Source organism: Kogia breviceps, chromosome 4, assembly GCF_026419965.1.
Source record: "Kogia breviceps isolate mKogBre1 chromosome 4, mKogBre1 haplotype 1, whole genome shotgun sequence".
Classification (NCBI taxonomy): domain Eukaryota; kingdom Metazoa; phylum Chordata; class Mammalia; order Artiodactyla; family Physeteridae; genus Kogia; species Kogia breviceps.
Genome location: NC_081313.1, coordinates 143,384,863 through 143,506,758, shown reverse-complemented (window position 1 = coordinate 143,506,758; position 121,896 = coordinate 143,384,863). Strand labels below are relative to the sequence as shown.

The window sequence follows — 121,896 nt, the reverse complement described above, 5'->3', positions numbered from 1 at the left end:
TTTTTAAAAATTGGTAGATTGGATGATTGAATAAATATCTGACTATCGGCTGTTCATTTGTTGGCAAGAGTGGACAACACACAGTGGGTCCATAAATGTTAACTGAGCTCCTATGATGTGCCAGGCTCTGTGCTAAATGTTTTCTATGTACCATCTTCCTGGATTCCTCACATCCTTATAAGGGAGGTAAGATTCTTGTCCCCACTTTCTAGACAGAGAATGGCAGCACAGGGAGTTTAAGTACCGTGGGCAGGGCCACAGAACAAAGAGGAGGCACAGAGATGCTGGAACCCAAGGCAGGGCTGTTACTGTCCATGTGCATGGCCTGCCTCCCTCATTGCCCAGCTAGGGAAAGGGAGTCCCAGAGAGGTCAGGTTACTTGCCCAAGGTCACGCAGGGGACGGTGGCGGAGGCCTGGAGACCTCCGAGGGTTTCCGTTGCGGACCCCCCACCCCACGCGCTCGGGCCCCTCCAATAGGCAGCTCTGCGTTCGGGGGCGCATCCCCCTGCAGTCAGACAGTCAGCCGTCTGTCTGTCTACGCGGGCGCAGCGGTGCACCCCTCCCCAGCCTAGGGCGCTGCGCAGGGAGAGGTAGGGCGTTCGCAGCTCCCGGCAGCCGACGGACGGCAGCGCCTGCGCCCGCGGCTCCCCAGCCGGTGCGCGAGTCACCGAGGCCAAGGCGCGGCAGCCGGCCGGCGGCGAGATCTCTTGCTCCCTCGCTCGCTCTCTGCGCTCAGGAAAAGCCCAGCCGGGAAGCCCCAGAGACCCGCCCTCCAAGATGAAGAAGCTCCAGGGAGCTCACCTCAGCAAGGTAGGGCACGAGGGCAGGAGCGCACCTGAGGGAGGGGTGCGGAGGCCCCCCCCATCTCGAGCCCCCTGGGAGGCTGGGTGGGAGAGGGCACCTGCAACCGGCTCAGGGCTCCGGAGGAGGCCAGCAGAGCTGGATTGCAGGGAGGGGCGGGGTCACAGCCTGCATGGGGTGGAGGCTGGCCTTCCCCTTCTGGGGGTCCGGATGCAGTGTGATGGGGCCTGGGGTTCACTGGGCCAGGTCCTGCGAACAGGTGTCTCAAGCCACAGGAGGCACGAGGTAGGGGTGCTGGGGCCAGGCACCCGCCCCTCCCCAGTACCCGGGTCCAGTTCCCCCAGGGGCTGATTTGGGGGGGTGGGAGATGTTAGAATATCTGAGACAGCCTTGAGCAGGACTGGACGGGGGTGGGGGCTTGGAGCAGGTCCTCATCTGTGCACTCTGCGCTGAGCAGCCTCCGTGAGCCAGCAGCGGTGTCCTGGTTTCCTGCCAGTGCTCCTGCCCTGCAGTGCCCACCTCCTGCTTCCTCCCCACCCCCTTCATTCTCCTGGCAGCTTTGGCTTCCCTGATGAGACCCCAGGCTGCCCCTCAGCAGGGCACGAGGGAGGCAAAGGCAAGCAGGGAGGAAATGGGAGACCCAAGGGCTGTGGAGGTGGGGTGGAAGCTGGCATGAGAGAGAAGGCCAAGTCTATGTGTCCCTGGAGCCCTGGGCCCAGACCTCAGCCCCTCCCCACCTTGTCCTGTGGGATTGGACCTGCCAGCCAAGTCACATGTATGTGGGGAGGGAGAGTCTCAGGGGAAGTTTTTTGGCTTTTGGCTTAAGAGTACCAGTCTTAGCCAAGGAGTCAGAACGCCTGGGTACTGTTTCCACAGATGCCGCTTACCCTGTGACTTGGGGCAAGTCTGTTCTCTAACCTGGGCCATCGCTGGTCCATCCCCAGTGTGCAGCACCAAAGCGGGCCCCACAGTCCTGGGGTGGGGGGATACTGTGAACTCCCAGCTGCTGGTGTGGTGGACGGTCCCCTCTCCCGCAAGACCCACCGCCACCATACACTCGTTCAAGCTCTCTGCCCTTGGGCAGCTGAGCGTGGAACCACTGTGATAAGTGGGTCCTTTTTGTTTCCTGACATAAGTGACTTGTTGGGGTCATTTGTGGGTCCTTTGGGTCTTCTTGAGTCCAGCCCCTGTTCTTTTCCATCCTATTCTCTCCTCCTTCCTCTCTCTTCTCACAAGAACCCCCGCCCCTCACTGGCACAGGGCCACTCATTATGTAAATAACCATGTTGTATGAAGCCCGATCTCAAGTAATCCTCCAACAATTCTGGGCCCTAGGTCTTATTATACCCAATTTATAGACAAGGAAACTGAAGGGTGCAGGTTACTGCTTTCCTGAAGGTGGGCTGAGCCACCTAGGGCCAGCAGGGTAGGGGTGGGACCCCTGGCCTCAGTGTCCCCTCTCTTGGTCTCCAGGAGAAGGGGGTCGGGGAGTGAGGAAGTGCCAGCTACTGCAGCGTTATTCAGAGATGAGCACGGAACTGAGGGTCAGGGGTCTGAGTCCTGGCTTTGCTCTGCCCTTAACTTGCTGTTTGACCTTGGGCTCGCCCCTTCTCCTCTGAAACTCACTTTCCTAATCTGCACAATGATGAAGTCAGACTCCAGATGCCTACTGTCTCTCTCATCCTGAAGGAGGAGGTATGAAAGCCTTGGCTTGGGAAGTCGTACCCCTCCCAGCCCTGACACTGCTGGTGACCTACCTCTGTTGGCCCCTAAAAGAGGGGTTGTGGTCTGTCAAACTCAGATGTGTGTTCCTGTGTGACTCTGGGTGGAGAGTGGGGGGATCAGGGGTGGGAGCCTCACACCCAGGCAGAAGTGTGAAGCAACTCATCAAGCTTCCAACCCTGCCCCATTGATCTTGTTGCTTTTCTCTGTCTCTCAGTTAGTTCTGTCCTCTCTGTGCCAGCCTCCTGGGATTTACCGCATGGTGGGGTTGGCGGCTCCATGTGGGCTTTGGATTGGCTCAGTTTTGGAGGACCCCATCCCCTGTTCCTGGAGAAGAGGCAGGCTTCCCTCTGATTGGGGGAGGAGGGGACGGAAGAGCTGGCAGCATCCTGCTCTTGGAACTCTTGTCACCATGGAAACAGAGAGCCAGGACTGCTCTGTGAACGTAGAAAGGGCAGCAACTTCTCAGGAGGGATCAGAGGAACCTCATTGTCAGGGCCTCCTGCCAGCTGGCCTGAATGGGACTGGGGTGGGGGTGGGGTCACAGGGTGACAGGTCTGCCTCCCCACCCAATATTAGGGGCCCGTGTCGACTGGCTGCTACCCCGTCCCTCTTGGAGTTCACCTGGGAGGGAGTGGTTCCAGAGGGCTGATGCTCACCCAGCTGGAGAGGAAGACTTGGGGAAAGGGGCATCAGAGGGAAGGGGTGGGTTTCACACAGGTCTAGGAGCTGCTGCTATCCTCACCCCAGCATGTTTGAGATCACAGCTGAAGAACCACCAGCAACATATTTGTTTCAACCCTTGGAGCCCAGTTACTTGAAAAGCAGCTTTTTCATGCTCTTCATCATTGTCAGCATCACCCGTAATCATGCCAGGCTGCCCCCATCACCACTGCCCCTCTGGCCAATAGCCAGCCTCAGGCAGCATCACCACCATCACGGAGAGCCCAATGCTGTTACCACTTTTCTGCCACCTGAGCCCGTTGCCCTAACCGTGTCATTGCAGCCAGGCACCTCCAGTCCTGTGACACTCGGACTCTCCTTTCACCATCCTCATCCCAGCAATGCTCATATGACAAATCCCCAGCAAAGTTTCCTGTCACCTGATTTGTGTGTAGACACCTACTTGGGCTGGCGCCAGGCAGGGCAATTTTAGAGGATAAAACAAATTGGGTGGTAGCTATTTGCTGAGTCCCTGTGCTGGGATCTGATCTGATCTGGTCCTCAACCACTGTGGTGAAGTCTCCTGGATGAATCTTGCCTCACAGATCATCAGAGCCAGAAGACTATTAGCTAAAGATTATCTAGACTTGCATTTCTGCCAAGTATATCCTGACATGCTAGCTTCTTGAGACACTTTTCTTAAGCAGAATTGGAGAATACTGTCTGTTCTAGTCCCTACTTGGAGAGTCACAGTGCATATTGGTCCATTAAAGGATCTGACAAGTCCTGCAGCAAAGCAACCTGTTTTACCTGTGATAACCCAGCTTTCCCCAAACTTTTTTGATTCAAGAATCCTTTGTTCCACCAAACATCTACAAACATTTCAAGTGATGTGTTTTTGGAATTAGTGATCTACCCAATCTCCTCAGGGTCCACATGGGGAAACCAAGGCTCAAAAGAGTCTTTCCTAAAGTTGCACAGTGAATTGGCACAGACCTGGGATGAGAATCGTGGTCTCCTGATGTCCAGTCCAGTGGAATCACTATTTCCCCACAATTGTTCCTCAGCAGGAAGCAGGAGGGTCCTTTCTCCTCTCTGAAAAACATGAACATTATTTGATAGTGGGCCTTCTTTGTACCTCCATCCTCCTCTTCCATGGGGCATGGCTTTCAGAGGCAAGCAGAAAAGGTGTAGCTGCCCCTTTCTCCTGCCCCATTTCTGGAGTCACTTCTGGGAACTGCTGTCTGAATTTTAGATAGTCATCCTGGTAACTCTGGGCTTCCTTCCTGGCCCTAAACCTGGACAGCTCATGGACACACGAACTCATCGATTGGGCTAGGGTTCCAAGCACCTGGAGGAAGGCCTCCATCGCCCAGCCCCAGCCTGAAGGGAGAATGCCCAGTGGACTTCCCTGCCCTCCTTAAATCACAGGAGGGGACTTTAGGGACAGCTGGTTGCCATTCCCCTCTGTGCATGCATCTTTCCTCCAGAGACAGGAAGATTACAACTTTCTGAGACAGACTGGGGCTTCAGAAGCTTCTTCCTGCTTGTGAGCTAAAATTCACAGTCCTCAGTAGGCCTTCTTGAGCCACACAGCATAAATCTAAGCCCAGGGGAGCCCACATTCCCTCCATGCCCCGTCCTTTCTATGCTAAGGGGCCCCACTTCTTCCTCTTGTCCTCCTGTAACTGCCTTTCCTGAATACACTCCAATCTAGTCAGCTGCACAAGCTCCAAACTGCTAGTGTCTTTCTTAAAATATGGTGCCCAGAATGGAGTAGCAGAACTCCAGCACCGGGTGGTTGAAGACCTGGGCTTCAGCATCAGGAAGCTCTGGGCCGGAGACCTAGTTCTCCCACTAGCCAGCCTTGTAAAAACTGTGGGTGTGTCATAATACTTCTTTGAGCCTCAGTTTCCCTTAGATGAGCACTTAGCTCATAGAGTTGTTCTGGGAATGAAATCCGGTAATGTGAGTAAAATGTTTAGTGCAGTGAGTGTGTGGTAAGTGCTCACACATGGTAACTGTTATTAAGATCGTCATCGTCGTCGTCATCAAAATAGTACCATCCCTTGGGCTTCCCTGGTGGCGCAGTGGTTGAGAATCTGCCTGCCGATGCAGGGGACATGGGTTCGTGCCCCGGTCAGGGAAGATCCCACATGCCGCGGAGCGGCTGGGCCCGTGAGCCATGGCCGCTGAGCCTGCGCGTCCGGAGCCTGTGCTCTGCAACGGGAGAGGCCACAGCAGTCCCGCGTACTGCAAAAAAAAAAAAAAAAAAAATAGGACCATCCCTTGATTGGACCTCTGTGTTAGCCAAACTAAGATCAAGGTGGCTTTCTTAGTGCCTGAGCCACCCTGCTAGTCTCAAAAGTTTGTAGTCCCCTGAAACCCCAAGGAGCTCCTGCCTATTAACCTGTCAGCCCAGGTGAGAGCGGTTGATTATCTGAACAAATAGAGTTCTTTGCACCTAGCCCTGTTTGATTCCATATTCTTATTTTGGGGGTCCCAGTTCAACCTGGCATCCCCTTCTCCCTCACCCCATTTGGTCTCTCTTATTGGCAGCCCATCACCCCAGACCTGCTGATGACCCCCAGTGACCAGGGCGATGTAGACCTGGACGTGGACTTTGCTGCAGACCGGGGGAACTGGACAGGCAAGCTGGACTTCCTGCTGTCCTGCATTGGCTACTGTGTAGGCCTGGGGAACGTCTGGCGTTTCCCCTATCGAGCCTACACCAACGGAGGAGGTATGGGCCTGATGCCTGCATGAGGGGCATCTAGTCCAATAGGCCAAGACTCAGGGTTGGAGTGAGGTGTTAAGTGGCCTTGGCCACTGTCTCCTATGTGACCTTGGGCTAAATTAGTTGAAAGCGGTGACCTGGGACTGGAAGGAGGAGCTCACCCTGCCGTGTCCCTTTTCCTCTCCCAGTCCCCTCCTTCCTGTCTCCTCCACAGCATGGATACTCACTCGGTTCTCCCGACAAGCCCTGGCGCTTCCTGGGCTGTGAGCGATGGGTAGAGAGGGCTGCCTCTACTCCGTGATAAAGGGCTGTGTCTGCCTGTCAGTGATCGCTGTGCTCTCAGTCCTCTCCCACCTCACCTCCTCCGGAACCTCGCTCCCTCAATCAGTCATTCCTGCTCTTGACTCTTCAGTCTAGCCTCCTCTCTTGTTCCTTCCATTCACACTGCAAACACAACATCTCTTCCATCTTTAACAAATTCTCTGTCCCTGCCTCTCCATCAAGTGGCTGTTCTAAGTCTCATTAACAATAGCTGGGGTTAGCGCTCACCATCGGCCAGACCCCAGGCTCGGTGCTCTCCAGGCCTGTCTCATTTAACCCTGATGACAAAACCACCGTGGGGGGGAGGGGGCACCGTCTTGACGAGGCAGTGTGCTTGGAGAGGCCAAGTTCCTTGCCCAAGGTCACACGATGGGGATCCAACATTCCACCCCAGGGCTACCGTCTCCAGAGCCACTGTGCTCCCACCAGCACTGCGTCTCCTCCCAACTCTGCCAAACTCCTTAAAGAAGCGCACATTGGCAGAGCGACAGAAATCCAAGTGAAACTAGGTGAAGCAAGGACGGGATGAACTGGGATGACTGGGAAGTGTGGGACGAGTGCTGACCTCCAAAGATCCAGGAACTCAGGGATGTCCGTAGTTGTCTCTGTCCTCCCTCTGCCTGGTTCTGACGCTTCTTCCCTCTCTGTGTGCTGACTTCCTTTTTTCCCTGGACCAGGCTTCCTCCTTACAGGTGGGTCGGGGGTGGCCACAGACAACTCTGGAATGACTTCCTTCCCAGCACTGCTCTCTCTGAATGAATCTATATAGAATTGCAGGGAAGGTATCTAACTGGCCTGGCTTGGGATATGTGCCCAGGAAGGGGTGGGCAGGGATTGGCTGGTGTGACTGGAAGCACTTCCAGAGCCATATGGTGGTGGGCAGTCCTGAAAAGGAGCTGGCTGCTGACATGAAAAGAAAAGGGGAAGGGATGCTGAGCACACGGGACCATAGGAGGCAGCCACAAGCATCTGAGGTGGCGCTGGGGAGGAGGGGGGGGGCAGTGGACTGGAGCCACGTTCTGCAGGGCATCGATTTCTGTACTGAGGGGTTTGTACTTTCTCCGGCAGGGAATGCACTTATTCATTCACTCATTTGTTCATTCATTCACTCAATGTCTGCTCTGAGCCCAGTCCTGGCCTGGGCGCTGGGGCTACAGAGGTGAGTAAATCCCGCCCCCCCCCCCCGCAACACTACCCCGACCCCCTGGCCCTCAGTGATCTCCTAGCATAAGGGAAGACAGTCTTGCAGTGCCCAGCCCTAATCCATGTGAGAGGTGGTGGTATCTGTCAGTCAGGGGAGGGGCGGGGCGAGGCTACAGCTGGGCTTTAGGGGGAGCCCACCCCCAGACCCTCCCCACCCTCCCTCCTCCTCCTCACAGGCGCCTTCCTTGTGCCCTACTTCCTCATGCTGGCCATCTGTGGCATCCCCCTCTTCTTCCTCGAGCTCTCTCTGGGCCAGTTCTCCAGCCTGGGACCCCTGGCTGTCTGGAAAATCAGCCCCCTCTTCAAAGGTGAGGCTTCAGTGGGGTGCTCTGAGCCTGAGGGAGGCGGGGAGGTTCCCGCCGCAACCTGCAGGCAGAGAAGGAGGTGAAACCCAGAAAGGGGATGGCTTCCTTGTCCTGAAGGCCGCCCGCTCCCCCGCCCAGGTGCTGGCGCGGCCATGCTGCTCATCGTGGGCCTGGTGGCTATCTACTACAACATGATCATCGCCTATGTCCTCTTCTACCTCTTCGCCTCCCTCACCAGCAACCTGCCCTGGGAGCACTGTGGCAACTGGTGGAACACGGACCTCTGCCTCGAGCACAGAGGCTCCAAGGATGGCAACGGGTCCCTGCCCCTCAACCTCACCAGCACCGTCAGTCCCAGCGAGGAGTACTGGAGGTCAGGCCCCCTCCGGCCCAGCAACAGTCAGGGAGGGACAGAAGGCAGGAGTGTGCCCGTGTCCCCAAGGGGCTCAGCATGCACCTCAAAGGCCAAGCTCAGGTGCTAGTGTTAGGTGGACTCTGGGTTCTAATCCCAGCTCTTCACCTGGCCAGCTGTGTGACCTTGAACAATTTCTTTTGCTTCTGATGCTTTATCTTTGAAGTGGGTGTGCTAATAGTATTTGAAGGTTACTGTGAGGATTAAAGGAAAGAAAGCATATAAACTGTGCTGCCCAGCCTGGTGGATAGTGAGTGCTCAATAAATGCTAGCTGATAGTGATGATGCTGATGATTACAATAATCGTCGACTTTTAGAGCCTCAGTTTCCTCCTCTGCTCAAGGGGGTAATAAGAGTCCCTGCTTCATAGGATGGTATCAGTCAGTCAGTCACTCATTCGTTCTTTCAATCTGTATTTATTGAGTACTAGTGGGTAAGGCACTTAGCAGAGGCCATGATCATACAGGACCATCTCAGCTTAGTCTAACAGGAGAGAGAAGACTATAGGAGAGTAAGGGGTTGCTATGAGAATTATGCAGGTGAAACCCTTAACACAGTGCCAGGCACATTGCAAGCCCCTGTGAATGGTGGGTATCAAAAAGGCATCGCTGCCCATTGGCCTGTCCCAAAGTCCCACTTTATAGCTGAGAAAACAAGGCCCAGAGGCTTGCTCAGTACTTACTGGCAGAGGCAGTACTGGAACCAAGGCCTCCTGATCCCTGATCTTGTTCTGGAACATTCCAGAGTAGCCTTGTTCCTAGGTAGGGACCATTGGTTGACCAGAGGACACAGCCCAGGTATACCCCCAACCCTTTACCTGCAAAAGGCTGCTCTTAGGAATTTTCCCCCAAATGAGCCTCATGTCTTGAAATGTTTTAATCTCCAACCCACACATATTACATGGTCCATCCGTTTATCCATTTAAAGTCCATCCAAAGTGTCTGCACCTGCTGAGGAGTATGTCTGACCAGTGGGGAAGGGCTTGGTGTGCAGCTAAAAGCCAAAGAACATGACATGGTCACTGGCGGCTGCCAGAGGTCTCCATGGCAACGCCATGGCCCACTGCATCAGCTGGGGAGCAGGCAGGAAGCAGATTGGCACTTTCACAGGGCTGAAGGGAGTTGAGTGAGTGGAGGGACTTTACAGAGGGGATCCACATGGAAAAGTGAGGCACCAGCAAGAGGGACAGCCATACCACCGCTGAGGCAAGGAGGCAGTGTTACCGGAACCAGGGGAAATTTGAAGCCTTGGAGGAAGGGCTGCCCAACGATAGCTGTGCTATAGAAGAAGGCAGTCACAGCCAGACCCTCTGATGGTGTGCATGCATGTATGCGTGTACCTGTGTACACATGTGTGTGAAAATACCCCAACCCATCATCCAGTCTCCTGCTGTTGCCTCCCATTAGCCAGACCCAGATGGAAATTGAAGAGGAAGGCAGCCTGCGTGGTGGGGTCTGTAGAGGCCCACCTCGTGGGTGCTGAGCTGGTCAGAGAAGGATGGAGAGGAATCAAATAGAAAAAAGCCAGGATGGTCTCGCAGGCTGGCCACAGCTTTACTCTATGTCTGTGGAGCATGGCAGGGTCACCAGAGGACATTCAGACCTTGTCTCCCACAGCCGCTACGTTCTCCACATCCAAGGCAGCCAGGGCATCGGAAGTCCTGGGCAGATCCGCTGGAACCTCTGCCTTTGCCTGCTGCTTGCCTGGGTCATCGTGTTCCTCTGTATCCTCAAGGGTGTGAAGTCCTCAGGCAAGGTGAAGCTGGGAGGCCCTGGAGGCTTGAGAGCCTGGGAAGGGTGAGGTCTTCCTGAGGAGGCAGGGTGTGGACTGAGTCTGAGAGGATGAATGGACTTCAACTGGGAAGAGGGGGAGGGAGAGTGCATTGAGACTGGGGGAGGGAGGCACTGCCTGAAGAAAGATGTGGAGGTGAGCCTGGATGGTGGCTAGGCTGGCTCACTAGACTGGAAACACACCAAGAGTGGGACCTAACTGTTACTCAAGCTTCTTTCCTAACCTAGTGCTTGGCACTTCGAAGAACCTCAGCAAAGTTTCGTTGAATGCTTGGAGGGTGGGTATGAGTGACGGCTCTTTGAAATGCAAGCACTAGGACCCAGTTGTCACACTCAATTGGAAAGTCTAGAGGGTCTGCTTCAGGCATGGCTGGATCTAGAGGTTCAGCTGGAGTTATCAGGAATGTCGTTCTCTTGGTGTCCCAGCAGTACTTTCCTCCAGATTGGCTTCCTTCTCAGGCTACATTTTTCTTGAGGTTGCCCCTAGCAGCTCTAGGCTTATATCTTACCTGCTTAGTGTTCTCCCTTGACCCAAGTTTCAAAAATCCTAGAATTGAGTCTCACTGCATACATAGGTCTTATACCCGTCCCTGAACCAGTCACCGTGGGCAGGAGGGTGGAGTGCTCAGCTTGGCTGGGGCTGGGAATGGAGTCACCGCCAGGTGGGAACGTCAGGTGACTGTTATCTGAAGAAGGCCAGCTAGATGCTGGGAAGACAAAGCCGCAGACGCCCGTTTCAGGTTATAAAGGGCAGGAAGGGCCATACAGCTGTTTCAGAAGGACTTGGAAACCTTCTGAGTGGTTTACTCAATCATTTATAAATTAGAACTTGTCCCTCTGCAAAGTGCTGAGAGACGTTGTCCACGAGGAAGAGAACCACTAAAAGAAAGACTAGAAAGACAGTGTAGAGACCATTAGAAAGCCAGGAGAGGTCATCGTGGTGCAAGCCCAGGCAGCGAGGGGCTTGAGACTTGATGCTGTTTGCTGAGGGCAAGGCTGGAGGTTTGGGAACAGGCAGAGACGGGGCAGAGGGGAGTTTGGGCGTGTCCCATGGCTGATGACCATGCAGGCTGGGTTTGCAGGGGGCCTGGACCAGGGTGCAGTGGATCTGGAGAGAGTGGATGGGTGGGAACAGCCTTGGAAAGCAGTGATGTGTGGAGGGAGTGAGGGAAGGAGAGAGAGCATGGTGGCTGCTCCCAGCTTGGGTTGCATAGGTGAGTTAGTAAGGTGGGGATTTCTGAGAGGAGCAAAGGAGAGAGAAGGTCACTCCCCTTACTGTCTCTCAGGTGGTATATTTCACGGCCACGTTCCCCTACCTCATCCTGCTCATGCTGCTGGTCCGCGGAGTCACCCTCCCAGGGGCCTGGAAGGGCATCCAGTTCTATCTCACCCCTCAGTTCCACCACCTGTTGTCTTCCAAGGTGAGGCCCTCAAAGCCTGCGTGCAGAGGGGGGAGTCAGGCTGGGGAGTGGAAAGAGGGCTCCCTGGGAAAAGGGGGGTGGGGGAAGAATCTTCCACATGGTGAGCCCCGTGTACCAGGCGCTGTGCTTGGCATTTTCCTTGATTATTATTCACAATCCTATGCGGTAGACATTATTCTCTCATTTTACAGATGAAGAAGCTGAGGCACGAAAGAGTTGGTGATAAACTTAAGGTCACATGACTAGGGAGTGTGGCAGAGTTGAGATTTCCACCCTGATCTGTCTGACTCCAAACCCCCAAGGAGGGCATTGTAATAATAATAGAAACAGCAATGGTACTGACACCTAACCTTTCTTATTTGTTGATGGATGACTGTGCCTGACCCTGCTCTAGCACTTTGCGTGTATGTAGTTACGTAATCCTTACCACCACCCTATGAGGGAGGTACTGTTCCTATCTCCTCAGTACAGACGAGGGTCCTGAGGCCTGGAGAGGTGATGTGGCCTGGCCAGTTTACACAGATAAAAAATGGTAGAGCTGGGATTCAAATTCAGGTCCCTCCAACTCTAGGGAGGAAGTAAAGGGGTTACAGGGGCTTATTGTCAGTGTGCATCTACTGAAAATTTACACGAGGCACTACTTCCTTCAAAACCGGACCAAGCTTAGAGAGTATCTCCTAGATCCTGGATGGGGAAACTGAGGCCCAGAGAGGGGAAGGGATTTGCCCATGTCCTGCAGTGTAAGTATAGGAGCAGGGCTTGCTTCCTGCCGGTGTCACTCGTGAGCCAGGCTCTTCACCACAGCATCCCTGGACCTGTCGACCGGCTCTTGCCCCACCTCCTTTCTCCTCTGGACACCATGGTGTGCCAGCCCCTTCTCTCTGCCCTCCCTCTGCATCCTTTCCTGCCACAGGTGTGGATCGAAGCTGCTCTTCAGATCTTCTACTCCCTGGGTGTGGGCTTCGGGGGGCTCCTCACCTTTGCGTCCTACAACACGTTTCACCAGAACATCTATAGGTCAGGGCTGCCTCCCAGACCCCAGGGGCTGGAGTGGGGAGGAGAGTGGCTGGCAGGGGAGGGCCTCGTGGGTGAGCGTGTGGCCCGCTCACCCCGGCCTGTGCCTGGACTTCTCCCGGCAGAGACACCTTCATCGTCACCCTGGGCAACGCCATCACCAGCATCCTAGCTGGCTTTGCCATCTTCTCCGTGCTGGGCTACATGTCTCTGGAGTTGGGTGTGCCTGTGGACCAAGTAGCCAAAGCAGGTGAGCAGGCTGCCCAGCCCTGGTGGGTGGAGGGTGTGTCGGGGACAGCTGGGCTGGGCAAGTTAACATACATGTAGCCCTGCAAGGTTGTGGATGGGTATGTCGTGTGCGTTGTGTGTGCACACGCATGAATGTGTCTTAGCTGCTTTCTGGGTGTCCTAGAGCAAAGGGATGAATGTACAAATGAGGGTGTGTCAACCTGTGTCTGGAGATAAGTGACTTTCTGTAGGAGATTGTCTTGTTTTGTCGCATCTTAGGAACTTGCCTTGCTTGTCCAGATGAGTCACAGCATGTGTGCAGATGGCTGTGCGAGTTAATTGAGGGTTTGAATGATGTGAATCAGTGTCTTGAGTATGTGTGTTCATGGAAATGTTTGTGCAAATAATTGTGTACATAGGTGTATTCAAATGAGGTTTTCCATTCGGTCTTGTGTTTTCTCGTGTACTCATTATTAATTCATTTGTTTTATCAACCTGTGTTTATGGAGCACCGACAGTGTGCTGGCCTGTATCCTAAAAATTAAGAAAGTGTTGGAAGTGTGCAGTGAGTGTACATCTCTGGGTCTGGCTGAACCAAGTGTGCCCGAGCGGGTGTAAGCGACCGTGTGCGTCTGAGCACGTATGTGGGTGCCCCGCGTTCCCCAGACTGCTGACCCCGTGTGCCCTTGGCCCAGGCCCTGGCCTGGCCTTTGTCGTCTATCCACAGGCCATGACCATGCTGCCTCTATCGCCCTTCTGGTCCTTCCTCTTCTTCTTCATGCTGCTGACTCTCGGCTTGGACAGCCAGGTGAGCCACTCCACGCCAGTGGGTGCACCTTGTGGTGTGTGTCTGTGCCTCTGTGCGTGTGTATCTGTGTGTGACGTGTGTATCTATATGTGTGTCTGTGTGTGTGTGAGATGTATGACTGTGTATCTGTGTATGTCGCCACGTGTTGTGTCTGACGTGTGCGATGTGTATCTGTGTGATGTGTCTGTGTGTATATCTATGTGTGTAACTGTGTGTGTGGCGTGTGTGTATCTGTATCTGTGGGATGTGTATCTGTGTGTGTTTGTATGTGTGTGGTGGGGACAGAACTCTGACCCCCTCCCATTCTCCCCCCCAGTTTGCCTTTCTGGAGACCATTGTGACAGCTGTTACAGATGAGTTCCCGTATTACCTGCGGCCCAAGAAGGCTGTGTTCTCAGGCCTCATCTGTGTGGCCATGTACCTGATGGGGCTGCTGCTCACCACGGATGTGAGTGGTGCTGCGGGGTGGGCAGGCAGCTGGTGGGCAAGGCTGGGGCAGACACCTGCAGCACTGTCTGAGGCCAGGCCAAGCTCTCCCTGAGCTACCTGCTTCTTCCTCCTTGGGAGGAGCCTAGTCCACCCCAGGCCCTCTCTCCCAAGGGGCAGCTTGGCCTAGGACCCAGAGTCCTGACTTTGAAGTCTGAAAGACCTGGGTTCAAGCCTCGCTCCTGCATTCGCTAAGTGACCTCAGGACAAGTGGTTTCACCTTCCTGAGGCTGTTTTCCCACTGATAAGATGGGGTCTACGTCTAGGCTTGTTGTGAGACTCAAATCAGATGATGTGTATGAAGGGCTCGGCAGGCAGACGGCAGTCACGCTGTCATCGTCTTGCCCTCCCCGCCGGTCTGGCTGCTTCCTGCTCACTTCCTGCCTGGGGAAGGGGTGGCATCAGGGAGAGAGGCTGGGATGAGGGGACCCCAGAGCTGCGACTTGTGTTCCAGGGGGGCATGTACTGGCTGGTCCTTCTGGACGACTACAGCGCCAGCTTCGGGCTAATGGTGGTGGTGATCACCACGTGCCTCGCTGTCACACGGGTGTATGGTGAGAGGGGCCATGGGAGGCGGAGTCAGGCTCCCCACCGTGGGAGAGTGGGAGTCTACCCTGGAGCCCCCCTGCACTGGGTTCCTGGTCCCGAGGGCCAGGGTTTCCGGTGGGGGCAGCTGGAGTGGAGGAGGGGCTGCTGGCGCTTGCGGGGCTGCGGGTGGGACCATTCTCCTCCCTTCCCTATGCAGGCATCCAGAGGTTCTGCCGGGATATCCACATGATGCTGGGCTTCAAGCCGGGCCTCTACTTCAGGGCCTGCTGGCTGTTCCTGGCCCCGGCCACGCTCCTGGTAACCGGGGGTGGCAGGGAGGGCTGCTGGCTGGGGGACTCAGGGCTGAGAGCAGGGCCCCTCTGGGCATTCAGTCTGGTAGGACTGCCCTGGCCCATAGTGGAGCTCTGTCGGGGCTGAGAGGTGGAGTGTGCACCGGGATCCTGGTCTACTCCCCTCCCCCTGGATGCCCCCAGCTTTTGTTACCGTGCTGAGCCTGGTCCTGCGTTTGGTTGGCAAAATGAGTGGGGCTTTCCCAGGCCTCGGAGCCTTAAGGCTTGGGTCAGAGCAGCTCAGGGGTAGGCCGTCTCAGGAATTTGGGCGCCTCAGAGCTGAGCTGTCTCAGGTCTTGGCGTTGGGTCAGCTTGGGGCAGGGCTGTCTGAGGACTTGCAAAGGCTCCAGAGATGGACCACCTCAGGTTCTGGTACAGCTTAGGACTGGGCTATCTCAGAAACTGGGTGGTTCTGGGCTGAGCTATCTCAGGTTTTAAGGTAGCTGAGACCTGGGCTATCCCAAGCCCTGGGCCATGCCCGAGGCCCACTTTGATGCTGGGAGCCCCCCACCTGCAGGCCCTGCTGGTGTATAGCATCGTCAAGTACCAGCCCTCAGAATATGGCAGCTACCGCTTCCCAGCCTGGGCGGAGCTGCTGGGCATCCTGATGGGCCTGCTGTCCTGCCTTACGATCCCAGCCGGCATGCTGGTAGCTGTGCTTCGAGAGGAGGGCTCGCTCTGGGAGGTGAGTCTGCCCCACCCCTGCCTGCTCCCGGCCCCCTGACCTGAGGCCCTGCCCTGGGCCCAACCTCCAGAACAGAAAACGTCTGCTCCAACACCTTTTCCAGAGCCTGCAGGATTCTTTTAACTGGGAAGAGTATTTTTTTTCTAACCGGTAGCCTAGGCTATGAATCAGCTCAGATCTGCTTGGTCTGTGGCAGGCTCTGGGGCCAGAGTCCTGTCCTGTGGCCCCTCCCACCACCCGGGGCCCCTGGCAAGGGAGGGGCATGATCCAAAGACCATGGATACTGGCCAGTGCCCATGTGTCTTGGGGGAACCTGAAAGGACAAGGGACTTATCAAAGGTCCCATGGTGAGTTGGGCAGGGGTCAGGACTTGAACTCGGGTCACTAGCTTCCCTGTGGAACTCAGGGTCAGAGGCAACATTGAAGGACCCCAAGGGTGGGCTGTCACCCTCCTCCGGTGATGGGGAGCCCTGCCCACGGCCAGGGCTTTGTGGAGAGACCCAGAAAGCATACAGAGTGCAAGCTGTTTGGTATGGGATTCTGCAGGCTCGGAAGAGGGGAATAGGGACCCTTTGTGGGCCAGTGGACATGCTGGGATGCTGTGTGGCTGCTGGAGATCCCGCCCCTCTCTGAGCCTCAAGTGCCCTCTGCACACTGAGCCCTCCACTTCTTTTTTTATAAATTTTTTAATCTAATTTTATTTATTTTTTTATAGAGCAGGTTCTTATTAGTTATCTATTTTATACATATTAGTGTATATACGTCAATCCCAATCTCACAATTCATCCCACTACCACCACCACCCCGCCCCCCACTTTCCCCCCTTGGTGTCCATACGTCTGTTCTCTACATCCGTGCCTGAGCCCTCCACGTCTGAGGCCGTGGGTGTGGAGTCCTCTGGTGGCAAGAGGCTGTCATAGTGAGCAGAGCTGAGTGAGCCTGCTAGGGCCCAGAGACAGACTTGGGACACACACACACACCATCAGAGGTGTACTGGAGCCACTAGTACTGCTTCATGAGAGCTAAGTGTTAAATATCCAGGAATACCTTGACCCAGTTGTTAAACCATTGAGAGCTTGAAATTGACAAGTGTGGAGATAATTACAACAGTGAGATTGGCTACAAATCAGGGCTCCTGTGCCCCTCCACCCCTCCCCAGCCTGCTAACCAGCTCACTACTGCCCACTCCCCTACCTCATACACCTCCATTGTTCCTTGGCTGTCCCTTGCCCCATATTCCAGCTTCTGGAGGGAGGCTCAGAGCCCTTCCCTGGCAGAAGTGTGCTGTGGTCACACTGCACAGATCACAGGGGAGTCCTGGAGTCTAGCCACTGCTCTGCCTCCAACTGCTGTATGACTGGAGGCAAACCCCTTTCCTTTTCTGAACCTCAGGAGCCCCACCTGTGCTGCTAAAGGAAACTTGTCTCCTTGATGAGAGCCAGGGTGTCTGCGAAGGGAAGGAGGAGGGCTCCAGCTCCCAGGAAGCTCATGGTTCCCAAGCCTTGCTTGGCCTCCCTCCTGTCCTGCTGCCACCACTGCCCACAGCCAGGCGGAGGGGACAGGTTGTTGGGGGATCGCTGGGCCCCACAGAGAAGTCATTGCCCCACTCAGGGTTGCCACCTTCAGAGACCAAGCTTCCCAGCACTGACACACTAGGATCGGAATCTTGGGTCTGCCACTTGCCAGCTTTGTGACCCTAAGCAAGTGAACGCACCTCGCTGAACCTTGCTTTCTCAGTCCTTAAAATGAGAACAGTGATCCTTACCTGTCAGGGGAGATACCGTGATCACAAAGGTGGTTCTGCAGTGCACGGCTCATCCATTGCACTCCGGATGTGCTGATCCCTGCGATTTCCCCAAATGTGGGAAACTCGACTGCAGAATTTGTAGTAGTGGGGGACGCGTTTGTGCTTTCCCCTAAAAAAGAAAAAGAAAAAGAAAATGAGTACAGTGATAACTGCCCATACAGTTGCTGTGAGAAGAAAAAAAGCTCATCAACGAAGCCAGTACTGTGACAGGCAGAAAAGCAGGGTATTTTTAAAGTTCAGGATGGGGTCAAGACTGCCTGGGTTCAAATGCCACACCACTGCTTCCCACCGGTGTGACCTTGGCCAACTTAACTAATGTCTCTGAACCGTACTTTCAGACAGTATCTGTGTGTGGGGGGGTGGATGTAATAATAATACTCCTCTCATAGGGATGGTGTAAGGATTAAATAAGCCCATACTCAGCACAGAGCTGGGACCCGGTGAGTGCTCAGTTCTAAGCTGGGGGGTTCTCACCTCAAAATTAGGGGTGATTTTGCCCTCAGGGGACCCTTGGCAATGTCTGGAGACATTTTTGATTGTCCTGAGAGGGTGGGGTTGGAGGGGGAATGCTACTGGCATCTAGAGGTCAGGGATCCTGCTACACAGGGTTCAATGTGCAGAACACCTCCCAGGCCACAATGTCAGTGGTGCTCTCAGGTTGAGAAACCTTGGTCTAGGCACTAGTGTGCAGCTGGAAACAAATCTAAGTCCTTAAACTCAGGGAGCTTGTATTTTAATGCGGGAGACGGACAATAAACAAACAAACACGTGAAGGCAGTGGTAAGTGCAATACTTAAAAACAAAACAAAACCTAACAAAACCAGAGTACAGGAACAGAGAGTGATGGAGGATGGTGTTCTGGCCAGGGTGACCAGGGGAGACCTCTCTGTGGAGGTGACAGAGACCTGACGAAATTGCCAAGGTGATTGGTTTAGATGTCTAAGGGGAGAGCATTCCAGGCAGAAGGACAGTCAGTGCAAAGGCCCTGAGGCAGGAGGGTCCAGCATGTTTGAAGTCAGCGAGACTGGATCAGAGGGGGTGGAGAGAGAGTGGCAGGGGCCAAGATCACGAAGGTAGACAGGGGTCAGGACATGGTGGCCATGTGAGCACTTTGGATTTCATTCCAAGTGAGATGACAAGCCTTTGGCAGGTTCCTGAGTGGTGGGATAACATTGCTGTCAATACATGTTAATGGTCATCACCGTGCTTTGAGTACAGAGCTGTGCTAGGCCCCACGCTAAGGGCATGGCACACATTATCTCCCTTGGAATCTACACCCAGTAGGATCCACTTACTGTTGGTTGTGTCCCTTCATTGAAGAGTCTGGGGGCTCTTCTCCCTGGCAGGGCAGGCAGAGGGCTTTGGGAATTTGGTCTGAGGAACACAGAACCCTAGAATGTCCAGGCTTAGTCATCACCTTAGCTCCCTCCTTCCATGGAAACTGGAGCTTGGAGAGGGAAAGGTCAGACATCTGAGTCAGACCAACCATGGCCACTCTGTCTCCATCTTCCCAGTGCATGGCTCTCTCCCCAAAGCTCCCAGCTCTTCAGGACTCAGCATTTAGGGGAGGGACCCAGAGTGGACTCCTGGACTGCCTGCCATGTAACCATAACAACAGCCACAATTTACCGGGCCTCACTCTGTTCCCAGCACCCTGCTGAGTGCTTCGCCCCAGTGCCTTCCTAACTACCCTTTGAAGGCATCATGATTCCCAAGTTACAGATGCTGGAAGCAGAGCTTAAATTCCGTGCCCAAAGGCCACCCAACTTGTGAGTGGCAGGGCAGAATTCTCCCCAAGCATGTGACTCACTCCCTTGGGGAAGTGACAGTGTCCCCGCCCTTTGCCCCCCGGGTTGTTGCACAGATTATTAATCCAGGTGACTCGGTAAGTGTTTTGCCGGTGACCCTGGAAGCGGTCCCTGAGCCTTTGGTTCTCAGCCCTGTGGTTGCTCTGCTGCAGCGGCTCCAGCAGGCCAGCCGGCCAGCCCTAGATTGGGGCCCATCGCTGGAGGAGAACCGGACAGGCATGTACGTGGCCACGCTGGCCGGGAGCCAGTCCCCCAAGCCACTGATGGTGCACATGCGCAAGTACGGGGGCATCACCAGCTTCGAGAACACAGCCATCGAGGTGGACCGAGAGATTGCAGAGGAGGAGGAATCCATGATGTGAGACGGGAAGCAGGCAGACAGAAGGCCCTGCCGGCCCCCAAGGGTTGCCACGCACCCTCCGGGGTTCTGAGAGGCCTGAGGCTGCGGGAGGTTGCCATGGTGATGCTGGTCCCCAGAGCAAGTCCCTCTTTGTGGCCTCTGCCTCTCCTAAAACCTCTGTCTGCTCCCAACACACACACACACACACACACACACACACACACACACACACACACACACACACACACTCAAAGCTGAGAATGAGCCAGCTCAGCCCTTACTTCACAGATGGACAGACTGAGGCCCAAGGGACCGGACCCCAGGCCTCCTGACCAGCCAGCTCCCTTTCTCATGTGGCAGCTGGCACCACCGTCTCCTCTCTGTTCAGGGCCCAGTCCCTTCTCTTCTCTTGGGGAGCCTGCCCCATACACTTTAACGAATCAGAATCTTGAGCTGAGCAGGGACACTCAGATTGTCTCGAGGCCCACGAGGCCCTGGGCATCAAGGGTTATCAGGTCGAGTGGGAGAAAGATCCCTGTGGGCTCACGTGTGCAGGCCAGGTTTCCTGAAGGACGTGGGACCTGAGGGCCCTGGAGGATGGGAAAGTTTGGAGAGAGAGAGAGGAAGAGGACGGCAGGGTGGGGAGGGTCACTGGCCAAGAGGTTGATCCAGCCAAGGTGTGGAGGTCAGAATATAGCCCCTTTCTCCTCCCCTGGGGCCAGGAGGCGGCCTGGGGAGAGACCAAGCGTGAGTGAGCAGGGAGAGAGGGAGAGTGGTGGGAGAAGCAGGTGTTACCAGGTTACAACAGGATTCAAGTGGGAATGAAGGTCGATGGGGAGGGGGAGCCAGGGACGACGTGGGCGGGCAGGAGATTGGCATGATCATGTGCTTTAGATAGAATATCCTTCTGGCTCAGTGTGCAAGGTGGAATAGAGGGGATAGGGTAGAGGCGGGAAGCCTGCAGAGGACAGACCAGAGGGGCTAGTGCCTGAGCTTGGGTATTAGGAGGGTGTAGGGAGGGAAAGAAGGGGGACCCCACAACTTCCCTCTCTGGACCCCATGCCCTCTAGTGTAGGGAGCCCTGGGCATGATTAGAACCGGGGAAGGGAGGAAGGTGCCTGACCTGCGCTGTGGAGGTGGGAACAAGGGGTCATAGTCAGGACCCAGGCCCCCTGTCTTCCCTTCTCCCTTGTCCTGGCAGCCCTCACTGTTTCCTCTAGCTCCAGGCACTGCTGGGGAATTGGCCTTGGCTGTGGACGACCAGGCCACTAAGAGACTTGGGAGGTGGTCCACACATATGGCTGTCTGGCCCCAGTGCTGTCCACTCTGCTTCAGCACGTGGGTCCCTGGGCATGGACACGAGAGTGGATGCAGAGAGCAGGCGACACCCCAGGCCTGTAGCCACAGACCTTGGCATCTTCAATCCCCAGGCTTGGGAAGGGCTGCCCTGGGGTTCCTCCTTCCCTGAGAGATAAGGTTGGGGGTGGGGGGAAACGCCTGATCAGGTCCCCTGCACATGGCATCCTCCAGTGGGGCAGGGTGGCCTGGTGCAGCTGTGCCAGCCCCTGTGCCCTCTCTGCTGGTGTTTCCCCAACTCATCTGTGTTCTGTTAATAAACACCAATGAAGTCATCTTCCTTACCCTGTCTCCTTACTGCTGAGAGCCACGAGGTGGGCAGCACAGAACTTTTTGGTTCCCATCGGACAGATAAGGGAACTGAGGCTCAGCTGCCTCCTTTCCTGGCCCACTTGGCTTCTGACCCTAGCTTTGCCATTTCTCCGTGGCAGTGGTCTGTGGGTGGGGCTTAGGAAGGATGATGAAGATGAGGAAGGCACTTAAAGACCACCTAGTCTCCCATTATACATATGGACGAACCGAGGCCCACCGAGGGGAAGAGACTTGCTCAAGGTTACCCAGCAGAGACAGGCAGAGCTGGGGACAAACCAGGGCCCGTCAGCCCTCTCCTTTCCCTGGCCAGCTGCCCTCCTTCCCTCCCCAGCTCTTTCCCAGCCTTACCTGCAGTTGCAGTTGGAGCTCCAAGAGTAGAATTGGGAGGAGCCACGACTTTCCCAGGCCAGAAGAATTTCCTGGTTCTACCCACCCCCACCTGTCAGGACCTTGCCAATATAAAAGGGCCCCAGTGCCTTTCAAATGCGAGGCCCAGGTGTTTGCAAAGGCTTTGAATGCGGGTGGAGAGGAAGGGCTGCTGCATGTTTCGGATATTAATAAATTTCCCCTAACAAAGGGCCAGGGCCCCCTCCTGCCCCCGCTTTGTTTGGGGCTCTAGGTGGGGGAAGAGAGATGGGTTTGCTAATTTGCAGAGGATGCAGGAATGGCCTTCACAATTCAGAATGCTTCTTCCCACACCCCGGGGGCGGGCTCCAGCCTTGCTCACAAAGCCCCTGGCGCGCGGCCCTCTCAGCACCCCCAGAGCCACCTCTGGCCCGGAAGGAGGCACTCTCTGGGCCTGCTCTAGGACTGAGCCTGAGCTCTAGGATTGAGCATGGCTCGTGAGTACTCCTCACCCAGCCTCTTGGCTGTAGCCCTGCATCTTGGAAGTCAGAAGTGGAGGATCCTAGGAGTCTAGGCTTTTCTTTCCCCAGATTCCGAGTCTGCAGTTGGAGGATTCTAGGCATCTGTGGACTCCACCAGCCTCAGCTCCTCCAGCCTCACCTCCCTTGCCCTGCTTCCTCCTACCTCCACTTCCCCTGCCCACCGCCCTGCGGCTGCGGTTCCTGGACTGTCCTCCCTGGCCCAGTCTTGCAGTCCGTCCTGCTTTTCCCATTTCCGCTGCTCTGACAGCCTTTCCAGCTGCCCCACGCTTCTGCTTCTCCTGCTGCCCATGCCATCTCCCTACTGCTCCCACCCTGACTCCTATATTGACTTCAGATCTCCCTGCCTCATACCAGATGCCAGCCAGGCCCCAACTGCAGTGGGAGCTGATTAAGGACCAGGGACCCACAGCTGGAGACATCCCTGACAGCATAGTATGCATTGGACAGGAGACATCAGCCCTGTCTGGAGTAGAACCCCAGCCTGGAATCCTAGAACGTCCCAGCAGGTGCCAAACCCAAGTGCCTACAGGGCCAGGCAGGGAACCCCGGTGAGCAAAGCTGTGGGTGTAAGTGGGAGAGTAAGTGGCAACTGACCCTTAGTGAGTATTGGAGAGACAAGAGGGCCTAGTGGGGACTGTGATGAACTGGAGAAGAAGGCATGATGCTTCTCTTAAGGGGGAGCTACCCCTCAGAAGTGTGGGCCCAGGTCTCCAGATATCCTGGCTTTTTAAGAGAAGAGGGAAATCTGGATTTTCATGAGACATTTCCCATTTTTAAATGTGGGAAACTGATTCAGAAAGTGTAAAAGAGCATGGCTCAATTAGGGCCTCCTGTCGGCCTCTCAGTGCAGGCCGACAGCTCAGCAGAATTAGGGGCTTAGCAGTCAGAGAGGCGGGGCTTACCTGGGGATCCACGGTGAGAGTGGCCTAGAGCTGAAGCCAGGCCCAGGGCTCCCCACCCCTGCTCAGTGCTCTGCTTCCTGTCTTTGCTAATCTCTGTGTCCATGGACCCCTGACCCTGGGAGGCTGGTGGGGGGCCCTGGGAGGCAATGGATGTCCCTGGCTGGGGTGTGGTGGAGGGGTGACCTGGGGCCCTCCATTCCTGTTCTGGGAGTCATCAGAGACCGAGAGGCACTGAGATGGGGCCGTGGACCATCTGCCGTGACTTCCAGCCTATGATCTGTGAGAGCAAATGGGGGTGGGGGTGGGGCAGAGGAGAGAGAGGCCACACCATTAGGGCAGCCATATTCCCAAGGTCAAGTTAGGGTCAACAGATAACACCGGGGGTCCTGCTGGTTATCTTGGTGTTTGGTCCTCAGTAGGCCCTGCCCCCCCCCCCCCAAGTTCATCTCTGCATGGTTCCCTGCACAGGCCCAGGTTCCCTGACCCAGTGCCTTCTCCATCTACCCATTGGAATCCTGTCCATCCTTTCAGGTCCCACTGCCATACAGTCTTTATCACCCCCAGGTATGGACTCCTGGGGTCTTCAGGGGGGCTGGCTCAGCCCTACATCTGGTGAGCCCTGGCAACCCAGCCCTGACCAGCCCAGCCTGCACAGAGCACTCATGGTCTTCTGAGACAACCCATTTAATTTCTGTGCAGTTAAGACCCTCACATCATGCTCCTTGGACCCCAGAGTTCTTGGGGCAGCAGTAGGGCACCATGGGGGGGCAGGTGTGCTGCTCAGCCACACAGACCTGGGGTCATTCCCTGCTTTGCCCCTCCTGGCTGTGTGGCCTTGGGGACCCACGTGCCAGTTCACAGCTTTGCACAATGGATGCAGCATCAATCTAAAAGCAGTTTCTTGGTGGCTCTGGGGACAGCGAGCAAAGAGTTAAGACAGTCCCAGCCCCTCCGGATTCCACGTGACCCGGGTTGCAGAGCCTCCGGGTCTGCGGTGGACACTGTTCTCCAGACTCATTTTTTGCTAGTGGCTCATGGAAAGTTTGGCTCCTTGAGCTCCAGACCACTCCCTCTGGGGCCTGAGGCCTTGCTGACGCTGGTCTTGCCCTGGAAGGGCATCCAGAGACGCCTCCCACCCGCGGAGCCTTGGTCAGCACCCCTATAGCACGTCCGCCTGACTTCCTGTTGCCTGACCTTCTCCCCCAGGACTGAGCAGCAGCCCGCCCCCTCTGGCCACATGGAGGCCTCCTCCCGGCGCCCCCATCCGGGATCACTTTTCATTTGGGGGAAAAAAGTCTTTTCCCACTAAAGCCCACAGCATCTGTGAGCTGTATCCCTTCGAGTATTGGAATGGGTAGCAGCCCAGGAGGACTTGGACATCCGCTGGTCAGAGCCCAATCTCAACTCCATTGCTCACTGGCTGTGTGACCAGCTGAATCTACTGCCCTTCTCTGAACCCAGGTGTCCTCAGATGTCAAATGGGGAGAATAACTTTCCCCTGGCAGGGGATTAAATGAGGTAATATAGCTGCTTGATGCATATTTTTAAAAATGATCAGAATGCTTAACCTAAAACATGGCATGTAGAAATTCTCCAGGTGTCATGGTTCTCAAAAGCCTGCTCTCCCTTGTACAAATAAAGAAACAGGCCTAGCTCGCTCCTCCAACCAACCAACCCCGGGGAAGGAGGGCGGGGGTGGTCTGCTTGGAGCCAGAGTCGGGCCAAGACGGACCCCACGGCTTGCACCTTCCAGCTCCATGGCAAGTGCCTTGGAGGCTAGACCAGCGTCCCCATCAGTAAGATGAATGGGTTGGACAGGAACCGTGTTGTGCCCCACAGAGGTGGCGGGAGGGAGAGCCGTGGGCAGAGGGGAGCTCTGTGCCCCTGCCTGCCCAATTCAGGCTTTTACCAGTGACCATGCCGTGGAGAGCTACAGGGGGAGCACCACCTCTTTGGAGCCAGATTCAGGGCTTGTCCCCTCTTGCAGGATGGAGTTATGAGTAGGAGCCCTGATGGTTTCTGCAGTGAGCTGGGATGCCCTGCCAAACCACTCAGAGGTGGAGGATGTGGGGTGGGGCTGGGGGGAGTGGGACAGGAATAAAATCCTCCGGGCAAAAAGCCTTGCTTTGACCTTGATTCTGCTGAGCCAGGGCCAGGGTCTCAGAGAGTTTGGGGGCTTGGGGTGACGGGAGTCAGAGGCAGGGGAGGGGCCGATGGTCAATACTGATCTGAGTCAGGGGAGGAGGATGGGGAAGCGGGAAGGCTGGGGTGGGGCCTGCCGATAACTGGATCTTCCAGCTGCCAGTGTGACTGTGGGAACCGGGGAAGGGGGTGCTCAACACAGAATTCCCAAACTGAGTCCTTGCTAAGACTACAGCCGCCTGGAGCCCTGCCCAGTCCAGCATTTCCTAATCCCTGTGGGTGGAGCCTGAAATATTTGTATTTTTAGCAAACTTCCTGGGTGATTCTGAGCAGCCAGCCGAGTTCCCATATATATTTGGGGCCTACGGGTTCACCCCTGTTGCTGTAACGATGAGGAAACTGAGGTCCAGAGAGGGAAAGTAGCACACCCAAGGTCGCACCAGGAGAGAATGATGATCCCCCCCCACCTTTTTCTTGCGGGAAGAGATAGTCCAATTCTAGATAACTCCACTCACCATCTGCTGTGGCCCAAGGCCCTGGAAGGATGGCCGCCCAGAGGGAAGTGGCCTCTGAGACCTTTGCGGGCCCAGGTGGAGAAGGGAGGGTGGGGCTCATCCCAGGAGGAAGAACAAGGAGGGGGGCCATTCCCACAGGACTGAACCTGCCCCACCTTGCCCTCTGCAAACACTCCCAGCACCTGCTGAGGGATGTTCCCTAAAAGATATACTATGGCCCTGGTCTGGGAAAGGCCATTTCCATTGCTGGGGACCCACCCATGCCCTGGAAAGGCACACCTCCAGCACGGTAGGTTCGGGGCACTCTCGGCCTTCTGACACCTCTGGCCCCCTTCGCCCCCAGCCCCTACCTGACCCACTGCTCTGGGCTCTCAGCCTGGCTCTTGCCTGCATTCTTCCACCACATCTCAATCTGCTGAGCATCCACACCAATCCTCTCCAGAACCCCCAGTCACTGCCACGCCCCTCCTGCTCCTTCTAGCTCCCACAACCTTCACACCAGGGCCAGCCCTCATCCCAGCCCACCCTGAATGCTGGTTCTCACTTTCTGGCGTGGCATCAGGGATTCCTGGGGACAGGAGACAAGCTAGCTCATCTCTGGGTGCCCCTCAGAGCCCAGCCCCTCAGAGCCCACCCCGTCTGCTGCATGCCCTAGCAGGTGTTCGGAACGGTTCCTATTCTGAGTCTTACCTCCCTCCCTCCCTGGGCCATTTTGGGCAAGTGCTGCCTTCACTTTCTGCACCACCGTCCCCTTGTTCGTGGAATGAAGAGAATAGTAGTGCTCAGCAGGGGGGTGAACTGAGGGTTGTGAGAGCACATATAAAGGTCAGGTGTGCACACATTCCAGCAGCACACTTTTGTCAGGGGTCTACCCCGGGGCAAGGATGATGATACCTGCTGCGTGCATCCTGAGCATGGACAAAGTGCTGACCGGCTTCAAGGAGCACACGGTTATGTAGACACTTCCTCAGGTGACTTCAAACCAGCAAGCTCTGGCGAGGTGGGTAGAGGAGGTCGCGGAGCTCATGGAGGGAACTAACACAGTGCATGCTGGGAAGGAGGCGGGGTCTTCCCGGAGAAGGTACAGCAGCTGTGTCCTGAAGGGTGCGGAGGCGTTGCTATGCACCGAGCAAGGAGTAAGAGGGAAACCAGCCCTCTGCAGTGAGTTCTGGAGTAAATGGGCAGTGGACAGGTGGAGACTACAGGTGTAGACCACTAAGAGATGAGGCAGCAGCTGGAAGGGATAGGGGTCAAAGAGATGGGGTTCCTGAGAATCCCAGCCACTGTTTGCTGGCCGTCCACACATGGGGAAACACAGACCAGGGGCCTGGAGAGAACAGAGCTCTGCGTGTTTGAGTCCCGGCTCTCTGTCTTGCAAGAAGTCGCTTTGCCTCTGAGCCTCATTTTCTTAATCTTCAAAATAGGGCTGTTGTAACTGGGACAAGAGGTGTGAAAGCACTTTGTGAACTGTAAAGGATCATGCCTCTGTAGATAATAATAGTGCTTTAAGTGGAGCTGGCCCTTTGCAAGGTAAAGGATACTTCCTGAGGTCTATTGGGAGCTCCCAGAGCTTCGCAGGCACACAGAACGCCGGACCTCCTGTAATCTGCTCCTGGGCTGCCACCTGCCGGCAAGTGCCTGCAATGGCAGCCCAAGTTCTCAAGTCCTTCCTGCTGCCCAGGCGGGAGATCCAAGGCGCCTGAAGGCTCAGGTCCAAGCAGTCCTGGCACTGCCGTGCCAAGGTCCAGGGCAAGAGTGCAAATGAAAGCCTTAGGTCCCTCTGCGATCCACTTCCTTGTGCTTTTCAGCCTTACTGCCAAGGTCCTCACGTGTGTGAGGGGCACATGCCCCATAGACATGCCCCATGGCCACCTCACAGGCCAGCAGGCAGGACAGACCCAGAAAGCAGCTGGCGTGGGAATTCTGGAGCCCAGACACCCGTAGCGTCGTCTGGAGAGGACCATAGGCTCCAGAAGTCACCCCCCCCCAATCTTGTGGAATCAGGCCTCTTAGGTGGGCGGCGGGGGCATGGCTTATAGTGAGCAACTCATCTGTTTTGCCTGGGACTGTCGGGTTCGCACTGAAAATTCCATGTCAGCAAACGGGATGGTTGGTCACCCTGTCATGGCCTGAGGGGGCCAAAGCCTCTGCATCACCACCCTGGCCCAGCCTGAGCAGCTTGGGCTCAGGGGACCACACTAGCCTCTAATGCAGCAGTGGCCTCCCTTCCTCCAGTGGAGCCAGTCCACCAACCCTCTCACCAGCCCCAACACTAGTTGTGAAACTGCCCCCAACACTAGTTTCACAGATAGTTTGTGGGTAAAGAGACCCTCCCCCTCTGACATTCTCCAAACCCCTCTCCAGGGGCTCTGAGGCCTGGGGGCTTGCCTGTGAGGTTGGGCGGGAGGAAAGAGAATGGGTGGGGAGGGACTTCTTCTGGAACAACCTCCTCATTATACAAGGAAACCAAGGCCCGGAGGAGAAGAGCCTTGCCCCAGGCCCCTGAGGGAGACTCTGCTGTTGGCCACTGGAGGCAACTCACAGCCTACCCATTGCTCTTGTTAAGGGCACTCCACGTGCCTGAGAGGAAGCCAACCCCATCCCAGGCTCTAAGGCTGGGGCACGTGGTCCAGACATAATCCCACAGTGATTGGCTCAGACTTAAGCACGTGACCAAGTTAATCCAATCAGAATGAAGACCTGGGCCTTCATTTTGCAAATGCTAAGAACTAGAACAGGAAACTGATGAACTCTCCCAGTGCCCTGGTTGACCAAGACAGAGAGACAGCCAGTGCACAGGAGTTTGTAGCTATTTATTGCACTGAAAACACCAAGAATAAAACAGACACCCCTTCTTCCCCCCAACCCCACAATAGCAGAAAGTTTGAGCAGTGGTCATTCAAGTTCACAGCCACATATTTTAAAAAAGGAAGAACGGAAACAAAACCCCAAACAAATAGTAACAAAGAAGCCAGCACAGGGAGTCTGGCAAATACATCCCCAAAAGCGTCTCCCTTTGACGGGAGACAGGAGGCCAGGGGTCAGGATCAGCGCTTGCTGGGCGCACACCCGGGAGAATGCTTTCCCGTTAATGTGTTTGCATGCTGGAGCCTAGGACTTGTCTTAGGTCTGGATTTTTTGCATCTACAGGATGTTTGACTGTCTGCTGGGGTTGGGCCCAGAGCCGCGCTCTGTCTGCCAGTCTCCCCTGCCTGCTGCTTTGGGATCACACCGGTGCCCTGTGGTCCACAATGGCTGGCTGCGCACCCACAGGCTTGGCCTTCGCAGTGGGGCCATCTTGCCCTGGGGTAGGGACCGGCCTCCACTTCTCTGGCACCCAGAGAGGGGCATAGCGGACAGGAGGTGCTTCAGCAGATGAAAGGCAGGACATTGGTGTCCTCCAGCTCAGCTCCCTCTGGTGGGGAACTGAGGGGAGAGCAGGGAAAGGACTTCCCCAAGGTCACACAGCAAGTCTGGTCAGAGCTGGGAATGGAATCCTAATAACCCCCAAACTGTGGCTCTTTCCCCCGCAGTCCCCTGCTGATTAGCAGAGGACAGGCACCAAAGAGGGGGATGAGGGGAAGGCAGGGGGAGGGAGAGGGGACTGGCCAGGCCCAGAAAAGAACAGGAGTCCAGCCAGTGACTCACACTGTCAATTCTCATGGGCATATTGGGCTTCACCTCACCATCCTGTTTGATCCCCCATCAGCCCTGCCACATAGGCTGGGCGGGAATATTTAACCCCTTTAACAGAGGGGGAAACTGAGGCTGAAGGAAGGACCAGACTTTGCCTTGGTAATGGCAGCAATCCCTCACCTTTGGCTTGGGGATGGCTGTGGGAGCTGGCAGATCGCAAGGGAGGCAGGCGGTTTGGCTGCTGGAGCTGTGGGGTCACTGGGCCTTACTGGGAAGCCTTCTGGATCTGGAGCAGGCCAAATGCCCGCCCGGGCCTTGGCAGCAGGGTCTCTGCCAAGGATAGAGGCCAGTGATCGACCAGTTTGGAGACCAGGAGGGCTGGGCAGCCTCTCTCCTGGCCTACGGCCCCCACCCAGCCTGCCTCACCTGTCCCGCGGGCAGGAACTCTTGAGAATGGGCCCAGCAGACAGCTCATGATTGGGGAAAACTCAGAAAGTCCTGGGTCACATCCCCACCAGTCCTGCTCCACTCAACACCCAGTATTCCCCAAAGATTTGGGGGAATCAGAGACTCCTCCAAATCTTTGGGGATATGGCTCTTCGTCCCCTAAAATCCTCCAGAGGGGAAAGTATCTCATCCTGGCAAAACACGGCCACACAGAGGCCAAAAGCACAGAGAGGCAGCAACATAAATCCGAGTCGGACACTGAGAATACAACCTCTATTTTTTTTTTTTTTTGTCCAAAACATGTAAGTTGGTTTTGCTGAGTGTTTTTTCTTCTTCTTTTTTTTTTTTTCAACATACTTACTGCATATAAAGTCATGCAAAGAAAAACAGTGCAGACAGTAGATCCTGGTGGATATACCAAGGCATTCCACATCAGAGTCAATCCCAAGGGAAGAGGGAAAGAGAAAGGAAGAAAGAGATGCAAACCCACAGCTGCAGGAGGAGGTGTGAAGAGAAATCCCAGCGCTCTTTTTGGACCCGCATGAAGACACATGCTCATGAACCCCCCAGAGCTGGGTGGGGGGCGCTGAGTGGGGGTGGGGGCGCAGATGTGGGACATGAAATCCTGGGAAGCACGGTAGTAAGGACCCCAGTTTGGGAGGCAAGCAAGGTAAAGCCCAGGTACTGCCACCCTGACAGCTTCCCCCACTCTCTCTGCCCTGATCTGCTGTTTCTTCGTCAGCACTAACTCCTGATGCTTCTCCAGTCCGCCAGGGAACCTGGGGACTGAAATGTCAGAGAGATCCTTCCCCCGGGGGCTGAGTCCATCTCAGCCCCAGATAACCACAAGTGACAAAGTCCTTCTCAGCGATGACCAAAAAAAAAAAAAAAAAAAAGACCAAGAACAGAAAAAAATACCCCTCCGCCCTCTTCCTGCCTCCCTCCCTTCCCAACCCAGACCTGCTCACCAATTTGAGAGGTCTAGTTATTACATACATATCCATTAACGCAAAATCCATTTACGAAACACACGGAAGTTTGGCTATAAAAAGGCATGCGGTCCAAGTAGAAGTGATACCTAAACGCCGTTTTCTTTTGCCCCCCGAAAGCAATCAGATTCTATCCCTTGGATGTGATGAAGCTGGAATTCTCCGGGCCTGATGGAAGGGCGGAATGGGCAGTTAGTGTTGGAAGTAAACATCAGCACAAGGAGGAAGGAAAGAAGTGGGGGCACCCTGAGAGGATCGCGCTCCCCACACTGAGGGAGGAGGGTTGGCTGGAGAGCGGGAGGGCGGGACAGGATGGGAGAAGAGTTAGGAAGGCAGTTTGAGGCGGGAGCCTCCTGGCATCCGCTCTTCTCTCCCCCTCTCCCCCGGGGGAGGTTGGCTCCGGGGACTGGGCCTTCTTCTGCCCTCCCCTAGAGGACCCCGGAAGAGGCGAGATCAGGGAGAGGACCTGGCGGATGCCACCTTCCTCCCGGTTCCGCCCCTCCTCCCCAGCCCCCGGATGAATACACAGCTGGGCACTGTGGCTTACGGCCAAGGCAAGACCAGGCTAATGACAGCTGGGGGGGGGCGGGGGGGGTCCTCGGGTCCAGCACCCAGGGCACGTGGGCCTGAGGAAGCCCTGCCCTGGCAGGGGACGGGTGGTGACGGGGAGATGTCGCCATCTGCTCTGAAGTCATGATGGCTTTTGCGAACAGGCAGGTTTTCTTGACACAGGGATGAAGGTGACGGTGATGGTGGTGGCGATGGGGTGATGTGATTGGGGGAATTCCAGCAAAATCCAAGCGGGAGAATCAGCAGCCACATTGCACGGGCGAACGGTGGATCTCTGCGGTACAGCGCCCCCAGCCTGGTCCTTCAGCTGTAAGACACGGTATGTGCGGTGCGTGACATGGGTGCCTCTGAGGGCGCCCACCCTGCCCACCTCCTTGGAAGGAGTTCAAGCTGCCTCCTGTGGGTCCCCCCAGCTCTTCCCCCTCAGCCCCTGGGACCTCCAGGCCTGATCTCCTCCCTGTGGTCTACCCAGCCGCCGGGTTCCGCAACGTGTACCATCTCCAGACCGGCACCACCCCGTTCCTTTAGATTATCCTGAATGACAGATGGCAGGAAGGAGGGGCTCTTACTGGGGCAGGACGGAGGGTGCCCCAGATCTGTGGAAGTGGACGATCTGCCATTTGCCATCCCGGCGGTGCCAGACGCGGGTCTCTTCCGACTGGGCCGTGCGGGGGATGCCGCCCGCATCCAGGTACTGCGTGATGCGGATGTAGGCGATGCAGGCCGCCTCGTCACCCATCAGGTGAATGTGGGGATTCAGGATGGTGGTGTGCACAGGCTTGCTGTTCCGGGACCACACTGCAGGCGGGGATGGGAAGGGGCAGAGGGGTCACACCTGGGGGCCTCCTGCCTCGCTTCCTTCACTTCCCCAATTCTCAGCAACCCTCTCGGCAGAGGCACCTCTGCCTGCCTCGCTTCCCGAAGAGTGGGGCTCTGTGACAGGGCTCAGCTCCCTGGGAGTCAAAGCAGAACTTGTAGATGACAAGCTTATATCCCAGCTGAGATACAGTGGACTTCAAGACCAGCTGAGTTCTTCAAATGCAGGGGAATGGAATTTTCGAATCATAGTATCTCAGACACGCAGGTGAATGGAGAATCAGGTGAGCTTACACCAGAGTCTCAACCCATATCCCTGTAGAGGCCAGGAGAGTACATAAACAAGGAGGTTGAACTGGGTATAAGATGCTAAATGACAATGGACCCTTTGTCTCTGGGTCAGGGGGACAATAGGGAGTGGTGGAGACTGTGGTGAATAGGGCACCATGTCCCTTCTATGGAGGTGCCCTGCACACAGCTTCCCTGGTGTTTGCTATGTAAGCGGGACCCGTGTTGCCACACCTGATTTTTCAAGAGAATCTAGAAATCTGCATTTGTATGTTGAATGCCTCATTTTTAATTACTGGCATCAAATTCAAATTTAAAACATCATACAGACCACATGAAACATGTGTAGTCCAGCTATGGCTTGTGGGTCCCTCATTTGCCACCTCTATTCTCAACATGTAGAATGATGGAAACTTGAAGAATATTAAAATTGTATAATCTTAGAATCTTGGAATTATAAGGATGGTGTTGGTGCTGATGGGGTGAAGTCATGGAACTTTTCAGAGTTAGAGGGCAATGCATAGCTCTTGTAATCATGATAGAGCTGACAAAAGTACCAGGAACCAGCTCTCTCTATGTGAAATATTACTATTATTATCATCATCATCATCACTATCATCATCATCATCATTTTGGTTCTAGGAACTCACAATGTTTTCAGCAAGATAGAAAACAAAGCACAGAAAGACAATGGCCTAGGGAGGGGCTGGACAGGGATCACCAGGATCTTGGGCTTCAGAGGAACCCTCATGCCTTTCCTTAGCGTAGCCCAAATGTATCCGAATCCATGGAGAGCTGCTTTAAAATATAGACTGCCCAGCCCCACCCTTAGAGATGCCAGTTCAGGAATCTATAATATTAAAAAGCTCCCTCTCCCTCCCCCATCCTCTGATTCTGATGCCCAGACAGGTTGGTGAGCCACTGATTTCCTGAAAAATGTAAAAAAAATTTTTTTTTCCAAGACTTCAGAAAGCATCCAATAGTATCCACCCCGAAATATTACAATCACACTATACCGAGGCTTTGGATAAATGACTCAAAATCATTGAGTCTTAGATATGTAGACTAAGAGACTTTTACAGTTCTGGGCTCTTGGACGGAGAGAGTGCAGAGCTTTTGCGTTATAGGCTTGGGGGTGACCTCAAGGTCACAGGTCAGAGGTCACCCCATGGCCCTCCCACAAAATGCAAGGAGGCCTCCATAAGCAGCCTTGACAGCATCTGGGGCTGGAAGCACTCAACACCATCTAGTTCAATGCATCCATTTAGCAGACCTGGAAACTGAGGTCCAGAGAAGCAATCGGACTTGTCCAAAGCTAGGCCAGTTTCTGAAAGAAATGCAGTAGAACCTAAAAGAAGTCACTCTCAAGGTGGGTCTAAATTAGGACAATCTAGAACACTCTCCAAAGGGACAAACAGAGCTTAGCATTGTTGAGGGCACTGGGCCTTACTGTTGTCTGCCAGGGCTAGGGTCCTCAGGGTCATTTGTAAAGCAATGGCCACCCTAATGTGGTATCTTTTGAACAGACTCTAGGCTTCCATTTTCTACCCTCACGGATAGAATGGGAGGAAGGGCCAGGTCCTCCAGCAGGAAAAAGCAGGCAGGAGGGTGGGACTTGCCCCGGGGCAGGCAGTTACTCTGGGTCTTGGTCTTGTGGGTCCTTTGATGTGACCAGGTGTCCAAGCCCAGAGTCCAGGGGGCTGGTGCTGTGATGGGGCTCGCTGCCAGGATGCAGATCAAGGGCTAGCACAGCCGTCTGTGTTTTTTTTCCCTTTTGCCATCCCTCAGTCTTCAGAGCCGGTTCAGCCTGGTCTCTGCTCTGCTCTGTGGGGATTGTGGAGTTCTCTGGAGAGCCAGTGTCCCCCACCCCCCAGGAGAGACAAGTATAGAGGTGGCCATGGTGATCAGCTAGGGAACTACAGGGTGATGGGGATGGTGGGGTCCAGCCACCTCTCCTCACATTCTATCTCCATTGCTAGCCTTAGAAAATCAGAGTTTGATTTGTCAAAGGAAAATGCAACTTCCTTCTTCATGGCTTTTTGGGGATGCTCTTAAACCCTCATACTCTACAAGATCCCACCAGACAGCATGCAGGCAGGAGAGGAGTGTCCATCTAGGGGACACTAATGCCTGGGAGAGGGGGGACCACGGGGAAGGAAGGAGGTGCTGGAGAGAATCAGGACCGGGTTCTGCCACCAACTTGCTGGGTTCCGCCACCAACTTGCTGGGTTCCTTTGGACAAGTCATTCCCTTCTCTGAACCTCTGTACGATGAAGAGTTGGACTAGATCCAACTTCAGTTGCTTATGTATCACCTTTATATTTACCATCTACCTGTACTTACTTTATGAAAATATTTCCTTAAATTGATTCACTTTATTAATTTATATGAATTTATTTTAAAAGAAAACTTTCTAGTACAATCATTAATGAATAACCAGTCTCATAGAATACAATTTTAATAATAAGTCCAGATAAAATGAAATCAAGTTATGTAATCCTAGCTCCATGTTCTTGCCTGCAAGGGATCTGAGCCTGAGACCACTCTCTTTTTCATAATGAGGTGAGTTAGAAAGCATTAGGTGTTTAAGACAGACTAGTGTTACTGACCCTTTCCTCTTGGCGGAGCCGGATGTACTGAAAGAGAATTTAGAAAGGGACAAACTTTCTCACTGTGTGAACCAATGCTGTTTCAGTTGGTGTGCACATGCTCCGGAAATCACCTAGCATAGCCTTGGTGGTACGTGCCTTCCCTCTGGGGGACCCTGGATGTGCCACTTCTCAGGGCCTCCCTCCAGGTCCTGAGCTACAGGAGTCTAACCTGCATGTGCTTTGGTTCGTCCCCGTCTGACCCCTGGCCAAGGTGAGACACAGACACAGGCAGAAAGCGCCCTAGGTCAGGCCCAGTCTCAGGCCCCTGACAGCCCCGGGTTGCAAAGCTGCCAGGGTCTCCCCTGCAAAGGAGAGGCCCGGGAAGGACAGACATGCGGACAGAGACCTAGACAAACAGACAGGGCACAGCAGTGTGAGCCTGGTCCTCTCCTTCCCCAGACTGCCCACCCACGGGGGCTCCTGCACAACAACCCATGCTCCAGCTTGCGACCAGCTGGGCAGCTGGGGTGGCTGCAGGCATTCAGGTGCCTGTAACTTGAGGGTGTGCCCTAGTGGGAAGTCTCCCTTATCTGTAGAAAGGGAAGAAATGTCCTCCCCAGGCCCTACCAGGGTCATGGGTAGGCGAGGGCTGGGAGGGCTTGTCACGCTTATCCCAAGTCCCCATCTGCAGCCACTGGCGTCAGACGGTCCAGGGTTAGGAGAGGGAGCCAAGATGGTACCAACCCCTGTCCACACAGGACCTTCCTCTTTGCTGCCTCTTGAGCTGCCCCGGGGACCCTGCCCGTCACCCTGCTGTGCCATCTGGCAGGACACGGAAAAGAGTAGACAACAGGCAGCCCAGAGGGAAGGGATTGCTCACGGTTTTCAAAATAGAATCGATGGAAGTCCAGGCCCTCGACCAGGTTCCCTAGGGCCTCGGGTTCGAAGGCTGTCATCCCGGGGTCACACATCTTCCTGGGGGGAGGAAGTCAGAGGAAAGATGGGCTAGGGTGGCCTCTCAGGCGCCCCTCTCTAAATTCCAGGGGCCTGGACCCCGGGAAGGCAAGCCTGTGAAATAAAAGTGACTGCACCCACCTCACAGGATCAGTGAGGTTGGCGGATGGGACAGGGCTGGTCCAGTTACAGTGTGGGGCATTGCTGACTGGCTAGTGCCACTGAGAACTGGGAAGCCTGGGTCCAGGTCGTGGCTCTGCCACTGACAGGTTATGAGACCCCCAGCAAGGGGCTTCACCTCTCTAAGCAAGAACACCAAGAATGTCGTGCATTGTACACTGCCCCAAGGCGCCGGCGGGGATCATTCAGCCCATACGCTCCTCTCTGAATTACATCCCCCGCCCAGGGCAGCAGATCCATCCAGAGAGGGCTTTTCCTAAATGGTCTTCCTTGGGCGGGGAGACATTTTCCTTCACTAAAGTGAAGCAACTTCTGTTCACCAAGCAGGTGTGTCCCTGGAGGGAGCGCTTTTTGCTACTGTAAACAAAGTTGCCCTATTGTTGGCAGCAGCCCTCCTGGTGAGCCACACTTTCCTCTTCTGTAAGATGAGGAAAACAGCATTCCAAGAAGTGATGCCTGGGAGGAAGGAGCACAGGGCACGGCCGAGGAGGCCCACTGCTCTGCATTTTCGGCTCAGGGCTCCCACTCAGGTCTGTTTTCTGGGAAACCCTGATAGCCAGACAGAGGAAGGAAAAAACTGTCTCCCCCACCCCTAGGTCTCTGGGATCTTCTGTAACACAACATGGACCCCTGTGAGGATGACAATGAAGCCAGGGATAGGAAGCACCCCAGGCCAAGCAAAGATCCTGACACGGGGAGGGACTGAAGGCAGTGGAGGAGGGCACTGGGCCAGCATCGTCTGAGTTGGATGCCATGGGGAGTGCAGGGCGCTCTGCCCTTGTTCTGCCCTGACTGCCCTGTCTCTGTGACTCCAGACAACTCGCTTCTGCACTCAGGACCTCAGCTTCTCCAGATGGATTAGCCAGGAGCTGCGGGGTTGTGCTCAGACCATAAGGGATGCTCGGGACCCTTCCAGATCCAGAATCCTCTAAGGCTGGGGGTCTGAGCCCTGACCGTCTGGAAGACCAAGTAGCCCCCGGCCAAGAGGAGCCCTTCTCCAGAGGGTCTCTGGGTGTCCCTGCCTCTGAAGGGACTCAGAGACCCTCTGCTCCAATTCCATTGCACGGGTAGAGAAACTGAGGCTCAGTGAGACAAAGGGGCTTATCCAGGGTGATGCAGGGCCAGACTCGGCACCATATGCCCCAGAGGTCATGGCAAGTGGTCAGAACCTAGATTGGGCTGCAGATGTCAGAAGAAGTGACATCACAGAGGTGGGAGGCTTGGGGTCCATAGGAGCCACCTCTCTTTCCCTTTCTCCCTGGCTGTATCCTTCCAGAGCCACTCTCGGGCTCTCTCATGGCTGACTTAATTCTTTCTAGGACTGGATGCAAAACCGGTTCAACAGCGCATTTCTATGCTTTTATGCAACCCTCAGGGGCACACGTGCACACACACCCGTGCACACCCCTTGTGCACGCAGTCACAGACGTGCACAAGTGTGGGCAAGTGCATCACACTCACATGTACAAGCGGCCTCTATCTCACACCTGCACCTTCCAAGATCCTTGTTCCTCCAGAGGTAATCAGTAGATAGCTGGGGCTTTGCCACCCGCTGCTGCTGAAACCCTCCCACAGTTAGGATGTGCCTGGGCTGCCAAGCCTTTGAGAGACAAACTTCAGCTCCTGGACATAGTGGTAACCAAGATCAGGCTGCCAGAGGAGCAAAGCCCAGCCCAGTTATTCCCATCTCACCTGAACCCAATAGGCAAAGGTCATTCTGCCCTTAGTTGGCAGCTTTTGTCCACCAAAAAGCATACGTGGGGTCTTCAGGCCCACAGCGGAAGGCCTGCTTCCGGGCCAGACCAGCAAGGCTGAGGGTGGCCACCAGGGGGCGGTCCAGCCCAGCCTTTGTACACAGCTGCCCCTCCAACAGCTGATCAGGTGTGTAGAGGATGTCTCATACCACCTGTTCCATATCATGCTATTTTTGTGCACTCTGCCTTATCCCCAGAGGATTTAAGATTCCTTCTGGAGGTTCTTTTGCTCACTCCTACTCACTGGAGGTACAAACCCTATGGGTTCCTGCCTGCTCCTGCCCATCTGAGGTCATAGGAGGTCCAGGGTGAGGCCCCAGGCCCATGTGGCAGGACTGAGGAGGGGCCTGCTTCCCTTCCCTCCTTCCCAGCTCATCTCCTGAGGAGGCCCATGTTGTGGTGGAGACCCACCCGCTCTGTCGTTGGGGAAGCAAAAGAGTTTTGTTGGAGTTCCTCCTGGGGAACAAGATAGGAGCAGAACTGAGCTATAGACAAGTATTGTGAACAGCAAACTTAATGAAAGTGTAAAGTCTGAAGGCAAACCAGAAATATGAGTTCAGCCTGATTCACAGCACATGCAGAGTGAGTAAATGAGGGTCAGAGACAAGGACCCCCAAAGGTAGCCAACAGCACCCCCTGATCAACAATCCAGGCGGGACATGCAGAATGGACCCAGCCGACTCACGTGTAGGACTCAAAATCTCCATTGCTTATGGCTTCAATCAGCTGTTCTGTCACTTTTATAATTTCTTGTTTCCGCACTGTAAGGCAGGAGGGAACACAGAGAAATAATAGCGATAGTGATTGGGGATGCAGCACCAACCACAGTTTCCTGAGCCCCTAACATGCACCAGACCCTGTCCTGGCACCTGAGGGCCTCAAAGAGATTGTCTCATTTATCCTCACACTGTCCCTGGGTATCATTACTCCCATTTCATGGAAGAAGAAACTGAGGCCCAGAAAGGTGAAAAAAAAGTGTGAAAGTTCCCTCAACTACAATGGGCAGAGCCAGTGTCTTAGTTGGCAGCCTCTGCCTCCAAACAGCATGCATGATTCTGGCTCTAGGCCTGATTTGAACCCAGGTCTTGATTCCAAACTATGCTTCTCCATTACCTTGTTTTGCCACTTGAATCCAAGCAAGGTCACCTGTGGAGGTTGTCACCAGCAACCACAAACCAGGGGCTCCCCCACGGTCCAAACTAGGGCCACTGAGGAAGGGCTTAGGGCTTACTCATCCCTTAGGTCTGAGTCAGTTTTTGTTCCATTTGGGTGCCCATAGGAATCAGGCACCGAGCCTTCCAGAACTTTCTAGGCAGAATGAATCCCAGTTGCTGACACCTGGCCTCCCCTGTCCACCACTGAAACACCACGAACAGTTGCTGTCTCCCTGGTAGAGGATTAGACATCAGTTTTCTTATTAGGTGTGTGATGTTCTGAGCCCCAGTTTTCCCATCTGTAAAATGGGGACACCATCACCTCTCATACGTTCAGTGCTGAACAAGTTGTGTAAAGTACCCAGGCTTCAGTACCAGACAGGCTTCTTCTAAGTCCCAGCCCAGGTCTTTACAAGCTGTGCACCCGTGGAGCACAAGGTTCTTTTCTGGTCCATCGTATGGAGATGACAATGCCCTCGTCCTGGAGTTGTTATGAGCATGGGATGAGATGATGTGCCTGAGGCACTTGGACCAGAGCCTGGCACATAGTAGGTACACACTGTAAGTGCTGCCTTCTGTATCCTCCCACACTCATTACTGCATCTGCCCCTCACAGCCTGGGGGGTAGGGGGAGGCAAGGCCAGTTTCCCCCCATCTGACACATGAGGAGACTGAGCCTCAGCAATGAAGGAATTTGAAGCCAAATGTTCTGGCTCCCAGCAGCGCTATCCTCCCAGAAGCCTCAGGCGGTTTCCCAGGGCCAGGCCTGCTTCCCTTCCTCCCCCAGGCTCAAGCCTAACCTCCAAGCCGGTCAGTGAGCTGGCCTGCTGGAGCAGCCTCAGGGGAGATGGGTGGACATGTTGCCCATTTCTCAGTCTGGGAGCATGGGAGGGAGACGGCTCCTGGAGGAGGCCTTGTCCCTGCCCCTTTCCTCACCAACTGCAGGGGCCGTCCCATCCCCCCCACACTGGGGAGCTCACCTCAGGCCCAGAGGACAAACAAAGAATCACAGGACATCCAGGCCGCAAGAACTCTTGGGGACCAGGGACCCAGCCTGCTTATCCAACATTGGGGAAACAGAAGCTTGGTAAGAGGTGTGACTTGCCCAAGGACATAGAACATTTTGGGTGCAGAGTTTGGCCCCCAGCCCAGGGCCTTTTCCACAGGGCCCAGGAGCTCCAACACGTTCCGTGATGTGTTGGGCCCACATGTTTGTCTCTTCTCCAGCTCAAATATGAGCTCCATGGAGGCTCGCTGATCCCTGGAGCCTGGAGCAGGCCTGGCCAGGCATTCATTATGGAGTGAGTGACTGCGCCAGTGCTCAAGCTGCAAATCTTTGAAGCCTCCCAGCACAATTTCATGTGGTTCTCACCTCCCGGTCAGAGACAAGCTCCAGTCACCGTGGAGGCGACAAGTGAAATAGTCTGCTTCAGTGGACCAACTGCCCCGAGCAGACTGTGCAGCTCCAAAGCCCATCTCCCTCTCCTCCCACCACCTGCCCCTCAGGGCAGGGCCCGGTGTCCAGCGCAGCTCTTGGCATGTGGTGGGTGCTCAGTAGACGTAACATCACTGAAGTTACTATCTCCAATGTCAGTCACCACAGTGAGCCACTAATTCTTTATCTCCTGGCTCTGCAAAGAATCACCAGGGCTGGGAACGCATCTGTCTTAGACCATGAGGTCAGCGGGGTGACTCTGGGGCCTTGCCTGGGGCTGAGACGGAGGCAGCTTGAATGAATGAACGAGCGGATGGACCAAATCAGGGTCTGGGGCTGCTGGTCTTGCCCTGTTCCCTGGAATTGCCCGAGTTGCCTTGTGGCCTCCGTCCCTAGGAGCCCAACAGCCCGGTCAACTGGTCAACTCTGCCAGCCCAACAGCCCGGTCAACTGGTCAACTCTGCCCTCCTTCATGGAAGCTGAGGATTGAGGATGGGGAGAAACCCCCCTCCACCAGGAGATACCTCGTTCCAGCTGCTCCCACATGAAATCAGGGTGATGATCCAGAGAGAATCCACATGCTCCTGGCTGGCCATGGGACCCATGCCACCTCCCTTACCTTCTCTGCACGGCTTTAAGAACCCTTCCCACTTGACATTCCACGAGCCCGTGCTTAATGCCCTGTCTCCTGTGGGCCGCTTCTCACCACCGTCTCAGAGAGGCTAGTCAAGTGGTCAAGGGCATGGATTCTGGAGCCAGACCCCCTGAGTTTGGATCTTGGCTCTGCTACTTGGTAACTGTGTGCCCTTGGGCAAGATACTTCCTCCTACCTCAGTTTCCCATATGTATAATGGAGCTACTAATAGTACTTACCTCATAGGGTGGTTCTGAGAATTGAGTTAAGAATATATCAATAAAAATAACTAACACACATATGGTCCTCACTCAGAACCAGCTACTGTTCCAAGCCCTTTATATCAACTCACTTATGTAAATAATGATGCATTATGTAAAGCACTGAGAGCAGTGCCTGGCACTCCATAAGCAAGCGCTGTGATTATCATCACTGGAAAGCTCTGAATTGGAAGTTCTCCCTGAGGACAGTCTCTAGCCTCTAGCCCGGGCAGGGACACTTCCTAGCAGCCTGATATATGATGGTTCAGTTTTGGTTGGAACTTTGGGGCTTGCAGCCTGCCGGGTAGGCCACCACACTGCTGGACAGCTTTTGCCATTTGCATCCACCTCCTTCTTTCAGTTTGTAATCTCTCCCTAAAAGCCCCTAGTTATAGTTCTGGTCTGCCTTCTGGGATCCTTCAGTGTGTACCTGCTTCTCCAGACTCTGTGCCTTCCCCCACCAGTCTTTTCTTCTCAGGGCTGAAGGCATGTGGTTTGCAGGATCTGGCTCAAGCTGGTCATCTATTTTCGAGGGTACTTAAGCTGTTTAGTTGCCTCTCTGAGTGTGAGCACACTATCCCTGATGTGGCTTGAATATTGCAGAATATCAGGTCTAGGGTAGCACTCTCTATCACCTCCCCAATTCTGGACACTATACCTCTATTAATGCAGCCTGAGACCGTGCCTAACTTGGCCTCCAGCCACTCAGGACACCAAGTTTGCCAACAATTGAAGCCTAGCAGGCAGGACTCTCCCTAGCTTCATTCTCTGGGACCAAAGATCTGGGGGTCTGGTGCTCCTTAAATCTGGAGAAATTCACTCTGGTTCTGAGCCCCTCCCATGCCCTTATCGCTATTGCTATAAGAAAGATTCATCCAGCAGCTGCTCAGTAGCACCCTCTGGCATTTCTCATCTGCCAGGTGTTCACCCAGACAACCAGGAGGGCTCCGCTATAGATGGGAAAGCTGAAGCTCCAGAGAGGTTAAGGCACTCTCTCAAGGTCACACAGTATGAGAAGGTTGAGATGGGATCAGCATTCCTGACTGATATTTCCCAGAATGTCTCTGCCCAGATTCTAAGGCAGCTCTTTGGGTTGGAGAGGAAATCGAATTTTCAAGGAGCTGACCAGGAGGAGATAGGGCGGTGGGGAGAAAGTCTGGCAGAACCCCGTGCAGCTCAGAGGGTGAGAGGCCTGTGTATTAAGCCTGAGGGGCTCTGAAATATTAATGTCCCTTTCTTTGCTGAGGGGAAAATGTTCCCTGGAGGATGACATTTCTAATTAACTTTAATGTTAGGTCAGAATCCACCCCACCAGCTGCTATTCTCACTTAGTAAGAAGACTTAACAAATTAACACCAGAAAATGGTTCTCTGGAAACTTTCTCTGAGGCCTGGAGAAGCTGGGGGAGGCACAGAGTTCCTCTCCCTTGCCAAACAGGGGGAGAAGCTCCTGGCTGAGCCAGCATCTCTTCCATCAGACATGGCCTTTTACATGTGTGGAAACTGAGGCAGGGAACGGGGTCCCAGTTTTACCATTAATAACATTGACATGCCCTTTCTCTTCTCTAGGCCTCAGCCTCCCCTCTTTATTTTATTTTATTTTAAAATTAAATTTTATTTTTTTGGGCCATGCTGCACAGCGTCTGGGATCTTAGTTCCCTGACCAGGGATCAAACCTGTGCCCCCTGCAGTGGAAGCACAGCGTCTTAACCAGCACAGAGTCTTCCTGGACTGCCATGGAAATTCCATCCTCCCCTCTTTATTTTTTAATTTTTTTTATTTTTTTGTGGTACGCGGGCCTGTCACCGCCGTGGCCTCTCCCATTGCGGAGCACAGGCTCCAGATGCGTAGGCCCAGCGGCCATGGCTCACGGGCCCAGCCGCTCCGCGGCATGCGGGATCCTCCCAGACCGGGGCACGAACCCGCGTCCCCTGCATCGGCAGGCGGATTCTCAACCACTGCGCCACCAGGGAAGCCCCATCCTCCCCTCTTTAAAAGGGGCATACGTGAACTAAAATTCAAGACTTAGCAAATGTTCCCATCCTGATATCTCTAAAGCAGAGGATAATGATTGTAAATGTCAGGCCTCGGGGATGTAACCCAGAGCCATTACCCCAGGTGCAAAATGTCTTCAATGGGTCACATTTTACATTAATAGCACACACAAATTTTACATTCTATTCCAAACATTTCTCTGTCTGTTGAACATATAAATATTTGTCTTAAAATAATCTTTGAGTAAAACTGATGCTCCAAGAAAACGTCATATGGCTTCCTGTCATTCAACCATAAGCTCCAGTTTGAAAGAAGAGAAATTAAGATTTATTAAACAGTGACCATATGCCAAACACTGTGTAGGCACTTTAGACACAGCCTCTCATTTCATCTGCACAGCAATCCTCTGAGCTTGATACTACTATCATCTCTTTACTGTTAAGGAAACTGAGGCTCAGAGAGGTTCAGTAAGTTGTCTAAGGTCACCCAGCAGATGGACTCCAATGAAGAATCACATAGTCAGTTTGCCTCCACAGACCCTGTCTGCTCTTAGACCAGGATTTCGAGGCCACAACAAGTCTCCTCAAAAATCCCAGCACCTTACAATGAGCCTCAGATATGGTGAATGTCTCAGAAACAACCTATCTTGGCCCACCACAAACCTATGGAATCAGATTCCACTGGAGCAGGGCCAGGAATATGGTTAAAAATCATACTTGAGGGACTTAGAATGCTGACCTGATCCCAAGGGAATTCTTCGAGATAATGCATTTTGAAAGTTGTCCCTTGTGCTTTCGTAGACACTTGATTTGCTCTAGCACCAGGCTATGGTGATGGAGTGACCATCTCCTGCCCCTGCTTTGCCCCAGATGGGAATGACCGGAGAGGGACACACATAGGGTGGGGCTGGTCTTCCAAACACCGTGGCAGAGTCAGGAGACAGTCAACGGCGTTTAGTGCGTCAAAACTGCCTTAAATAAGTCTGAACGGCAATTGTGCAAAAATATTTATTACATAATAAAATGTTCTTTTCCCCATCATTGTATATTCTTTTAGAAGCAGATCATCTAAACTCCTGAAAATATCTCAACTGGCACAGCTGTGATCTCTCCAGGTCAATGCTGTTTTTCTAGATTTCAGAGACTCCCCAGGCATCTCTGACACACTCCTGAGTGTGAGAACCCCCTCCCTTGCCGGTCTCCTTGTCCTGGGGGAAGAAGAAGGGCTGGGTACGGGCAGAACAGCAGGATGTCACTAACTCATCCAAGGATCTGGTGTCCCCTGGGTGGAAGTCAGTGCTCCATCCTCCCTCCTCCAAGCTCCAAGCATCTTTCCACATGCCAAGGTCTCCTCAGCTGAGCAAGGTCCTGGAGCCACACTGCCTGGATTCATATCCTAACTGTTCCCTTTACCAGCTCTGGGACCTTGGGCCAATTTACTCAACCCCTGAGTTTCTGAGCTGTCGAATGGGGTTAATCACAGTACCTACTTCTTAGCTTGTTGTAAAGCTCAGGTGAATATCAAGTACTTGAAACAGGTCTAGCACACAGCAAGTACCCCATAAAAGGCAGCCATTATTCCTATTACCATCCTGTTATTTCCTCTCTTACTATCAGATCACCGTTACCTGGGGTCTTGCTGCCCATTTCATCTGAGGGCTTGTGAAGACTATTAGCCACTGGCTACAGCAGCCCCTGCATTTTGGGTCGGTCTTAGGCAGTGTTTCCCATATTCCAGTTTGTTGAATTTCCTACTGATACATTTTTGTTTTCCCTTCCTTTTCTATAATTACCTCAAGTTTTTAAAATCAACTTGTTTTATTTTAAATCCAAAAACACTTCAAAAGGAAAATGTATACTACTATGATACATGTATGACTTGACTATGTTAAATTAATTTTTTCTAATACATGTTAAAAGTCAATACATTACTGTTACCATGAGAAAAGTCCATCCAGGCACCTCACATAGGGAAATGGCACCCCACTGTGTACCCAGTCTATAAGGAGCCAAAGCGAGGCTATTTGTAGAGAAACAGGACACAAAGTTGGCCTTGGGGTCCCTTCAGGACAGAGACTGTCAGCGAAGGGGACCTGCCAGGAGGCCCGGGGGCCCAGATGCTGATGGCAAGACCCCTCCTACCTTTGGTGTCTTCATCCTCAATGGTGGTGTTGGTGCTTTCTGAAGATTCCTGCCAAAGAGAACACGGGAGGTGGTGAGGCCCACTTATCAAGCGGGAAGAGGTACGGTCTGCCTGATGTTGCGGCCCCGTTGCCGTAAGCCTCATTGGCTCTGCCATCCAGATGCTGCACTGAAAACCCTGTCAGACTTCCAAGCCTAAGGAGGGGACAGGCCCAACTAAGCAGGTGGCTGGTGGCGGGGACAGGGGTGCGAATGAAGGGGTGGATGCGTGGAGAGCCCTGGCCTTTCTGGAAGGGGGTCCTGAGCCCTATCTGCTTGAGAGAGCAGAGAGGGGGTATGGAGGGCAGAGAGGCACATGGTGGCCACAGGATGGGGAAGAAGTACACACACTGGCAGGAGAGGAAGAGAGAGACGGTGGGAGGCCCAGTGTGACAGAGGCTGGGCTTTTCAGGGGGAGAAAAACCACACAACTGAGGGAGACAGCAATGAAATCAGAAGAAGAGGGACATGGGCCACCATGCCACCGCAGAAACCCCTAGACGGTGGCAGGGGCTGGTGGCTCCTCTGCCACCGGCAGGCCCTGGGTAGCCTCACAGAAGCTCAAGAAGGGCCTCTACGGCGCCCGCTACTTCGGCCAAACCAAGCCCCCCAGTGGCCACAAGTGGCACAAACCAAGTCCTGAGCTGAGTTCCAGAGCAGAGGGCAAGGCGAAGCGAGAAACCACGGGCTGGATGTGGGATGGGGTTCAAATCAACCTTCGCATCCGAGGGAGTTCTCAGGTCTACCATCAGGCTGCTGGCCTGGGTCATGGAGTTGGAGGTGTCAACAGAAACACGCCAACAACACGCACACACAACACACATATTGTCACACGAGGCACACGTACCAAGCACACCCTGAGCACCCTCTCCCCGCCCGGGTTCCCAGTGTAGCCTGCAGGAGCGAGGCAGGAGCGAGGGTTCGAGGCCCAGGATTTACCGGCGTTTGGGAGACGGCAGACACTCACCATTAACTGAACGCTGGAACTGGACTTTCTTTTCTGGAAAAACAAGGAGAAGAGATGGGACAGGAAAAGACACAGCGTGAAAACGGCAGGGAGCAGAGGAACAAACAACAGGGGAGGGGTGGAAGGAGGATGGGCCTCGGGGCCATCCTCTGTGGTCCCTTGCCGACAACGACATCGGGACAAGGAGTCAGGGCCACCAGCAGCAGCTGACCTGGCAGGGCCAGGCCTCTCTCAGCCTAGAGTTCTGGGGCCTCGTGCACAGCTGCCTGGGTCTCAACAATCCAACCACCAAGCTGGGGGCTAAGCCTCTCTTGGATCAGGGCTCCCCCTATGCTAAGTTCAGATGGAGGAAACAAATCCTGGGTCTCAGATACCAGATGCCTAAGGCCTCCAGAATCCAAAGCTCCTGAAGGACCAAAAGGTGCTCGGGTCTGCAGATGAGGCCCAATGTCTCCTCCTAGACTCCTCCTGTGTCTCTGCTGAAAAGACCCTGCTCCTAGTTTGGTTGAGTGTCATAGCCACTCAGGAAACTTGTCCAAAATATACACAACCAGGCCCCCTCTAAGGAGTTTGATAACTAGGTCTGGGCTGGGGCCTGGGCATCTTTATTTTAAACAATATCCCCAGGTGATTCCAAAGCAGAGACAGGTGTGGGAACCACTCCTCTAAGTGGCCTCAGAAGTCCTACTTGTGCCTACAGCTTCCCAGTGACCGGCCTATTCGGCTCCTTTATGCTGATAGAGAAACTGAGGCAAAGACAGACACACAGCTGAGCCCAGAATTCGAGTCTTTGGGCCCTGCCATTCAGCCTATTCTAGCTCTGGGGGGATTTGTCATTTCCCCTGTATAATCAACTGTGGAACCAACGGAAGGAGAGAGGAACATGTAGACTGTCTTCTCCTTCTTTCAGTTCTAAGCCTGGAGCCTTAAAGGCTCACACTCATAGAAGGTCACAGGCCAAGACTGACACTTGCATTGAGCAGACAAGAACCTGGGGGCCAGAGACGAGCAGCGATCCACCCAAGGTCGCTCAGCTAGCTACTAGTAAAGAAGAGGCTGGAACCCCCAGTGCAGGCCCTCTCCTCTGTCCAGGTCTCCAGGTACCCACAGCCTGATGGCTCTTCAAAGGCTTATCCTGGAAGCACTTACATCTGAGAGGCCAGGAGGCTGCTCCCCTTTGCCGCTCTGTGTGGGGAGCAGAGGGGAGACTGGAGATGCCCTCCGGGTAGGCCTTTGCCAGTGGGAGGCATTGGATATTCTCCAAGGGTCCTCAGGTCTAAGTCTGGACTTTCTGACTCCAAGATCCAGGAGCCTCTGAGTGCCAGAAGCCTTAGATCCTGTCCTCTCCATCCAGGGCCTCTGCATGGAGGTGGCTCACTGGGCATTTCCAGTGTAAATGCTCACAGCCCCTGCCTCTGCCCCAGCTGGCCCGGGCAGTGTGACTCCTGCAAGGCAGCAGCCTGCAGCCAGCCCCTCCTTCCTTGCCCTCTCCTCCTAGTGTTGGCCTCACTCCTGGCTGGAGCCGGGCCAGGCACAGTGTGTGTTGGAGGGGACAGGCCCACACAGCTCCGCTGTCAGCAGAAACCTGAAGAGCAGCATGAGGGCTGGGAGGTTCCAGGTGGGACACGAGGAGGGAACACAAAGCAGAGACTGCATCAAATTCGGACGTACAATGACAGGATGGGACATGGGGGAGAGGGGTCATGACGCACGGATGGGACACCAACAGGGGGCAGTGAGTGGGGTTGAGGGGTGGGAGCGGTCAGCCCCTCTTCATGAAAGTAGAGGCCTAGGAGTGGCTGGGACCGAGGGCATCGCTTCTTGGTAATAGAAAGACTCGATTTTCCTGAATCACAAAATGATGATGATACTAATAATAACCCTACACCGACCAGCATGTTAGTTTCATTTAAAAAGTGAACTGTCACCAAAAGTAGAGTCACATCTCTTAGAACCACGTGAAGAACATAGTTCTAAGGTTGGCAGGGATGGTAGAAACAGAGGATGGTCAGAGTTAGCCTTGAAAAGCCCTTAAAAGCCCATAAAGTACAGTACTGTGTCATATCTTGAACTCCAACCCGCCAGTTTTTCCTCCAGCGTTGGAACCGATCACTGCTTCTTCAGTTAAGCCCCAGGTGGAATCAGTGGTTTGTCTCTAGGGACCAAGATGTAGTTCCTGCTTTGGCCGAGCACATGTTGGCTACAGGAGCATCACGATGCAACTCCACCAGGCCCACCCTGGTGGGAGCCTCTCACCAGCCTCCCTGAAAACAGCTCTTCTCCTCTTGCACAGATGACGGAACTGATGGCCCACGTCCCCGAGGGAGGGAACAGTGCGGCCCAGGCTCAAACCCCTGGCTTCTTGACTTGAGGTCCAGTTTCAGTCATAGTAAAAACATGAATGGACCTCCCTCCTCTTGCAGGCCGGGCTCCCCAAATCCTGGGCAAATCCCCCTGGGTTACTCCCGTCTTCCGGCTGGATGTCCCCTCTCCTCCATCCCAAGGAAGGGGAGGAGGTTAAGCTGCAGAGAAAGGGTCGGGCCAGGAGTAGCCTTTGAGTGTCTCTTCCTCCACACCCAGGCCACCCTGAGAAGTCACTCAGGGACTGTCCTGCCCTACAGGAAGCAGCAGCACTTTCTTCAACTGTGCCCACTGGAAGGCCCTGCAGTGACCAGCCAGAGCCCCGCCACGCTACGAGATGCCCTTGTCCTCAGACAGCCTCCGCCTCCTGGCCTTGCCCAGAGAGGAGCCAGACAAGAGCTTCGTCCCACGACCCAGCCTGAGGGAGGCCCTGACCAGGGCTTTGCCAGGGCTACACCCGAGCACCAAGCAGACGGCGGCAGCCCACTAGCGCCTGTGGCCTCTGCCCCATATCCCCCCAATATGATTTTCCCCAGGGGGCCCAGTACCCCCAGTGTCTACACACTAGGGCCAGATTGAGCCCCAGCTGCTCCAAGCCTGCCCCCCTCCCCCGCAAGTTGCACATCCCTCCATCACCCTTTCAAATTGGGAGGGGAGCAGGGTGACTCATGGGTAACCCAAAACAGCAGGTAAGCCAAAACTCAATTCTGGATTCTATTACAGCATTTGGAATGGATGTGTGTTAACTGTATAAATCGGGCTGGCTTTAGATCTGTGTTTCCCAAGTATTTTCTTGAGCAAACTTCAAGAGAAATCTTACCCGAAAGTCCAACACATAAAGCAGAAAAGATAATACTACTGACTAGCATCTCATGAGCATGTATCTCACGCCAGCACCGTGCTAAGTCCTCAATACACAGTATCTTAGTTCATCCTCACAAACAGCCCTGGGAGGTGGGAAACCCTGATCACCCATTGCTTGAATGAGGAAACACAGGCTCAGGAGATTCAAATAATGGGCTATAAGCTCACCCAGGCTCTCTCAGCCACTGCGATGGCTGGTCCACAGAGCTGTTCTGGCTGAAGTGGGTGTGAGAAGCCCCCAAATCCTCTCTGCTTGGCTTCCCACTTCCAATCCCTCCCCATCTGCTGCCAGAGGTACCTCCCCCAGAACCTTTGGGCTCCGAAGAGTTCCATTTGAAACCCACTGGCTCTGACTGATAACCAAATAATTACATATTCTTCAAGCACCCAAGATGAGAAGGCAAAATGATTTTTTCTTGTTTGTTTTTAAAGTTGAAATCTTGGAAATCATGGCATTCAAAGCCCTCCCCGCTCCCACTGCACCTATGGGGAAACTCAAGCCCCCAGAGGGCCAAGAACAGAGAGGAGGGCCATATCCTGGCCTCAGGCAGACAGCCCAGATCCCCTCCCATGCAACCCCCGGCAGACCAAAGCCAGGGGTCTGAGACCCTAAATGCCACTACAAACCAAGCCATAAAGCCACCAGCCCACCTGGGTGGCTGCGTTTGGAAAGCATCCCACACCTTCCAGTGTCCTGGGCACAGCCCAGCCCTGGGGCCCTGGCCAGGCAGGGCTCTGAGCCCAGAAAAAGGCAGGGTCTCAAGAGAGGAGAATCCACAAGGCGAGCCAGTGGCAGGGGAGGAGGGAGCTGCAGAGAGTAGGGGACAAGGCCCCAGAGAGCAGAGGGAGAAGAGAGAGGAGGGAGGGAGGGGTCAGTGGGGTGCGGAGGAAAGCAGCTCGGGCATCAGGGGTGGGGACAGGGCAGGCCTGGGTCGGGGATAGGAGGGGATTCTTAGCACTGAACCGGCAGGCCTTGATGGGGATGGGTAGCTCTGGGTGTCAAAGCCAACAGGATTGGCTGTCCATCCCCTGCAGGCTTTGTAGGCTGGATTGGGGCATGCACTGGGTCAGGGGCCCATTCCAGCCAGCCTACACTCGGGAAGGAGGAGGTCACCCCTCATGACATCTCTGTCCCTTCTTTGCACCCACTCACTCACCAGTCCTCCAGAACCGCAGAAATCTCCTTTGACTGGCCCTCATGCCCACCCCAACCCCAGGCCACCTGCCTCTCCCACCCTCTTTCAACCCTCCCCTCCCCCACCTGCCCCCCACCAATCCTGGTGGGAGGGTGGGCACCGTAGCCCAGGTTTGGGTCTGGGGATGCCAGGCTGCACTGGTGAGCACATCTGCCCAGAACACCATCAGCAAGGCCTGGCTCTTGTCCCAGCCCTGCAAGCCGGGCCCTGTGGGCGGAAACGCTGTCAGAGGCAGACCCTGCCGGGCTGGCCGGGACTTACCTTCACACCATCGTTCTTCTTGTTTCCTCCACTCTTCCCGCCTGCAGAGGAGAAAAAGTAGAGGGTTACCAACACCAGGCAGGGCACCAGGGCCCACAGGGCGAGGAAGAGCAACATCCACGGGCAGCGGAGGGCACAGAGCCGGAGCAGCAACGTGGGGAGACCTCCTCCCCTTGCTCCTCTTCCTTCCTGGGCGGCCCTGGGTCTGCCGGTGGCCCACTGGGTGGGAGTGGGCCTGGGTTCTCAGCAATCTCAAGTGTGACCCTCTGGCTCCATGGGTTGAGGGAGGTGCCCAATGTGTCCCAGGACCGTGGGATTGCTGTTTCAGTCTGGGGATTCCCTCCAGATCCTGGTCACCACCCGTGCTAGTGGTGGCCAACCCGGAGGCCCGGCTGCCCAGCCCGGGGCTGGATGCTCCCTCCCCGCCCCGGCCCGCTCTAATTTTAGCCCCATGCTGCTGCGGAGGTCATGTGTCAGCCCTGCCTACTCACTCTGGACAGCTGAGAAGCTGCATTTTGCTGGTGATAAGAAGCAGATGCCCCCACTCTGAGGCCCACCCTTGCCAGAGCACCCATCCCCTGCAGAGGCCTCCCTACCCTCAAACTCCAGAGCCCCGCACTGGGGCTGTCTGTGTCCCTGGTGGCTGGGGAAAGCAGAGCAACAGCTCTCAGGGAGGCCCCACCTGTCATTTCCCATTCCCTTCCTTCTCACCTCCTGGTCAGAGCCCTTGGAGGGGGCATCAGTCAGGAAATGGCATCAATGCCCAGCCCTGTGCAGCCTGACATCTGGCTGCTTCAAACCTCAAGCAAATGGCCTTAAGTTAAACCAGACAGTATCTATAAAGTGCTTAGCACAACGCTTGACGTGTATGCAGTAGATGCTCAGTAAATGGTAGCCACTGTAAGTCCTTTTCCTGGTGGCCTGGAGAGAGCGAGCTGGGGAGGAGGGGAGGTACTGGACATTGATGCCCCAGAGGCTTGGAGGGTTGGGGCTCATGGCTGGTCCAGCTCCTCAGTCATCCTCACATTTCCACCTATGACCCCTCTCGGGCTCTCATGCAACTTTTCCCTCTTGCAAAATTTCCCTCTTGCAAAGCAAGGCAGTGGTGGGGCCAGGGGAGTACCTCTGGATCCCAAAGCCGAGAGGAATGGCCAGCCATCATCATGGGCTTTGTGAGCTAGACCAGGATGCACAGCAGCAGGGAGAGGACTTGCCCCTCAGGCCCCCAAGGAGGCCCCTCTCAGCTCCAGCCCACTATTACAGGACTGTGGGTCCCGTGAAGCCACATATTCTGATTTTCAAGAGAAGTCAGAAATCTGGGATTTTCTATGAAATCTCCTGGTTTTTAAGTGCTGGAAACTCTTGCCAGAAAAAAATTTTTAAACACCACTGGTGCCCCCAAGCACATCGAGAGAGAGAGAGAGAGAGAGAGAGAGAGAGAGAGAGAGAGAGAGAGAGAGAGAGAGAGAGAGAGACTAACGCATGGGCTCCGTTTTGTGAGCTCTGGACTAGAGTGCCCTAGGGACACTTCAGTTGTTAAAAAAAGACTCTGACTGCCTGGGTGGCTCATCTTTCAGTTTAAGGAACTGCAGGATCCTAGTCTGGGGAGGGAGTGGGAAGGCAGTCCAGTGTGGTAGGGAAAAAGCCAGAATCTGAAGTTGCAGGGTCTTCCCAGCCCTGGGTCTCATTCTCCCAGCTGGTTAAATGTACAGGTGGACCCTCTCAGCGAAGCCAGGGCTGTAGCTTCCCAGAGCCGACCCCTTGCGGTGGAGCCAGCCATGCGCTGCAGCAGCTCTAGCTGCCCCAACCAGAGGGCCCCCCCGGGCGAGCCTTGCTGTATCTGCTCAACTGCCCCATCCGCCGCCCTGGGCTCCCCAGAGAGAAGCCTCTGGCAGACGCTGGCCACGGCACTCTCTAACACGCCAAGGGGAGCTTCTTGCTAAGCCCTGATGCTAATCCCCTCTCCTTCTCTCTCCGGGGCCACATGCCACAGGTCACTGGGCACTTCCCACCTGAACCAGCCCAGGCCAAGGCCAAAGGCTCCTACCCTGGACTCCTTGGTGACCCAGCCTGGTAAGGCACTTGCTCTGGGGCTGGTCACACCTGCACTGAAAGCCTCCCTCTAACAGTGTGACCTGGGGCAAGTCAGAGTTTACCTCCCTGATCCTCTGTTTCCTCACTCAGAGAACAGGGATGGCAATCACCTTGTCACAAAGCACGGGCACTGCTTCATAACTGTGGCGAACAGGAATAGTGCTACTCCCTGGGCCTGGGTCAGTCCCTCCTGGACCTGTACCCTGACATCTGTGAGGCCCTCCCCTCTGGCCGGCCCAGCCTGAGAACCCCAGCACTGCTGTGAGGTGGGGGAGCCAGACTTAACCTCTAACCCTTCCTGGTGGGCCCTTGGCTTGATGACCTTTGACCTTCATCTACTTCTGCAGGTTTGCATCAGGTGAGCTAAGTCCCCAGTCATGGGGTCCCCTACAGCCCCCCTCTCCCCAGGCCCTCTGGCCTGAGGGCACCAGATACCCCATATGGCAATGCCCCTACCTCCTGCAGGATGTATTTGGAAATCTGAGGTCCTACCACCTACCAGAGAAGTTCCTGGTGGCCAGCATAGTGGTGAGGATGGCTCCCTGCAACAGATAAGAGGAGGGGGTTTGGGGGGGAGGAGGCCAGAGGTGAGGGGGGAGAGGAGAGACAGAGAAATGGGAGGGGAGTGGGGAAGGAGAGGCAGGTGCTCCATTCAGACACAAATCCAAAGCTTTCTGCCCCTTGCCCTCCATTCCTCCATTTCTCTCACCCCACAGCCCCGAGACCATCCATCCCCAACTCCCTGGAGAAGGGTGAGGCAGGGGTGAGCTAGGCCTTAGATGGCACTGCTCTGGGTACACGGCCATCCTAGGAGCAGATATTAATAGATTCCACCGGCCTGGCCAGAGCTGGTGGCTGTGCTCCGGGACACCTGTCAGTGGGGCTCCTAAAGGCCAAGGAAGTTTCCTGACTGGGCAAGGACAGTAGACTCTGCACCCCTTGGTCCCACCCCTGTCTCCACCCTCTGCCTAGGGCACTCAGCTCCTCACTCCAGTACTAGTTCGCCCTTGTGGCTCCTGGGTTCGGAACCCTGGGTTAATGAGGAAAAAAACCTCCTCTGTCAATGAAGGGGCTGGGGACCAACGGCCCTCCTGGTTCTAATTGCTGTCTGATTTGAACACTCTCCATGATTTTAAGACTCCCTGACTGACATTTTGAGACTTCTTCTGTGACAGCTCCCACTGCGGGGCTGGGGGTGAGACACAATTCCCCTGGCATCATGCTGGCCAGCACCCCGTTGGCCCATGTGCCTGTCCTGAGCCACCATGCCAGGCCTGGGAGCAGTTGGTGAGGAGGTTCCGAAGGAGCCGGGGCCTCAGCATCTGTCACTGAGCATGTGGATGGCTTTTCTGTTCCGACCAGCTGGGGACCCCTTGGTTGCTCTTCCTACCTGCTCATGGGGTCCCTGGCAAAAGGTCTAGGCCAGGAGATGTCACGGCCCTGAGAACACACAGACCTGCTGAGAGGCTGGCAGCCTAGGGCCCACCTGGGTCACACTGTAGCTTCCTTGGAGCCACAACACCTGTCTAGTCCCTCGGCCATTCCTCTGCAGTGCTTGGCAGCAGGGGTCTCTCACCCCATCGTGGTCTCCTGCCCAGTCACATGTCACCCCCGGAAACCTCTCCCAGACACGTTGAAACACTTGCAGTCCCACTAAGGGGTCATGCTCACGCCTCCAGACGTCTGCACAGGCTTTTCTCTGTGTCTGGAACATCTGCCAAATCTGTCTCTATACTGTTGATACCTGCTTATCCTTCAGGATCTCAGCTCAAATGACACTTGCCCAGGAAGCCTTCTGGGATCCTTCCCTGGTCCATCCAGACCTGCTCCATGGCCCTGCTATGCACTCCCACAGCCTCAGGGCATGTGGTCACAGCACTCACCACTGCCCATAACGTCTCCATCACTTGTCTGTCCTCACCGCTGCTCACTGCCCAGCCCAGGCAGCCGGCGTTCAATGACACTTGTTGACTCAACAAAGGAAAGAACTAGTGAGCGGGTGTCTTGGCCACTGTGGAGACCCAGGCCAAGCTACCCCCACAGGCGGGGGGCATGGAGGGTGAGGACCTGCTGTTACCTTCAGTTTTCTCCTGGCGTTGAACTTCTTCAGGCAGTCCACGGTCTCCTGTCTGTGCATGCAGGAGGCCACGGTGGATCGGTGCTGAAGGGAGGCGGGGAGAGGTCTGTGAGCAGAAGGCAAGCCCTCCCTCCCCCTCCAGAGTATCCTGTGGATGTGGTTGTCATCTTGGGGGAATGACAGTTTGTTCTAGGGGATGGTGTAAACATCCTGGCAATGGACATTCAAAGCCAGTAGCACCCCCAGTCATTGTGCCAACCCAGAATACCTCCCACTTGCCACTCTCCCCCTGAGAACAACAGTGGGGTCCGTGTCTCTTGGATTAAGCTCCGGTGGCCCCATGCGGTGGGCCCTCAGGCCCAGGGGCAGGGGCCAGGCCTCAGCAGGGGCCTTATTCCTGAGGTCTGGAGGGGCTCCCAGGACTCACCGAGATCCAGGGGTGCTTGAGGGCCTCGGCGGCCGTGATGCGTTTGGATGGGTTGATGGTCAGCATCTTGTTGATCAGATCCTTGGCTTCCGGGGTGACGGTGTCCCATTCTGGTGACGGGAACTGGAAGGGGCAGAGGGGCCAGGTTTGCCCAGCCTACCCCAGGCCACCCCTGCGATCCCCCAGCCCCTGACTGGCAGGGGAGCAGGCAGGGGTCCTAGTGTCCTTCTACCGGGGCATATCCACAACCAGGAAACGGTGCAGGGTCCCCTGACCCCAGGACAAGTCAGAACAATGGCTGGGGAAAGGAGGCCTCCCTCTGCTCTCCTGAAGCTGCGCCTTATCTGCAAAGCAGCCAGACAGTGGTTATAGAGCCCAGACTTCAAAATCAGAAGTTTGGGTTCAAGTCCTGGCTCTGCCTCCTGGGCTGTGTGAGCTTGGGCAAGTCATGTGACCCCGAGAGATGTTGTGAGGATTGAATATGATGTAGAACACGTAGCGCATAGCTCTATAGACATCAGCCATGCAGAAAAGCAGTACAGCTTGGTTGTTAGAAGCATGGACACTAGACCCAGACTGCCTGAGTTTAAATCCCAGCTCTACCATTTCTTAGCTCAGTGGTCTGGGCATTTATTTAACAACCTCTCTGTGCCTCAGCTTCCCTATCCGTAAAATGGGGGTAACAATAGTACCTATGTCATGACTGGTGTGAGGATTAACTGTAGTAATATATAGAAAGCATTTAGAAGACTGCTATATGGGTTAGTTATTATTACTATTTGTATATACAATATATAATATGTGCGTATGTGTGTGTACCTATATCTATGTATGTATGTATCTATCGATCTCTCTATACATAGAGAGAGAACCTGGCTCCTGGGGCCTCTGCCCCCTGACCTCTCACACCACGTGGCTGCTGCTTCTGCCCTCTGGGGCCCCATGGACTAAATCCCATCCCTTAGATGCCCAAGTCATTAGGCACTGCCAGCTCATGGCCTGGCCCCAGTTAGCCCTCAGGCTCCACCCCGTAGCTAGAGAGTGGCAGGAGGCCTAAATGGGCTGGGAGGGTGGGACAGAATCATCCTCGGGTCTCTGGCCTCACTGGGCCTTGGCCCTCGCTGGATGGGGCCCCGGGGATGACAGGGAGGCTGGAGAGAGGAGCAACACTCACATCATAGGCGCCGGCTTTGATCTGCTGGTACAGGCGGTGCTGGTCCTCATCCCAGAATGGGGGATACCCAACCAGCAGGATGTACAGGATGACCCCTGAGGAGAGGACCAGCAGAACCTTCAGCCTCATGAGGAGGAGTGATGGGGTGGGGGGTGGTAGTGAGAGAGGAGAATGATGGGGAAGGACAGAGAGGGCACCAGAGGGTCAGGCAGCCAGGAAGACTAAGGGGCCTTTGGATGGACTCACCACAGGCCCACAGATCCACAGGCTTCCCGTACGGGTCCTTCCGCAGCACTTCTGGGGAGAGGTATCCGGGTGTCCCTGCGAAACCTGCTCCCCAGACACACAGACAGGCAGACACACACAGAGAGGGTGGCAAGTAAGTAACCCGGAACAAGATCCTGCTGGAAGAGGGATGAGGTTGCCCTGGAGATGGGGAAAATGCCCCCTGCCCCCAGAGCCAGCCAAAGGCTGGAAGTCCTGGCCTGGTAAGATACCAACGCCTCTAGACCAAGGTGGACGAGGACGGAGTATACCTGTCACCACGCCCCCCCAGCACCGAGAGCCTCAGGGCAACGTCATTGATCCATCCCAGGGTCCTGCCTCAGAGTCACAAACTTCTAGCACAACCCTCCTGGCAATCACCACCAATCAATCGCTGGTGGCTCTAGAGGTGAAATGTCCTTGCCTGTCAGTTCCAGGCTGAGTTGAACCCTTACCCACTCCCCACCCCTTCCAGGAGCTGGTCCTGGGATGGCAGAAGGCCTGTCCCTAACTCTGGCTTTGCCCTAAGTCACTTAGGTAGGTCTCTTTTCCTTCTGGGCCTCAGTTTCCTCATCCGTGAATAACGGATTAGGGATTCCTATCCTCCACACCTCCCAGCACTGTTGGGAGGATTCGTTGAAATAATGGACACCCAAAATGTTTTAACAAGTAATTGTGAGAATAGTTCCTATTTAATGAGTGTGTGTGCTAAGCAGGGCTGAGAACTTTCTATGCCTGATCTCATTTAATCCTCACACCACCCCCAAGGAACATACTATTATTATCCCCATTTTATAGATAAGGAAACAAAGGCTCAGGGAGGTGAAATGACACCCAAAATCATATACCTTGCAAGTAGCAGAGTCAGGATTTGAACCCAGAGCTCTGGCTCTTAACCACTGATCAACATTGCCCACTAAAAAGTAACCCCAGGGCTTCCCTGATGGCACAGTGTTTGCGAGTCCGCCTGCCGATTCAGGGGACGCGGGTTCGTGCCCCGGTCCGGGAGGATCCCACATGCTGCGGAGCGGCTAGGCCCGTGAGCCATGGCCGCTGAGCCTGTGCGTCCGGAGCCTGTGCTCCGCAGTGGGAGAGGCCACAGCAGTGAGAGGCCCGTGTACCGCAAAAAATTTAAAAAAATTAAAAAAAAAAAAGTAACCCCAGATAGCTGAAAGGACTCAATTATGCCAAAATCCCAGAGCACACTGGATCATCTGAGCTTAAATCCTGGCTCTACCCCTTTTCATCTCCCTTGACGTTTTCTTAGTTTCTTAGCCTCTGTTCCTCATCTGTAAAATCAGGATTAATAATCTAGCACCAGGCTGTTAGGGGAACTCATGGAAGCCCCTAGCCGACAGTGCCGGATGTGCGTGTGAAGAAGTCACATACTGTTTTAATGACAACCATGTCCCTGCACCAGGGCCCCAGGGAGCTAGGGCGGGTGACCCCCACTGACTCAGAAGCTGCAGGGATGAGGGGTTCTGCTCCCTGAGCCCCATATGGGGCAAAAGCCATCTCCTCTGCTCGGGCAGAGGGCTCCTAGCGGCTGACGTGTCAACTCAAGGCTGGCACCCAAAACCCCTGACACCCCCTGCCCCTACTCACCAAACCATGCCTGCTGTTCCCCCTCCACCTCTATGGCCAGGCCAAAGTCCGCCAGCTTCACTGCGGCGCCCTTGAGCTTGGAGGCCAGTAACAGATTCTCCGGCTTCCCAGGACCAGAGGAAAGAGGGAAAGGGGGAGAGGAAAAAGCCAGAGGACAGTGAGCAGATTCAGAACCTCACCTCTGAAGCTCTGGGCTTACAGGAAGAGCAGCTGAGTGACCCAAAGGCACACCACCCACCACCCACCCACCCCCAGCCCCAAACAGAACCCTGAGCTTCCCAGAGAGGGGACTGCCCCACTGTAGCCCTCCACCTTCTGCAATAGGAAGACCCTTCTTCAACCTGCCAACCCCTCCTTCCCCTTCCCTCAGGGTTTGGCTCTGGGGCTGAGGTGGGGGTGGGGCAGTGGGGAAACAGCCATCACCACAATAAGAAAAAAGAAGCAACATTTATTGTGCTTCCACTATGTGCCAGCCCCTGGGCTAAGGGTTTTGCATACATCATTCCATTTATTATCTCAACAACCCTTTGGGGTAAGCATTATTATCTCCATTATCCACAGTGGCTTTCTTACATCCCCTGAAACAGTCACGCTTGTTCCCACCTCAGGGCCTTTGCACTTCCTGCTCCCCCTGCCTGATTTGCTCTCCCTCCGTACGTCACAGGTTTGGCTTCTTCTCATCATCCAGCGCTCACCTTCATGTCACCCCCTCCAGGAAGCCCTCCATGACTACTCTATCTAAAGGAGGAGTCCCCAGGTATCTTCTGTCTTAGCTCCTCGTTGTTACCTTCATAGATCTCATCACAATTTCTAATGTGTTTTCCCATCTGTCTATGTGCTTGTTCATTATCCGTCACCTCTGTACAATATGAGTTTCTTATGTGTTCTGTCCACCAATGTATCACCAGCACCTAAAACAGTGGGCGGCACATAGCAGGCACTTAAGTATTTGTCACATGTATAAAGATGAGGAAACTGAGGTTCAGAGAGGTTAAGTGACTTGACTGAGATCACACAGCTAGTAACTGATAGAACCAGATCGAGGCATAGTCTGGCTCCAGAGCCATGCTCTGAACCACTCTAGGCTGAGAGATGTGGGGCCTCCTATGTGCCACCTGGCCTGTGGAGCATGAAGGCTGTCATCTTCTGCTGGGTCTAGAAGAAGGAAATCCCCCTCCTCAGGGCAGAGAGGTATTAAAAGTGGGAACTTTTCAGTTAGAAAGCCCTAGCTTCTGTTCCCAGTGCTGCCACTTCTATGCTGTGGAACTTAGGCAAATTCTTTCACCTCTCTGAGCTTTAGTCTCCTCTCCAAAAAGGGGGGAGAATGCTTACTTCGTGGGGTGGCATATGGATTAATTACGATAATCCCTGCAAAGCACTTCACAGTGGACTACAAATGCTTGATAAGTATCAGTACTCATATTTTTTGTTTGGGGAGGAAGAGCGGGGGCTCCGAGTCCCTGGAGACAACTAGTTTCTTCTGAACCCCTTCCCTACTGGGACTTCTGAGGAGTCCCACACCTGGCCTTTCACTGCCCCAAACCAGGCAGGATGCAAACAAGTACAGCTTCTTCTGCCCCTCGTTAAGGCCTCTTTGGTCCTCTGGGGACAGTGTTCCCAACGTGTCCTGGGTCTCAGTAGCTGTCCTGCCCTGATTTGGTGCATGTGCCACTAATTAATCTATCCAGAATGGCCTAAATTTGTGCTGCCTCTCCCCGTTCCTCCTCTCATGCAGTGGCTATGGTTATAATGGGAACAGGCCCTCAGGGAGAGCTGCCCTACAGTCTGACCAGAGACTCTCTTTGCATGCACACTTGCCTGCGGGTCTAGACTGAGACACTGGGAGCTCACCTGGGCTCAGGTGCAGAGCCACAGATGGCTCGTGACAGTCAGAGGTGAGCAGGGGCTCTGGTCAGAGCACTGCAACCCAAAGAGGGACCTGGACTGACTGCAGGATGCCCAGAGAGGGTACCCAGGATGAGGAAGGCCTGGAAATCCCATCCTAGTGGGGAATGCAGGAGAACAGCCTGCAGAAGCCTTAGGAGCTACTACAAAGCCACTCATGTGCCTCCAGAGCGCTTTGAGCCGGAGGTTTGACCTCTGTGTGGCCCCAAAGGGTAGAACTGGGGTTCACAGGCGAAGCCCCACAGTGGGAAAGATTGAAGGAGCATTTCCTGATAGTTCAAGGGGCTCCCCCATCAGAAGTGAGTTCATAGTCACTGAAAGTCAAAAAGCAGAGGTTTGATGGACACCTGGCAGAGTCACCTAGAAGGGTTAGGTGACCTGCAGAAGCAGGAGGTGCAGTGAGTGGCTTTTTGGTCCCAGCCCACCAGGAGCATGGGATCTGGGGTCAGAAGTCCAGGGCTCCAGGCTTAGCTCAGGCACAACTGAACTGCCTGTTCTCGGGCAAATCCCTTGGATTCTTTAGGACTTAGTTTCCTGCTCTGCAAAATGGGGGTGGTGTTATGCAGCTACCACACACTGATGCCCTGAAGCCCAGCAGAGGAGCACCGTGAAGCATGTGCTGACCGGGCGAGGCCGTGCAGCTGGTGCCAAGCTTAGACTACACATCTGCTTAGTCCTGTCCATCTCCTTCAAGTGGGAAGAGCAAAAGGACTTGGAGGGCCCCAAAGCCTGTTTTCCTACCTCATCGGTCCCCTCAGAGGCCCAGAAGCAAGACTGATAACGCGTCTGTATACCGGGCACTGTGCTGTCTCCTTTGACATCTTCACCAACCCTGTAATGAGGTTGCTATGGCAACCCCCACCATAACGAAGCTGAGGCAGTGCAGCTAGAAAATGGCCCAGCTGGGATTTGGACTCCACCAGAGCCAGCCTTGGTGGCCTAGCTGCCTCTCACCTGGCCTGGCACAAAGCACCTGAGGCTGGGAGTCGGGAAACCTGCCAGATGCTCCACCTCCCTGAGCCCGGTTTCCTCATCTGAAGAGTGGGAGAGATATTCCCCACCCAGCCCAATTCAGGGAAGCTAACGGGGTTCTGATAGTATCCCTGGCTCTGCAGGTGGAGGGAAGGGCAAGGGACGGAGGAGCAGGCTCCCGGTGAGCCGCACCCTCAGGTGGGTCACTCACCTTCAAGTCCCGGTGTACCACCCCCATCTGGTGGCAGTGCAGCACGGCCTCCAGGATCTGCTGGATACAGTGACTGAAGAGAGAGAGGAAGGGGGCAGGGGGTGAGGGCAGGCCTCCCCTAGGAAGCCAGCAGGAGGGAGTGCTCTGCCCCCAGGCACCATTGCCAGACTGCACCTGGAACTCACCTGGCATCTGCCTCACTGTAATACTCCCGGGCCACGATGTCTTCAAACAGCTCCCCGCCGGTGACGCTGAGGAGACAGGCACTGAGTCAGTCACCCACAGAGGCCCCAGGTGCCACATCTTTTGGAAAAGTCTCCAGGGAGCTAAGAGTGGGGCCCAGGGACCTCAGAACCTCAGCCCCAAAGGGAGGGGCCCCAGAAGCCACAGGGGTGCTCCCCACTACAACCCCCTTCCTGACTTCCAGCCCACCCTTCCACTGACCTCTCTCCCATCCACGCTCGGGGAGAGCCAGGCTGAGGTTAGAACTGGGGGTGAGACACTCAGAACACGTCACTATGATTCATTAGGCTCCTGGAAATCCAATGGCTGGAGCTTTTTTGTTTTTTAACAGACTATTTTTGGGGGAGGGGGGGTAGCTAAAGTTTTGGTGAATGTGGTGAAATTTTTTGTGAATTAATTTTTTACTTCACATCAAAATTGAGCAGTAGGTACAGAGATTTCCTGTAGCCCCGCTGCACATCCCCCCACCCCGACATGCACAGACTCCCCCATTGTCTCAAGTATTGTTCTTTACCCATGAGACCAGGAGCCACTGAGACCTCTCAGTTCACGTTTGCTTTTCATTCAATTGACTGGCTTTAAAAACTTTAAATTTATTCCAAAAGGAAACTTTATATCACCACTAGAAATGGAAGACCAGCATCACTGGCCACAAATAGAAACGAAACTAAATATATGATGATGAAAGTTAAAAGTGTTTGTTGGTGTGTCAGGAAAACCAGCCTGCACTGCTCAGGTGGCAGGCCTACCATGTTTTGTGAAACTCTGTATCAGAAGAGGGAATTCAGCCCAACCTAGGAGGCATGTGGACTCTTCAGGCCAAGAGACCCAGTGAGGCCATCCCTGCCAAGGCTGTCCCCATCCCCACTCTACATCCCAGGATGGGGCCAGACTCACAGGTCAAAGATCAGGTAATGGTGTCCCTCCTCGGAGATGCTGTCGTGGAGCCGGACTGTAGGAAGTGCCAAGGCAGCTGGTTACGCAGGATACAGGGGTCCCCACTCCCAGCCTCCCTCTCACCCCTCAAATAGCCAACATTCCAGTTTCTCCAAACACAGAGCACAAGCCAGTTGCCAGATGCCTTGACAAATACATATGAACAAAGGATCACTGACATCTGGCATCCCCAAAAGATGCCTGGGGTTAAAGACTAAAGACCCCTGCTTTGGTCAAAGTTTGGTCCCCTTCCCTCTCCAACCTTCAGTTTCCCTGCTGGGAAGGCCAGTGTCATGGAAAGACCTGTGGCTCAAATCTCTGCCACTTGCTAGCTGTGTGACTTTGGCCAAATTGCTATCCCTTTCTGAGCCTCTCTTTCCTTGCCTGGACAATGAGAATGAAACTCCTGGATTCACAGTCTTCTTGTGAGAATTCCATGAGGCACACAATCGATGTTTACTCAGTGCTGGCCCTGTGCTGATGGCCCTGCTCTGCTTCCAGGTCTGAGGTGATAGCAGAGCTGGTAGAGGGGGAAATGACATTGGTCCCTGAGTTCTGGCTGCTGAGAAACTGTCATCTCTTCATACCTCATTTACCAAGAACAAAGGCAGAGCTCCTAGGAGCCCAGAGCTTCCAAATTACCCCCTGAGCTTCTGGGGAAAAAAAGGGGGCCCAAGGCCTGGGGTTGACTCTGTGGTGGGGTCCCACAGCCTGCCAGCCAAGGACAAGTTCTCCCAGGACAAGTTCATGTCCTTCCTTGCACCACAACTTAAAAATGGCCTGGAGGGGGGTGTGGGCTCAAAGAATTATGGTACATTGCACAATGGAAAACTACACAGCTGTTAAAATAATGCAGCAGTTATGTATCCACTGGTTTGGAATCATCTCTAAATTATGCTGTTCAGTGAAAAAGTAAAGAGCAAAGCAGTATGCATAGTCCTTTTCTGAAAGGATGTATTTCAGCTTGTGTACGGCATAAGTCTCTCTGGAAGGATACAGAGATGTGGGCACTGACGGTGCCTTGGAGAGGGGAATTGGGACAGCTGGGGTTGTGGGTCGTTGTGACTTTTCACTGTAAGCCCTAGTGCCATCTGAATTCCTGCCATGTCCATGTATTTCTGACTCAATACTGAGCCCCCTAAAGAGCTTATGGCCCTCATATTGGCACATAAAGTTTGGAGAAGCAGGCATTAAATACCTCCAGAGTGTGTCTACAGAGATGAGGATCAGAGATGGAGAATGAAGGGGATACAAATTTAAATAAAATGTCTTTTAAAAATCTTAAATGATATATATTTATAAATAATGACTGAAAGATGTTTTTTAAACTATCTTGAGGCAAAACTAAAAAGTAGCTAGCCTGAGAGTACATATAATATAATCCTGCTTTAATTGTTTATCAACATTTTATTATAAAAAATTTCAGAGTCAAGTGAATACCCAAGTACCCACCACCTGGGTTCTATCATTAATGTCTTGTTATACTTACTTTATTATATTTCTATCTATCCCTTCATCCTTTAACCTATTTCAATTTGTTAATGCATTTCAAAGAAAAGATAGGCTTGGGCTTCCCTGGTGGCGCAGTGGTTGGGAGTCCGCCTGCCAATGCAGGGGACACGGGTTCGTGCCCCTGTCCGGGAGGATCCCACATGCCGCGGAGCGGCTGGACCCCTGAGCCATGGCCGCTGGGCCTGCGCGTCTGGAGCCTGTGCTCCGCAACGGGAGGGGCCACAACAGTGAGAGGCCCGCGTACCACAAAAAAAAAAAAAAAAAAAAAGAAAAGATAGGCTTGACTTGTGAAATGTATGTGTTTTAAACTGAGCATCCTGTATTTTCTGAGTGCAGAATCTGACAACTGTACCTTGGTGCCCTGCCCAGACCCCCTTTAGTAAGATGGCGCTGCCATCCTGCAGCTGCAGTGGGTTGGCTTACCACTCACAGTTGCCCTCCTTCTCTGGAGAATAGCGCACTGCTGATGGAGCCACCTTGCCCACAAGGTTCCCTATAGCCTTCAGCCAATGATGGACTAATGTGGGGAGGCACAGTCTGTGCAAAGGGCCAGTCTCCTTACCTCAAGGAGGGACAACTCCAGATGTTTATGTTCCAGAGGCCTCCCCACTGTACCCCCCACCTGGGACCAAGTCAGAGTTAGACTGACCTGAGGCCACATTTCTGCTCAGTTCCCTCCCCTCCCTCCATCCTGCTTCACCCCATCCCTTACAGGCTTCCCCTGGGAGCACACCCTCAGTAAACCACAGGCACCTGAATCCCTGCCTCAGGCTCTGTTTCTAAGAAACCTGACCTGAGGTAATATGTTTAGATGTACTTGAGAAGGTACAGATATCAGATATTACATGGAAGCATATATCATCAATGTTAGCTCTAGATGCTGAGGTTATAGGAGATACCTTTAAAATTATTAGTCTTCTCATTCATCTACCATAAACTTGCATTAACAGTGTATCAGGGCAAAGTTTTGAAAAACACCCTTTCCTCCAAGAGGATTCTTGGGCAGCAGACTCCTTCCCGTCTACTCTGCTCAGGTGTTTTAACTCCTCTTTCCTGAGTGTGAGACGCTCTGAGAAGCCAAGCTACATCCAGAACCGTCTCAAAAAAAGAGCTTTTAGAACTGGGTCAACAGCCATTTCGGAGGAGCTCCAAGAAGACTGGGGTTCCAGATCTACCCACTGACCAGGAGCCTCAGCCCCTTTTAGAGAAGGTCCTCAGGGCTCAGGGAAATGAACAGAATGTGGGGGTGAGGGCCGTATCCAGAGCTGCCTGTAGCTCAGATGGTGCCTTTGTGCTGATTGTAAAAGGCTGGCCCTCTGATCAGCCAGGTGAGGGTGATATGGGCTGGATTCGGGCCTCCACATGCGGGATGATACTGGAGTTGGCTTCAGTCCCCGAGAGGTGGTTGAATCATGGCTCAGAGCTCAGGAGACAGGACTCCTCATTTCTGTGCTGTTTTCACACACTAAACCTCGTCTCCCGTGGATAGAAGCTGTCCCCAGGAAGAACTCAACCCAGAGCCCAAGAGAGGCAAGGATTCAAGGGCCATGGCCTATGTGACAGTCCCATCTCCTGATGGGGAGACTGGCATGTCTGTGCTCATTGATTTATGCTGTCAATGCTTGTCAAAGAACAAACAAATCTGTAACCTAGTTTTCATTTGTGTGGCTGGATTCATGAACTTCTGACATTCCTGTCCTATTTCCAACAGTTACCATTGCTTTCTTTTCTTTTTTTTTTTTTTTTTTTTTGCAGTACACGGGCCTCTCACTGTTGTGGCCTCTCCCGTTGCGGAGCACAGGCTCCGGACGTGCAGGCTCAGCGGCCATGGCTCACGGGCCCAGCCGCTCCGCGGCACGTGGGATCTTCCTGGACCGGGGCACGAACCCGTGTCCCCTGCATCGGCAGGCGGACTCTCAACCACTGCACCACCAGGGAAGCCCACCATTGCTTTCTTTGAAACTGAAGTGTGGTACTTGACCCCCTGGCCACTGCCCCGCCCCGCAACAGCACACTCCTGATATTCACAGAAGGACTGAGAACATGGGCTCTGCAGTCAGACTCTCTGGGTTTGCCTTCCGGCTCCACCTCTTAGAAGTTGTGCAACTTTGGGCAAATTACGTAACCTCTCTGAGCCTCCTCTCCTAGCAGCAGTGCTAATATCACTGCACTGGACTGGTGTGGGGGGTTAATGCAATGATGTTCATAGAGCACGCCACACAGTGCCTGGCACTAGGAAGAACTTAATAAATGAAGACATCATCCTCTTCATCACTGACTAAGCTCACTTCCCTTGGCCACCCCAAATCACCTGCTAAACTCTCAGGTTGTCTTCTGCTCCCTGGGGAAGGCTTTGGGGTTCAGGGGCAGGTCTGCCTCATCAGCAGGTGCTAATGGTACAGAGAATAGAGTACTGTCCTCCCCGAAGCAGGATCTAGGAGGTAAATGCTTTGTGCATAGCACAGCTGGACCCACCTGTGCTGAGCCAGGGACCTCCCTGACCTAGTCCCCTGTGTATGGCTGGGCAGTGGCCATACACTGGCAGCAGCCAGTGACCTTGGCTGGACTCACCAAACAGCCTGAATAGGACTCAGCCTAGTTTCTCTGGGCACAGACCCACTTCTCAGGTTCTGCATCCACATCTGGACCTCTTTGCACTTCTTTGGGCAGATTCCAATCTACTTTGAACTGAGATGCTTGGAGGCTCAGGAAGCGGTACCCTCCAAGGACACTTCCAGCCCTAACAATAGCTTCAAGTTCCTCTGAATGTCTTCCTGTTCTGGATCTCAGCTCTGCTCTCCATGTCCCTGTCCATCAGCCACCCCCACCCCCTCCCCACCATCATTTCTATTTTTTTTTTTTTTTCCTTTGGCTGCACTGCACGGCTTGCAGGATCTTAGTTCCCCGACCAGGGATTGAATCCGGAACCCCTGCAGTGGAAGCAAGGAGTCCTAACCACTGGACCGCCAGGGAAATCCCCCCAATCCTCATTTCTTCCGCACATCTTCAGAGACTAGCAGAGGCCTTGGCACATGGTCAGGCCTCGGATGCCCTTGACATCAGGTGAACCAATGGAGTAAATGACTCAGTGATGATGATGAAGATGATAGCTGCCATTTCTGAGGTTTTACCAACTGCCAGGCTTGTGCTAAGTGCTTTACTTACAATATCTCATTTAACCCTCACAACAGTTCTAGAAAGTGAGTAGCATGATTATCCTCATTTCACAGAGAAGGGTACTGAGTCTGAGAGGTTCATAGCCTGCCCGAACTCAAACACCATATAAAAGGCAGAGCTGGGGGACTTCCCTGGTGGCGCAGTGGTTAAGAATCCGCCTGCCAATGCAGGGGACACGAGTTCGAGCCCTGGTCCGGGAAGATCCCACATGCCGCGGAGCAACTAAGTCCATGTGCCACAACTACTGAGCCTGCACTCTAGAGCCCATGAGCCACAACTACTGAGCCCACATGCTGCAACTACTGAAGCCCGTGTGCCTAGAACCCGGGCACTGCAACAAGAGAAGCCACTGCAATAAGAAACCTGCGCACTGCAACAAAGAGTAGCTCCCGCTAGCCACAACTAGAGAAAGCCCGCACACAGCAACGAAGACTCAATGCAGCCAAAAATAAGTAAATAAAATAAATAAATTTTTTAAAAGGCAGAGCTAGGATTTGAACCCAGGTGTGTCTGACTACAAACTCCATTCTCTTAACCACTGTGTTATATATAATGCCCCAAACTGACGACTCAAAATCTTCATGGCTCAAAGGAATGAGAATCATATGAAGATTTAGGCAAGAGGCAAGACTTCAGGTAAGGTTGTTCTGTAGGAGGGTATAGACTGAGAAAAAGTGGAGCAGCTTAATGATAATAAAGCACTTACAGGGGGTTGTTATTGTACTATGCTTTATGTGATCATCATAATCCTACAAGGTCTGTATCATTTCCATTTTCCAGATGAGAAAATTGAGCTTCAGAGCAGTTAAACAACATGTCATGGATCACACAGCTATTAAGCAGCAAACACAGGATTTGAGCTGCAGTCTGTCAGCCCCAGAACCCATAACTTACTCCTCCCTTTTAGAGCTGGGAATGAGCAGAGAAGGAGAAGGCAGCGTTGACCTGAGACAGCTGCAATTGTGTAGCGGCGCACACGTGCGCGCGCACACACACACAAATGCACGGGTATGCACACACACACACTCCCCGCCTCCTTCCTCCAGGACTGATGGCCTTTCTAAGCACCATGAGATTTTATAGTCAGAGACCACTCATGACCCCCTCCATTGTACAACTGGGGAGCTGGAGGCCCAGAGAGGGTAGGAGCTGCCCACGGTCATAAATAGGTCAGGGGCCAGGATCCAACCAGGGTTGCTCCCCGCCAGCCACCTTGCCACCCCTTCTCCGACTCTAGCCCTGGAACCTCTAGCTGCTGTGTGTACAGCTCTGATCCTTTTCCCAGGCACTGGGAAGGGGAGGTGCCTTCTGGGTATAAATAGCAGATGGAGATGCTTCTCTTCCGCAGGGAAGTTAACCCTTGGGGCCCTGGACATAGAGAGATGCTTCCCTCCTGAGGGAGAAGGCTTGGTAGCTGTCAGAGCTGGAATGTTCCTTACAGAGCACCTAGACCTTGTTCCTCATGTGTGGTTGGTGAGCCAGCAGCCGTGGCATCACCTTGCAGTGTGTTAGGAATGCAAAACCCCAGGCCCCATCCAGACCCACTCAACTAGAATCTACCTTTTAACAAGATGCCCAGCTGGTCCAGTCCCCTCCTTGTGAAAATGGGAGAAATGGCTCAGAGAGGGTAGTGCTCCTACCCAAAGTCACACAGCCGTTCCCTGACAAAACTATATCTAGAATCTGCACTCCCTCCCCTCCATGACTCAGAACCCTGCCAGGCTGGGACGCAGCCCCCAAGTTGTGCAGGGGTGGGGGAGGGGAGGTCAGGTAGTTATGTGCTCTTTCAGTGCCATCCTGCCCGCCCTGGGCTCAGCCGCTCCATGCAGCTTGCGTTCCGTCCACCCTGGGCAGGGGCCGCCTAGGGGCCCCTGCAGGTCTATGCAGGTGGGCAGGGCCATGGAGCCAGGCTGACTCAGCATGGGGGTGTTTGGGGAGTGGGCTGCACTGGTCAAGGCCAAGCTTGGCCTATTTTCGTCTCTCTCAGAGCTTGGGGAGTTTTCCTGAAACAGCTTTTCTGAAGGAGGCTGCTGGCAGCGTGGGCTGGGAGGAAGGGCCCCTTCTTCACCTTCCCCCCCAACCAAGCTGCTCACAGAGGAGTGCAGAAACCAAGACACCCCCTTTCCCACCTCTATTGCCGCAGTCCCGAGAAGAGAGCAGCTACCCCCTCCCCTCAACAAACACCCACCAGGGCAGGCAGGGGAGCTGGGCCAGGCCCCACCTGTACCCCTCACCCATCCCCCATGCTCACCAATGTTGGGGTGCTTCAGCAGGCGGCAGATGCGGGCTTCGCGCTCCAGCTTCTGGTGGTCTGAAACACAGATGTCCAGGTGAGTCCAGGTGCGGGAGGAACCTCCACCCATCCCATCTCTCCCTCCTCACAGCCTCTAATGACCTCCACCTCCCAGGGCAGCACCTGGGCCCTGGGTAAGCTCGCCTTTTGGGCAGAGCCTCTGGGTCCTCCAGGAAGGCAGTGGGTTGCAACGAAAGAGAGAGAGGCTGGGTTTGCAGTGACGCAGAAGTCCCTTCCCCTCCCTTGGCTTTCAGGGCTCTCAAATGAGGGGGATCTCCTTCCTGTATCAGAGCCAAGCTCCAGGCAGTCTGGAACATCCCCACTCCCACAACAGGCTCCAGCTGACCCTCCTCCAGCCCTGCCCCTCACACTACACCCCAGACAGACTGAACTGCTGAACTTCACCTCTCCAGGCACGCGCTGCTCAGCCCTCACTCCGGAGCCTTCGCACACGTGGTGCTCTCAGCTTGGAAAGCTCCCTCTCAGTCTCCCACCTGTTCTTCACCGGCCGTCATTCACTCCTACCCATCCTTCGATGTCGCCCTTTCCTGGCAGCCTGCCCTGACTACCAGCTGGTAGGGGCTCCTCCTCTGTGCTCTCGGGGCCCCTGGACAGCACATCCCATTCTGTCTCAGGGAGATCGCTGTCCTTGAGGACGAGGACTTGGTCTCTGTTGTGCCTGTGGCATCAACCCAAATGCCTGGCCCATAGTAGGTGCTCAAGAAATAACTGAATGAAAGAACAAACTATTGAATGAATGAACCTTTCTAAGGGTGTGGGAATTCTCTGCAGGAGAAGGGCCGTATTAATTCACAGAAGCCGTCTCCCGTGAGATGAGTTGGGACCAGGGACACAGAGACCCCCAAAGAATCTGCAGGTAGAACTTGGCCATGGCAGCCTCAGGGCTTACTCAGAGATCTCCCATCTGCTTCTCAGGACTTTTGTCCAAATCCCCTGGATTTCCCTGCCCACCTGGGAGAGAGGCCTTGCTCGGGGTCTGCACCTGTGGTCTCTGATACTGAGGCCGCTGAGAGCAATCACACCCACGACCCCACTCAGTCCTCCCAACAGCCCTGGGCTATGGGCATCACCGTCCCCATTTTAAGCATTCTGCAATTTCCTTTTTGGTGATTTTCTCCAATTTGGTATTTAATGCCTTAATTTTAAAAAAACAAAGCAGTATATAAAAGGAGCCAGTCGCAAATGTAGACTATTTACTATGGGCCAGGCATTATGCAGAGCACTTTATATGCATCTCAAGCCCTCATGATAATCCTCTGAGGGTGGTGCTACCACTGTGCGGGCTTTACAGAGGAGGGAACAGAGGTTCAGAGAGATTAAGTATCTGGCCCAAAGTCACACTGTGGTGAGCAGTGGTGCCACGCTTTGTACTCAGGCAATCAGGCTCCAGGCATAAGCTTTAAAACCTTAAGTCAGGGAGTTCCCTGGTGTCCTGGTGGTTAGGATTCCAGGACCTTCACTGCCGTGGCTCAGGTTCAGTCCCCGGTCAGGGAACTGAGATTCCACAAGCTGTGTGGCACGGCAAAAAACAAAACAAAACAACAACAAAAAACAACTCTGTGCTGTCCCATTTTCCACACCCTGACTCATCACCACCTCCTCCACCTGCCCCCTATTCCCGAATGGGAAAATTGAGGCCCACAGAAGGGAACTCACACAGATACTCAGAGGCGGAGCCAGGACTAGAACCCCTGTCTCTGAATGGCCCCTCCAAAGCAGGTGGGCATCAGGGAGGATGATGAGGATGGAGAAAGTCCCAGCCCTGTCTCCAGGCAGCCAGCTCCCCTCTCCCCTTCCCCCTCCATTACAGGAATCACCAGCCGTCCTCCAAGGGCTGCAGAAACCAAGATCAATACTGAAATGTGGCTTTTCCATCAGCAAAGCAATTAAGACCAATCCTTCCATAGAGTGGAAGCTCCACTCCCCAGCTAAAGGCGGCTACAGGCTAGGGGAGGGGAGGCTGGTCCAGGCTTAGGGCCATCCCCCGGTTCCTCTTCCCTCTCTGCATCCTTCCATATCCTCCAGGGCAGGCGGAGGAAAGCTGATTCCCAGGCAAAGGAGGGGGATCCCCATCCAGGGCTGGCCAAGGGCCGTCCCTGAGCTGAGGAAGGCTGGATCCTCCCCAGCTCCAAACACTGTCCCCCACCCACCCATCCCCAGCAGAACCAGAAACCAGGCAGCTCAAAGTAGGGCCTATCAGTGGGGGCTGGGGGCCTCCTGGCCCAGGCTACACATTCAAGGGGTAAAGGATCTAAATCCAGAATTCTGATGTTTTTCTCCATGAGAGGTCACCCGGGAGCAGAGCTACACTGACACGATTGAAAGAAGAAAACGTTGGTCACAAAGCTTCAAATGTGTTCCTGGGGACTTCCCTGGTGTCTCAGTGGTTAAGAATCCGCCTGCCAAAGCAGGGGACACGGGTTCAAGCCATGGCCTGGGAAGATCCCACATGCTGTGGGGCAGCTAAGTCCGTGCACCAAAACTACTGAGCCTGTGTTCTGGAGCCCGTGAGCCACAACTACTGAAGCCCACAAGCCTAGAGCCTGTGCTCTGCAGCAAGAGAAGCCACTGCATTGAGAAGCCCGTGCACCGCAACAAAGAGTTGCCCCCTCTCGCCACAACTAGAGAAAGACCATGAACAGCAACGAAGACCCAATGCAGCCAAAAATAAATAAATAAATTAAAAAAAAAAAAAAAAAGTGCCTGGTTACCAGACCTCACTGCTGGAAAAGCTAGGAACTAATTCTTTTTATAAATCTTGTAATCATCTTGTGCATAGTACAATTACACTGCATTGCAAATTTCAGGCTAAAATCATTAATCTGTTGAATGTAAACATGTACTTTATACAATAATTTTTGTAACTGTTTGAAATGTTTTCATTTTCTAATATGTAAGGAACCTCAAGAAACGTAGGGACTGAGTTCCTCTTGACCTCTGAGGCCTTGCTCCATTAGGCAGATGGGGAAACTGAGGCCCAGTGCTAAAGGAGCAGTCTCTTTCAAAATCAAGGTGGTCATCAAGGTGATCAAGCCTTATTACAACTCAGATCTCTGAGGAACTACTCCTGAACACTGCCCCCAACCCCCAGCCAATAGTCCTGGGCAGCCACGGACCTCTTATTAAAATATAAGTTAGATACTGACTTCAAACTTGCCAACAGCTTCCTAATGTATTATAATACAATCCAAACTCCTCACCACATCCAGGAAGACTGCTGGGTGCTGGGTCTGACCTCATCTTGGCCTTGAAGCTCCAGTCACACTGGCCTCCTTTGCGGCCTCAGGCACTGCAAGCCCCTTCCCACCTCAGGGCCTTTGCACCTGCTGCGCCCTCTGCCTGGAACACCCTTCTCCGGGTCTTCTCATGGCTGCCTCCTTTTCAGGCAGGTCCCAGCACAATGTCACCTCCTCAGAGAGCTTCCCTGGCTGCATTTTCTGAATGTCCCTCCAGCCCCATCACTTCCTCATTACCCTGTCTCATTTTCTTTGTAACACCCATTGCTACCTGAAATTACCCAGCTTACTTGTGTGTTTAATGTTGTTTTCAGTCTCCCTCCTGTAGAAAACAGGTGCAACGAGAGCAAGACCTTGTCTGCTGGTCTCTGCCTTGTTCCCAGGGCCTAGAGCCACACAGCAGCTTGTATAAGTTCCCATAGCCAAGAAGTGGCAGAGCTGGGATTTCAACCCATGTTCATAATTACTGTACTATATTGCCTCCCATTCTCATAATTGATAAATTAATCCATCCAGCTCAGTATAGGCCCATGATGGTGAGGGGTCTGAGAGAAGCTAGTCTGCAGCCTCCTGCCTGGGTACCAGGAAGACTTGCTCCTAATTCCCATTATGATAAATGCTTTGTGAATCTTCTCCCCCCGTCCCCTAGAGCAGGCCTGGGGGCAAGATATTGAGGTTAAGGGGGCCAGCCCTGCCCAGAGCTCGGCAGGCAGCAGGTGGGTGGAAACTCTGGGGAGAGGTTCCTGGGGCCAGACAGTACCAGCAGGGCAGAGCGGGGCAAAGCAGAGCCCCAGGAAGTGCAGTCAGGGGCCTGAGGGCTCTGCCTGCAGAGAAGGTGGGCTCCAGCAAGCAGGTGGGCGGCAGGATTCTGGCTAGAGGCACAGGAACCAGGGCAGAAAATAGACCTCTGAGTCGCGGAACAGAAAATGTCCCAACCCCCCCACAGGACTTCAACAAGCCTCCAGATCCTAGGAGGTTGGAGAAATAATCCCGAGGGCCAAGAGTGCCAGGCAGGGGTGGGGAAGGAGATGAGAAAGACTGACAAGATGTGTCTTACTGCCTCTTCGAAGGCTCCCTTGCATGGACCTGAAGCTCAGGGTCAGCCTGAATGATCTCACCCCGTGCTTCCCACCCAGTGTCCTGGGACTGATGGCCGGGGAGCTGAGGAAGTGACCCCTCCGTGCTCAGGTGGGCAGTGGGGCTAATGGAGGTCGCCGTAGGAGGGCCGGTCACCTCTGGTGGCACCAGCCACATCCGCTTGCCCAGTGTGCCCCAAAATGTTGATGAATTCTGTGTGTGCCTGCCTGGCAAGGCTATAGCTAGGAAGCTTCCAGAGCCCCTGGCAGGGAGCTGGCGCTGAGCGTGTACTGGCTGTTGTCACTGCTGACAGGACTTTTTAAATGCAAAAGCTTGGGCCTCACCTGCTGAATCCCACACCCTCAGGGGCGGAACTGGGGCAGCTGTATTTTTCAAAAGGCCCCCAGGGGGATTTGGCAGGGACTGGGACAGGAAAATATTTTTACCTTCATTTCATGTCTTTATGGCTGCCTCGAATTGTTTATACTATGAGCATTTTATATAAAAGAGTAGTTTAAAAACAGACACAAAAAATCTCTCCCGGGTTTGGGAAACTCTTGACAGAAGAGGCTGACCCCGTGGAGAAGGGGAAGCCACAGCTCCCTGGGGAGTGAACGGACACCCCAGGGGGGCATGGCCCCCAGTTGGGAACTGCCAAAGTCACCTGGGGTGAGTGCCAGCAGGAGAAGCTTGGAATGTGTTGCCAAATATTCAGTATCAAACCACTCCCCACCCCAGGCACCGGGAGGGGCAAACAAAGAAACCTGCTAAAAGAAGCTCTGCCCCTCATCTCCTGCTGGGGAGAAAAGCGTTGGCAGTTGGCAGACTTCTTTGGGAAGGTTCTCTCAGAAGCTCCCCGCTGCCACCCTTCACATTCACCTAGGCCTGAGCGCCTTCCTCTCAGGAGGTCAAAGGCCCCTCAAATCCAGAGAGGGGGCAGTTACTGCACAGCCCAGAGTCTACACTGTCCCTGGAATGCTTAGTCACCTTCCAGAAAATAGGCAATGCTCCTTCCATTCCCCCCATACGCATCTGTCTCTTTCTGTCGTGAGCTTGTGTGGATGTGGCTCTGAGAATGTGGTGAACTGGCCCAAGATTCCCCAGAATCCAGGGAGGACCTTGGTTTCTTTCTTTTTTTATTTTTATTTTTGCGGTACGCGGGCCTCTCACTGCTGTGGCCTCCCCCATTGCGGAGCACAGGCTCCGGACGCGCAGGCTCAGCGGCCATGGCTCACGGGCCCAGCCGCTCCGCGGCATGTGGGATCTTCCTGGACCGGGGCACGAACCTGTATCCCCTGCATCGGCAGGCAGACTCTCAACCACTGCGCCACCAGGGAAGCCCGATGTGGACCATTTTTAAAGTCTGTATTGAATTTGTTACAATATTGCTTCTGTTTTATATTTTGGTGTTTTGGCCCCAAGGCATGTGGGATCTTAGCTCCCCTACCAGGGATTGAACCTGCACCCCCTGCATTGGAAGGCAGGACTGCCTTAACCACTGGACCACCAGGGAAGTCCTAAGACCTTGGTTTCTGACCCTCCCTCATTTGGGGGCAACCCAACCAAACACCCCAAGCCATGGCTCTAGTCCCACCCCCTCTGTATCTCAGGGATTGGGACATCTCCCTTGATCAATGGTGATGTAAAGCACAGAGAGGGCACCACACAGCCACTAGTCACACAGCAATGGCAAAGCAAGTCCCAGCAACTGGGTGAGGCAGTGCTCCTACTGGCCTTCCTGCCAGCCCTGGCTCCCTGCCCCTGGCTCTGGCCCTTGACCTTCCACAGGTCTCGCCCTTCCACGCCAGTGTTCATGTGGACTGTGTGGCACGGCGGGCCCTGGTCTTCAGAGCACCACCCCCACCCCCAGCCCAGCCTCTCTTCCCTGTAGGACACTGGTCTGCCTATGGGTGGGGGGGTCGGTAACTAGGAGAAAGCACTGGGCTCCCAGCAACACTGAGCCAGAGAGATAAAGGCAGCAGCACACAGTCCAACACAGAACATGCTGGGAGGCCTGCGGGGGACAATGTGCATCCTGTGCCAGCCTCTGTGAAATCCACACCTGCTGGGCCCTGGCCCAGACACAGCTGCCACCTATGCCAGGCAAACACCTGGACACTTCACCAACCCCTCACATGATGTTTTCCACGCTGCACAAGCCATGGGCTGCACAGACCGCACCTGTACCCGCCTCACCCAACAGAATGTCCTCCACCCACTGGGGGTCCCCAGAGCAGCACAGACCCACCATTCAGAGAGGAGATATTTGAAGATAATCCTCCCCAACGCGCTAACTATGGTCACCACCGTTACTGCCCTAACCACATGCTAAGGGCAAGAAGCAAAGCTTCTGTGCTGGCGTTCCAAGTTTTAACGTCCATACAAATCACCAGTGTCTTGTTAAAATGCGGCTCTGATTCCTTATATCTGGAATCATGAATTTGCATTCCTAACAATCTCCTGGTGATGCTGATGTTACTGGTTTAGGACCACTTCCAAATTAGAATTACCTGGGGATCATTTCCAAAACCCAAGTCACAGCCCAGACTAATTAAATCTCAACCTGTGGGATCCAGGCATCAGGAGTGTTTGAAGCTCTCCAGGGGATTCCAGGCTTGGAAGCCACCGTCCAAGGGAGTATATAGGGACCCAGAGGGTGGACTGGTTTGGTTGAAGCAGAGTGCACTTGGCGTTCACGGGACACTGGTTGAGCCCCCCCGACACGTCGGGCGCTGTCCTAGGTGCTGGGCGTATATAGGGAATGAGACCCACTCCCACTTTCTTGGTGCTTATGGTCATGAGGGAACATAGATATTAAACAAGGCACCAAGCCAGTAAATGAGATAGCTCCAGGTTGGTAGGAAGCCACAAAGAGAGGAAACAGTAATGAGAGATATAAAATGGGGAAGTCCCCCTCAGGATTGGGGGTCAGGGAAGTCTCTCAAAGGATGTGACATTGAACTGAGACCTGAAGGTTGAGAAAGAGCTATCCTTGTAAGGAGCCAGGTAAGAGCATCCAGGCAGAGAGAAAGGTGGGTGCAGAGGTCTGGTGGTGAGAATGGAGGCAAGCGGCAGAAAAGCAGGGAAAGGAAGGCCTACTTGGCACCTTAGTCTTTACCTGCATGGGTGGATGAGGGGCAGAGAGCCTGGCTTGTGGGAGAGGCTGTGGCCTCCAGCCCAGACCCTCTAAGGAAGGAATATGGAGGTGTCTATTCTCATCATACCCACAGGAAGACGAGCCCCCACCTCTGACAGCAGCATCATCCAGGCGGACAGACCCAGATCCTGGTTCTAACCCAAGGGGTAGAGGGAGGGCTGGAGGGAGGAGGGCCCCGGAAGGCAGGCCAGGCACGGATCCACCGCCTACCTCTGGCCGAGAGCTTCTTAGTGTTGATGATCTTGGCAGCATATTCCTGGCCAGCCAGCACCTTCACACACCTGCGCACCACTGAGAAGGCTCCCCTAGGACAGAGAAGGCAAAGAGGGTGAGGGAGGGCCCAAGGGCTGCGTTCCCAAGAGACACCACAGTTCATGCAGCTGCACCGTGCTGGGAGGGAGCCCTCGTTCAGTGCTGCTTGAGCTCGTAGGGGCTGCTGTGGCCCGATTCAGGGACAGAGCAGGCCCGGAGACCCAGGGGAACCACTGGTAGTAAATCATTAGGAGCTTGGCCTCATGAGACATGAGACTTGTAGAGTCGTAATAAGTTAGGTTCACCAAATTCTAAAACATTAGAATCACGCAGTGGTAGAATCACAGAATCTAGGTCTCTGGAAATTTTCAGTTTTTTATTCTTTGAGTAGGTAACACATGGACATGGTTCGAAGTTCAAAAGATACAAAATGTAGTTAGTTAAAAGGGTCCTCCTAGTTTCCAAAGTCCCCTCCCAAGAGACGGCCAGTGTTACCAGAGCATCTTTCCACTGATACTCTCCCCAATACTGGATACTGGACCTTGCATGCTGTTCTGCATTCTCCTCTTTTCCAGAAATTTTTTAGAGATCCTCCTTCTGTATTATAACATAAAGAGTTCCTATTGTAAATCGACTCTACTCCAATAAAAATTTAAAAATAAATAAATGTTTTTTTTAAAAAAAGAGTTCCTGGGCTTCCCTGGTGGCGCAGTGGTTGGGAGTCTGCCTGCCGATGCGGGGGACGCGGGTTCGTGCCCCGGTCCGGGAAGATCCCACATGCCGCGGAGCAGCTGGGCCCGCGAGCTGTGGCCGCTGAGCCTGCGCGTCCGGAGCCTGTGCTCCGCAACGGGAGAGGCCACAACAATGAGAGGCCCGCGTACCACCAAAAAATAAATAAATAAATAAATAAATAAATAAATAAATAAATAAAGAGTTCCTCATTTAATCATGTGGCTGTCCTATAACTTACCTAGCCAGTCCCCTATCGATGGGCAATTAGGTTACTTCCGATCTATAGCTATTACAAACAGTGCTGCAATGACTAACCTTGCATGCGTGCATTAGAATTACATTTCCCATGTGTACAAGTGTCTGCGACTAAACTTCTAGAACTGGTATTATTTGGTCAAAGGGTAGGTGTTGTTTGGTAATTCCGATGGATAACGAGACATGATCTATCTTAGAGGTGTACCAACTTACTTTCGTACTAGTACGTGAGGGGACAATTTTCCTCCACCCTTGTCAACACAACGTGTTATCAAACTTTCCTATCTTTGCTAGTGAGACGTGGAACATGGTGACTCTGTAGATTTGATTTGGAATTCTCATATCAAGAGAGAAGCTGAGCAGTTTTTCATGTTTTAAGAGACTCCTGGGTTGTTATCTTCGAAGTATTTGTGGCTGGGAGAACTTGGAGCAAGGGCTGTGGGTTTCACTGCTCATACGAGACATTGTTGCCATGTGGAATGTGGCCCATTTCCCAGATTGTTTGATTTTTCGAGAAAAACTGGAAGTCTGGATATTTTCGTGACATTTCCCAATTTTTAAATACTGGTACCTTATTCCAAAAAATTTAAACATAGTGTTTTGCCAAACAAAACTAGTTTGAGGGCTAGATACGTTCATCTAGGTGCCATGTTATACCCTCTGCCACAAAGGTCATCTGGTCCAACCCCTTCACATCACAGAGGAGGCCCCTAAGGGGCCAGACACCACCTGTGGTCACCACCATTACCACCTTAACCACAGGCTAATGGCAAGAAGCAAGTCTCCTGGGCAGCCTTCCCCAGTTTTAATGTGCATATGAATTACCCAGGCATCTTGTTTAAAAGGCAGATTCTGATTCCTTAAGCCTGAGGCGGAGCCCAAGAATTTGAACTTCAGTGTAGCTCAGGGTAGATTGATTGCTCAAGGTCACACAGCTAGCTACGGGCCATGCCATGTCTAGAACTCAGATATTTGCTCCCCCAGGTTTTTGGCTCCTCTTCCACCCAGGGAGCCTGCCGCTTGCTGGCCTGAATGCCCAGGTTCCTGAAACGGCCTCACCCCACCATATCCTCCAAACTTTGATCCCCTCTTCTAAGCACACAGGCAGGTCCAAGCCACAAAAATGAGGCCTCTGGGAGCAGGGGCGGACGCTGGCAGGCACCGATGAAGCCCGCAGGCTGGCGGAGATGCTCGCTCTACACACACCCCTGGGCGTTGTGTCACTGGCTTCTTCTTGTCCAGGCAGCATGAAGGGAACGGGTAGGAAACTGTGGCGAAGGATAAGGAAGAAAGATCTGGAAGGAGGGCTAGAGACCAGGAAATATGACCTCGTAGGAAAGCTGAGGAAGGCCCGAATTCATGGGCACAGCAACAGACCATCCGTGGGGTGTGAGGCCCTGCTTGTCCTCCACCTGGAGAGAGCAGCAGACCGGGTGTCCTTCCCTGAGAAGGCTCCTAGTGACGTGTCCCATTGTTTGTGCTCCCAGAGCACCCCACACCTCCCCATCTAGCCTAGGACTGTGCTTGCTCGTTCAGCTTGTCTGTCCACAAGACGGAGGCTTCCTGAGGACTAGGACTGGAATGTTCTCCACACCCATGCCCAGGTACCCAATGCTACCTACCAACAGGGCCTCCATAAATGTTACTATAGGAACAGGAGGCAGATTTACGTGAGAGGGACTGAAATGAGACGGGGAGAAGACTTTAGTCTGGGGTGTTAGGAATAGGAACAGGCATCTGAGGAAGGTGCACACACTGGTCTCTCAAAGGTGCCCACCCTACCCAAACAGGGAGGTTTCTGCCCAGTGGGAGGCCATGATTCTCAGAAGCCCCAGGAGAGAGAATGTTTCAAGGGGCCACTTCTGGGAAAGATTTTGCAAACTCCAGGGAGAGGAGGAGCAGGGAAGGAGGGCTTGTCTCACTCACCGGCATCTAGCTCATGCTTGGGCCAGAGTTGGAATTTAATTAACTTGGATGGTGGGATGGATGGATAGAGTGAGGGAGACAGGGAGGATGTGAGGGAGGGAGGGAGAAATATAATTTCTCCACTAGAGAAACAAAACTCCATTCTAGATAAAGACATTAGATCAATGGTTATCAAACTGGCTGTTTCAGAATGCCTTGGGAATCTTTTTTTTTTGGCTGCATTGGGCCTTCGTGGCTGCATGCGGGCTTTCTCTAGTTGCGGCGAGCGGGGGTTACTCTTCGTTGCGGTGCGTGAGCTTCTCATTGCGGTGGCTTCTCTTGCTGCAGAGCACGCGGGCTCTAGGCACACGGGCTTCAGCAGTTGCTGCGCACGGGCTCAGTAGCTGTGGCTCGCGGCTCTAGAGTGCAGGCTCGGTAGTTGTGGCGCACGGGTTTGGTTGCTCTGTGGCACGTGGGATCTTCCCAGACCAGGGCTCGATCCCATGTCCCCTGCATTGGCAGGCGGATTCTTAACCACTCTGCCACCGGGGAAGTCTGGAAATCTTTTAAAAATACATATTCCAGGCTTCCCTTGGCCATCACATGGGGCTCTATGCAGAGAGGCTCAAGAGGCTCTATGAGCCCGGGCTCTGCCCCAGGAGCTGAGGACCTAAGAGCCATGTCTATGAAACAAGAGAAGGCACACTTGCTGAACCTCCTCCTCAAAACACAGCACCAGGGCTTCGCTGGTGGCACAGTTGTTGAGAATCCGCCTGCCGATGCAGGGGATGCGGGTTTGTGCCCTGGTCCGGGAAGATCCCACATGCCACGGAGCGGCTGGGCCCGTGAGCCATGGCCGCTGAGCCTGCGCGTCCGGAGCTTGTGCTCCGCAACGGTAGAGGCCACAACAGTGAGAAGCCCGCGTACCGCAAAACAAAAAACAAAAAACACAGCACCAAGATTTGTGTAAATCCCAGGCTCTAACTAGGGGTCCAGGCCAAGGGCGGAGCAGCTGCAGGAACCCTGTGTCTCTGAACTTAGGCATATGCATTTTTTTCTGGGGCAAGAATGCATACCTTTTAGCAGATGCTCAGAGGGAGGAGTTTATCAAATCCAGTTCAGGGCTACTGATCCAGAGAACACCAGTCCCTCACATACCCAGAAGATGTCCTCCCTTCAAATGCACGTTGGCCCTCACAGCAACCCTGTGAAGTTGGAATTATGATCCCCTATTTCACAGATCAGGAAACTGAAGCCTCAAGGGAGCAGGCATAATCCTCTCGAGGCTGTGAAGAGAATCCAGGTCACCTGCCCTTGTTCTTCTGATTCCACCAAAGGCAAGAGTGTGACCCTAAAAAGCAGGGGCTCTGGGCTCACAAAGCCCTGTGATCTGATCGTGACTGACCTCCGACTTTGTAATATTGAACTTGGCCCTTCAACTCTCTGTTTCCTCCTATAAAATGGGGGCAATAATAATATCTCCCTCCTGGGTTTGTTGGGGAGATTAAGGGAGGTAACACATGCAAAACACTGGGAACAGTGCCAGGTACACAAATCCCTGAATGGGGCGAGGAAAGGGTCTGGGCCAAGGAGCCCCTCTTTCTACCTACGCAGCCTCAGGTCTCCAACCACAAGTGGAAAGGCTGTTCCCTGCCTGCCCCGGTGCTGGGGATCAGGGAGAGGAGGGGCAGAGGAGAATCTGCAGCAAAAATGAGAGTGTGGGCAGCGAGCTCGCAGCCCTAACTTCCTCTCTTTTTTATCTTTTGTTTAAAAAAGGCATGTTTCTGCATTCTCGTCCCGTGTGAGCCAGTGGCCACAGCCCAGCAGCCTTGGCAAAAGGAAGAGCCAGCCCACTCCTCCCACGGCCCTGAGCTGAGCAGGTGGCCAGTGGGTGGGTGGGTAGGAGCCTGGAAACAGGACAGGGCAGAAAAGGGGAGGAGGCCAAGGTGGGAAAGGCAGGGTGGGAGGGAGTGACCAGGGGTCCCAAGAGGAAGGGATGAGGCCTGCATGTGAGGGCCCTACGTGAGTGGAGGATGTCCATGGGAGGCACTGGGAGTGCCTGTGACAGCGTTCCTGGGTGCAAAGGGCTCAGGGGTTGTGTCTGCCCACAGGTGTGTGTCAGCAGCCCATCAGTGCCCTTGTGTGTGTGATGCCAAGAGGCTCTGGGTGTGACAAAGCACATGTGCGTCACCCTGGGTAAGTACCCATGTTAGGAGAGGGTCACAGAATGTGGGCAGGGAGGGGTATGTGTGTGAGATAGACACTGGAGGGACAAGACCTCAGCTCTCAGCCCTGCTGGGAGGTCTTGGGCAGGGGTCCGGCCCAGCGTGGGCATCAATTTCTTCATCTGCAACTTGGGGGATGGGGTGGGCATGGGGCTAAAAAGTACAGAGGCCTTTCCACCTTCAATATTCTGTAGCGAGCTGTCCAACAGAACTTTTCTATGATGATGGAAATATTCTGTGTTGTCCATTGTGACAGGCGCTAGCCTCATATGGCTATAGAGCACTTGAAGTGTGGCTAGTAGGACTGAAGGACTGAATTTTTAATTTTATTTCATTTAAATCATTATAAGTGGCTAGTGAACACCATATTGGATAGTGAGGTTTTATGTGGATAAGAACAGGCACTCCTGAACCAACCAAACCAGAGTTCAAATCGTGGTTCAGCCTCTTACCAGCAAGTTATTTAACCTTGGTAAGACTACTTCCTCCCCTGTAAAATGTAAGTAAGAATAGTACCCACCCTGAGCAGCTGTTTCAAGGATCCAGTGAGAGAGTAAGGTATGCAGTGGGTTTAGCCCAGTCCCTGGAGTGTAGTAAATGCTCAAGAAACAACACCTTTTACAGGCATCATGATCTCCGAAGTGATGAGAACAGCCATCTTCAGAGGCAAAATGGACCTTGTCTGCCAAGCTCGGGGAAGAAGCAAGCCAGGACAGGAGGTGTGGGGAGGCCATGGTGAGGGGGTGGGGTGCTCCCCAGGGCCCAGCAGCCTGCCACTGGGTATGAGCAGGCAGGGAGGCCACACCTGGTTCTCCCACTGACTGATGGATGGGGAGGGCGCCGTGATAGTGGGTCCAGTGTGGCTGAGAATGTGCGAACGTGCTAATGGGCCGTGAAAAGCAAGATTCACACTGGGAGATTGCTTCTCGGCTGCCTGGCAGGCAGAGTGTCCTGGGAGCCGCTGGCTGCCACCCACAGCAGGCTCACCACCCTCTCTGGCCTAAAACACCCCAAAATGCTGACATGGCAGCAGAGGCGGCACCAGGAACATTAGATGGGGACTCAGAAGACCTGGGTCCTTGGCTGCCAGCGTGCTTATCCTTCCATTTGAAAAATGGAGATGAGGAGCCCCAGCCCCATTTCCAGCTGGGCCAGCTGTGAGAAGTCTCTGCTACGTAGTGATAAGAAGAGGTTCCTGATACCCAAGACTGGTTACTGCCAACTTCCCCTAAAGGAACCCTCCCCTCCTTTATGCCGGAGCCTCCCAGAGCCTAGGGCTTATGCCTGTGGGTATCAGCAGACAGGGACACTGCTTACTGGGCTTCCGTCACCGAACCCTCTCTCCACTCTGTCCTCCTTGCGGGTCTGATTAGCAGGAGTCCTGACAATCTCTAGGGTCTTCCCTTCATTGGTTGCTTCCTCAAACACACCCAGGTCTCCCACATTCTGCAAAAATAAACAACCTTCCTTCTCCCAAACTTAAAAAATTGAAAAAAAAGCAAGAGCGTTTCTCTCAACCCAGCAACCTGGGCCACTTCCTTCCTCCCTTCGCTGCTGCCAAACTTCCAGAACAAAGTGTCCGACATCCACCGCCTCCTCCCCACCTCCCACACTCCATGAACCCACCACAGTCTGGTTCCCACCCCCGGGCTCCCTGGAAGAAAAGTTGTGCCAGGCCCGTTCCCCCAGTCCTCCCAGCACCCTGCCAGCCCTGGCATCTCCCACTAGATCTGATCTGCCTTGACTGCCCCACTGACCACCCAGCTTTGAGACCTAGCTTCCCTCTTGTTTCTGGGTTGCCGCACTCTCCCCGGAACCCCCCCACCCACTTGCTGACAGTGCTTTCACTTCTTCATTCCTCCTCCCCAAGCATCGCTGCTCCCTGTTCTCTCTCCACCCATTCTTACCTCTTCCCCCTCCATCCCTTCTACCCTGGACCATTAGCTGGGATCTCTGGGGAGGCTCTGGGCATTCACGAACACACCTAAAATTTTAACAAAATTATTCTATGTCTGTGCATTGTTCTGGGCAGAGGATGCATATTTTTCATTAGCTTCACAAAGGATTCTCTGACACCCGTCCCCCCCAAAATGATGAAAGCCACTGACTATCACCCATGGTTGAAATCTGCTTCTATACTGCCCCTCCTCTCTTCAGAATGCTAGTCCCAAATTTCTAGCTACTCTCCATCTTGCCTGGATGCTATGTGATAGGCACCTCTTAATCAAAGTCCAGTCTCCTCCCCGCAAACCTCCCCACTCTGGGTTAATATACCTAAGCATTCTACCTCTCTGAGACAAGCTGGGGTGATTTCAGAAAGTTCCTGCTTGGGACTTCCCTGGCGGTCCAGTAGTAAGACTCTGTGCTCCTAATGCAGGGGGCACGGGTTCAATCCCTGGTTGGGGAACTAAGATCCCGAATGCCACATGGTGCATCACGTGGCCAAAAAAAAAAGGAAAGTTCCTGCTCAAATGTATACAGACCTGTTATCTGTGAGAGGATTAGCTTCCAATACCTCTTGGTGGTCAGTAACTTACAGCCCAGTTTAGCTGATCTGATCACTTGGCAAAGAGCAAGCCCTGAGGGCATGGAACCCAGAGCAGATGGGGTTTGAATGGCTGGGGGAAGGGACAGAGCTGGGGTTGGCCACCGGAGCAGCTCCACCCCAGGGGTCAGAGTGTGGGTCACGTACATCGGAAGCTGCAATAGTATCTTGCCACTGAGGTCCATTCTCTCCCCATTCTACAGATAAAGAAACTGAGGCCAAGACCTTGAACCCAGGACTCCTGACTCATCGTCATTTGCTCTTTCCAATACCCCATACTCTCGGATCAGAGGGCCCTAACTTGGGGTCCACAGATGGGCATTAGGGTGGGGGGATCTGTGGGAAATAATATACAACATTCTGTTAGTTGGAGTGAGTGTGTTTTCAGGGGTGACCGTGGCTCATATGAGATTCTCTGAGGGTTCCTAGATTCCTCAAACAGTTAAAAATCTGGGATCAGATTTGTTCAGAAATGAAAGGAACATCTTGGTTTCCATAACACCCACCTCTACATACTTTAAGCAATTCCCTTCACTTTTGGGGGAGGCCTCAGTTTACCCATCTGTGAAATCAACTGTTGGTCATTTTTAAGCCCTCTCATTATTTTTTTCGTTTGAAGCAATAGTATCATTTCTTAATAACAAACAGACAAAACACAGCTATGCAGGTCACCAGACAGCAAATAAAGCTGAGATGGTAGGGGCTGGCAGCTCAGGACCCCTTCCACTTGGTTTTCTCTCTCTTCTCCCCAGCTCAGCATGGCAGCTCTGCCCCAAACTCCGCAAACTAGCATTTGAGAGCCAGAAAATCCTAGGACCTTTTTCTGAAACCACACATCCCTCCCCAAGCCACTGCAGCCGCCCACTTCCAGACTCCAAAAGATCCTGCAGGGACACAGTGTCTTTGAGCTATCCTGCACAGCCCCCCAGGCCTGCCGTGCACCAATCCAGCAGAAGTCTTGTGGGGGACACAGAAGGCCTGGGAACCAGAAGAGTCTCTTTGCTGCAGGGAATATTGAACCAACAAAAGTTCCAACTCATTCCTTGTTTGGGCTATGCCTGGGTTTTCTTGAATGGGTTACAAAAAGGAAAATAAAAAAAATATCCACAGGTGGTAGTGTGATGAATTGGGAGATTGGGATTGACATATATACACTAATATGTATAAAATGGATAACTAATAAGAACCTGCTGTATAAAATGTATATATATATATATATATATATATATATATATATATATATATATATATATCCACAGAGCTTGGTGACAGGATCAGAGCAGGCAAAGCAGGAAAAAGGCTGAGGGTCTGCTTTCTCCCCAGGCTCCAAGGGCCTCCTGGCCTGGCTCTGACACGTACACAGCAAAGACTTTCAGAGCTTCAGAGAGAGAGGCTCCAAGGGGTAAAAATCCAAGCACTGGACTGGAAGGAGGCTGGAGCGCCTAAACCTCATGTGTCACTGGCTTGTGTGACCTCAGGCAAGGCCCTGACCCTCTCTGGGCCTTATTTCCCCATCCCTAAGACAAGGGAGCACTCTTCATTTTGGTATTCTGTGCAGAACTGAGGCTATTCTGGCCCCTAAACCATCTCCCACTTCGTGCTTGCAGCAAAGCATCTCACCAGGTGAGGACAGGGATGCAGGGCAGGAGGGAATTGGAGGCACGGGGTGAGAAGAGGGCTGTGGAAGTGCATGCCTATTTCTGCTAGCAGAGTGCTCACTATCTCCCAAGGCCATGTCCGTCTGGGCGGTAGAAGTGCAGTTCTGACCATTGGAAAGTCCTTCCTTACGTTGAGCTGAAATCCACCTCCTTGTTACTCTACACATTTGGTCCTGCTCTGCTCTGCTCTCCAGGGCCATACAAAGCAGCCTTGTCTCATCTCTGGGGTCCCATGATGTCCCTGCAGAGGTGAGGGGAGAGGACACACCCCCGAGGGGTCTTTTCTCCCTGCTAAATTCCCCCAGCTTCTCAGCCCTCTCTCACTTGATTTGGCTTCCAGGCCTTGGCCACCCTGCCTAGGCCCCCTCTTCTAGACATTCTATAGGTTTTTAATATTCTTTTTAGTACCCAGGCATCCAAAAGTTGGAGGCAAGTTGAGCAGGTCTAAGAAGAGTAGGGCCACCAACCTCCCTGGGGCTGACATGCTCCATCAAAATACACACCTCAAAGCCTTTGCCTGTGCTGTTCGCACTCTGAGGAACACTATTCCACCCTCTTCCCTCTGACTGACTCTTATTCAGCTTCCAGCTCCCCAGTATCACCTCCTCAGGGGAGCTTTCCCTGATACCTCCCTCATTCCAACTAGTTGAGGTCTCTTTGCAGCTCATAGCCCCACATTTGTGCTCAGAGCCCTTAACCAGTTGCATTTAAATTATAATATCTGAAGTGATTTAATTAATGTCAGAGTCTCACTAAACCATAAGCCCCAAAGGGGCAGAGATGACATAAGTCTGGCAGGTAGTATCTGCTGGGCTCAGCCTGGGGCTGGGAACAGAGTCTGTTGTCAGGAAATACTTGTTGAGTGGATGCAAGAGTCACAGACATGTTCCTCCTTTTATGTGATGCCAAGACACCAAGGCCGTCAGCGTTTTCCAGCACAGAAAGTCCCACCGGCCTTACAGGCCCACCTGACGCCTTGGTGGGCAGCTAAGCCCCACGAGGACCTAGATCTGGTGCCTGGGCTGGGTCTCAGCAGGCTGTGACATGCTCGGGGGGCTGCACCAGGCTGGCCTGGAGAGGGAGGCTCCCTACTGTGCCAGAGAGAGGCTCAGAAGAGACCATGATGCAGGCAACATGCGTGCAGGAGGGGTGGACTGTGGCCAAGGGACCAGCACAAAAAAGAGGGAAGGGGAGAGAAAGAAACAGGGACCAGAGAGACACAGGACAGGACGAGAGGCAAGGGCAGAGAGAGAGACAGCCTAGAAGCCTAGCCAGCATCATCTTGCTCTCCCTGCACTGGGAGGTAAGACTCTTGCTCGATGCCCTGTTGGAGCCACTGTGTTTGTGTACTTGCACGTCCACATGCACCCGTGTGTGTGTGTGTGTGTGTGTGTGTGTGTGTGTGTTCGTGCACTAGCAACAGGATGCAGGCGCTGCATTCCAAGGCTCTGCCATCACCCCACTGGGAGGAACGGGGCCCAAGACTGCAGGGGTGCTGGCAGCAGTCACCGTGCACTTGTGCAGGGAGGTGGGCAGGCGGGAGGGAAGCTCGGCAGTGTCAGTGTGTCTCAGGCTGTGTGGAGGCGGAGGCCTGCGGCATGCACCAGAACATGTGCGTGCCTTCCGCTCTGCTAGCTCGGAGGAGGAGGGAGGAAAGGCTGTCCCCTTCCCACCTGCCCCCCAACTTCCCATCCTTGGCCTCTGGCCCCTGCACACCATCTGGTCCCCTACCAGACCCTGCTTCTGCCTCTCCCTGTGGCCTTGAGCAAACCACTCTCCCTGGGCGTTGGCTCCACCATCGATGCTTGTGAGAGACAGTGTCCATGGTCCTCCCAGCTCTGGTGTTCTGGAAGCCTGAAATTTCCCAAGGGTGCCTTCCACAGACGGAGGTTAAAGAGGGTAGCAACTCTAACGGCACATTTCAGCATCTGCAGAAGTGTTCTGATCCCCATTTCACAGATGGTAAAGCTGAGGTACACCAAAGACAAGGAATCCACCCAGGGTGTGCCTCAAATTAGAAGGAGAATCATGATTGGACAGTAAGTGACAGTTCAGAGTTCCCTCACCCACAAGGCCACACCCCTCTTCCCTGGAAGTGTTCCCCAGACAGGGCACCAGAAGCGGCCCCTCTCATCAACCCTCCCCCTCACACACAGTGTGCTGGAGACCCACACCCAAGCCTGAGGGCCGCCACCAGTCAGCTGAGCTGGTCATTCCACCTTCTCAAGCCTCAGTCTCCTCATCTGTAAGATGGGTGAGTAAGTTCTCTGCCTCCCTCAGAGCTAATGCGTGGAGAAGTGCCACACCGGCCCCAAAATGCTGTGAAGGTGAGAGGTTATTAGAAGCAAAATAAAAGCACAATACCAGTCTTTGGTGGGGGGAGTTCATCGATGCCCATGTGTTTTCTCCCTCTCCAATATTACACCATCGATCCTCCTAACAGCTCTGCCAGGGAAGGGCGGGATTGCTAAACACATTTTGCAGATGTTAGAGCTTGTGTCCCAAGAGAGAGCTAAAGCACCCAGGACCCTGGGCTCCCCCCACCCCCCAGCGCAGGGAGCTGCCTCTGGTCCCTAGTGTCCCCCACTGATCAGCCCAGCCTAAGCCCCATTCATGATACACAGCCATGGAGGTAAGAGGGGTTGGGGGCTCTGGAGCTAGCTCTCTCCCCTCCTTCAGGCAACCTTGCTGGCGCCTGCAGCCCCTCCCCTAGCCCCAACACCGCCCTTGAGTCAGTTTCAGACCCCTATTTCTAGAGAGGAAAGAGTGGGTTGCAAGCTCTCCAGCCTCCCCGCCTCCTCCCCCACCCCTTTCTCAAGTAAAATCCCCTTCTGAGCCTCCTTCTGTGCAGCCCAGTGATTACTCAGGCTGCAGGGTAATTCTGCCTCTCTAACTAACCTCTCCTGGGAGTGGGATCCAAAGCCCAGAGCATGTCAAAGGCTGGTGGAGGCATCCTCCTTCTCTACCTCTTGGAACCTAACCCTTTCCCCTGATCTTGGTCTTCGAGAAGGCTAGGTCTGCGGGGGAGCTCTGGGCCCACTGCCCGGGCCCACTCTGACCCTGCAGCTGGCATCGCTGCAGTCTGCCTTCTGCCTCCAAGCAAGCTTCTGTGCTCCTAAGGTCTGGGCTTCCATTTCTCTCTCCCATGGGAAGAAGGAGGATTGGGGTCAAGGGAGGAGGGAGTGAGCTAGTCTCCAGGTCCCAAGAGACAGCCCCACCTCAACCCCCTAGGGAAACTGGAATCAACTTCCTGGCTTATGTGAATCATATGCTGCAGTGAGATCTTCGTCCAGGGGCATCAAGAGGCCCCAGGGCCCTGATTCCAGCCCACGCCCCCTCAACTGGCTGCCCACCAGGCTGGGGAGGAACTGCCAGCCCTATCATGAGCTGCTCAAAGGCCTGCAGTCAGGAGCCAGGCTTCACTGGGCAGGGTGCCAGGAAGCCCTCAAGAGGCATGTGTCCTCCTCTACAGCTGGGCAGCCAGGGCCCTTCAGAAGGAGGTCCAAAGACCCCCACGTCCCCTTGGAGGGCCAGCCCAGCTGCCTCAGGCAGTCACCGTGCCAGTGATCTGGAGTGGGTTCCCAGAATGGGGGCTCGGTTTCTGGGTGGTAACAGCCGTGTCCCGGCTGACAGGGACCTTGGGTCACCAATTGAAGGATGGGCCCTGCAGGCACCTTTGTTGCTTATCCCAACAGAACAGGAGCTGTTGCATCCCTGCCAGCCTGGGGGGGTGGGGTGGGGGGGCTTGGTCAGCCCCCTCTGCCAAGCTGGGCAAACTCCAGACAAAAGGTAAAGACGTGGCAGGTCAGCTTCAGCCTGTCCATCTGAGGGCAACAATGACCCCAGTGTTCCAGGCTTGTCACTATGTCTTTATGAGAACCATCTCATTTCATCCTCCCAGCCCTTTTTTATCTCCAGGTTACAGGTAGGGGGAAAGAGGTGCTATAGCCCACCCAGTGTCACAGTGCTATGGGTGGTAAGGTCCAGACCCTATGCCCTCTCTGGGCACTGCCACTTCCTGTCCCACCGGGCACTTGGACTGAAGCTGCACGCAGAGCACGAAAGCCCTGTCTCCTCAGTGATGCACCCAGGCCTTTTAGATCCAGACATTAGAGGTGAGGAGCCTTGTCGCCTTTTTTTTTTCCAATACAAGCATACTGAACCTCAGGCCCATCCTTAGCCTTTCCGATGTCCTGCAAGTCCTGACATTGCCTGTACCATTTCGTAAGTTTGTGTATTTTTCTAGGGAAGGTAGACTTAGACTTTCATCAGACTCCTGGAGGAATATGTGACCTAAAAAAGCTTAAGAGCACTGATGTGGAAGGAAAAGGTCTGAAATTGATCAGATTAGGCCTGGCCATGCCTGCCACCCTCAGTTTTCCTGCCATGGCCACGAAAGGGCTCCCTGTCCCCTAAAATTCTGCCCGTGCCCCAATCCCTCCAAGCGCCCTAGCAGACAGTGGGGCTGAGAAGGCTCACGCAGGCTCTCCCTGACAAGTCACCCCCACAGCACCCAGTCTTCATGATATCCATCTCCTCTTGGGGCAAAACATCACTTTTATTTTCACTTTGAGTGCCTGAGTCATGTCTCAACTCCATCTCACTGCACTCTGTGACGCAGTCCTCCCGAAACCAAGCCTTGCTCGCACCCTGAAAGGCAGCTCCCAGCTGATCAGGGAATCCTTGGTTCTGTGGGTGCCAGAACCCAGCTGAGAAGGGGTCCCTGCACAAGTGCAGCAGACAGCCTCGGTCCTCCAGAGCAGCCCCAAACGTTTTGTTACTGCTGTCCAACCCCCCACATCCCCAGCACAAAAACACACTCAGAAAGACAGGAAGTCTGCAGACAAGAGTGAGCACACATCTGCACATGGGTGTGTGTCTGTATGAGGGAGCTGCTGTGTGCCTGTAGGTATCAGGATAGCCTGGTGTGCAAGTGTGTGTGAGAGAGAGCGAGTGTGTGTGTGTGTGTGTGTGTTTGTGTGTGCGGGCAGCCTACTTGTACACAGCCACAGGCCCACCTCCCACATATATGCAGACACCAGCCTGAGCTCACACACACCTTCAACACCCACACTCCCACCCGAGCCCATGGGCCCAGGCCTCAAACACACACACATAAACCTTCCCGTGGGCATTTCCCCCTGTTCCTCACAGACGTGCATGTCCAGACCTCACAGGAACACCAGTGAGCCCAAGTCCCACACGTGCATCCTTACACAAACATATATTTACACACAACTGATGTGCATACAGCTCTGACCGGCCATACATGTGTACACACAGTGACGCATGTACACTCCTTCATTCCCCTGCAAACCAGCCAATGGACCTGCTTGTGCCACTTGCCTCCACCCACCCCTGCAAGGCACACTTGCATTTTCAGGCCTTACACATGAAGCACACACCAGTACCTCCCTTCTGGTGCACACACACACGTGAACACTTGCACACCTTTTCAGTGCATGCAAGTGTACCCCAGAGTCAGTCCTCACGCAGCAACACACATCAAAGCACACCCCTGTGTGTGCACATCCAGACCTCACAGCAGCATATACTTGCTCACAGGGCCCCTCTCCCCTGCACTCCTGCTGCTACGGCGGGGACCACCCAGGGTATTGGAGCTGCTCTGCCCACGGGGAAAACTCCCTCTAAACTGTACCCCTACCATGGATCCATCCCCAGATCCTCCACAGACTTAGCTGGTGGCATCCAGGAATGCTTCCCTGACACTCCACAATCTATGGGGCTACCCCAAAGGGCTCTCCACCCCCTGCATCCTCCCAACCCTTCTCTCTACACCAGTCATCAGAGGCAGGAAATGAGCTCTGGGGCTGGACAACTTTGCCAAGGGACCAGACTGGTGCACCCTCACATCACTAGCCCCTGCAACAGCAGTGTCCCCCACCACTCGCCTGATTGCCCCTCCCCTCCTCCCAACACCCAGGAAGCCTCACCAGTGGCTCCGTTATTAACCCCTGCTGTACCGTTGCCCTCACCCCTGGCAGGAGCTGGCAGCGGGGAGGTGGGGAGTGGATGTGCTTACAGGGAGAAGTTGGCCACTCTGCACAGCTGCTGTAGGTGCCTAAAAGCAGGAGGAACTACCCGGGAGGTGGTGAGCTCTCTGTCACCAGAAGAAACCAAGTTGAGGGAGATGGCCACCTCAAGAGAAACTCAACAGGGGATTCCAGCCTTAGACTCAGCTGACTGGGAAGATCCTTTTTTAATCCTGTTTCTAAGAATCTGTGTGTGCCCAGGTCATGTGCATTTGTGTGTGTATGTGTGTGTGTGTACACGCACAGACACTGCCATGCACTGTCAACCCTTCACCTCTACGCACACACACGCCGGGCTGCCCTTGGCTCATCTTGGCAAACATGCCCGCACCTGGCTCTAGGCACTCTGCACATACAAGTGCCCCCAAACACATGCAGCCTTCCTCCCTGTGTGTGCACTGGAAGCACTGCAGGTGCACACCTCCACCCGTGACACTGACCCCCTGAGCCCTCCATGACTCTCTGAGGTGCAACTCACTTTCCCAGTTCCTCGAAGAGCTGGTACTCTTCCGTGAAGCGGGTGCAGGTGATGGTGGCCATTCTGGCGCTGGGTGGGCAGGCGAGGCTTGGGGCTGGAGGACCAGGACTGGGGTGCCGCTGCTCTGTTCCCGGAACTAGGGGCCACTCGCCTGCCCGTGCTGCCAAGTGCAAACTGAGAACCGGCTTGACTGACGAGCCGCGGCTTCTGAGCAGAGCACTGTGGCTGCTCACAGCCTCGCGAGTCTTCGTCAGCATTCAGGTCCCCATGGCAACCACCTCCGAAACGCCCTGTTCCCGTTGCCCCGGTAACTGCCTCCCCAACACCTGCCTGCCTTCCACTTCAAAACCTGCTCCCGGACTCCCTGGCCCTACTGCACACAGTACTGCAGGCCTGTGTGGACCCAGGGGTGGGTGGACCCAGCACCCCCGAGGTGATGGACCAAGGGAGGGGTTGGAGGAGGGGAAGGAGAACAAACTTAGTCCACAAGTAATCTTCAATCTTCCCACCTCCCCCACTTCCAACTGTGGGGCCCTTATAACAGACAAGATGGGATTAAGTGGGGCAAAAAGGCAGTTGCCATGGTAACGGCCGGTGGGTGCCACATTCTAGGATGGTCCCGCGGAAAGACAGGATGCAGTTACCCTGGCAACTTCATCTCCTCTGGAGAGACAGGTATTGCCCCGTTGCCCTGGCAACAGCCAGGTTCTAAGGTTTACAGGGAAACGATGGCTAATTCACTGGGATCTCTCTCTCTCAGTGGATCACCGTAGCCTCTGTGACTATCTCTCGGCTCTCCTCTTTTTTTTTTTTTTTGCCTCTTCCTCTGTCTTTCTTATTTTGCTCTCTCTCTCTCTCTCTCTCTCTCTCTCTCTCTCTCTCTCTCTCTGTTCTTTGCCACCTGGTCCATCACACTGGGACTCTAGCTAGGGGGAAGTGCAGAGGAGCTATCAGGATTCTGGAGGGAACATCCCTGGCTGCCTGCTCACCCCAACCCCTCTCAGCTATGACAATTGGTCCCCTACTGAGGTCTCTTCCATAACCACTCCCTTACCCCAGGCCACCAGAGGGGCCATGGAGATCTGGTCTCCTGGGGCTCATGTCCCAGTTTCTGCTTGTGCTTCAAGTCAAGGTGAAAGAGGTGGAGGTGGCAGTGGGGAGGGAAGCATGGCCTGGCTTGGAGGGGAGTGGCCTCGGACCTGCCCTAAAATCCTCATTCCCAAATTTTGTGGGTACTTTCCTGGCCAATTTCAACTCTTCAGGGCAATAACCATATCTATGGCCTCAAGATCTCACCCCAAGGCCCGGGGGGTTAAAAAGGAAAAGGACTGGCATTTAAAGATCTGAATTCAATTCCAGTCCTAACATATATTAACTGTGTGATGCTGAGAAAGTCACAGCCCCTCTCTGAGCCTCTAGCTCCTTTTCTACAAAACAGAACAAAGTTGCCACTGCAGAGGAAGGCTGTGAAGATAGAGCAGGCTGAGGGCTGTAGAGGCCTTTGGGGAGTATGTAACTATGGGGCCTCTTTTTAGTTTCTAGAAGAGGAAAAGGAAGGTCTAAAGTGAGACCATCACCACCCCAATCGCTCTAGCTTGAACTCAGAATCTCAGACCTTCACACCCACCTCCTCCATTCAAGCTCACTTCACAGCCCACCAGGCTGAGGTCTCATGCCGGCACTTGCCCACAATGAGCACAGGATGAAAGGATCCAGGATCCAAACCCTCTAGGTTTCTAACCCACCCATTCTGAACCTCCAAATTGCCTTAATGGTCACCTCACTTTCTGGACACATTGTCTGCTTGTTGGTCATCCACAACCCCGGCAGACCTCTGACTCATTACCCTAGGTCCAGGAGCCCCTGGAGAAATCTGGGTACCCCCCCCCCAACAATTCTGCCCTCTTCCTGAGAGTTGGGAGTGGGAGAAAATGATGGAGTTGACTCTGATGCAGCCACTTCTTCCCAGGAGAGAAATAGGAGGGAGGCAGAGGGGAAGGAGGAAAGGAGGGCCAGGGAGGAGGGAGTAATGGCTTAGCCACTAATTGCACCATTACCACCTTCAGAAAAAGGAAAAACCACTCAGTTTTGTTTCTGCGCACAATACGCTTCCTGCTTCTGCCGCCAACGTTGCAATTCAGAGGCAGAGAAGAGAGCCCTTTGCTCGGGGGCTGCACAGCCAGTGGGCAGCGGGCAGGGCACAGAATACCACTAGAGGTGAATGCGCGCAACTGGAGGAAGGGCTGCACCGCCACCTCCGTGTCCCAGACCCTCTATCCTGTCCCCAGGAGGGGATGGCTACCACACATGAAAGCACTGGAACAGTCCTCAGTCACCACTGAGGGCACTTGCATCATTGCCCAGAGGAGAGGAGAGGCAGCGTTCTGCAGTGGTTAGAGTGACTCCATGACCTATAGGCTGTGTGATTTGGGATGGGTATCCTAGCTTCCCTGTGTCTCAATTTCTTAATCTGCAAAATAGAGTAAAACATTCCCTAGCTCCAGGGCTGTTCTTAGGATTAAATGAGAGGAGCGCAGGGTCTGACACTGTAAATGCTCAATAGATGGGAAATTATTCTTATTAAGGGACTCAAAAGTCCCTCCGTCTTCACACTGCTCTCTCTCAATCATGCAAGTACACATCACTATATTCAAGTCCCAGCAGTTTGGGCACCATTCTCTGAGTCCCCACTGGAGTTGAGCTCATGGTTTGAACACCACCTTGATCTGGCCTGGTTTGCAGAATTCCCGTAGAACAAAGGACTGGGGCTAGAAGGCAGGGGTCACAAGACCTCCAGCTTGTCAGGTGTCAACCTAATGGTGCTTTAGAAATTAACAAATAAGACAAAAGGCAACTGTGCCCTGAGGCTGTATTAATGGGAATCTAGTGTTCTAAATAAAGGAGGTGATAGTCCTGCTTGGCTTGGAGCTGGCCTGGTCCTCTCCCCTCTCCTCACCCCTCCTTTCCTTCCTTGAGCTCTTCCTTCTCAGGTGTCCCTATCCTTCCTATTCCTTTTCATCCCCTTTCTTGTTTCTATCTCCCTTCCTCTCTTTCTCTCAGTCTGTCATCCTTCTCTCCCTCCCGGTGCTGGCCTGGATCCTGTGCACACGGTCCTGGGGGGATGGGCAGGACCCAGGCTGTAGGATCCTGATGGTGCCGAGATGCCTGGAAAGGACGGAGAGGGAGGAAGAGAAGGGAGAAGAGGAAAAGGTCTCCTTGGCAACTCTCTTATACACACACACACACACACACACACACACACACCCCTCCAAACCTTCGAGAGCCTAGCACAGGGGTATGGGCACTGCCTCAGACAGGCACCCCCAACCTGACTATAACTTGCCCTGCCAAGGAGCCACAACCGCTAATTCACTGCCTCCCCTGAGCCCGAGAGGCTGGCAGCTGTGCCCGGTGGCAGCAGGCAGCAAGGAGCCAGCCCTGCCTCGGTGGTGCTGAGAGCACGAGCCGCTGATTGCAGCAGGGGGACTGTTCCTGCCAGACTCCCCACTTCCCAGGGATGTGGCAGCAGGAGAGCCAGCACGTGTGCCCCCAGCTGCAACTTGCGTGCGGTACTCAAGAGCAGGCCTGCCTGCCACTTGCTGGTGGCCAGGGGCGGGAGCCCTGGAGGGCACTGAGCTTGGCTCTGACACGCTAGGACAGGGAACTGGAACACAGGCTATACCCCGTGGAGCTGGAGAGGGACAAACGGGGACCAGGGCCAAGTTCCTGGGCCACAGCAGGGGGTGACACCCGACTCAAATCCCACCTTGCACAGCCTCCACGTATGCTCTCACACACACACCCGAGTGCCTCAGGGTCCTGCAGGGCCTGGGTAGGCACCACAGTAAACGTGCCATCTGCACGGTCCCCACGAGGCCTGTCCCATTAAGGGCAGTGAGCATGGGGGCAGAATCGGTAGAAAGTGGGCCAAGAGAGAAATGATTCTGCAGAGGGTCTAGGTGGAGAGTGATTTGGTTCATTACTTGCAGTAAGTCATGCCAGCCTCGCACTCAGAAGGGAGAGGAGCCAGGGGTCAGGGAGCAGCTCAGTCCCCTGAGGTGTCCCACATACGTGGCACTCCTTGCAGGGGAGAGGGACACAGGGAGCCAAGGGACAGAGAACCACAGCTACTGGGCCCATGTCTGCACAGCACAACCTGCAGCTCGAGGACCCAAGTTCAAGTCCTGCCATTGGCTGTCAGTGTGTATGGCAGGTCTTTTTCCCAGTGGGGCCTCCATTCCTTCCTGAGAAATATAAAGACAAGATGTTCCTTCACTGACTCCAAGGACGTGAAAAATAGTTCTTTCCACTTTAGAGCCAAGCCCTGTGCTAAGCACTTTACATATTGCACTATTTATACCTCATAACAAATGTCCGTGAGAGAGGTACAATCATCACCCATTTTGCAGAGATGTGGTGGGACTTAACCAACATAAGGTTTGTTTGACTTCAGCACCCTACCCTGTGTTCCTTAGACTCCACTAACGCTGGAAGGGCCCTGAGGTGGACCAGGCCCCTTACAGACAGGGGACTGAGGTCCAGAGAGAGGAAGCTGCCCTCCTGCAGTCGCACAAGTCCGGGGCAGTCAGGACGACAAGCCAGAATGCCTGACTCTCCCAGCAGTGCTCCTTCCCTTCCCCTCCCTGCCCTGCTCTTTCCTGCACTCAGGGCTACTTGCCTAGGTCCCAAGGTACCTAAAGGCACCAACCAAGAAGAAGAAATAGTGCCTAGGCCCAGAGCCCTGCTCCTCCAGCCAGGTTAGGGCTCTCTCCTGGCTCGTAGGGGACTGATCATCCCTGTCCAGGGCTCCATAGACAGGGCCCAACTCCGACAGGGCTGCCCCTGGCTCTAACCTATCTGGCTGGCAGATCTGCTGTCATCTGGTCCAGCCGAGGGGGAAAGAGGGGGCCTGTCCGGCATCTCCAGGCTCCACTCCCCTAAGGGGCCAGAGCTGCCTCTGTCCTGCCCTTCCTTCCATCCCTCTTCACCATAGGTGGTGCAAGCATCTGCTTGGAGATGCTATTCAAGAGCCTGACACAGAGTCCAGACCCAAGTGCCCTGGCTGGGGGGAAGGCAGGAGCCAGAGGGGGTGGGAAGAAGGGGGTCGGGGGCCATGCTGATTGCTGGGCAGAGCAGAAGCCACAGCAAGCAGGCTGAGCCTCTCATCACAATGCCCTGAGCCCTGAGTTGCTCCTCAACCTGAGCAACCAATCCCAGGCCCCGGCCAGCAGCCGATGCCCCAGTTAGGCAGGCTTGGGGACTGCTGGGCTGTGTGTGGGGTTACAAGCTGAAGCTTGAGTGGGGCTCCTGGGCTGTTAGCTGGGTTCTGGGTTAGGCAGGACTCTGAGGCAGATGAGCTCTAGGCTGGGTTTAAGATAAGATCAAGCCTCCTTCTCAGGGCATGGGGAGCAGGCACCAGCCCCTAGCCCCCAGCCCCAGCTGGACTCTCCATGTTTGGGGCCAGATTGGCCACAGGGGGTAGGCCTTGGTGCCTAGGGAAGAGCAGAAATTGGTCTTTTATGGTCCTGCACTTGTGGCCCCAAAAGGCAGAGACCCAGGAAGAGAAGCAGGGCTGGAGCTGGAGGCTGGGCCACCTTGGGCAGGGCCAACTCAGCAGACACGGGAGAGACCTCCACTCAACTGGTGTAAGCCTGGGGCGGCAGGGGAGCCCTGAACCCATGCCACTCTGGAAGGGGCAAGCCCACGCAGCTGGGACAAGGACCCGGCAGAGCTGGAATATCTTGGGTCGTGGGCAGACCATGGAAAACCCATCCCTGGGGTATGCCAGAACTGGGACTTCAGAGTTTTCCTCCAGAGCAGGCAGAAGAACTGGGGGTGGCCGGAACCCAGAGGCCCCAGCCCCATCATGACCCAGGCATCAACATCCTGGAGACAGAGAAGGGTTCCAGTTGTGGGGAGGCCATAAGAGGTAAAGAGAGCAGGTCTGGGAGGAAGGGCCCCAGGACATGCATGGTCACTTCCACCCCACAGCCCCAGGCCGGCCCCTCCCTCCTGGGCTCAGCAACCACTGCAGTAGTGATGCAGCTCTGTAACCAATTCTTGAAGCCCCCTCACTGCACCGCACCCACCCCACCCGTCCCGCTCATCCACATGCTGACGAGTCCTAACAGGCCTCCTTTGCCAGAGACAAAAATAACTATTTTCAAAATTCACAGCAGGGCTTTCGCCTACACATGCTGCACCGACTGGAAGCTGAAGGGAGATATGCAGAACGCAGTGTGCGGATAGAGGCTCGCTACACAGCCAGCGAGCCCCGAGACCCCCATGCCTCTTCTCCCCACTGCCCAGCCCGTGTCCCCCAACACTCACTCACCTAGGGGCACCCAGAACACCTAGGGGGAGGGCTCTCAGCTCGTCCACTGTACACAGGGACAGTGAGGCCCGGAGCAGGCCTGAGATCTGCCGAGGTCCCACAGTGGCTCTGTGACCAGGTCCCATACGTTCTGCCGCTGCCCAGGGTGCCCACCTCCTCTCCCATTCCCTGGACCAACAGTGAGCTCACGCCTGGCCCAGGACGCACGTACACACACCCACATGAGCTCACAACCGCACTGCAGCCCTTGCTTCCGTGTTACTGCGTTTTAATCAAGTTCACGGGTTCCTCCACAACCATTACCTCGGCCAGTCCTCTACAGGCCTGTGAGGTAGGCAGAGCCAGGGCTAGCACTCCCATTGCAGGTGGGGAAATAGAGGCCCAGGGGAAAAGGACTGGGCCGAAGGTCAGAGTAGAACCCAGATGTCCTGATTGTTGGTGCCCGGCTCTTTTCGCAGCTTGATCCTGCAGGAGCTAATAGCCATGCCCAGTCCTCTCCTTCCCTCCCAGGAAGAGGAGCTCACCACCACTAGTCTGTTCCCAGGACTAACCCAGGCCACAAGAAGATCCAGGAAGGTCACCCCCGGGTCCCTGCACCTCCAACCTCAGCACTCAGGGGATCCCTTCAGAGAGCGGCCACATCACCACGCCTCGGCTGGGGTCCAGGCCTGGAGCTGCCTCCAGGTGGTCCCTCGCCCAAGAAGTACCACAGAGGTCCAGGGTTCAAGAACAAGGCCTTAAGTGAGCTAAGACGTGACCAAGTTGATGGGGACCCCACCACAGCCCCAGGCACCAGGTCCACACCACAGAGCGACAAAGCTGTTAGAGCTCATTCTCCAGATGAGGAAACTGAGGCCCAGAGAGCTCACACAGGTCACTCGAGGTCACAGAGCAAGTCAACAGAGAGGTGGGACTGGGACCCAGGGATCCCAGTCTAGTTTACTCTCTCCTGACTCCTAAACCTAGCTCCCCACCCTTCAACTGAGGGGTTCTATGCCCTCCATTTCCCTGCAGATGAGGACTTGATCTGGGGCCCCTCGCTGGTGAGGACCAGGGCCAGGCTTGTGTGGGGAAGGACCTCACTTCCCCCCATCAGATCCGGTGGGACATTAATCTGGTGTTGAGTTTACGGAAAAAGGATCGCAGCTTGCAAATCTTGCATTTTTTCTTACGGTGCCCTCGGGAAAGGCTTCGAGCCCTGCCTTCCTCCTCTTCTTCATCTTCTTCCTCATCACTGGCCCAGGGCCCCCAAGCACCCCCATTAAAGTCAGGATGGGCTCGGGGATTCTCAGCCGGGTAGCGCACGGGGATGGCTGTGCGGTTATAGTCCACCAAGCGGGCCAGCAGGGCTCGGACCACATCCGGCCGCTGGCCAGCGAGGTCCTCCCGTTCGTAGGGGTCAGCACTGATGTTGAAGAGCCATACAGCCTGGCGGGCGCTAGCCATCCGCTCCAAGTTCCACCAGCTGCCGGGGAAGGCAGCCAGTGTCTGGGGTGGGATCCAATCGCCATAGCCCGGGTCTCCCGTCAGCAGCTTCCACTCACCCACGCGGATGGCGGCCTGCACAGCAGTGTTCCAGATGCCAAAGCCACCCTCCAGGGAGCCATGCCGGGCATGGTTGTAGAGCGGGTCAATGTTGTGCAGGATCTCCGTGCGTGGCGAGGCCCGGCCCTCGCTGATGGCTGGCCACACATCATGGCCGTCCAGCCCATCAGCCGCCGAGGTGGTGCCACCCGCCAGACCCACCAGGGTCGGGTACCAGTCAGTGATGTGCACCAGTGCCCGGCTTGTCCATCGCTTTCGCCTGAGCAGGGGGCTGTGGACGAAGCCCAGGCCCCGCACGCCCCCTTCCCAGTAAGTGCCCTTGCGTCCTCGCAGCGGCCAGTTGCTGCCCCCCGAGAAGGTCTGGCCACCATTGTCACTGGAGAAGATGATGACACTGTTGTCATAGAAACCATAGCGCTTGAGGGCCCAGGTGATATTGCGCACGGCCTCATCCATGCAGGTCACCATGGCCGCGTACTTCCGCCGGGCCACGTTGCCCATGGTGCGGTAGCGGTATAGGTACTCACGGGGGGACTGCAGGGGTGTGTGGACCGCCTGGAAGGCCACATAGAGGAAGAGGGGCCGCCGGGGGCTGTGGCTGGCTAGGATGTGGCTGACGCGCTGGGCATAGAGCAGAGTGGAGTACTGGCCGCTGAGCCCCCAGGCCACACTCTCGCCCTCGTGCAGGTCAAAGCCGCACACCCCCGGGCCATCGCAGTTGTCATAGGTGTAGTAGTCCACGTTGCCTGTGAGCGAGCCCAGGAAGGTGTCAAAGCCCCGGCGGGTGGGCAGGCACTCCTTCCGGTAGAAGCCCAGGTGCCACTTGCCCACCATGTGGGTAGAGTAACCCAGCTCCCGCAGCTTCTGGGGCAGCGTTACCTGGTCCAGGGGCAGGCAGTTGGGCTGCCGAGGGCGGATGATGGAATGCTGCAGTCCTGTGTGGATCTGGTATCTGGTGGGAAGAGGGGAGGACACAGAAGGCACCAGTGAGCCAGAAACCACTGCTCTGGCCACCCAACCCCCAACACTCACCCTGAGTTAGGCTCTGATCCAAGCACTACCAGTAAGCAAAGTAACAGTAAGCAGTAGGTGTTTATCAGATGTGCCAAGCACTTCAAACTCATTATCTCATTGAATCCTCAAAATCAACTGAAGCAGGTATCATTGTCATCTTACAGATGAGGAGAATAAAGCTCAGAATGGTTAAACCACCCGTGCAGTATCACACAGCTAGGAAGTTGGGGAGTTAAGAGTTGAACGCAGGCTAATCATAACAACAACAATAATAAAAGCTGACACCAAGCACTTGCTGTATGCTCAGCATTGTGCTAAGCCCTTTATAGGAATTATCTCACTAAATCCTAACCGTAACCTAGGGGGTGCCTATCGTTATTATTATTCCCATCTCCCAGATAAGAAAACTGAGCCTCAGTAAATTAAGTCATTTGTCCAGTGATTCACACAATTAGTAACTGGAGTTGGGATTTGTATCCCCAGCAGTCTGACTCTAGGTTTCAGAGTCCCTACACTCTAAGCTACTAAATTGCCATGGGGCCTAGAGCAAGTCTTACACTCCCAAGAAAACTCCTATTCACTCGTAAACGCCCAGCCCAAATGCTACCCTCACTGTAAAGTTTCTCACTCAAAGAATGAGTCACTTTTGCTTCTGGGTTACCACAGCATTTCATACAAATCTTCATTGGTCCAACTTGGCCATAGGATTCCACTCAGTCATCTGTACATGCTCTTAGGCCTGATGATATTTTCCCCTTTCCCCACCCCCTTTTTTTTTTTTTTTTGCGGTACGCAGGCCTCTCACTGCTGCGGCCTCCCCTGTTGCAGAGCACAGGCTCCAGACACGCAGCCCCAACGGCCATGGCTCATGGGCCCAGCCGCTCCGCGGCATGTGGGATCCTCCCGGACCGGGGCACGAACCCGTGTCCCCCGCATCGGCAGGCGGACCCTCAACCACTGCGGCACCAGGGAAGCCCTGGGCCCGATGATATTTAATGAGACTGTCCCTTACTCATCCTTGTATTCCTAGCATTCAGGTGATGTTTCAAGGACACTCAATACAAAATGAATGAATGAAGAATGGCCCTCAAAGGATTTTAGAGCCAGAAGGGACCCAAGTCATTTTCTAGTTTATTCACCTCAACTTAAAAAGAAACTAAAGTCCAGAGGAGGGGAAAGACCTTGCCCAAGGTCACTCAGTGGTCAGGAGCAGAGCCAGGACTTGAACATAAATCCAATCAGAGTCCAAGCACAGACCATCTTCTGGCAAACTAGGCTGCCACTTCTCTTCCCCCATGGAGGCCTCAGTTTGTCATGTGTAGGAGTGAGTTGGTTGGAATGGGACACCTCTAAAAACCTTCCAGTTTCCAAATTTTATGAGACCAGTTCTCATGTGCCTGCCCACAAGTTTATGTGGCCCCTAGATCCAGGTCACCCACACAGACTAACACCCTGAGGCAGGAGCAAATGATTAACAGAACTCTGCATTCCTCGTTTATTCATTCATATCCCTTTCCTTCTGTGGTCAAGGCACCCATGTGATCTGCTTAGGGTGTCTTGCCTTTACTCAAGTCTTACAAGTCCCAAACTAAATAAGAAGCCTGGAACTTCACACGTGTATTAGAATCCCACACGTTTTTCTCACTCCCGGGCATCAAAGTCAAGCCCAGACCTAAATTCCTTACAACTTTAAGCCAGGCACTGGGGTGGGGTTTTCTGTTTTGGGCTTCCCGGGTGGCACAGTGGTTAAGAATCCGCCTGCCAATGCAGGGCACATGGGTTCGAGCTCTGGTCCAGGAAGATCCCACATGCCACGGGGCAACGAAGCCTGTGTGCCACAACTACTGAACCTGTGTTTTACAGCCCACGAGCCACAACTACTGAAGCCCCCACACCACAACTATTGAAGACCTTGCGCCTAGAGCCTGTGCTCCGCAACAAGAGAAGCCACCGCAATAAGAAGCCTGCGCGCTGCAACGAAGAGTAGCCCTCACTCGCGGCAACCAGAGAAAGCCCGCGCACAGCGACGAAGACCCAATGCAGCCAAAAAATAAAATAAATTTTAAAAAGAAAAAAAACGTAAAAAAAAAAAAAAAAAGAGTTGGAGCCTGTTGGCCCCGCTACTTCACTGCTGGGGTGAGTTGAATTGTGTCCCTCTCCAAAGGAGACCGCAAAAAAAAAAAAAGCTGTTTTGGTTGTTAGCTATCATTAGCTACTACTGCCATTTATTTATTTATTTATTTATTTATTTATGGCTGCGTTGGGTCTTCGTTGCTGCACATGGGCTTTCTCTAGTTATGGCGAGCGGGGGCTACTCTTCGTTGCGGTGCACGGGCTTGTCATTGCAGTGGCTTCTCTTGTTGCGGAGCACAGGCTCTAGGCGGGAGGTCCTCAGTAGTTGTGGCACATGGGCTCAGCAGTTGTGGCTCACGGGCTCTAGAGCACAGGCACAGTAGTTGTGGCACATGGGCTTAGTTGTGGAATCTTCCCGGACCAGGGCTCGAACCCGTGTCCCCTGCATCGGCAGGCAGATTCTTAACCACTGCGCCACCAGGGAAGTCCCATTACTGCCATTTTTAACACTATATGCCACACACACTATTTCACTTACTTTGCATAAGATACCTACAGTGAAGATTGCTATTAGCTCCATTCTACAGGAGACGAAACTGAGACTCCCAAAAGTGCAGCAACGGGCCCAAGATCAGACTGCTGGCAAGCAGTGGAGCTGAGCCTTGAGCCCAGGTCTCTGCGACTCACACTCAAAATCTGTCAGTGACGTGGCCTCTGCAGACCTCAGTCAAGCTAATGAACAATTAGATTTGATACAGGAAGTACCCTAGGCCCCTGAGTCACAGCGACCCTCTCTTCATAGGGGCTGGGCGCCATGGAACACTGGTTCATAAAGTGGGTGGGCCAGCTAAGTCACCGCATCCTGTCTGCAAGTGAGTAACGCAGGAAACTGTCTCTCTCCGGCTTTACCAAACACTACTGGACGCACTAACAAACACTAATGCGAGTAGTCAGCATCAGTCATATGGAGCCAGCTGCAGGGGGCGGAGGGCAGACGCTGCCTAGCCACGCTCAGCTAACTTTGCAGATTCGGGGAGGGGGGGCAGCTGTGGGGGCTGGAACGCTGCTGCTCTGCATGCTGTTCATTCCCCTGCTTAAACCAAAAGTCATCTCTTGGAGAGAAATGCAAACATGTGCACAACTCCCAGGAATGCAGATTCCTCCTCCCTCTTCTGGAGGTTGGTCAACACTTGGTCTTTACCATCAGCCCCCATCCCTCGACACTTACACTGGTGTCCCTTTATCTTTCCTGTTCTCTTTCCCAGTTCCTAGAGCTCAATGCTGAGCAGCAGACATAAGAAAGAAAAGGCGTCCCTTTTGACTCCCAGCTCCAGGGCCCCTCTAAAGCACCTGGCCTCTCAGTCCTCTCTCCTACAGACCCCGAAGTTTGGCACAGGCATCGAGTTTGGCCCTCTCTGATTCTGTGCCTCAGCTTCTCCCATCCAGGAAACAGGGAGACTACGGCTCTGGTTTCTGAGATCACACTAGTAACTTTTGGGTAGAACTTGGGAGAAAGCATGCCCCATCCAAGGATTAGCTTCAGCTGTGCCAAAGGATTTTCTCCTAAGTGGCCAGCATTTTGCCTTCTACACACACACATACACACACACACACACACACACACACACACACACACACACATCCGCCTCCTGTTTCCCTGCTCCTTTAATCCTGTAATCCTACCACCTTGCCTGTGGACAACTCCTTATGGAGAAAGCAGCACGTCTCCTTGGGGCCCCCAGACAACTTGGGAGGATTTTGCAGATGAAAAAACAGAGGCTTTGAGAAATGAAGTGACTAGCCTAAGGCTACACAGGCCACTGCCTCCTGTGTGTGTCTTTCTCCTCCACCTATCAACTCCTTGGCTTCCTCCCAATGTTGTCATTAAACAATTTGGGGACCCTAATCCCTCCAGTGACATAGAGGCTGCCATTTATTGATAGCTAAGCAGGCTATATGCAACTGGTTTCATCCTCACCACTCCTTTAAAACTGTTCACCCCATTTTATGGACAAGAAAACTGAGGCTTGGAGGAGTTAAGTGATTTGCTCATAGTCTCAGGGTGTGTAAATAGAAGCAGCACTCAAAGCTAAGTGTCAGAGGCTGCCATGTCCCTCTAACAAAGAGATGACCAGATGTCTCCTTCACATGGTGTGGAGTTTCAATGTCCTAGAACATCAGAGGGAGAAGACCCCAAAGATGATCCAACCCATTCAGCATACAGTAGGGAAACTGAGGCCCATAAAGGGCAAAGGACTTACTAATGATCACAGCCAACTGGGGACAGAACTGGCCGTGAGCCCGAGCTTCCCAGTAGGGGTAATGTCGGTACAAGTGAAACCTACAGCTGGGTTTATTTGGGGCTTGGACCACCAGCATCAGTGGCTTGGGCCATGCCTACCTGCCTGTGAGAAGTTGACTCCGCGAAGGTGTGCAGATGGGCTGGATATAATAATTCTCCAACTTGACACCCTCGGCTGCCAGCCGGTCCAACGTAGGGGTTTCGATATCTGAGCCATGGTAGCCCACGTCGTGGTAGCCCTGGTCGTCGGTGAGGATGAAGATGATGTGGGGAGGCTGGCGTGGAGCGGCCGAGGGCTGCTCGCCGGCCTCCACGGGCGCGTCAGCCACTAGGCTCGGCTTGGCCCAGTCCCAGGACAGGTAGCCGAAGCTGAGCAGGCTGACCAGAGAGAAGCCGGTGAGGGCGTGCATCGCCATGCCGGCCTGTGCGTCCCGGCGCGCAGGGCTCCCAGGTCCTCACCGCCTCGCGCGCCCAGGGCGCACGGCCCGCACGCCCTCCCGCCAGCCCGCCCGGACACCGCGAGAGTGCTCAGCGTTCCCAGGGGGAGGCCCAGCGGCCAGTCCGGGACTGGCTGGACTATGAGGCCTGACCTGCGCGGCCGCAGCGGGGCGCTCTGGGGAGGTCAGGCCCGCGCCGAGCTGCCTCCCGCTGCCTGAGCGCCAGCTCTGCGCCGCCCGTGTTCCCTCTCCCCCAGTTCAGCCAGGCCAGCCTGAGACTTGGTGTGGAGGCTTCCAAAAAGTGCTCTCCACCATTCTCTGACTCCCCTCTTCCTTCTAGCGCTCGATTTCTCCCGTCTCCTAATTTCTCTCGCCTCTGCTTTCCCTTTCTCCTCCTCCCGACCCTCCAGCCCCTGGCCCGGCCTCTCGCCCCGCCCGGAGACCCGAGAACTGTCGGCTCCGTAGGGTGGTGGGCAGGACCCCAGCGGGGAAGGGGGAGGAAGCACGGGCTGGGCGGGTCTGTGGGGGACACCGCGGGAGAGAATGCGAAAAAGTTGTAACATCTGCCGGGGCCGAGCCCCAGGTAGAGGGGCGGGGCGTCCAGCGGCGGCTCCGCCCACGGGCGGGAAGCCCGGGTCGGGGGTGGGAGTGGGGGCCTCTGGCTCCAGCCTCCGCCTTGGCCCAGACTGGGGAAAGGAAGGAGGGGGCTGCTCGGAATTCGATGGAACAGCTCTGGAATGGCCCAGTCGGACATTCCTCGATCATGGAGTCTTAGCTTCTCTGAGTGCCAGTCATGGAAGGGAGGCGCATAATTTTCTATGTCAAGCCGGTCATTCTACAGCTGGTGAAACTGAGGCCCTGAGATGGCCGGCAACTCGTCTAAATCACGAGCAAGTTGGTAGCTTCTTCCCTGTTGGGGCTAACAGCGGCTGGCTGAGTGGCAGTAGAGACAGCAAGGGAGAGTAGGGACGACTTTGTCAAGCACCGACTTTGGCAAGCACCAGAAATAGGTTTGGCCTTGCCGGGGGCTTACCTCTCTCCCCAACCCCTCCCCCTCCTCATTCTTCAATTGACAGCTTGAATCTTAGACTGGCAGCCCTAGAATCCCGAGGACAGAACCTGTTGTATACATCTCGTTCTCCACAGGCTCCAGGAACTGGGTCAGTACATATTGCAGGGATGAATAGATGAATGGGCCTCAGAGGTCGCCCAGGCCAACACCCACCCAAGGAAATCTCCACAGCAGGGAAAGCAAGGTTGGGGAACTCCTGGGCCAGGCAAGTATCACAAATGAGTAAAGCAGAGAGGCCACTGTGTTGGCCAAGGAAGGCAGGGGCTGCATGGAGCAAAAGACCTCAGCCTTGTGTCCAGCTGACTGTTGTCATGCAAGAATGTGGACCAGTGTTTTCAGATCTTCTGATTTTCCGAGAACACCCAAGTCCAGATTATTATGAGAAATATTCCAATTGTGAAGAGCTAGTAACTAATTTAAAGTAAATGGAAAATAAATAATAAATAAAGAAAGTAAATTGAAGCCCTGTACAGGCCAAATCAAACCTATCTGAGGAATATGTTAGGACATCGGGCGCCTGTTTGCAACTTCCACTCTGCATCATTGTTTTCCAGATTTTAACGAGGCTGTATTTTTTAGTGGGAAAACTGAATTAAACAAAACTAGTTAGCCTTTTTTACTCCCAGAACTTCAATCTTTAATATGCTCATCTCCGAAAGTAGGGGTTGCTAAAACTGTATTTCCCAATTTTATGTGACTGAGGACCCTCTTTTTCACAGAGCTTCTCCAAGAGCCAGTGTTTTGGGAACTTTGAAACACAAAGACTGCCTAGGTGGGTCTTCTCTCCCAGCATCTTTCCCCTGCCAATATTCTGCCGTGTTCCCTTCCCTTTTCTTTAAAACCACTGTGTGTGGGGAAAGAAACCAGACCTCCAAAATAGCAGCCCAAGTGAATCTGCATTTCGAAATGAGGGCTGCGTGGGGCTGGCCACTCCTGTTTGCTCAAAGCCCCATATTTAGGATGACCAGATTTATCAGAAGGGAAAACTGAGCCTGTTGTTCTGGCAGAAGAAATGTTGAGGATGGACAGGAAAAATACAGCCTCCTGAGGGGAATGCAGCTAAAATGGTGCTTCCGGAGGCTTCAGCCTGAGGCTGTCCAGGGTGTCAAAGTGGGACAGGTCACAAGAGGTCAGATGGACTTAGGTTTTGTATTCTTTGCATTGTCTGTCCCAGACCTTGGTCAGGAGGAACTGACCAAGTTCCTCCTGAGAAATGGCACAAGGAGAAACAGCAAGGGGGTTGGGGTAAGGATTCAGGCTTGAAGAAATAGGTCCAGGGAGGCCAGCCCACGGGCTGTAGATCTCTGTGGAGCGGCCACAGGGACAAGACAAGCAGAATTTCTGAGAGTTCAAGACCATGGGCTCTGACATCAGACTGCTTGAGTTCAAATCCTGGCACTTATTTGAGGTCAGGCCTTGGCCAAATTATTTTGCCTCCCTCAGCCTCAATTTCTTCATCTGTAAAATGGGGTGATAATATAAATGAGATACAACACAGTGCTCAGTAAATGCCCAGCACATAGTAAGCACTTGATGAATGTCAGTGGTTATGATGATTGTTCTCTGTGCTTCTGAGAGAAAAGACTGAGTCCTGTGGGTGAAAGTTACTGGGAAGCAGATTTCAGGCCAATTTAAGGGATTACTTGTGTAGGAAATCTGGCAACTTGCTTAATAAAAGGATGGCAGTGATGGGTGAATCACCATGTGGAGAAGAGTGGGTGGACTCTTGTTCCCCAATATTCACATTTCTATCAAGAGTCCCTCAGTAATCATTGAAACCCACAGTGGCTTCAGAGGGCTCCATCCAGCCCTCTAATGTTCTAGGGAAATAAACCCTGACCCTCAACTCTTCCTTTAATGCCATTACACAACTGGGCCAGGGTGCAACATTGAAGCCAGACATTCCAAAGGCTCAGGGATGACAAAGGGGAAATAAACATACAGAGTAATGTGAATCCAGGTCATGGCACTTTCAGAATGTGGCTCACTCATCTTCCCTTTGTGTTCTCTACCGTATGCCTACCTGTCCTCTTCCCTGGGACAATGTCCATCAGCCCTACCCCATCCAGGTAGATCTCAAGAACTCTAAGACGTCTTAAGTTCAGGCCAAAGAAATAAGGCTCAGAGAAACAGAAGTCCCTTCTCCAGCTAAACCAGCCTTTGCAGTTTCTATCTCAGGATCCAAGATGATTCCAAGATGATTGACAGCAGGAATATCCACAGGGAAGTTCCATCCCCCCATTCCCATAGGTGCACACATATGCCATAACCCCCAAAGGACACCTACATTAAAACCCTACTAGAAGCCTAACACATGCACACAAAATGCAGATCAGATGTGGCAGGGGTGTGGTGTTGTTACTTGCTGTTGGAGACTTCCATTGATGAAATCAGACTTCAAAAAGCACTGAGTTCCTCATTACTGGAACTATGCAAGAAGGGGAAAAAGTGCCCGTCTGTCCAGAAGGTAATAGGAGAGATTCCTGAACTAAAATGGGGAGCAAAGCTAAAGGACTTTGAAAGCTCTGTCCAGCCTGAAAATGTTATGATTCTAATTACTTATTCCCAGAAAATTTTTTAGGACACAGAGATATAAAAGTGAAACACAGGTGAGTCTTTTTTGTGCCTTTGACTTTCATTGCTGTGCGTGGTATGTGTGTGTGTATTTGTGTAGAGGGCTGTGTGTGCGTAGGTGTGTGTGTATTTGTGTAGGTGTGTAGGCGTGTAGCTGTGTACGTTATGTTTGGGCGTCTCTGAAGTAAAGTTATCTTAGTACAGTTATTTTTCCTTCTGACTTAATTGACCTTGGCAAAGATCTTATGTACAGATCATGCATGTTGTCATCCTCTGGAAGTCAATTTGTCTCTGCTGGACCAAATCAAGGAGCTACAAGAAAACATAGAAGGCCTCTGGACAGACAAAAATGTCACACAGTTCAATCCCTTAACTTAGAGTAGAGCTCCTCAGGCCTTCCTCACTCCAAACCTACTGACTCTTACTTCATACACAATTCTTATAAGGCTAATGATTTCATTTGCCAGCCCAGGAATATTGGAAGCAGCTCAGAGGGAATACATAAGAAGGTGGCATGAGGCACCTGCCTGTTTTACAGTAATACAGTTTCATAGTGAAAACATCAGGGAGAAACAAAAGAATAAACATAAAATCAGACTGATGAGTTCCCAAGGCCCGGGAGTTTGGGGCCATTTGATGCAGAAACAAAGAGCCATTATCTACCCGAACAGAACCAAGGGCATCACCAGATCACAACCCAGCATAGAAATGAATGACGGGTCGCCCTCCAGAGTTTAAATCCTGTCCGGGATCCTCTTTTGAAGAAAGCTGGGGAAGGCATCAACTATTTTTTCCATCCAAAATGGCTACTCTGACAAGTTCATGGTGTAAGCTCAGCTTCTATCGTAGAACGTCCTCCCAGAATTTGCAGGCTCAGGAGGCAGTACCTTCTGCAGTTTCCGTGGTGGCGATGAGGATCCTGCACAGCTGTGATGCTGGAGGTCAGGCTCAGCAACCGTAGAGCATGTTCCCCAGGGACAGGTCTAGCTCATCCACCTCCTGCCTCCTCCTCACTGCCCTCAGATGCCAGCGTTATGTTCCCTGCACTTCAAGACCCGTAAGCCTCTGTAGTTTGAAAGGGCGAGTGGTACTCAGGAAAGCAGCACACCAAGTGGGAGCACAGAAATTCCCTTTCTGACAGTTGGACTGTATCCTCCTACTGAGGAGTAAAGACCTCTGCTAGAGAGAATTCCACAGGTGCCCTTGTTCACCTCGTCTACTAACCACTGGTTCTTGCCTTAACCCCCATGCTCTAGACTAGTGCATCATTTATTATAATTAATTAATGATTAATGGTAAGGTCAGAAGTGTTTAAGAAAGCTAGGATGGCTGCCCTATGGAGAATGTATTGCCAGGGCCCCAGTTAAGGGTGCATGTGAGAAGTCCAGGTAGAGACCGGCCTGCCGAGGTGAGCCGTTCTCCCCAGTGGGCAGGCTGAGGCCCGGTTCTTGCTGGATATTGCTGTATTTGGGCAAAATGGTTCTGGGAGGAAAAGTGCTTTCCTCCTTGATGCTGGGGCAGCCCCTTGCATTTCCAGGGGAGACACACATTCCCCTGACCCCTGCTTCCAGGCCCTCTTGGTGGTCTCGCTGAGTGCCCCTTGTCTGTCAGAATCCCATATCAGACATCTGAGCCTGGAGTGACAAGAGCCCAGGCACCCAAAGCCCCTTGCCTTTAACCCTTCACGGGGCTCTGGCCCTGGGCATTTCAATGGCTCCTTTCTCTGGCTCTCAATGAAACATTCTTCCGAGGAGATTATTGAAAGCAGAGCTCTGGATACACAATGGGCGCTCTGTGCTCACAGCCACTGCCCAATCTGTTTGCCCAGCCCGACTGCGGCCTCCCCTCTCCGCACACCATCCACCCTCCACCCACCTGACCCCGGCCCCACCTCAAGGCCAGCTCGCTAGAGGGAGGCCGTATGAAAGGACTTGTTCTCCGCCTTCTCAGAAGTTCCCGCTGTGGCCTCTGCCAGCCTTGGGCAGAATTAGCTTAACGTGTCCCAGGCTTGCCTCCAGCCCATCCATCCATCTATCTGAGGCTCTGCTCACTTTGATGTCCAGAGGCTTCTGTCCTCACTGGTCAGCTGAAGTTTCTCTCTTTCTCACACATACACACACATGCAGATATGCGCGCACACACACACACACACACACACACACATGAGATGGGACTTTCAAAGAAAGAGGTGAAATCTCAGAGAATCAGATGGAGAGTGGGGGCCACTGAGATCCAGATAAATGGAGGGGCTCCTAAAAGAGAGGATGGCAGGCTGCGCACCAGCGCTGCCACCACCCCAACCCACCCCGCCCACCCCAGGGCTCCAAGTTCCTTGCAGGTTCAGAGACGGCAAGAGTGTTCGGGTTAAATGTGAGACGTCAGAACCAGATTACCTGTGTTCCAGCCCAGCTCTGCCATTTGCTAGCTGTGTGACTTAGTTATCTGAGCTAACCTCTTGGTACCTCAGTTTTCTTACTTGTAAAATGGAAATAATAATAGTACCTACCTCATAAGATTGTTGTCAGGATCACAGCAGACAAGGCAAGTGAAACTCTTAGCACAGTGCCTGGTGCATAATAAGCTCTCAGAGAACAGATAGCTATTGTTATTATTGTTACTATACTTAGATTCTATTGTCATTATACTTAGATTCTATTGTCATTATATTTAGCGTCTATTCCTACAAGTGTACAGCCTCAGGGACAAAAATCCACATTCTCCTGATCAAGTCATTCCTCTCCTCCAAAATTTTCAATGGCTACCAACCGTCTGCAGTAAAAAATCCAGCCCCTTGGCCTGGCACTTAGGAGTAGAACTTTGATTTCCTCCTTCATAATAGTCACTGGATACATGGAAGGTAAATAAGTCCCATCACTATATTACAGTTGTCATGGTCATCGTCTATTGTACTACTTGGAGAAACTGGCTTTTAGCACAAATATATAAGGAGACCCTGCCTGGGGGAACAAAAAAACCCTGAATCAATACCAGATTGAAAATCAGAAGTAATAATAATAATAGCTTGCATTTATTGAACATCTACTATGTGCCTGGTACCATGCATGACACTTTATATCCATTATCTCACAATTCTCATGTAGTCCTATGATGTAGGTAAAATTATTACCATCATCTTACAGATGGAGGAACTGAGAAGCAAAGAAGGAGTAAGTAATTTGCAGGACTTCTCTGGCGGTCCAGTGGTCAAGACTCCGCACTTCCACTGCAGGGGGTGCAGGTTCGATCCCTGGTCAGGGAACCAAGATCCCGCGTGCCTTGTGGCATGGCCAAAAAAAAAAGAGTAAGTAATTTGCCCAGGGTCACGCAACTGGGATGTGTCAGCGCCAGGATTTAAGCCGAGGTCTAAAATCTAACACCTGCTGTATTAAATACCATACCATTCTCCCTCCCGTTGGAGACACCAGGCCTGCCAACAGTGTCTTCACTTCCATTTTCCCCTCTGCACTTGAGTGGTTAAATGTCAACTCTCCCAATGTACTTGGAATGCCCTGGCAGTCCCAGGGTCCCTGCAAGGTCTGAATGGGCCTGGAGATGTCACAGATACATACTCTGGGAGGCTCCCTCACATCAGCATCCCAGGAGGAGCTGCCTCCTGAAGGGCTTCACCCCTCAGGCCCTGAGGGGGATGGGAGCCACCTTGGAAGCCTGCTCTCAGGCCTGTTCCCTGCCCTCAAACCCCTGTCCCTGAGGCCCCACTGCTGGCTCCAGTCACGATGTCCCAAAGCCCTTCATGGCAGAGACTTCCCCTGGCTGTCTGTCTTCTCAGACCAAGATGTCACCTGTCAGCTCTGCTTCCCTGTGAAACAAGAGTCAGCCTCTCAGGGCAGCAATCTTGCTGGGCTTTTTCTTCTCAGGGACAGCACAACGCAGACCCCGCTGCCTCCTGGCCTTGGCTAGGCAGCTCGAAGGCAGGGATGCTCACTAATGACAGGGATGAAGCTTGCCTCTGTTCCCATGGCAACTGTGGCCCTCCACTTAGTCGATCACTTTTTGAAGCTCCTGCTGGTGTGAAAGTTATTTTGCAAAGAAATGCTTAACTCTTATCCAGGAACTCTGTTCCGGGTCTTCAGATCCTTCCAGGTCCCTTATAAAGTTGACTTTCTCTTTCCTCCCTTTATTGAAGTCCTTTCATCTTTAAAGCTCAGCTCAAATCCTACCTCTTCTAAGAGACCTTTTCAGATTCCCTCACCCCTCCCCTCCCCACGTGGAGTCAATCTCTTGCTCCCCACACTCCCCTGGGGCGTGTTTATGACTTTATTAGATCACAGTCTGCCTGTTTCACAGTTATTTATGTGTCTCCTTCTGAGCCCCTGGTGAGTGATCAGCCCATAGTAGGTACTAAACAAATATTTGTCTGAATTTATTTGAATTTCCCTTTCAGGGTTTTTAAAAATTACTATTATTAACAGTACAGACCATTACTAATAATCCCTTATGCTTGTAAAATTATTTACAGTTTATATACAGCTTCACGCTTGAGGGCACTGCTTTAAACCCCAGCTCCACCTTTGCTAGCTGTGTGACAGTGTACAAGCCCTGGAAATGCGTTCAACCGGCTTCTCATCAGTAAAACAGATTGTTGTAAATATTAAAATAAGTGTGTAGGGACTTCCCTGGTGGTGCAGTGGGTAGGAATCCGCCTGCCAATGCAGGGGACACGGGTTCAATCCCTGGTCCAGGAAGATCCCACGTGCTGTGGAATAACTAAGCCCGTGCGCCACAACTACTGAAGCCTGCATGCCACAACTACTGAGGCCCCCATGCCTAGAGCCCATGCTCCACAACAAGAGAAGCCACCACAATGAGAAGCCCACACACCGCAATGAAGAGTAGACCCCGCTCCCCGCAACTAGAGAAAGCCCACGTGCAGCAACGAAGACCCAACACAGCCAAAAATAAATAAATAAAATAAATTTATAAAAAATAAAATAAAATAAAATTGTAAAAGGTTTACTTAGCACAGGGCCAGATACCTAGTGGTGCTTCAACAAATGTTAGCTATTATCATTTTTGTGGGGTCTCATTTGGACCCCACAAAAGCTCTAGGATTTGAAGAAGGGCAGGGCTTTTGTCAGTGTTATCATCAGTGACACTCGAAGAGACTGAGCTCAGAGAGGGGAAGAGTTGCCTAAATGTTCAGATATCAGTTGAGTGCTGTGGTGGGCACCTGCTGTCTGCCTTGGAGCCACTTCCCCTCTCCTGGAGACAGAACCTAGATTTTCCTTTGCAGAATTACTCCTCTCCACTGGTGTCAACTCCAGGGACAGGCTTGGAGAATTAGAGCATCAGATGTTCCTCTGCCACAGTGACTAGTTCAGGGATGGACAAGGGGTCCGAGTCTGTCCAATGAGACACGAGTCTGAGATTTTTGTGTGAATTTTTGAGAACAAGATCGTCTCTTTTCTGCTGAAATATAAGCCTGGACCTGCCTGGGGCTAACCCTGACAGAGAGGAAAAGCAAAATGCAGAGGCAGAGGCAGATGGACCCATAATAACATCATCTGAGCATGCGAATCCTGAAGCTAGAACCCCACTGGCTGTGAGTGACGTGAAGCAATACGGTCTTCCTCATGCCAGTCTGCATTGATGTCTGTCACTTGTACCTGAACAAGTACCAACTATTGCTCCTACACACAGAAGTCAAGGATCTCTTTATCCCATTCATTCACTCAACAAACACTTGTTGCCATCCACTCAGCTGGCCTGAGGCTACAGTGGTGGAGAGGATAACACCAGGCTCTCTGGGAGTTAATAGTCTATTGTCATCTCACTTCACGTATGAAGAGACTGAGGCTCGGGGAGGGGGATGCCCCAAAGTATGTGCCCTTCAGATGATTTAGAGGACCAAGACCCTGAGTGAATCTGGGCAGGAGCTGAGGCAGGCAGCTGGGACTTGTCAGTTAGCAGCAGGACTGGTTTAGGGAGTCATGAGTTTCTGCTCATCCCAGGTCAAAGCAGGAAGGTTCTGGGCCCAGGCCAGAGGTTGGATGCAGAGGCTAGGCTCTGGTCGCCTGGGTTCAGAGCTCCAGGCAGGTGACAGTTTCCTGGGAGGAGCATGGCTCTGAGATCTGACTTGGGGGATTTGACTCCCATGCTCTTGGCTTAATGGACAACTTCTCCTTTTGAGCTGGAACTCTGATTGTTAAAGGCTCTCCGGCATCAAGATTATCTTGGGAGGAAAACTCTGGGAGGAGGCTTCTTCTCCCAGGAGTTTTCACTACATTTTTCAAAGGGAAGGGCCCCACTTTTTGGCCTAAGCTGTGGCTAGTTTTTCTACTTTACCCGATGACTCACGCCTGGGAAAACCCAGTCTCTCCAGGGCTGGGTCCCTCAGGGAGGCTGTGATGTCTAGAAGTTGGATTTGCACTCAGCTTGCTTTATCTGTCTCTGCCTCATCCGTGTCTAGCACAGGGTCTGGCATATAGTAGATGAATGTTTTTCTCAAATGAATGTTTGTGGGATTTTTTAAGATGGAGAGTGGTGCCCATTCTGAGGCAGAGTGACCATAAAACTAGTACAGCATAAGCTCCAGGATCCCTTGCTGGCACGGGCCTTTCCCTAAGCCCTGGGAGGGGCCCTAGCAATATGTTCACATGGTCACATGCTTCTGTAACATTTGCACAAGTCATTTTAACTGCAATGGGTTGAGATCACTGACTCCACTCTGACCTCCTTCCTCACTGTCATATTTTCCTCCTGTCAGATGGCTTTAGAGTGGCTGTGGCATTTTGGGGTCTGGCTAAGGGGAAGGTGAATTGGGAAAACATTTACTCTGCATTTGGTGGCTGTGTAGGTTCCATGTATAGTTATGTCAGCTGTCTTTGTATGTAAATGCCTTCAGGACCCTCTTTCTGTCCACTGAGCCAATTCACCTGTCCAAAGGTGCAGGCTCAGAGCTCAGACAGTGATGCAAACGTGTCCCCAGTAACTGGCAACAGAACTATGTGTCTGAATAAGTGAAGTCTGAAATCTAAGGAGCCAGAAACTAGGCTGTGGAAAATTCTTACAATTATCAGGCCTGTCCAGTTGTAAGTAGAGGATTTGGTGCTCAGAGATACTGAGACAAAATGGAAGTTATTTCCTGTCAGCAATATTCTCTATAAAACAGTTCATACAATTAGAAATGCACCATAACCTTTTACTCCCTTTTGATGAGTATCATGTTGTCAGTGGGTTGAATTGTGTCCCTCCAAAAAGATATGTTGAAGCCCTAATCCCCAGTACCTCAGAATGTGACCTAATTTGGAAAAACGGGTTATAGGGGTTCTCAAGTTAAAATTACGTCAATAGGATGGGACCTACACCAATATGACCAGTGTCCTTATACAAAGGGGAAGTTGGATACAGAGACACAAACACAGGGAAGACCCCAGGTAAAGATGAAGGCAGAGATTGGGGTACAGCATCTACAAGCCAAGGAACACAGAAGATGGTCAGCAGAGCACCAGAAGCCAGGAGAGAGGCCTGGACAGATTGTCCTTCACAGTCCTCAGAAGGAGCAACCCTGCAGACACCTTGATTTCAGACTTCTAGCCTCCAGAAATGGGAGACAATAATACAGTACATTTCTGGTGTTTAAGCCACCCAGTTTGTGTTACTTTGTTATGGCAGCCCTGGTGAACTAATACACATGTGGAATAGAATTTGCCAGAAGACCTGTGTCTGTATTCCACAAACGTGGAGCAGTACCACAAAGAATGAGTACATCCCTGTGTGAAGTCCCATGTTTTATGCATTCCAACTATCAGAAACTAAAAAGAAAAATGCAATTAACCATGCAAGAGGGACTTCCCTGGTGGCTCAGTGGTTAAGAATACGCCTGCCAATGCAGGGGACACAGGTTCAAGCTCTGGTCCAGGAAGATCCCACATGCCGCGGAGCAACTAAGCCCACGTGCCACAACTACTGAGCCTGCGCTCTAGAGCCCGCAAGCCACAACTACTGAAGCCCCCGCGCCTAGAGCCCGTGCTCCACAACAAGAGAAGCCACTGCAATGAGAAACCCGTGCACTGGAATGAAGAGTAGTCCCCACTCACTGCAACTAGAGAAAGCCTGTGCGCAGCAACGAAGACCCAACACAGCCAAAAATAAATAAATAAATTAATTAATTAATTTAAAAAAACATGCAAGAGGAAAGGGTGGATTACTTTTCCACTTTCTCTATAGAAAACGATTACAAAGTTGTTTTCCTATCCTAACAAGATAGGAAGATGACACCTGTGGCCTGCCCTCATTCCCTAAATAATACACTGCTCTGGCCATCCAGAACTTTCTCCCATTGTCCACAGCTAGGACTTCCCTACCTCCACCCCTGGGGCCCTCATCCTGGGGCCAGAGTGTGTTCCCCAGATCCTGTTTAGAAAAACGACCAGCTGGGCTCTGTTCCCATGGGCCCAGATCACAGATTTGAGATTCTGAAGAATGAAGGGGTCAGAATGGCCTGGACTCTACCTCTGAAACCACCTTTCCTCATCATTTTCCATCCCTTTTCCCTACCCAGAAAACAAAATTGGAGTTATTTCCTCTTAGAACCTGAAGGAACATTGCCTTTATGTTTGGCCACAGACATGCTGTCTCCATTACCCTGTGAAAGGCCATCTAAACATTGGCGATTCTGCTGGGTTTTTCTTTCCACCTTTTCCTCCTCCTACCACCCCGACCCAGCACCCCTACCCACCACCCCCGGTCTGGCCTCCAGCCTCCCTTCCATTTTCCCAGCTCCACAGTGTCCTCAGAAGAACCCCTGCCCTCTTCTCCCCTCTAACCCACCTCCCGCCCGCCCTTACCACCAGCCTCCTTGGCTGACTGTCTCATTAGAGGACCAGCCAGCGTCACATTTTCCTTAGGGTCTGTCTGGGCTCTTGGCTAAGGACCTGGGGAACAGCAGAGGAGCTTTTGGTTGAGCGGTTCGGCTGCAGGGTCCAGGTGGCTCCCGATGTAGAGGGCTGTGTCTGAAGCACCCTCAGACACAGCTTGAGCCATCAAGATTCTGAACTCAGCACTGAGAAGAGGGTATCAGTCAGGACGCTTGGGGGCACAGAAACCCAAGGTGCCCAGCTTAGGTAAGACTTGCGTAAGCATGAGGATGGAGGTGGGATGGAGGGGAGCTTCGGGGATGACTTGCATTCTTCCCATCTTTTGCCTTTTCCCTTCTGTGGGTGTCATTTTCGTTATTCCAGACAAGTAGCCCCAGACTCACCAGGAAGAGATTCAGAGCCAGTCCAAGTTAAGGAGTCCTAGAGACTTTGTAGATATATTGTGAATGGGATTGTAAAATGGCACAGCCACTGTGGGAAACAAAAAGTTAAACATAGAATTACCACATGACCCAGCAATTCCACTCCTAGCTATATACCCCAAAAGATTGAAAACAGGGACTCAAACATATACTTGTATGTGAATGTTCATAGCGGCTCTATTCACAATAGCCAAAAGGTGGAAACAGCCCAAATAGCCTTCAAGGGATGAATGGATAAACAAATTGTAGTAAATACATACAATGGAATAGTACTCAGCCATAAAAAGGAAGGAAGTCCCGATACATGCTACAATGTGGATGAACCTCAAAACTAATATGCTAAGTGAAAGAAGCCAGACACAAAATTTCACGTATTATATGACTCCATCTATGTGAAATATCTAGAAGAAGTAAATCCATAGACGGAACGTAGATTGGTGGTTGCCAGGGGAGTTAGAAAGGGGAAATGAGGACCAATTGCTTAACTGGTATGGGGTTTCCTTTGGAGGTGATGAAAGCATTTTGGAACTAGATAGAGGAGGTGGTTGCACAATATTAAATTGAATTGTTCACTTACATAATCATAGGTTATGTGAATTTCACCACAATAAAATTTAAAAGTCCCATAGGAGAGCTCTGATTGGCCTAGCTTGGGACCAGGTGCCCACCCTGGCCAATCAACAGGGACTAGCAGTGGATCTGCAAAGAGAAGGCAGCTCCCATTGGTCACATGGTTACAGTTGGGAGAAGCTACATTTCCTGAAGAGCTGGGAGACAGTGTGCTCTTCTTAGAAAACGATACTTTTGTTTAATAAATAAAAGAAACTTTAAAGATCAGAGCTAAAAGAGAACTGGAAAGAAGCTCTAAAGCCTTTCTGTTTATAAAAGCAATATGCTTGTCACATCAATTTAGAAAACCTTGAAAAATATTAAGAAAAAATAAATATCACCATAATTGTCATGACTCAGAGATTATCATGGTTAACATTTTAGATAGATAGATAGATAGACAGATAGATAGATAGATATAGATATCCTCCAAGACCTTTTATTAATGCATTTCCAGTTATAGACACACATATATGGATAAAAATACCTTTAATGTATTTTATTCTGTCTCCTGCTTTTTTTCACCTAATCTATTTTGGACTTTTTCTAAATGTCATCAAATGTAGATTCATGCCATCATTTTAATATCTGTGAGCGATGACTTTTGAGTGGAAGTTTCTGAAAGGCTCCTTTTGAGGAAGTGGCGTTTGAACAGGCTATTGACTGATCTGGAGGCAGACACGGCAGCTGGGGCGTTCTCAGCAGCGGGAAGAGTGTGGACAAAAGCCAAGTCAGTGACCGTCCACTCTGCCCACTAGAAGCCAGCCTTTTATTGATGAGGGAACCAGAGAGGGGAGGTAATTTTACCAAGGTCATGCAATGAGTTGGTGTTAAGGGGGAGACTTGAACCCAAGACTCCCAGCTCCCAGCTCAGGGCTTTGGCCTCCACCGAGTCCTGTCCAACCTCCTCACAATGGCACTCAAGGCCCTGCATCACCTGGCTCTCATCCACATTCATTATCTTCACCACAGATGACAGCCAGTCATGGATCATGCTTCGTCTCTGCTTCATGCAGACAGGAAAGTGGAGGCCCACTGAGGGAAGGGCTGTCTGAGGTCACCGAGCTGGAGGATAACAGTGGCTCATATGGAGAGAGCCCTTATGGCATGTCAGCTTG

The 121,896-nt window shown here is 53.4% G+C and overlaps 3 protein-coding genes and 1 non-coding gene across 9 annotated transcripts; 2 read left to right on the top strand and 2 right to left on the bottom strand.

Moving 5' to 3' along the window:
- Positions 1-264: 264 nt before the first annotated feature.
- On the top strand, positions 265-21,061 carry SLC6A7 (solute carrier family 6 member 7). Of its 2 annotated transcripts, none has more exons than XM_059061531.2 (14): positions 265-811; positions 5,747-5,930; positions 7,625-7,756; positions 7,892-8,126; positions 9,782-9,920; positions 11,242-11,376; positions 12,290-12,393; positions 12,516-12,640; positions 13,314-13,426; positions 13,743-13,874; positions 14,367-14,466; positions 14,658-14,758; positions 15,308-15,475; positions 19,243-21,061. In XM_059061531.2, the coding sequence occupies exons 1-14, from the start codon at positions 779-781 to the stop codon at positions 19,450-19,452; spliced, it is 1,911 nt and encodes a 636-aa protein (XP_058917514.1). In that variant the 5' UTR covers positions 265-778; the 3' UTR covers positions 19,453-21,061. The 2 variants fall into 2 exon arrangements, with proteins under 2 accessions (XP_058917514.1, XP_066888181.1); XM_067032080.1 differs by lacking the exon at positions 19,243-21,061 and adding an exon at positions 16,868-17,393 and having other exon boundaries at positions 621-811.
- Positions 17,233-17,394, top strand: LOC131756506 (U1 spliceosomal RNA). Its single transcript, XR_009335680.1, has one exon. It is a non-coding gene; the product is annotated as a U1 spliceosomal RNA (small nuclear RNA).
- Positions 21,062-28,336: 7,275 nt separating the features above from the next.
- On the bottom strand, positions 28,337-94,320 carry CAMK2A (calcium/calmodulin dependent protein kinase II alpha). 3 transcript variants are annotated; one of them, XM_059062394.2, is made up of 19 exons: positions 93,560-93,974; positions 77,667-77,761; positions 69,924-69,983; positions 62,945-62,999; positions 61,990-62,055; positions 61,805-61,877; positions 58,717-58,819; positions 57,094-57,177; positions 56,848-56,942; positions 55,674-55,796; positions 55,247-55,330; positions 53,669-53,711; positions 51,076-51,116; positions 46,394-46,426; positions 45,388-45,436; positions 38,455-38,530; positions 35,762-35,856; positions 31,756-31,984; positions 28,337-31,493 (listed from the first exon to the last, which is right to left on the bottom strand). In XM_059062394.2, the coding sequence occupies exons 1-19, from the start codon at positions 93,814-93,816 to the stop codon at positions 31,490-31,492; spliced, it is 1,665 nt and encodes a 554-aa protein (XP_058918377.2). In that variant the 5' UTR covers positions 93,817-93,974; the 3' UTR covers positions 28,337-31,489. The 3 variants fall into 3 exon arrangements, with proteins under 3 accessions (XP_058918377.2, XP_066888180.1, XP_066888179.1); XM_067032079.1 differs by lacking the exon at positions 46,394-46,426 and having other exon boundaries at positions 93,560-94,320; XM_067032078.1 differs by lacking the exons at positions 28,337-31,493; positions 46,394-46,426 and having other exon boundaries at positions 31,752-31,984; positions 93,560-93,917.
- Positions 94,321-100,142: 5,822 nt separating this feature from the next.
- Positions 100,143-113,451, bottom strand: ARSI (arylsulfatase family member I). Of its 3 annotated transcripts, XM_067032076.1 has the most exons (3): positions 113,417-113,432; positions 106,927-107,205; positions 100,149-102,390 (listed from the first exon to the last, which is right to left on the bottom strand). In XM_067032076.1, the coding sequence occupies exons 1-3, from the start codon at positions 113,419-113,421 to the stop codon at positions 100,986-100,988; spliced, it is 1,689 nt and encodes a 562-aa protein (XP_066888177.1). In that variant the 5' UTR covers positions 113,422-113,432; the 3' UTR covers positions 100,149-100,985. The 3 variants fall into 3 exon arrangements, with proteins under 3 accessions (XP_058917512.1, XP_066888177.1, XP_066888178.1); XM_059061529.2 differs by lacking the exon at positions 113,417-113,432 and having other exon boundaries at positions 100,143-102,390; positions 106,927-107,811; XM_067032077.1 differs by lacking the exon at positions 106,927-107,205 and having other exon boundaries at positions 113,417-113,451.
- Between the last annotated feature and the right edge of the window lie 8,445 nt (positions 113,452-121,896).

Bases quoted from the DNA above. Each gene is read 5' to 3' on its own strand.
- SLC6A7 (XM_059061531.2), top strand. From the start codon at position 779: ATGAAGAAGCTCCAGGGAGCTCACCTCAGCAAG. The intron at 13,427-13,742 runs GTGAGCCACTCC...TCTCCCCCCCAG, and splicing joins CTCTCGGCTTGGACAGCCAG to TTTGCCTTTCTGGAGACCAT. The intron at 14,759-15,307 runs GTAACCGGGGGT...CCCCACCTGCAG, and splicing joins TGGCCCCGGCCACGCTCCTG to GCCCTGCTGGTGTATAGCAT.
- CAMK2A (XM_059062394.2), bottom strand. From the start codon at position 93,816: ATGCTGACGAAGACTCGCGAGGCTGTGAGCAGCCACAGTGCTCTGCTC. The intron at 45,437-46,393 runs GTGAGTGTCTGC...TCTCTTTGGCAG, and splicing joins GTTCCAGCGTTCAGTTAATG to GAATCTTCAGAAAGCACCAA. The intron at 38,531-45,387 runs GTAGGAGGGGTC...CCTGCCTTACAG, and splicing joins TGAGGATGAAGACACCAAAG to TGCGGAAACAAGAAATTATA.
- ARSI (XM_059061529.2), bottom strand. From the start codon at position 107,243: ATGGCGATGCACGCCCTCACCGGCTTCTCTCTGGTCAGCCTGCTCAGC. The intron at 102,391-106,926 runs GTAGGCATGGCC...TCTTCCCACCAG, and splicing joins AGTCAACTTCTCACAGGCAG to ATACCAGATCCACACAGGAC.